The sequence below is a fragment of the Hordeum vulgare genome, chromosome 6H (genome assembly GCF_904849725.1).
Source record: "Hordeum vulgare subsp. vulgare chromosome 6H, MorexV3_pseudomolecules_assembly, whole genome shotgun sequence".
NCBI lineage: Eukaryota > Viridiplantae > Streptophyta > Magnoliopsida > Poales > Poaceae > Hordeum > Hordeum vulgare.
The window spans coordinates 239,833,305-239,977,483 of NC_058523.1; positions in this window are offsets into that span (position 1 = coordinate 239,833,305).

The window sequence follows — 144,179 nt, forward strand, 5'->3', positions numbered from 1 at the left end:
AGTTCCTCGCCCTCAACTCAGGTGGTCTAGAAGCAGCAGAAATATTGGGTGACTCCTCCTCCTCGACAGACTCAACAGTTCAAGATATCAGGTGGTCGTGGTTCTTCCAATCCACCCAACCCAGCTTTCTAGGAGAGGTTTCAGCAGCAGAAGCAAGGGAATCCTCAAGTGCAATTCCGTCCCCTGTCAGATGTTACTTGTCACAAGTGTGGGCAGAAGGGTCACTACTCCAACAAGTGCACCTCTCAGCAGCGTATACCGCCCCCTCCTCCACGGAAGCCTCCAGGCAATGCTATGGTGAAGTTCAACCCCAGGTCTGCGAGAGTCAAGATGGTGAATGCAGCTGAAGCAGAAAACTCCTCAGACGTGATAATGGGTAATCTCGTGGTTAATGATTTTCCTGCAAAAGTTCTGTTTGATTCTGGTGCTTCTCATTCATTCATGTCTAGACCATTTGCGTGGAAGCATGATTTCTTTTCTAAGACTTTGGACAAACCTTTCCATGTGGTTTCCCCGGGTATGTTGATGAGTTCAAATGTGATCATTCCGGATGTCTCTGTCAAGATGGGTGATTATGCCTTTCTCGCTTCTCCTATTGTCATTGGCAACTCTGATATTGATTTGATCCTTGGGATGGATTGGTTGGCTATGAACAAGGCATCTATTAATTGTGAAGCTAACTCATCCTTCGGAGGACGTGATTATCTTCGCGGTGTGTGATGACACGATCCGTCTGTTTTCCTTGAATGAGAATGGTGAGATCTCCCCAATTTCTCAAGTCCCAGTGGTCTGCGAGTATGAAGATGTCTTTCCGGAAGAACTGCCAGGAATGCCTCCGCACTGGGCAGTTGAGTTCGTAATTGAGCTTGAACCGGGTACTGAACCAGTATGCAAGCGACCGTACAAACTAGGTCCAGAAGAGCTGAAGGAGCTGAAGAAACAACTTGATGAGCAAGAGCGTCTGGGTCTGATCAGACCAAGCTCATCTCCTTGGGGCTGTGGAGTTCTTTTCGTCAAGAAGAAGGATGGCACGGACCGACTCTGTGTCGGTTACCGTCCATTGAATAAGAAGACGATCAAAAACAAGTATCCACTTCCCAACATCAATAAGTTGTTCGAGCAATTGAAAGGGGCTAAGATTTTCTCGAAGCTTGATCTCAGGATGGGCTATCATCAGATTTGTATTCGCGAAGAGGACATTCCCAAGACTGCCTTCAGGACAAGCTTTGGATCGTAGGAGTACACAGTGATGTCTTTCTCTCTCGCCAATGCTCCAGCGACCTTCTGTCGGATGATGAATTATATCTTCTCCCCATTCAAGAATGAATTTGTCTTGTTATATCTTGATGACATTCTGGTCTTTTCGAAAACTGAGGAAGAGCACAAAGAACATCTCAAGCTTGTGCTTGATAAGCTAAGAGAGCATAAGTTCTATGCCAAGTTTTCCAAATGTGAGTTCTGGTTGAAGGAAGTTGTGTACCTTGGGCACATCATCTCTGCCGAGGGCATCAAAGTTGATCCATCAAAGGTGCAGGCCATTGTTGAGTGGGAACCTCCGCAGAATGTGAAGCAGCTTCAAAGATTTCTTGGGCTTGCAAGCTATTGCACAAGATTCGTTGAGAATTTCTCCAAGATTGCTAAGCCTCTCTCAAGTCTTCTTCAGAAGAGTGTGAAGTATGTCTGGTCTCCAGAGTGTCAGCTGGCCTTCGACACACTCAAAGAGAAGCTCACTTCTACTCCAATCTTGATTCCTCCTGATGATTCCAAACCTTATCAAGTGTTCTCCCATGCCTCTCTTCAAGGTCTTGGTGCAATTCTGATGCAAGAGAAGAAAGTGGTAGCTTATACCTCGAGGCAGCTGAAGCCAAGTGAGAAGAATTACCCCACGCATGATCTTGAGTTGGCGGCAGTGGTATATGCTCTGATGACTTGGAGACATCTCTTGTTGGGCAGACGAGTTGAGGTCTACACCGACCACAAGAGTCTCAAATACATCTTCACCCAGCCTAACTTCAATCTTCGGCAAACACGTTGGGTGAAAATGCTCCAAGATTACAATTCGAGCGTTGACTACACTCCAGACAAAGCTAATGTCATTGCAGATGCTTTGAGCAGAAACGCTTACTGCATCAGTCTCATTCTGATGCCTCTCTAGCCTGATCTTTGTGAATCTTTCAGGAAGCTCAACCTTCAGTTAGTACCTCAGGGATTTCTTGCTAATCTCCAGATTTCTCCTACCTTGGAAGACCAAGTCCGGCAAGCTCAACTTCTTGATGCAATGGTGAAGAAAGTTAAGATTGGCTTGGCAAAGAGCATTCCCAAATATAAGTGCTTCAGTGTTGATGACAGAGATACCTTGTTCTTCGAGGATCGCCTTGTCATTCTGAAAGGGGATCTCAGGAAGGTTATCATGGAAGAAGCCCATAATTCCCTTCTCTCGATACATCCAGGAAGCTCCAATATGTATCAAGATCTGAAGCAGACTTTCTGGTGGACTCGCATGAAGCGTGAAATTACTCAGTTCATGAATGAATGTGATGTCTGTCGCAGGGTGAAAGCAGAGCATCAACGTCCAGCAGGTCTTTTGCATCCCTTGCCCATTCCCTAGTGGAAATTCGATCATGTTGAGATGGATTTCGTCACTGGGTTTCCAAAGTCCGAGAAAGGCAACGATGCCATCTTCGTCGTCATCGACAAGTTGAGCAAAGTCGCTCATTTCCTTCCAGTCAAGCAGGCTATCTCGGCAGCTCAGCTTGCAGAGCTGTATACGTTAAGGATAGTCTCATTGCATGGTGTTCCAATGCTGATATCTTCGGATCGCAGAAGCATCTTTACTTCCAAGTTCTGGGATTCTTTTCAGTCTGCGATGGGTACTAAGATTCGATTCACTACAGCTTTCCATTCTCAGACTAGTGAGCAAGTTGAGAGTCAATCAGGTCCTCGAGGATATGCTAAGAGCCTGTGTGATTTCGTTTAGCATGAAGTGGGAAGACTGCCTACCTTTTCTTGAGTTTTCATACAACAACAACTATCAGGCAAGCTCAAGCAAGGCTCCTTTCGAGATTCTTTATGGCAAGAAGTGTCGTACCCCGCTCAATTGGTCAGAGACTGGCGAGCGTCAGATTCTTGGGAATGACATGATCGCTGAAGTAGAAGAAATGTGCCGTGTCATTCAGGATAATCTCAAAGCATCGCAGTCCCGTCAGAAGAGCTACTACGATAGCAAGCATCGTGACATGACTTTTCAGCTCGATGATTTCGTGTATCTCAAAGTGTCTCCCATGAAGGGCACTCAGCGCTTCAGCATCAAAGGAAAGCTTGCTCCTTGTTTTGTTGGGCCTTTGAGAATTGTTGGCAAGAGGAGCGACCTTGCATATCAGCTAGAGCTCCCTTCCAACTTCTCAAATGTGCATGACATGTTTCATGTATCTCAGCTCCGGAGATGCTTCAAGAGTCCCGAGCGCACAGTTGATCTCCAGGATATCGACCTCCAGCCCGACCTATCCTACCATGAGCATCCAGTTGCAGTTCTTGAAGTGACTAAGCGTAAGACCCGCAATAAGTCAATCAAGTTTCTCAAAGTGCAATGGTCACATCATTCCGATAAAGAGGCCACTTGGGAACGCGAGGATCACCTCCGTTCTGAATTTCCAGAGTTCTTCGAGTCGTAGATCTCGGGTCGAGATCCTCTTGTAGTGTGGGAGAGTTGTAACAGCCCACATGCTTTCTTTCCTTATTTGTACCCCTTTCCAATTGTGGAGACCTTGTTGAACCTTTGTTATGGAAGTAATGAGGTGGTTATCATTTTATGTGCATCTCATACATCATGCATATCATCTTGTTCTTGTGGTGGTGACTACTGATACGTCTCAAACGTATCTATAATTTTTGATGGTTTCATGCTGTTATCTTGTCATCTTTGGATGTTTTATGTACCTTTTATATATTTTTTGGGACTAACTCATTAATTCAGTGCCAAGTGCCAGTTCCTGTTTTTTCTGTGTTTTTGGCTCTTTTCAGATCTGATTTTGGAACGGAGTCCAAACAGAATAAAATCCCCGAAATAATTTTTTCCTGAACGGAAGAAGATCAGGGGCTTGAGGGCCAAGCCAGGAGGGCTACAGGGGGCCCACAAGCCCCCTATCCGCCACCAGGGGGGCAGCGGCCAGCAGGCTTGTGGCCTCCCTGGCGCCCCCCCTGACCTAACTCCTTCGCATATATATTCCCTAAAATACAGAAAAAATCAAGGGATCCACAAAAATACTTTTCCGCCGCCGCAAGCTTCCGTTTCCGCGAGATATCATCTGGAGACCCTTCCCGGTGCCCTTCCGGAGGGGACTTTGGAGTTGGAGGGCTTCTACATCAACATCATCGCCCCTCCAATGACTCGTGAGTAGTTCACTTCAGAACTACGGGTCTGTAGTTAGTAGCTAGATGGCTTCTTCTCTCTCTTGGATCTTCAGTACAAAGTTCTCCATGATCTTCATGGAGATCTATCCGATGTAATCCTCTTTGGCGGTGTGTTTGTCGAGATCCGATGAATTGTGGATTTGTGATCAGATTATCTATGATATATATTTGAGTCTTTGCTGATTTTTTATATGCATGATTTGATATCCTTGTAAGTCTCTCCGAGTCTTGGGTTTTGTTTGGCCAACTAGATCTATGATTCTTGCAATGGGAGAAGTGCTTGGTTTTGGGTTCTTACCCTGTGGTGAGCTTTCCCAGTGATAGTAGGGGCAGCAAGGCACACATCATGTAGTTGCCATCAAGGGTAACAAGATGGGATTTGTCGTTCATATGAGATTGTTCATCTACATCATGTCATCTTGCTTAAGGCGTTGCTCTGTTCTTTTGGACTTAATAATCTAGATTGATGCTGGATAGCAGTCGACGTGTGGAGTAATAGTAGTAGATGCAGAAAGTATCGGTCTACTTGTTTTGGACGTGATGCCTATAGATATAATCATTGCCATAGATGACGCCACGACTTTGCGCGGTTCTATCAATTGCTCGACAGTAATTTGTTCACCCATCGTCTACTTGCTTTCATGAGAGAAACCACTAGTAAACACTATGGCCCCCGGGTCTATTCGCATCTATCGTTTCCACTTTTGCTTTTACTTTGCTTTGTTACTTTGTTGCTTTCAGTTCTCACTTGGCGAACAATCTATAAGGGATTGACAACCCCTTCATAGCGTTGGGAGCAAGCTTTTTGTGTTTGTGCAGGCACTTGTGATATTCCTTCACTGGATCGATACATTGGTTCTCAAACTGAGGGAAATACTTACCACCGCTGCGCTACATCACCCTTTCCGCTTCGAGGGAACACCAACGCAAGGCTCCAAGGCCACAGGGGAAATCCTTTGCATATTTGCCTAGGAAGTCCCTTAAGGCGTAGCCGTAGCAGAAGGATTCCACGTGCCGTAGCACGTTTCTGGCGCCGTTGGAAGGTCTTTTGTTGCAGTAGCAACTACCTTCATGATCATGTGAGTAATGTGTGGTTGTGATCTTGTGCATGTGAGTGGGTGCCACAAAGCCCCCTTCAAAACCTTTGTTGCACCATGTTTCAAAAAAAACTTCCCTATTCAATATTGGTGGCTTGTGTTTTTTTCAACTTGCTTAAAAATCCTATAAATATGTTCCATTTTTCATCTCAATTTTTGTGAGGGGTCTAGTGAGGCTCCTTTGTTTTTTTCCATGCTTGACAATTGGTTTTATTACAAAAACAACCTAGTTTTTTATTTTGGGTATATATTTTTGCTTGCCTAGAAAATAGTCAAACCTATTTTATAAAATAGGTCATATTCTTTTGTTTGCTTAGTATTTATTTTAATTTCCAAAAAAAACCTTTTAATTTTGTGTGGTATTTATTTGAGTGGGCTGGTTTATTAAAAGAGAGGAAGTTTCGTTGAATTTAAGTGAGAATCAGGGATGGGCCTGCTCCCTCCTTCCTTCCTTGGCCCATCTCCCTCAGTCACAGAGGCCCTCTTCGCATCCCTCTTCTCCCATCTCGCTACGTCACCTTGGACGACGCCACATCCACCACTGATTCCTTCCCTCCTCGATCCGGCGGCTCCAAGCGCGTATCCCGAGGGCTATAAGTGGAATCCAACCCTCCTCGCAGCCCTAGCATCTCCAGTTTCCTTCCTCTCTCCCTCTCGCGCCGCCAGAGAGAACCAGATCGTCCAAGTCGCCATGGTGAGCTCCGGTTTAAGCTCGACGTTGCCGTAGCCTCTTCCTCGCCTCCTTCCCGAAGCTGCCAGGAGCAAGAGGACCCAGGTGGGGTCCCATTTTTGCAGAGATTGGGACCGGAGCCTTCTTCCCCGACGTCCACGATGGCCTACTTCGTCCTCATCTCCTGTGGGCTTCTTCAGCGTCACCATCGCATCATCGACGCCTCCTTCCTCTCGTGTGCTGGTTTATGCATTGTCCCTAGGTGAGCCGCAGCTCCACTCACCTTCCCCCCTGATAACCCACAAGTATAGGGGATCAATTGTAGCCTTTCTCGATAAGTAAGAGTGTCGAACCCAACGAGGAGCTAAAGGTAGGAAAAATATTCCCTCAAGTTCTATCGACCACGGATACAACTCTACGCACACTTTACGTTCGCTTTACCTCGAACAAGTATGAAACTAGAAGTACTTTGTAGGAGTGAAAGGATAGGCTTGCAAGAAATTAAAGAACACGTAAATAAAACTAGGGGCTGGTTTGAAAAAGAAACAAATACGTTAGTCTAACGAGTGTGGAGAAGTGGTGGTAGGTGTTGCGGAATTGTCCCTAAGCAATTGACTACGTTACTAGATCGATAGGAAGTATCATGTGGGAGAGGCCTCTGCTAGCATGTCATCCCTTACTTGGAATTCTATACACTTATGATTGGAACTATTAGCAAGCATCCGCAACTACTAACGTTCATTAAGGTAAAACTCAACCATAGCAATAAGATATATTGGTCTCCCTTCAATCCCATATGCATCAATTTCTATGCTAGGTTTGAAGCTTCTGTCACTCTAGCCTGCCAATACATAGTCCTATCAACATACAACTTACCCTATGGTGTGATCCACGCACGCTATCATATGATGGGCACCAAAGGATAGCAACATAACCACAAGCAAATTAAACCAACCATAGCAATTCATCAATCACCGATAGGACAATGATAATCTACTCAAACATCATAGGATAGCAACACATCATTGGATAATAATATGTAGTATAAAGCACCATGTTCAAGTAGAGGGTACATCGGGTTGCGGGAGAGTGAACCGCTGAATATAGATGGGGGAAGATGATAGAGATGTTGGTGAAGATGACGGAGGTGTTGGTGTAGATCGCCGTCACACGATGATGTCCCGGGCGGCGTTCCGGCGCCGCCGGGAGAGAGGGGGAGATAGCCCCCCTCTTTCTTCTTCTTCTTCCTTGTCCTCCTCCCTAGATGGGAGAAAGGTTTCCCCTCTCGTCCATGGTCTCCATGGCGGTGGAGGGGCGAGAGCCCCTCCGAGATTGGATCTCTCTCTATGTGTCCTTCTGTTTCTGCGCTCTGAGATTATGCGTTTCACCGTTTCTTAAATTCCCGGAGACCCGTAACTCCGATTGGGCTGAAATTGTAACACAATTTTCTTCCGGATATTATATTTCTTGCGGAGAAAGAAGTGCTCCAACCGCCTTAAGGAGTGGCCACAAGCCTGCCAGCAACCGCCGTACCTCCTGGTGGCGGCTACAGGGCTTGTCGGCCCACTGTGCATCGCCTCGCGTTGATTCTTCTTCCCGAAAATCATAAATATTCCAAAGAAATCCCCATAAGTTTTTATTACGTTTGGACTTCGTTTGCTATGGATATTCTGCGAAACAAAAAACATGCAACAAACAGGAACTGGCACTGGGCACTGGATCAATATGTTAGTCCCAAAAATAGTATAAGAAGTTGCCAAAAGTATATGAAAGTTGTAGAATATTGGCATGAAACAATCAAAAATTATAGATACGACGAAGACGTATCAGCATCCCCAAGCTTAATTCCTGCTCGTCCTCGAGTTGGTAAATGATAAAAAAAGATAATTTTTCATGTGGAATGCTACCTAGCATAATCTTGATCATATAATCTAATCATGGCATGAATACTAAAACACGAGCGATTCGAAGCAATAGTGTATCATTTGACATAAAGACAATAATATTTCAAGCATACTAACAAAGCAATCATGTCTTCTCAAAATATCATGGCCAAAGAAAGTTATCCCTACAAAATCATATAGTCTGGCTATGGTCCATCTTCCCCACACAACGTATTTAAATCATGCACAACCCCGGTTTTAGCCAAGCAATTGTTTCATACTTTAGTGTTCTCAAACTTTTTCAACTTTCACGCAATACATGAGCGTGAGCCATGGACATAACACTATAGGTGGAATAGAATACGGTGGTTGTGGAGAAGACAAAAATGAGGAGATAGTCTCACATCAACTAGGCGTATCAACGGGCTATGGAGATGCCCATCAATAGATATCAATGTGAGTGAGTAAGGATTGCAACGCAGCGGATGCACTAGAGCTTATAAGTGTATGAAAGCTCACAAAAGAAACTTGTGGGTGTGCACCCAACTTGCTTGCTCACGAAGACCTAGGGCAATTTTGAGGAAGCCCATCATTGGAATATACAAGCCAAGTTATATAATGAAAATTTCCCACTAGTATATGGAAGTGACAACATAGGAGACTCTCTGTCATGAAGATCATAGTGCTATTTGAAGCACAAGTGTGGAAAGAGGATAGTAGCAATTGTCCCTTTTCTCTTTTCTCTCATTTTTTTGGTGGGCTCTTTGGCCTCTTTTTTTATATTTTTTTGGTGTGCATCTTTGGCCTCTTTTTTTTGTAAATGGGCTTCGCTGGCCTCTTTTATTTCCTCACATGGGACAATGCTCTATTAATAATGATCATCACACTTACAACTCAATACTTAGAGCAATGATGACTCTATATGAAATGCCTTCGGTAGTGTACCGTGACAATGATCTAGCATAACAATGACATCAAAAAAACGAAAAAGCCATGGAAACATCATGCTAGCTATCTTACGATCATGCAATGGCAATATGGAAGTGGTGGCACATGTCATGAGATGGAACGGTGGTAGTTGCATGGCAATATATCTCGGAATGGCTATGAAAATGCCATAATAGGTAGGTATGGTGGCTGTTTTGAGGGAGGCTATATGGTGGGTGTAATGCACCGGCGAAAGTTGCGTGGTACTAGAGAGGCTAGCAATGGTGGAAGAGTGAGAGTGCGTATAATCCATGGACTCAACATTAGTCATAAAGAACTCACATACTTACTGCAAAAGTCTATTAGTCATCGAAACAAGGCACTACACGCATGCTCCTAGGGGAAAGGTTGGTAGGAGTTAACCATCGCGCGATCCCGACCTCCACACAAAGGATGACAATCAATAAATAAATCATGCTCCGACTTCTTCACATAACGGTTCACCATACGTGCATGCTAGGGGAATGACAAATCTTAAGACAAGTATTTCTAAAAATACACAATTACTCACTAGCATGACTCTAGTATCACATATTCATGTCGCAAAACTGTTGCAAGGAATCAAACATATCATATTCAGTGATCTACAAGTTTTATGTAGGATTTTATGACTAACCATGTGAATGACCAACTCCTTTAACTCCCTAAATAGGTATAAGTGAAGCATGAGAGTTTAATTCTTTCTACAAAAGATATGCCCTGCTCTAACAAATATAAGTGAAGCAAAAGAGCATTCTAAAATGGCAGTTTTCTATGTGTAGGGAAACAGGCAATCCAAGCTTCAAAAGATATAAGTGAAGCGCAAGAATCATTCTATAAAGCCAACCAAGGACTATCTCATACCAGCATGGTGCATAAAAGAAAAAGGAAAAAAGTAAACACAAAAGACGCTCGAAGCATTTGCACATATCATGTGACGAATTAAAATATAGCTCCGAGTAAAATTACCGATAGATTGTAGACGAAAGAGGGGATGCCTTCCGGGGCATCCCCAAGCTTAGACTCTTGAGTCTTCCTTGAATATTACCTTGGGGTGCCTCGGGTATCCCCAAGCTTAGGCTCTTGCCTCTCCTTATTCCTTCATCCATCGTGCTCTCACCCAAAACTTGAAAACTTCAATCACACAAAACTCAACAAAACTTCGTGAGATCCGTTAGTATAATAAAATAAATCACCACTTCAAGTACTGTTGTGAACTCATTCTAAATTCACATAAGCATTATATCTACTATAATCCAACTTCACCATGGTTCATACCCCCCGATACTACCCATAGATTCATCAGAATAAGAGAACAATGCATAGAAAACAGAATCTGTCAAAACAGAACAGTCTATAGCAATCTGTATATTCCGTATACTTCTGATATCTCAAAAAATCTGAAAAATTACAAATGTCTGGACAATTTGCATATCAATCAGCCGAAAAACGATCAACTCAAAATCTCTTCCAGAATAAAAATGAAAATTAATTTCGTGAGAAGAAAGTTTCTGTCTTTTCTCAGCGTGATCAAACAACTATCACCCAAACTAATCGTAAAGGCTTTGCTTGGCACATTATTTTTAAAATACAAAGGAATTGTAAAAGGGGATAATTATTTTTGTGAGAAACTTCCATGAAAAATTCTACATTGTTTCCATGAGCATGAACACAAGTGTTCAAGGTCGACCCTCACTTCCGCAATGCATCACCTTTCAATCGCTTCTCTTTTTGAAAAAGTTTTAAGTTCCCCTCTATATTTGTTTTTGTTTTTAAACTAAATAAAAACACTCAACAGAAATAAATGACTCTCTAAAACTTCTGGGTTGTCTCCCAGGCATCGCTTTCTTTAAAGCCATTAAGCTAGGCATAAAGTGCTCAAGTAATGGATCCACCCGGATCCCAAGGTATATCAAAGCCAATTTTAATTAGCAATGATTTGAAATTTAGTAGTGAGCACAAGGTAACATATATCATGCAATGACGAAGTCTAACTCTCTTCCTATGCATTGGCATGTCATAAAAGAACAATTCATGCACACCAAGTAAAGGCCAATACATAGCATAAGCAGTTTCTTGCAATTTTATCGTATTGGAAACATAGAGAGGTAGAGATGTAGTTCCTCTCTCATAATAATTGCAAGTAGGAGCAGCAAGCACATGCATATTATATTCATCAAAATCATCATGTGTAACATAAGGAACTATAGCTAGCTCATCTTCATAAGCATCATTCATATTGGCATCATGGCCACAAGCATAGCAAGCATCAAGTTCATCAAAAAGGGATATTTCAAACGAATCCAAGGGATCATAACATTCATCCTTCGGTAAGAACGAAGGGAAATTAAATAATGTATGAGTAGAAGAGTTACTCTCATTAGAAGGTGGACACGGGTAGCTAGTCCGCTCTTCCTCCTTTTGTTCTTCGCTCTCCTCGTCACCTTTTTCATCTAATGAGCTCACATTTTCATCATTTTCTTCTGCCATAGTTTCCTGCAAAATAATAGTCTCTTCTTGGGCAGCATAGGATTTCTCCTTAAATCGTTCAATATGGGCATTATATTCATAATTAGTATAACAATAACGAAGCATAGCCAAATTTTCAGATCGGTAAGGAGCATCATCATTATCATCATACCTTTTAAACAGAGCCTCAATTTCATAAGCACCCATAAAAGCAACAAACTCTTCTATTTGATCCACATCATAGTAATCATATATACCATTAGCATAAGAAGCCAAGGTTCTATGATCATTAAGCTCACAAGAAAAGGGAAGGTGTGGAGCCTTCATCCTAGAGCAACAAGTAACACCATGTCTCTTGCATAGTTCTCAAGCATACCATTTCAACAAATGGATTTGATCCCATACAAATTTCCCTTTCTGAGTCAAGCGATAATCCCTAAAGTATTCACGTTGATCCAACGTGTATCCCATTATATAATTGAATGGGGCTTTCTCAGGATTATTAAAGAAGTATATAATATTTTCCACGTAACGAGCATCGAGGGTTTTAGGAGGTTCCCCATCTCCATGAGTAGCAAGTACAGCTAATTTTTTTGGTATTTCATGTTCCATATCCATAACTAAAGATAGAGAACAACTTAGAACAACAAATAAATCTACTTAGTGATAAAGCAAACAAGCACACACAAGAATATTCACCCCACGCTATTGCTCCCCGGCAACGACGCCAGAAAAAGGTCTTGATAACCCACAAGTATAGGGGATAATTGTAGCCTTTCTCCATAAGTAAGAGTGTCGAACCCAACGAGGAGCTAAAGGTAGGAAAAATATTCACTCAAGTTCTATCGACCACCGATACAACTCTACGCACACTTTACGTTCGCTTTACCTAGAACAAGTATGAAACTAGAAGTACTTTGTAGGAGTGAAAGGATAGGCTTGCAAGAAAGTAAAGAACATGTAAATAAAACTAGGGGCTGGTTAGAAAAAGAAAAAAATACGTTAGTCTAACGAGTGTGGAAAAGTGGTGGTAGGAGTTGCGGAATTGTCCCTAAGCAATTGACTACGTTTCTAGATCGATAGCAAGTATCATGTGGGAGAGGCCTCTGCTAGCATGTCATCCCTTACTTGGAATTCTATGCACTTATGATTGGAACTATTAGCAAGAATCCGCAACTACTAACGTTCGTTAAGGTAAAACCCAACCATAGCAATAAGATATATTGGTCCCCCTTCAATCCCATATGCATCAATTTCCATGCTAGGTTTGAAGCTTCTGTCACTCTAGCCTGCCAATACATAGTCCTATCAACATACAACTTACCCTATGGTGTGATCCATGCGCGCTATCATATGATGGGCACCAAAGGACAGCAACATAACCACAAGCAAATTAAACCAACCATAGCAATTCATCAATCACTGATAGGACAGCGATAATCTACTCAGACATCATAGGATAGCAACACATCATTGGATAATAATATGTAGCGTAAAGCACCATGTTAAAGTAGAGGGTACAATGGGTTGCGGGAGAGTGAACCGCTGAATATAGATGGGGGAAGATGATGGAGATGTTGGTGAAGATCACGGAGGTGTTGGTGTAGATCGCCGTCACACGATGATGTCCCGGGCGGCGTTCTGGCGCCGCCGGGAGAGAGGGGGAGAGAGCCCCCTCTTTATTCTTCTTCCTTGTCCTCCTCCCGAGATGGGAGAAGGGTTTCCCCTCTCGTCGATGGTCTCCATGGAGGAGGAGGGGCGAGATCCCCTCCGAGATTGGATCTCTCTCTCTGTGTCCTTCTGTTTCTACGCTCCCAGATTCTGCGTTTCACCATTTCTTAAATTTACGGAGATCCGTAACTCCGATTGGGCTGAAATTTTAACACGATTTTCTTCCGGATATTATATTTCTTGCGACGGAAGAAGGGATCCAACCGCCTTAAGGAATGGCCACAAGCCTGCCAGCCGCCGCCGTACCTCCTCGTGGCGGCTACAGGGCTTGTGGGCCCTCCGTGCATCGCCTCGACTTGATTCTTCTTCCCAAAAATCATAAATATTCCAAAAAAAATCCCCGTAAGTTTTTATTACGTTTGTACTTCGTTTGGTATGGATATTCTGTGAAACAAAAAACATGCAACAAACAGGAACTGGCACTGGGCACTGGATCAATATGTTAGTCCCAAAAATATTATAAAAAGTTGCCAAAAGTATATGAAAGTTATAGAATATTGGCATGAAACAATCAAAAATTATAGATACGACGGAGACATATCACCCCCTTCCTTGCCTTCCCAGATCACGACTGGTAGCGTGCAGTGGCGCGTAGTGCAGCGAAGCAGCAGCTTCAGTAGATTAGGCGCAAGCCCATTTTTTTTTGCGTGCATGCTTCAAAAAACGGAAACCCTAGGGAGGCCGCAACCCCCGCCAGCATCCCATAGTTGCAGACATCGACGTCCGGCTCGCCGGAGCCGTCATCTTCTTCCCTGTCTGGAGGAAGAAGAAGAGCATCCTGTGTTGGGAGTTAACCCACTAGAAGAAGAGCCCCATCTAAACCAAAGTCCACACCTGCCGCAGTGGTAGAGCGCTTCGCCTTTTTACCGTGAGGTCCTTGGATCGAATCCCCCCCGCACCTCTTTGTTTTGCTGGGTTTTTTCCCTCCTGTTAGGGACGCTATGCTAGAATAATTGTCGTGCTCCCCCTGTTAGATCAACTACCCGCGCATAGCATGGTGGTCACGGTGTGTAGCGTGTTTTGGTAGGTAGTGGGTTCGAACCCCCACTACTCCCAATTTATTTTCTTTGCTTTGTTGTAGAGCGCCACTCACAAGTGGGCCATAGGGTCCACCTGTCATGTACTAGGGGCCCCTGGTGCCTATGACGAGTGGGCCCCCCTGTCAATTAGATTTGTATTTTTTGCAGGTGCTGTTGTGTATTAATTCCATTTTGGAATATGTCCATAAATGGAATTTCCTGTTATGGACTTGCCATTTTGGGCTGGATCAAGAATAGTCTGTGTTCTTGATTAAGTGTTGTAGGATGATTGTGAGCTATTATTCTTTTATTGTTTGTGGAGTTTTTCGATATACAAAGGTGGCACTATGATATATGGATTTGGGGTAGCAAATCCCAGTGAATCCATTGGTGCTGTTAGTTTCTGGTTTTGGACATCTCTCTGAAAGTTCCCATTGTGGTGAGGTGACATTAGTTACTGGTGTATAGTATATTTTATGTGTGTGTAGTTGTGTGTAGGTAGCAGGTGTAGGTAGTGTGTGTGTGTATGACAGTGGGTCCAGAGGACTCACATGTCATCCTGAGATGAGCCATTGCCTAGTGGACCCCCCTCACCATGTATATTTCTTTTCCCTAAGTGTTGAATTGTATATTTTCATGCCCTGTTTAGAGGTTCATATTAGGTGGAGCTTTGACCCATTGTTGGTGATTCCTTGATGGAATGGTAGTGGTTGAACCCCTCTACAACATGGGGCATTAATTATGTTCTTAGGTGATTGCATGTACTTATTGCACCTTGTCAAAGTGGGCATTTGACTGATATGACAAATTTGTGAAACCCTGAGAATTTCACCAAGTCTGGGAATCTAGGGTTATTTTCTTCCTGTGTTGTCTTGTTCATATTTGCTCCTCTATTGGGAATTAGCCCAAGCAACAAACTAATGTTTGTTTTATGTTATGATTGTGTAGCTCCATGTAAAATTTCATGCCCAGATACCTCCTGTAGATATCATTTTGGAGGCTGCCAAAATGCTTCAGAGCATAAGCAGCTTGTGAAATCTGTAATTTTCACTAAGTCCCAATCTGTGATATTTTGTCCAAGTTAGTTGTTGTATATCTGCTCATGAGTGATTCCTTTGCCTTAGCTCTTTGTTGTAGGTTGTAATGTAGTTGGATGGCTTCAGTTTCATGTCTTGTTTGAATTATTTAGTGGGTTGTAGCTGCTGTAGATCTTCTAGTCAAAGTGCTATGTTGCTGTTAAAAACAGATAGTGTGTGTAGATGGTTTTTGAGCTTGTGTGAACTATGGTTGATGGTGTAGTTTGTTATGAAGCACCATTCCACTTGTATTTTGATGCTTGATCACTTGGCATCCTGGTTACACCAGTGAGTGCCCATTTAAGTGAGTTTGTGGCTGTTTTGAACCCGTAGACCTTCATAACTTGTTTTATAGTTTCCGGTTCATCCGAGACTCCATTCACGACGTTCTTCATATGTTTTTGCATCGTTTTCTCGTGATCCACATGATTATCCCATGTTCATGCATGTCAATATAAATTAACATGTGGTTCTGTCCAGAATATAAACAACTCAACTAATGCATGTGAAAGTGACTAGAATAGTGGTGCATGCTTCCTTCTTCACACATGCATCATATTGGTTGTTGCATTATGTTTTGCCGGTGTTTATTTTCTGTTATCTTATCTTGGGTAGCATCGGTAACGGAGAGCGAGTGCGTGGATTCTGGAGAGTTCGTGCAGGAAGAACAAGAGCAGTTCCAGGCTGAAGAAATCACAGGCAAGATGACCGTGACCTTGACACCGTATCTAGCTTTGTTATGCTTAGAATCACATTTCCATCGTTACATGCTCACTGCCTACCACATGATATATATGCCTTCTGTCTTTGCCATGAAACCTCAAACACTTCCCTGTCCTAGCAACTATTGTTTGGCTAAGTAGGCTTGCTCAACCTCTAATGGATATCATTGCTAGTTGCAGGTGCCAGCTGGTCCATGTGATAACATGGGAATTTTGATATCATTATGTTTAACTGCTATTTAATTAATGCACCTATATATTTGGTAAATAACGGAAGGCCTAGCCTTTTGTCGGGTGATTTGTTCCATTGTTGCCGCCTTAGTTTCGGCTACCAGTGTTTTATTCCATAACTGAGCGCTCCTAACACGTTCAGGGTTGTTATGGGGACCCCCTGGATAAATCGTATAGTGTTAAGGCTTGTCAAGCAGGTCCCAACTTTGGTTTTAATTTGCTAACAACTTAATAATTAAATGCATAGGGAATAGCTACCCCGAGGAATTTAATCAACAACCCGGACCAGTGCTCCTCATGAGTGTAGGTCCAAACCATAGCATTGCGCAGTGCCAACCCAGGGCAACTTGGGTGATCTCTATCAGGCCACCGTGCGCGTAGCTTATACGACGTGTCCTGAGACTGAGATACACGACTCTTATCGAGGTCATCGACACGTCGGGCGGTCTTGCTGGATTTGTCTTACCTTAGCGATATATCTTGCGCATTGGAATTCCGGTGAAACTTTGGGTCTCCTCAAAGTTGAGGTTTTCTTCCAAGGAATCCGACGAGATCATGAGTTTCGTGATAGAGGATTACTATGCGGCCTGTGGTAATTTGTAATGGACTAGTTGGAGCACCCCTACAGGGTTTAATCTTTCGGAAAGCCGTGCCCGCGGTTATGTGGCAAATATGGATATTTTGTTAACATCCGGTTCTAGACAACTTAAGTAATTCTAATAAAACTGCCAACTGAGTGCGTAACCATAACTGTCTCTTTCGGAGATCCTTCTATGATCGAGAACATGGTGGGGTTATGTCTGACGTAAGTAGGTGTTCAGGTTCACTTAGTGATTAATTTAGTATTCGACTGACTTGCGTAGACCACCATATGTTTACTCTGATCATCGCAAGATAGCCACCATATATGCTTAGGTTGCTGCAAACCCATACTCTTAACCTTCCTCACCCAATAACTTGGCTAGATTCGATATCAAGGTCATTCGATTGCTGAGTCCTCGTGGCTCACGGTTTACTACAAACACCCACAGGTACAGGTACACCTGATGCAGGAGATCAAGACGACAACCAGTTGAAGTGGGAGTTCAATGAGGACTCTGGAGACTGTACGTGACTTATCCGGAGGATTAAGGTCGTGGTCGTGATCGTGGGGCGAGCATGCGGGATTTCAAAGCTTTATCTGTTTTCATCTTGTCCGTAGCTGGACTAGACCATGTTCTGAATAAGTGTCCTTGTATGACTATATAACTGTGTTCTTATTAGATGGCAAGTGAATGCCCTACTTGTCACTCTTTCAGTTATGTAATGTTATGATTATCTCGATTGTGAAACGTGTAGATGCGCCCCTTTTCCTTTTGAGGCCTCGCCCCAAATAAGGAAAGGGCCGCATATTAGTCGTTACACCGCCCCTGCAAGAAATTGGGATGTGGGTCCCGCGAGTCACACAGAGGAGAGGTGCGGCGGTTCGGGTGGTCGGCCGATCCGAAATCTCTTCAGATCTGCGAAGGATCTGCGGGTCGACACTATTCCAAACGGGCCTCTCGCGAGTTTCCTAATAACAGAGAATTTTTTATTTTATTTAAAAATAGGAATCAAAACTAAAAAAGAAAATAAATTATACTTCGAATATAGGAGTATCATATATCAAATTGATCACATAAATAATTCCCACAACGTGAACATTTTCTTTTACACAAAATAAAAACTTCATAAAAAATTATTTTTTTAAAATCCAATAAAAACCAAATTTTGGCCTTTAAAAAAATATTGGCACTATTTATCTCGTGACTTTTTGGGGTGTCATGTTACCTCCTATCATACTTGCTTGGCAAGGTATTTGTCAGGTAATTTGTGAGTAAGATTTTTGTGCCAACATGAATTCCAAACAAATACTGACAGAAAATTCAAATGTCACATTCATTTCAATTAAAATGCATAGATGCTTAGCTACAATTGTGAAACATTCCAAATTGAAAATTTGGGATGTTACACTTGGTTTTCAACAAACTGAGGGATATAGTTATCTACTTTGCTGCATCACCCTTTTCTCTTCAAGGGAAAATCAACGCAAGCTCAAGAGGTAGCAAGAAGCATTTTTGGCGCCGTTGCCGGGGAGGATACATAGCAAGATTACCAAGTACCCATTACAAACTCATCTCTTGCATTTACTTTATTTGCCATTTGCCTCTTGTTTCCCTCTCCCCCACTTCTAAAACGATTTTCAGAAAATACCAAAAAGATTTTCCCTTTTATTCGCCTTTCTTTCTTTGTCTTTTACTCGTCTCCATGACTAGCATTGCCCCTTCCCCTTTGTCACCGTATTTTGAAGTTCTATACTTCAAACAAAAACAAAGGGAAAATTTGAAAGACGCGTGGTATAGGCTAATGGAATCCTATCGTGTCTCCAACCTAAAAGGAGATGCAAAGGTTTTGCTCAGAAATTTTTATATTGTTTTAGCTTTACATCATAGAGAACTCTTCGACTTCGCCTCAAAAGGGAATTTTATTGAATTAAATACAGACGCTGCTTATGAAGTTTTGGAGGGGATTATGGGAGTTCCTCCACAAGAAAGGGGTTTAATTTGTCAGAAGAAGGAGTTGAAATTCTCGACAAATTGAGTGACTTACATAAGCACGTAATCGAGTTACAACGATATCACGAACCCATTAAACACATCAATGGAAACCTGAACCGTTTGAACACTTTGATTACCCTTTGCAATAAGCATTTGGAAACTTTGGACAATAAGGTGGTTTCTTCACCTACAAACCCGGGGAAATGGAAAAGATCCCCCCGGATTTGAGAAAGCCCTTATGAAAATTGCCAATACCAAAGATGATAATACCTAGATCTATTGCATTATGCCTAGCTAGGGGTGTTAAACAATAGCGCTTGTTGGGAGGTAACCCAATTTTATTTTTTTCTTTTGTTTTTGTTTCTGTTTTTGTGTGTTGCACATATTATTAACTCTGTAATAATTGTGTTTTCTTGTTTTAATTAGTGTTTGTGCCATGTAAGACATTTGGGATGATCTATGGTGCTTGCAAGTTGATTTTGCTGAAAAACAGAAACTTTCGTTCTCGGTCCAGGAATTTTATAAATTAACTATAACATGCTTTGGATCTGAATTTTTTACACAAGATTGTTTTACAAATTTACCAGGTCTTCCTAATTTCTCAGAATGTTTGGAGTTACATAGGTATTTGAAGTAAACAGATTGCTACAGGCTGTTGTGTTTTTGACAAATTCTGTTTTCTTTGTATTGTTTGCTTATTTTGATGAATCTATGGGTTGTATCGGGGGTATGAACCATGGAGAAGTTATAATAAAATAAATATTGCACCAATATAAATAAATAATGAGTTCATAATAGTACCTAAGTGGTGATTTATCTTTCTTATACTAACGGATCTCATGAGTTTTCTGTTGAGTTTTGTGTTGTGAAGTTTTCAAGTTTTGGGTAATGATGAGAACATGACTACCTTTGATATTATCACAACCATTGCATATGCGTATTTATTTGAGGTGATTTCTGATAAAACTCATGCAATAATTTATTTATGTTATTCGGAACAAAAATACTTCACCTATTTTTATTTTATGCCTAAATGCAGAATGGTCGAACACTTGTATGAATCACGTGTGATGAGAAGGGAAGACAAAATGGTTGGATGCTATTCAAGAGGTCCTCTCATGTCAAAGGAAATAATTAGTTGTGTTCAAGAAGTTCTCTCACGTCACTTTTAGCCTAAGCGAAGATAGAGTCCAAGTCTTTCACGTTTTGGACTCAGATTCGGACTACACGGACATACCTGTACCAAAACGTCTTCAACTTTTTATCCGGACTCCGAATTGCGTGATTCGTTTTGGGCTGCATACTAGATTTTACTGGCTTTCAGGCCCAATTGGAATCACCTTCAAATGCGTCCGGAGCGTGGAGATATCGACCAAACAAAATAACGTTGCACAATAATCCGAGTCAAACAACAAGTCCAAAGGTGTTGCACCACCTCCACTTGGGCCCATAGGCCTTGTACGACCTAGGGTTAGTTTTAGGTTGCCTTGGCATGTCCTCCCACCTCTTTGGCCGCCATCCCTTGTTCCAATATAAGTAGATCAACCTAGTAGCTTTTTGGTGGGGTATTTGTTTAGTTAAAAGTTAGCTATTGCAACTTCGTGTACTTCGTTTGTGTCCAACGACCAGACTAAGACCGCTTTCGGATCCCCACCCTTATCAATACTTCATACATATTCACAATATTCAGATTGCAATATCATATTATTTCTTGAGAGAAGTTCTATCAAGTAGGTCAATAACCTGGCTCTGATACCACTTGCTGGTCCTACTTGATAGAGGCGAGGGTGTCCCGATCTTTTGATGAGATGGTGTTTATCGATTTGGTGGAGTCGACTTCGATGATCCGACTACAAACATGCACAACGTCGCGCCTTAGCAATTGCTAAACCAATCTCCAAGAGGTTATTCACCAAGCCGGAGCACGATCAACCTGACCACGAAGGTCTATTCCTGCAAGCAATCGAAGAACAAGCTAGAATATGATATTACAATCTGAATATTGTGAATATATATGAAGTATTGATAAGGGTGGGGATCCGAAAGCGGTCTTAGTCTGGTCGTTGGACACAAACGAAGTACACGAAGTTGCAATGGCTAACTTTTAACTAAACAAACCCCCCACCAAAAAGCTACTAGGTTGATCTACTTATATAGAAACAAGGGGTCGCGGCCAAGGAGGTGGGAGGATATCCCAAAGCAGCCTAAAACTAACCCTAGGTCGTACAAGGCCTATGGGCCCAAGTGGAGGTGGTGCAACACCTTTGGACTTGTTGTTTGACTCAGATTCTGGTGCAACGTCATTTTGTTTGGTCGATATCTCCATGCCCCGGACAAATTTGAAGGTGATTCCAATTGGTCTGGAAAGCACATAAAATCTACTTTGCAGCCCAAAAAGAATCACCCAATTCGAGTTCGGATAGCATCCAACCATTTCCTTTGACATGAGAGAATTTCTTGAACAACAACTAATTATTTCCTTTGACATTACATGAGCTCTTGGATAGCATCCAACCATTTCCTCTTCCCTTGTCATCACACGTGATTCATACAAGTGTTCGACCATTCTGCATTAAGGCATAAAATAAAAACAGGTGAAGTATTTTTGTTCTGGATAACATAAATAAATTATTGCATGAGTTTTATCAGAGATCACCTCAAATAAATACGCATATGCAATGATTGTGATAATATCAAAGGTAGTCATGTCCCCATCAGGTAAAGCTTTGATGGACTACGAAATAAGGAGTGGCAAGAGCTTAAGCTTGGGGATGCCCAAGGAATCCCAAGCCATATTCAACGATACCAAAAAATCCTAAGCTTGGGTATGCCCCGGAAGGCTTCCCCTCTTTCGTATTCAATCCATCGGTAAATTTACTTGAGGCTATATTTTTATTCACCACATGATATGTGCTTTGCTTGGAGCGTCTTGTATGCTATGAGTCTTTACTTTTTAATTTGCCACAATGATCCTTGCTGCACACATATTTTGAGAGAGAGACACACTGAATCACGAATTTATTAGAATATCTTTATGCTTCACTTATATCTTTTGAGCTAGACAATTTTGCTCTAGTACTTCACTTATATCTTTTAGAGCACGACGGTGTTATGATATTATCAAACTCTCGTACTTCACTTAAATTATTTTGGGAGTTCTTTAAAAAACATGGTAATTTATTTAGGTTATGAATTTAGTCCTAATATAATAGACATACAAGAGGGATATAATAAAAAATTTCATATTAAGTGCATTGAATATGATGAGAAGTTTGATTTCTTGCATATAGTTTTGAGATGTGCAGATGGTGATATGAGAGTCTTGCTAGTAAGTAATTGTGAATTAGAAAAAATACTTGTGTTGAAGCTTGAGATTCCCGTGGCATGCACGTATGGTGAACCGTTATGTGATGAAGTCAGAGAATGACTTGTTTAATGATTGTCAACCTTTGTGTGGAGGTCGGGAGCGCGTGATGGTTAACTCCTACCAACCCTTCTCTAGGATCATGCGTCTAATGCTTTGATGTGATAACTAATAGACTTTGCAATAAGTATATGAGTTATTTATGACTATAGTTGAGTTCATGGATTATAAGCACTCTCACTTTTCCACCTTTGCTAGCCTCTCTAGTACCGCACAACTTTCGCTGGTACATTAAACCCACCTTCCTCAAAACAGCCACCATATATATTTTCCTCAAAACAGCCACCATATCTACCTATTATGGTATTTTCATAGCCATTCCAAGATATATTGCCATGCAACACCACCGTCTCGTTTTTAGGACACACACCATCACTTCCACATTGCTTGTAGAATCATACCTTGTTCTAGCTATCGAGTTGTAATATTTTGAGTTGTAAGTAAATAAAAGTGTGATGATTTGCATTATTAGAGCATTGTCCTGTGTGAGAAGAAGGATGATGGAAGCTATGATTCCCTCACAAGTTGGGATAAGTCTCCGGACTTTACATAATAATAACAGAGGCCAGCGAAGCCCATAAAAAATAAAAGAGGCCAAAGAAGCCCATTCAAAAATAAATAGAAAAAAAGAAAAAAAATGAGAGAAAGAGAGAGAGGGGATAATGCTACTATCTTTTTCCACACTTGTGCTTCAAAGCAGCCCCATGTTCTTCATAGAGAGTCTCCTATGTTGTCACTTTCATATAACTAGTGGTACACATCTTTTGCACAACCACTTAGGAGGTGTTTGTTTTAGAGATTTTTGCCCGCACATGTTTGAACTGTAAAGAAAAAATGTTACATGCGTTTGGAAAATCAATACTGTAAACACGTAACTTCGTAAATGGGTCCGACCCAATTGTAGATCAATACCGCCCACACCCCACTGGTAATGGTTACGGTAGCGAGCCCACAACCCCCTCCTCCCCCAAGAGCCCCCTCCTCCCTGCACGAACTCCTCCTGCTCGTTCGCCGCCGCCTCCCCAATCTTCTTTGAGTCCGGCGCCGGTGCTTCTCATATCCCCTTCGATTCCTTGCGGATATTGGAGTAGCTGGCGGTAGTACCTCCGCTACCCCCTTCAAATCCCAATGGTGATCCGAGCAGCCGACGACGCTTGAGATTGCTGAGGGACGGCTGGTGGCACACAAGATCCAATCGCCGGCGGCAGTTGGTTTGCGAGATGGCCGGCGCAGTTGATTTCGGAGATCACCGGCGGCGCTAGAGTTCCTTGGCGGAGCAAGAGCATAGCAATGGTAATCCATTCCTTTACCTATATCTGAACCAAACAAACTTGAAAAAATATCAATACACCTCCTAAAACACTGTGGTCTAATTACGTTAACAGTACCGTTACCATTGCTGTAGCCAAACACCTCCTTAGTTTTCTTTTTGAGCTTTCATACACTTATAGCTCTAGTGCATTTGTTGCATGTAAACCCCTACTCACTCACAAGAATATCTATTGATGGGCATCACCATAGCTCATTGATATGCCTAGTTGATGTGAGACTATCTTCTCCTTTTTTTTGCAACCTCTACCACATTCTATTCCACCTATAGTGCTATATCCACAGCTCAGGCTCATGTATTGCGTGAGAGTTGAAACGGTTTGAGAACATAAAAAGTGTGAAACAATTGCTTGACTTTCACCGGGGTTGTGCATGATTTAGATACTTTGTGTGGTGAAGATGGAGCATAGCCAAACCATATGATTTTGTAGGGATAACTTTCTAAGACCATGTTATTTCGAAAGGAAACAATTACCTTATTAGTATGCTTGAAATATTATTGTTTTTATGTCAATATAGACTTTTGTTTTGAGTCTTATGGATCTGAATATTCATGCCACATTAGAGAATATTACATGGATAAATATGTTAGGTAGCATTCCACATCAAAAATTCTGTTTTTATCATTTACCTACTCGAGGACGAGCACGAATTAAGGTTGGGGATGTTGATACGTCTCCAACGTATCTATAATTTTTTATCGTTCCATGCTATTATAATATATGTTTTGGATGTTTTATATGCATTTATGTGTTGTTTTATATTATTTTTGGGACTAACCTATTAACCTAGATCCTAGTGCTAGTTTATGTTTTTTCCACGTTTTTGAATATTGCAGATAAGGAAGATTAAACGGAGTCCAAACAGAATAAAATTTCCGAAAAGATTTTTCTTGGACCACAAGACACGCAACAGACTTGGAGTAGGGGGCAAGGAAGTTGCCGGGAGGCCACAAGCCTGTAGGGCACCGGGGGGGGGGGGGGGGGCGCCCCTGGCTTATGGCCCCCGTGCAGGTCTCCTAACCCAAATTCTTAGCCTATAAATACCCAAATATTCCAGAAACATCAAAAAGAGCCACTGAAATACTTTTACGCTGTCGGGAGCCTTTGTTCCCTAGAGATCCAATCTGGGAGCCTTTTCTTGTAATCTGCTGGAGAGGGAATTGATCATGGAGGGCATCTACATTAACTCCATTGCCCCTCAAATGATGTGTGAGTAGTTCACCATAGACCTACGGGTCCATAGCTAGTAGCTAGATGGCTTCTTCTCTCTCTTCGATCTTCAATACCATGTTCTTCATGATCTTCATGGAGATCTATCTGATGTAATACTCTATTACGGTGTGTTTGTTGAGATCCGATGAATTGTGAGTTTATGTTTAAATTATCCATTAATATTATTTGAGTCTCTTTTGAATTCTTATATGCATGATTTCATATCTTTGCAAGTCTCTTCGAATTATTTGTTTGGTTTGGCCAACTAGATTGGTAACTATTGCAACGGGAGAAGTGCTTAGTTTTGGGTTCAATCTTGCGGTGTCCTCACCCAATGACAGTAGGGGTAGCGAGGCACGTATTGTATTGTTTCCATCAAGGGTAAAAAGATGGGGTTTTCATCATATTTCTTGAGTTTATCCCTCTACATCATGTCATCTTACTTAATGTGTTACTGTGTTCTTCATGAACTTAATACTCTAGATGCAGGCATGAGTTGGTCGATGTGTGGAGTAATAGTAGTAGACGCAGAATCGTTTCGGTTTACTTGAAATGGACGTGATGCCTATATGCATAATCATTGCCTTGGATATCTTCATAGTCATTTGCTTTTCTATCAATTGCTCAATAGTAATTTGTTCACCACCGTATTATTTTCCTTTATAAGAGAAGCCTCTAGTGAAACCTATGGCCCGGGTCTATTTTCCATATCATATTTTCAGATCTATAAACCAAAAATACTTTGCTGCAATTTATTTACTTTAGTTTTACTTTCAGATCTATCAATATTTTATATCTATCTCTATCAGATCTTATCCTTGCAAATAATTCTGAAGCGATTGACAACGCCTTTATAGCATTGGGTGCAAGTGTTTGATAATTTGTGTAGGTACTACTACTGGAGTCTTGTTTGTTTCTCCTACTGGATTGATACCTTGGTTCTCAACAAACTGAGGGAAATACTTATCTACTTTGCTTCATCACCCTTTCCTCTTCAAGGGAAAACCAATGCAAGCTCAAGAGGTAGGAGTGCCCTCTGCTTGCTAGAACTGCACCGTCGGTTCCGTGAGCCACCCACAAGGCGTGATGGTGTAGGGTGTCACGTTGGACATGGCCTCTCTGTTTATGTCCTTCTACTCGGCGTCGCTCTAGTGGCTACACCTATACGACAGTGCTCGGCGTCGCTCCAGATCCTAGAGCTCACGTGCGTTTCTTCGTGAAAAGCTTCGGCTGAAGGACTACTCCTCCAAAATGGAATACTGGATGCCATGGTTTCTCACCCTTCCACTCTCATGGGGCCAGGCAGCCAGCCGCGTACAGGGCGCCCATGGTGGTGAACTGATAACATAGGGATGCATGCGTCATCGGCTAAACCAGTCGCTACGATCCCGCGTTGCCGTCAGGAGCGGCGGACATGCGGTCAGTGCCACACCATGGACACGCCACAACGGCGGGCCAACACACAATGTATAACACGTGATGCATCCACTACAGGGATAACCTGTTGGCTCTAACCCTATCTAGCTCTTTAGAATGGTGTTTTCTTTCTTTGGCCTCCCGTGAAATTTTAATGGGACTCTCATATTAGCAATAGTTCAAAATTAAAGCTTGATAGTAACAATGAAACAAAGATGTTGTTTATATTCACCACACAACCGCAAACTATGTCTTGAATGGTTCTGCTCTTTTGTGCATTTGTCCTAGGTTGATCATATCGTATGCCAAACCCAATCTCTCACGAATAAAGGTTGTAAAACTCAAATGCCTCTGCGAGTGAGTCAAACTCTCTACCAATTTCACGGGTGACTAATTGTCCTGACGTCGTGTCGATCGTAGCTGCACATTGCTTTCTCAAGCGCACAGACCCTTCCCTGTTGTGGCTGTCTCTTATCTGATATTTTCCCAAACCGATACCTGCAAACGATATTTGCGTGTTACAACAAAATGGCATATTGTTATGTGAATTTTCATATTCTCCTCCACTGTCATTGGCACCTCACAAATAGGTGACAGTATAAAACCTCGAATTGTTCACTGCATACACTGTCATCCTTCACCAAATAATGTTAATAATTCTTAAGTTGTGATTATCACTGTTTTTAGAAAAATAAGTCATCCATGTGCACGCTTACATGTAGAACCAACCAAATAGCAGCAACAATCCTATAAAATTCCTGAAAGTTACATGCTTAGAGGTAACAACTCTGTATAGCACTTTTCAACTTATTCTAAACTTGACACCAGATGCAAGAGTACCTAACATAGACATGCGCTTCCTAATACTGAACATAACATCAAGCTTGCCAAAAATGATATATTCGTTGATTCTCCGTTTCTAATGATGCATGTTTTCTAATTCAGATCCCATTTGAATTTCCCGAATTAATAACGCAACAAATAGTACTCACTCACACAAATTAAACTTGCAAACTAGCCTAAAACACTCACCTTCTATTCCATGAACTTTGTTCATGTCCACACAACGGAGAGTGTTCTATGTTTGGTGTGGTTGATTTCGGTCTTTGAATCTTGTTGATGCTTTCATCTCTTGAAGCTGTAACTCCGAGAGAATATGGCGGCGGGGCCGACAGGTCGAATTCATGTGGCTCCCCATTGAATTGCGACTCGGTCTCCGAATCTGAGCACATCTGGGATTTCTCTTTCTCGTCGTTGTTCCTGCTGTCGGCCTCGCATCCTGAGAGCACCTCCTCAACCCCCAGGACTGGATCTGTCATGGTCGTAGATGATGGGAATTGATGCTCTGTATGGCTCGTTCCAGGGGACTCCACCGTGGTCACTCAGCTCCAAATCTGCAACTCAGCTCCAAATCGGCAACACCCACCTCGTCTTCTTGTTCTTCACGGGTCCAATGGAAAATTGGATCTTGGGTGGGGACTGAGGAGAAGCTGTCGGCGTTTACACAAGAGAATGAGCGTATGAATGTCAAATCGGGGCATGGATAGCAAGTTGGGTTCTTAGCATACCTCAGCAAGAGTTGTGTGAAAGATTCGGGAGCTGGATGCATCCCTACTCGCGTTGGATCCATCGGCATCGATGGAGCTCTCAGATGCGCTTCGACCCGTGCAGCGACGAGATTCAAATTTTGAATGAGCATCACCAACTGTGAGTGGGTCGCCAGGTGGGGTCAAGCCAACGCAAGCGGGTATACGTATACGCGTATGTGTATGAAGCCCCGTTGTATTCCTTTGAGTATTGCATCTGAGAATTGTTTCTAGGTAGGACCAGAGAGAAAAGTCACATGGACAGGGGGTTCGACTGGCGAATCCACATGAGGGGACGATCGATGTGATTCGTGTTGTGCAGGGACGCAAATGAAAAAGGCTTTATCACGTTTCTTTCTCACGACGAATGCCTTTGGCCGCAGAACGACCTCCTTTATTTTCTAGTTGTGTTGGCAAGAGAGTTGATTCATTTGCTTCCAATTTTCGGTTTATGACAGAATTGTTTTATCATAAGGTATTTAACTACCATAAATATCTTAGATTATACTTTTTATATCCTTCATGACGAGGTTGATTCGAGTGTGGTGATACAAGATTAAGACGAGCTTCTATTGTGAGTATGTTTTCCTAATTCCTTCATCATGTATGAAAGTGCTACTCCCTATGTAAACTAATATAAGATCGTTTAGATCACTAAAGTAGTGATCTTAACGATCCTATATTAGTTTACAAAGGAGTACTTATTAAAACCGATTACCGCAATGAGTTAGTTCTCCCACTCCATCGACTGCCTTAATCCTATGAAAGCAAAGCATGTTTTGTGCAGAACTTCTACACTATTACACATTACAGTATTGGGATAACTTCCAATGATTATCAAGCTTTTCTTGTAGTTTCCTAGAACATACTGCTATATGATTTGATCATTTTACTTAGTATAATTGAGAAACACGTCGCTTGATTTTACGTGAATTAGGATTGTGTTAGGAGGTAAAGGAATTTAGATTGGGTTAGCTGGACATGCTTCTCAATAACATCTTGATTTCGATGGTTTCTGAAGAAACTCTTGAACGGAAGGTGCAAAGTGTTGTTCCCAACTTTTTCTGTAACCGACATTGCCAGTACTTGTATGTTTCTTTCTGGTAGATGCATATCGGGCTAAACTGTATGGTTGATGTTTCTTTGTGGTAGATGTAGCTCAGGCTAAACTATATGGTTGATGTAGATAAGTGGCACTATAGAAAACTACCAATGTCAAGAGCGAGAACAGTGGATTTATTTTATCTATTATGATTTCAATTTTATTTTATTTGATGAACAATATTGCTTCATTTGCACCTGTTATTGCAACATTTTCTTTGTCATCCTCTTGTGAAATTAAAAAATGCACTCTTAGCCAGTTTAGGTCTAACTGTATCGATACTCGGTGTAAGATGATTCACTAGATGAGTATGCATGCCCATAACGCATGCACTTATTTTTGACTCGCCGCATTGTGGTACCGATGGTCATTTTATTTGAAATGTGGACGAGTGAATCTAAATTGAGAGAAGTGTGTTGCTTTTGGTTCTAGATCATTACAACGCCATGTTCAACTTAAGGGAACAAAGATGTCTCTTCACAGAAGTTAGTTCTGTTACTTCCGGTTCTAGGTAGATATATTTTCAGGCATGTTGTAATGTGGATAGTGTGGCTATTTATTTATGTCCATTCCAATTGACAAACGAATATGATTGAGCAAGATGCTTCTATGTATCAGTTTGTGCCATATTTTCTTTTCCTTTGGTTCGTATCTCTCTTAGAGGTTATTTTCATCGTTTCATGATATTTAGCCTTTTGTTTGATTTAATTAATCACTATTAAACATCTCTCTGTCCAACACTATTGACTTTTCAGCTTTGCATTTTTCCATTCCTCCTATGGCTCATGGAACTTTTATAATGAGCCATAACGTTTTCAACTAACCAATTTTAGCGTCTCAAGTGTTTATTCTTTTCTTTACTTTTCTGAATAGATAAAAGTTATACCATAATGGCAGGAAATTGCATTTTTTGAAGGCAAAGAAAAGCTTTATAAACTTAACGGTGCTTGGGAAGATCACCCAAAGCACAATCAGCCACATGGGCTGGTACATCCGACTCCCATTCTACACAGTAGTTTGGTTCATACAAACAGCCCATACTAGGTAGTTCATGAGCAACAGAGTTTGCATTGCGACGACACAAGGATCTCATATTTAGAGAACCATAGCTTCAGTTGGAGCTTCGTATCTTCAATGACAGCCGCGTAGGTCGAAGAGTCCGGCTTGGTTAGATCAAGAGCCTCCTATAGGAGCTTTGAATTCGTCTCAAAGACCACTCTTATTTCCCAAGGTCAGTGGCAAGAGAGACAACATGGGACATGTCACAAACTTCAGAAGGGAACGCGTCTTCCACATACTCCTGGCGACCGGCCCGGGCACAAACAATTGAGCCATACGAGGACCTAGCAACCACCCCCCAACCAGCATGAGACTCACCTGGTACCGAGGATCCATCAAGGTTGATTTTAATACAGTCTTTCACAGGTGGTCGCCACTGACACACGCTCGCCTTCTTCTACGTCGGAGCACAAACCTGCAATTACTCAAGGACATTGCTCCTTGTTCGCCTCGCCACTTCAGTAGTAGCAACGGGAAGCTCCCCTTCCCTTGGTTTATTTCTGTTGTTCCACCACTGCCACCAGAAGGTCAAAATATGTACTCACTTTTTGTTCATCCAATTGCCACAGAAAGTCAAACATTGCATGCACGGATGAGATATGCTCCAGCCCCACTCTTTCTTTCTCCATAGCTAGCTCCCTCCACATTGCTTTCACTCACTTACGCTTGATGAACAGGTGTGCGCCGTCTTCATCCACACGCCCACAAAACAAACATTTTTGGTCTTCAATAGGGATTCCTCTCTTTTTCAGGTTTGTTCGCAATGCCAACGACTCATGCTTCAGCCTCCAAACAAACATCTGGATTTTCCTGGGACAAGGCAGCTTCCATAGACGCTTCCACGAGTCATCTGTGCAGTTATTGAGATTTTCGGCCACTGGTGTGTTGCATCCGACCCCACCCTGCCCCTTGTGCTTCCCAACCTAAACATGAAGCTTGTACGTGCTCTTGACCGAGTCTAGGCCTTTACTATCATAGTGCCAGACGATAAAGTCTTGCACCCCTTCCCGCATAGGGATCTATAGAATATTTCATGCGTCATCAACCCAAAAGGTCTCCCGGACCAGCCGTTCATCCCACTGACCCAAGCATGGATCAATCAGATCACTAACCACCTCCAGTAGGTTCCCCCTCCTCGGAGTGATGACTCGCCCCGACCTAGGACGCGTAATCCAAGGATCGATCCAGATTTTAACTCCTGAACTATCACCAATAAGCCAAATCTATCCCTCATGGACAAGGTTCAAACCACGAAGTAAGTTGCGCCAAGAATATGAAATACCTTCCTTCGGCATGATGTCCAAAACATGGCAATGTGGAAAGTATCTAGATTTAAGGACCCTTGCGCAAAGCCTGTCTGGATCCCGAGCTAACCTCCAAATTTGCCTAGATAACATAGGAATGTTAAAGGTGTCCATATCTCTGAAGCCTAGTCCACCTTGCGACTTGGACCTGGTTAGCTTCTCCCAACTTATCCAGTGGAAAATGCTGCCTTTATCTTGTTGGTTCCACCAATATTTGCCAATAAGGGAGCTGATTTCTTTGCAAAAGGTTTTATTCAAGTAAAAGCAAGACATGGAAAAGGTTGGAATGGCTGGCGCAACCGCCTTGACCAGAGTCTCTTTCCCAACCTTAGCAATCCGCTTCTCTTCCCACCCATACACACGCCCAGCCATGGCCCCCTTGACGTATGCGAATGCCTTCCTCCTGGACTTGCCCACATGGACCGGAAGCCCTAGATATTTTTTGGTCCAAGACTCGCTATGGATCAGCAAAGCCTCTTTAACCTCAATTCTTACACCTACCTCGGTATTTGTACCGAACATAATGGCTGATTTTTCGACATTAATGCACCGGCCAAAGCAGTCCTCATACAAATCTAGGATCCCTTTCAAAGCAACCACTTCCTCATGATTCACTTTCATCAGCAGGACCGAGTCACCAGCAAAGAATATGTGTGAAATAATAGGCGTAGCCTGGCCTATTTTCACACCACTTATTCTCCCCGATCTTTTTTGCATCATGTAACATCACCGAGAGCTCGTCCCGACAGATCACAAAGAGATATGGTGACACAGGATGTGGGGACCCCGACTTACGAGTCTAGATTGCCGAATGAACGTGCTCAATGATCCGAGAGATCAATGCTCACCGAACACTCAGAAACTGAATAACAAGAGTCCTACATCCATACATACCATTTGATACAATAAATGACCATTGCGGTCAAGTCTTACATATACAGGGGCTTGAAGACCAGCACACCAAACTTGACCAATAGCGGAAATATTGGTCAAAAGTGTGAACCCATGCCATCAGCCTTAACCTACAAGCATTTTGACTGGGAAGCGTCCTAGCTCGCAGAAACGTCACCAAGGTGCTCTTCACCATTTCCTGTTCTCTCATACCTGGTCAATGAAATAACCAGTGGCAAGCCAATGAGTACTTTGAATGTACTCGCAAACAGCCCATGATATGGATAATGTTGTTGTGTCGGTGCACTAAAGACTGGAGTCCCTAGTGCCCCAGACTTGTGCACGGGCGCGAAGAGCCCCTGACGCCAGGTCCTGGCAAAGTCCAGACAAGATGCGCCCCCAAGATTACCAAGGCCTTAACAAGCCTCCTTACCGGGACGAAGACCCAAGTCCCCGGCAAGCTCCCTTGCCGGGATGACGAGGCTAGGCACTGGAGGGCGACCGCCCTTGCCGGAGTGCCACCGCCCCCTCGAGTTCCAGCGCATTCTGCATGCGCGAGCATGGCGTCCAGGTGTCGAAACGCGTGGACACATGTGAAAGGACGTGGATGAAAGGGGTGAATATGCGTTTTAAAATAATTACGGTTTAGGCTTGAACAAATGCGGAATAAAACTAGCGTTTAATTTGTCAAGCACAAAACCTACAACAACTAGGCTCACCTATGTGCATCAACAACTTATGCTAAGCAAGATAAACAACTAAGTGATAGAAAGATATATGACAATAAACAATATGGCTATCACAAAGTAATGTGCATAAGTAAACGGTTCGGGTAAGAGATAACTGAGGCACGCGGAGACGATGATGTATCCCGAAGTTCACACCCTTGCAGATGCTAATCTCCGTTGGAGCGGTGTGGAGGCACAATGCTCCCCAAGATGCCACTAAGGCCACTGTAATCTCCTCACGCTCTTGCACAATGCAAGATGCCGTGATTCCACTAAGGGACCCTTGAGGGCGGTCACCGAACCCGTACAAATGGCAAACCTTGTGGGCGGTCACCGATACCCACACAAAATGCTCGGGGCAATATCCACAACCTAATTGGAGACCCCGACGCTTGCCCGGAGCTTTACACCACAATGATTGAGCTCCGAGACACCACCAAGCTTCTAGGACGCCAAAGCATCCACGAAGAACAATATCTAGGGTACTAAGTACCAAAGGTAATAAGCTTCTCAAACTTCACTTCCACGTATCACCGTGGAGAACTCAAACTGATGCAACTAATGCAATGGAAAGAACACACAAAGTGGACAAGTTCCTCACACTCAAATCCCTCCACAACAACAAAAGCTATGCAGAAATATGAGAGGAAGAACAAGGAGCTCACAAAGAACTCCAAGATCAAGATCCAAGTGGTTCCCCTCACATAGAGGAGAAAGTGATTGGTGGAGATGTGGATCTAGATCTCCTCTCTCTTTTCCCTCAAGAACAAGCAAGAATCATTGGAGGGATTGAGAGTTAGCAAGCTCGAAGAAGGTCAACAATGGGGGAAGAACACGAGCTAAAGAGATGGATAAAGCCAAGGCGGAAGAAGACCCACTTTATATAGTGGGGGAAGGAATCAGACCGTTATCCCCACTTACAGCCCGAGCCCAGCGGTACTACCGCTGGCTGCAGCGGTACTACCGCTGACCCTCCAGCGATACTACCGCTGGCTGCAGTGGTACTACCGCTGAGCCCATAGTAGCGCAAAGATACTACCGGGGTCAACCACTGCCAAGAAAGTCTTCACAAAAAGTCCGATGTAGTACAGCCGCAAGGATGACGGTACTTAAGACCTGGAGCGGTATTACCGCTGACCAGGGGCGGTACTACCGCTGGGACAGCGGTACTACCGGCAACTCTAGCGGTACTACCGCTAGGGCCAGCGGTACTACCGCTCGCCACTGAAACATCCATAACTTTCTCATACGAGCTCCGAATCGAGCAAACCCAAGCTTGTTGGATTCAGGACAGCAAGAGCTATCCAAACATCGACCATGCAGATATGAAAATGTCAATGATATAGAGGTGTGAGACGTCTATGAATGAAGAACCGGCAAAAACTCCAACATCGAAAACATCATAGTAGATGCATATGGACTCCGTTTTCAATGAACTCGAGCTTGTCATGAAGATGGACATAATCTCTAAAACTAACCAAGAGAAACACCAAATAAGAACCAAGAAGTATGATGCAAGGATGCAAATGGTTTGAGCTCTCAACGAACGATACAATCAAGCTACTCACTTGAGAGCCCCCCCTTGACAGTACATCAATCTATCCTAAAACAGAAAACCTATCAAGGGCAAACCTATACCTTGCACCTCGACCACTTGAGCTAGATGATGATGATCTTGGCTTCCTCAAGATGGACCACCTTTCTTGATTGCGTTGGCTTGATGAAGACTAGTTGATTGCTCCCCCATACTCACTATGGGTGAGCCACTCTTCAGCATATCTTCACATGTCCATTGTCACCACAATGGACGACAAGCTTCAAGCATGATATATTCGTGCTGATCCACTTGAACTTGCATAACGCAATCTTGATGACGGTCACCACTTGATGTCATCCTTCATGGGTTGTATGAGACCTTCCTTTTGACGCAAGCCCATGGAAACACACCTAACCCCCACATAGAACTCTCACAAAGACCATGGGTTAGTACACAAACACGTAATGGACAATGCTTACCATACCATGGGATCACTTGATCCCTCTCGGTACATCTTGTACGCTTTGTGTGTTGATCATCTTGATCAACCTTGTATCTCGAGTCGGACACCGCCAAGAAAGTCTTCGCAAAACGTCCGACATAGTACAGCCGCAAGGATGGCGGTGGTTGATCCTGGCTCCAGGAGCAGCTGGCTCTTCTCCAGGCGGAGAAGAAGGAGCTCGAGGGGTCCAGTCGGGCCGAGCTGGAGCAGCTGCGTGCCTCTCTGCAGGAGAAGGACGCCTCCCATTCTACCGATGTGGAACGTCTTGCATTGGTTCATCTCGAGGAGACGAAGCTCAAGGATGCCGCCTTGAAGGAGAAGGAGGAGGCCCTTGTCCAGAAGCAGACGTAGCTGGCCAAGGCCCTGGACTCGGCGGCGACCCTCCAGGACGAAGTTGCCCGCTTTACTCAAGCGAGCAAGGTGCGGGAGCTCGAGGTCCTGGAGAGCGCCCATGAGACCGATGGGACTTCCATCGTGAGTCTTCTTTTGTTTCATCTTGAACTTTCCTGGACGTCTCCTCTTCTTACTCGTTTTTGCACCCCTTTCCCTGTCTCAGGCCTCTTCCCTGAGACGCATGGCATAGCCGACACGGCCGTCGAGGTGAGCCGCGAGGAGCGCTGCGCGGCTGGGCAGGAGGTAGATGCTACCTTCGGCTGGAGCGTGGAGGAGATCGGAGTGGGCCTCAGGGCCCGCCTGCGCGTCCTGGGCGAGTCTGTGGCTCGGCTCCAGATCGCAGGCTCGTCGATGGTGGCGGCCCTGTGGCCTAATGGCGTGGAGTCGGCATCGATGAGCCGGCTCTCCCGCTGGCTTGCGGCTGGCGAGGATCGCCTTGACGCCTGGCGCGCTTCGGCTGCGTGCGCTGGAGCCTTCATGGCCATGCGCTTGGCCAAGTCCTGGTATCGAAACCTGGACTTGGGCAAGCTGGTCACTCAGCGCGACGGCTCGGAGGCGGAGCTGCAGGTTGTGGAGGACGCGTTGCGCGTGAGGGCCAACGACATTGCCACGTACGCCGCCTCGGACGAGCTCAACTTGGAGCGGGGTGAAGGCGGCAATGTGATCCCTGAAGATCTACATGGACTTCAGCCCTATGACGCCGATGGCAGCTCCAACAAGACGACCCAAGAGGTGGATAATGCTGTCGCCTCCAGCAGCATGGCGTATGCCGACTCCGGTGCAGACGGAGCCTGGAGCCCTCGGGAAGGAGACGGCGCCACCGCCTCGGGAGCAGCCGGCGATGGTGAAGCCACCACTTCAGGAGCAGCAGCCGAGGCGACCGATGAGGCCGCAACTCCCGTAGCCGGTGTCCTATTTTTGTTGTATGAAATTATTTTGTCAGTCCAACAGTTCCACCCACTGGGGGTGTAATGAACCTCGGCCGTGGGCCAATGCATTTTGAATGTATGGATTCAGCATTATATTCGTATTGCCATGCGTGTTGTTTTATATCATTATCTTTTGATTCCTGTTTGACTTCTTTTTCTCTAATTCCTGTACCCCCAAGTTTCCACCCGCCAGCCCGACATCCGGGAGCCGGTATGTGACTGGGTTGAGGTTTCTGTCCTTGAGAATATAAGACTTAGATTTTTCGAAGCCATCAAGACTTAAAGATTTAGACATAAACCAGAAGAGGCCGGCTAGAATGGGATCGTAAAATAGATCAAGCCAACCCGAGCCGGGAACCTTTTTTGTAGTCAAACTTTTCATGCATCCGGCCTTACCTAGTGTCGCCTCGCTAGCCGGACTGCCGGGAGCCGGTCATTAGCTGTTACGAGGTGACCAGGGATCGGTCCGACGTACACTATGTGTTTTTTTACAACATAAGGAAGGCGTCCGGGCGGCTAGCGAGCCCCCGAGCTTACTAGGGCCAGCAAGGGGCATCACAGAGTGTGCACTCTAGGTATGAACTTAAAAAGAAGCATAAGGTATGCTCTTATCATTGCATTCATTGGAGATCCCTCAAGAGGGAGAAAGATACATTTGTGCATGCTCTTTCCATGTTGATACTTGCCTTCTAGCAGTAGAACGGGCGAAGTAACACCGCGTTCCATGGACGTTCCGTCTCCTGGCCGGACTCGTCCCTCTTGCGCTTCCTTGGCTTTTGGGCATCGATCAAGTAGTATGCGTTGTTGTGCAACGCCCTACTGATGATGAAAGGTCCCTCCCATGGGGATGAGAGCTTGTGCTGGCCGGCGGTGCGCTGGATTCTTCTGAGCACCAAGTCTCCCTCTCTGAAAGAGAGAGGCTTGATCTTCTTGCTGTGGTAGTATCTCAGCTTCTGTTGATAGATGGCCGTCCGGCTCAAGGCCAAGTCCCTTGCTATAACGACTAAGATGCTGTCCTTTCCGATTTGGGGAACGAGGCCCCGAATTGGAAAGAAGCGCATCTCAGCGTTTCGCAAACATGGTAACATAGCACATACAAATAATAGAGGAATGACAATAAGGGATTCAATTGTCATCTCATAAATATATCAGAGTTACATCATGCATCCAAACAAGGTAGTTCCGCTACGGACTACAAAACAAGGGAAATCACTATGCTACACTGCATGCTTGCCCATGATCACGACCATGCCTCAGTCTTCTGGATAGTTCACGTACAGGCGGTCGTTCTCCTCATCGTACTACCACGCCAGCTGCGTGCCGTCGGGATCACCTGTCTCGGGGGTACCTCAACCTGTTGGTGTTGTGAAGGAATCTGTGAGCCACGGGAACTCAGCAATCTATGACCTCGGTGCCATAACTAGTGAAGTTGCCACATAACCACGGGCACGGCTTTCCGAAAGATTAAACCCTGCAGGGGTGCTCCAACTATTCCATCACAAACGTACATGGGCCGCAAAGTAATCCTCTATCACGAATCTCGTGATCTTGTCCGATTCCTTAGAGGAAAACTTCAACTCTGGGGAGAACCAAAGCTTCACCGGGGTTCCTATACGCAAGATATATCGCTAAGGTAAGACAACTCTAGCAGGACCTCCCGTCGTGTCGACGACCCCGATAAGAGCCGCGTATCTCAGTCTCATGACACGACGGATGGAAAAGCCTACAGGAGCCAAACCTCAAGTTTCCGTGTGGTTGCCCCCGCAGTCTGTCCATTTTGGACCAACACTCATGAGGAGCACTGGCCCGGATTATTGATTAAAGATCCTCGGCGTGATCATTCCCTATGTAGATTATTATTAAGTGATTAGCAAATTAACACCAATGTTGGGTCCTGCCGGACAAGTCTTAACACTACGCGATTTATCGAGGGGGTCCCCATATATAACAACCCCGAATGTGTTAGGAGCGGTCAATATGGAATCAACACCGGTAGCCGATAACTATGGCGCCAATAACAGAACAAAACACCCGGCAAAAGGCTAGGCCTTCCGTTATTTACCAAGTATATAGGTGCATTTATTAAATAACAGATTAGCATAATGATATCAAACTCATGTTATCACATGAGACAATTGGACCTGCAACTAGCAACGCTAACATTAGAAGCTTAGCAAAGCCTACTTAGCCATTCAAGTTTTGCTAGGAAGGGATAAGTGTTTGGGTTTCATGGCAATTCAGGAGGCAATTATTTCAGTGGTAGGCAGCGAGCATAAGATGTAAGAAACGTAATCTAGCATAACAAGTCTATATATGGAATCAAGGTCATATCATCTTACCTGTGATATCCTCAGCTTGGAACTGCTCTTGTTCATCCTGCCCGTACTCTCCCGGATCCACGTACTTGTTATCCGTTCCCGGTGCTACCCAACATAAAAATAGCTTCCAATGAACAACATCACCTCAAGAAGCAACAAGCACATGATGCATGAGATGAATATGAACGTGCATATCTATTCTACTCACTAGCACAAGCATGAGACGTAAATACTTGTTCCTGGACATAACTGCACCCTAAGCTATCTTGACATGCATGAGAATGACATGATCAGATGCGTCTCGTGAAAACGATGAAAAAGCATATAAATAACATTAAAATCGGAGCTACGGATCAATAGGAAACAACGAAACAAGAAATGAAGTGCTACGTGTCAAATTCATCACAACACACTCCAAAGGCATATCTCTGGTATTTCCAGGTTGTCAAGACATAAAACAAACCAACATGCATGCGGTGGTGCAAAGAATATCACCACACCATCAACGATGCACTCACAAACATCAAAATACCAAAACTACATAATCTGCCATAAACAACATCATAGCACTTTGTGAGCTACATGCAAAGCACCTACAACTACCTAAACATGCCAAATAAGATATGTGGCAGTAGCTATCCAAGAGTACTACAAGCACAAGCAAAAATATCACACAAAGGAGTTAAACACAGAAAGTTACATAGCTGCTAACTTGCCCAAAAATATCAGATTTCCGGGACTTAGTGAAAATTCTAGATTCTCACTATGTGTTTATGCTCTGAAGCATTTTTACAGCACCAAAAACAATAGCAACAGGACTCCAAATGGAATTAAAATTTACAAGGAGCTATACAAACATATAAGCTTCAACTTTCCAGTTGAAAGCTAAGACTGAATCACAACACATTGACCTGCACAAGCTCATCAACAGGAGAAGAAAATATAAACAAATTCTCAGACTTAGTGAAAATCAAACCATTGGGCTCACCACATCACATGGAACCAAGCTCTAAACATAGAACAAATCTGAAATATGTCATCTCCAAAAAGTGCTCCAATGGCAAAACTGATTTCACCAATGGATTCCTCGTATGATTCTACCCCAAAAACGCATAAAATACCTATGCGCTTGCTTGGAACAAATGAGCACAAACTAGAAAAGAAAAAATACATAGAATCATATCTAGTGAATAGTACATCATCACATGTGCTATTCACTAGAACAATACCTACACAAGATCGTGCACTCTAACAACACTAAATTGGTGCATATGAAGGGTAGACCTCATGCTCATGTGCCTTAGCACACCACCCCACACCACACACATCAAGCACATGAATATAATCACCTACACATACAACTGATGTGCTTATCATGGCACTTCATGCCATGGCATGTGGGATACACACACTCACAAGCACACACATACTCACATACATCACTTAAAACAAACATATGGAAACATCCACACATATCACTTACTCACCATGGATACACCACCTACACATGGGATCTAGCAATCCTATATATCCATGCACCCAAGTGCAAACACACACACATCATCAACTATCTACACCACATATACACAAGGTGTGTGGGAGGGGGAAACCCATCCACACACACACACACACACACAGTCAATTGTGCACCAAAGACACAAGCACAACATCACCATCACAACTACACATGCATACACACTTGTATCAAAATAACATCGCATCCATGCTGTTAAGAACTTAAAATAAAATACCACACATCTGATGATCAATCCAGCCATAATCTAACAAGCCATAAAAGAAAATAAAGCAAAGGAAGCAAAAAATAAAATAAAAGGGCAAGTCTGGGTTTCGAACCCAAGACCCCTGGATCAAACCCCAGTTCCACTCCACCCTGCTACTACACATGCACCTGACAGAACAGGGAGACTAACAGGGATATCTCGCCTGCTGCAGCTAGGCTATTGTCAACACAGGAAAATATATCAAAAAGGGGGTGCACCATCTAGGATTCGAACCCTGCACCTCATACAACACACACAACAGGCACGCGCTACGAACCAATGGGACACTCAACGGGATCTGACAGAGAGAAGGTTGACTACAAGCTCTACTACCACTACTACGTGCTCTGCTCTGCATAGCACAAAGAAGCGCCGGCGACAGGGAGGCCGCCGTGGCTTCTCTGCTACTGCTGCTGCGCCACGAAGGGGGGGGGGGAACCACCACAGCTACCCAAGACTACTACGCGGTGCTAGCCACGCCATGCTCTGCTACTACACAACACACACTCAAGCAACACCCACGCACACAACCTACTTCTGCTCGGGATAGGAACGCACACACAACATCACGTCGGATTCATCCGAGGGATAAGGGAGGAGGAGGTGAACCTGCTCACCTAGGGAAGAAGGAGAAAGCCGATCTGCTTGGAGGAGACGCTGGAGGGGAAGAAGACCCGAGGAAGCGCTGCTGCAAACTGAGGAAGAAGTCGAAGTGCACCGGGACTAAGCTGTTGACGAGGATCTGGCCAACGGTGAGGACGCTCCCTGGCCTCACCGAGGACGGGAATGGGGCGCGGGCACCTCTCCCGTGCCCCTGGACATGACGGCGGCGCCGGACGTCGACGGGAGCGGGGTAGATGCCGGCGAGGTGCTGCTCTCCTCTCTCTACCGCTCTAGCTACAGGGGCTTACCTGAGGGGAAGGAAGAAGAGGAGGGAGATGGAGAGAGGTGGCGGTGCAGATGGGGAAGAGGAGGAACCCTAGAAGAGGGGGAGCATGAACGAGGACGTTATATGGGGACCCTCGACGTTCGAGCCCTCATGGCAGCACGCGCGCTCTCTCTATTTCAGACGGAAAGCAGGCGCGGGACTGTAGACGGCGTCTGAAGGAGAAGGAGGGACACGCTGCGTGGGACACCGCGCGAGGGAGAGAGTAGTTGGGCCGCGGGAGGAGAAATGGGCCAAGCCTGGCGACAGAAAGAGAGAAAGGCTCTCTGAGGGGTTTCCTATTTTCTAAATAAGCCAGAGAAGGTTTAAATTCAAAGCAAATATGAAGGGGAATAAAAATAAAACAAATACACCCTGGTCATAAGAGAATTATGACCAATTTGAATAAAATAGAAAAAGTTTATTTGGGGCCACTAAATATTTTCAAAACAACATTTATTTTATCTGTTTTGGGAATATTTGCACCTTTTGAAACCCTTTTTAAAACAACATTTCCCCATCACAAAAATCACCACAAAATGTGCTAACACACGGGCATTTAAAACAGAGAAGAGGCAAAGAATATCTGGCTTGGGATAAGCTAGAGAAGGGGAAGTTTTATGACATAGAGCTACCACATAGTGCTACAAGCAATGCACCACTCCACTTGCCAACACATACCACATCACATCACCACATCATAGGTATCACACAAACATGTAAGCTCACAAGGCAACAACACAAGACAAGGTATGAATGGGATGGCATGGATGCATGCATGCAAAAGAGTATTAAACAAAGGAAGCATCACATGAATTATAACATTGCATAACCTCATGTCAATGACAAGTTGGACCCACATAGGCAAGGTTCCAAAAAGGGAAGGTTACACACTTGGGGAATTAAAAACTCTCCCACACTACAAAAAGATCTCGCCCCGAGATCTACGCGTGAAAGAACTCCGGAAATTCAGAACGGAGGTGATCCTCGCGTTCCCAAGTAGCCTCTTTATCGGAATGGTTTGACCATTGCACTTTGAGAAATTTGACAGTCTTGTTGTGGGTCTTGTGCTCAGTCGCCTCGAGAACCGCAACTCGATGCTCACGATAAGATAGGTCAGGCAGAAGGTCGATGTCTTGAAGATGAACAGTGCGCTCGGGGGTCTTGAAGCACCTCCGAAGTTGACGGGAGCTCAAGCTGGTACACAAGGTCGCCTCTCTTGCCAACCACTCTGAATGGACCAACGAAACGAGGCCCAAGCTTGCCTTTGATGCCAAAGCGATGCATACCCGTCATAGGTGACACCTTGAGATAGAAGAAGTCATCAAGCTCATACGACATGTCACGATGCGCTATCGTAATAGCTCTTTTGACGGGACTGAGCTGCTCTGAGGTTGTCGCGAATGAACCGACACATCTCCTCAGCTTCTTCTATCAGGTCATTCCCAAGGATCTGATGCTCGCCAGTCTTGGACCAGTTGAGCAGGGTACGACACTTCCTGCCATAGAGAATTTCAAACGGAGCCTTGCCAGAACTAGCTTGATAACTGTTGTTATACGAGAACTCCGCAAAAGGCAGACAATCCTCCCACTTCATACCAGAAGAGATAACACAAGCTCTCAGCATATCCTCAAGAACTTGATTGACTCGCTCCACTTGACCACTAGTCTGAGGATGAAAGCTGTGCTAAAGCGGATCTTCGTGCCCATCGCAGACTGAAAAGAGTCCTAAAACTTGGAAGTGAAGATACTTCCGCGATCCGAAGAGATGATCATAGGCACGCCTTGCAAAGACACAATCCTGGAGGTGTACAACTCTGCAAGCTGAGCTGCCGAAATGGATTCCTTGACTGGAAGAAAATGAGCCACTTTACTCAACTTGTCGATGATGACGAAGATGGCATCATTACCCTTCTTGGACTTCGGAAACCCGGTGACGAAATCCATCTCAATATGATCAAACTTCCACTCGGGAATGGGCAAAGGATGCAAAAGACATGCTGGATGTTGATGCTCTGCTTTCACCCTTCGACATACATCACATTCATTTACGAACTGAGCAATGTCACGCTTCATGCGAGTCCACTAGAAGGTCTGTTTCAAGTCTTGATACATCTTGGAGCTTCCAGGATGAATAGAGAGCAGAGAGTTATGAGCTTCTTCCATGATTACCTTTCTGAGATCACCTTTTGGGACGACAAGACGATCCTCAAAGAACAACGTGTCTGTGGCATCAACACTGAAGCACTTATACTTGGGAAGACTCTTTGCCACGCCAATCTTGACTTTCTTCACCATTGCATCAAGAAGCTGTGCTGCTCGGACCTGATCTTCCAAGGTAGGAGAGATCAGAAGGTTTGTAAGAAAACCCTGAGGTACTAACTGAAGGTTGAGATTCCTGAAAGACTCACGAAGGCCAGGCTCGAGAGGTTGCAGAATGAGACTATTGCAGTACGCCTTCCTGCTCAAGGCATCTTCCACGACATTAGCTTTGCCTGGCGTGTACTCAACACTTGGATTAAAATCTTGGAGCATTTCCACCCAACATGTTTGCCGAAGATTCAGGTTAGGCTGAGTGAAGATGTACTTGAGACTCTTGTGATCGGTGAAAACTTCAACCTTTCGTTCTAACAAGAGGTGTCTCCAAGTCATCAGAGCGTGTACCACAACTACTAGCTCAGGATCATGCACATGATAGTTCTTCTCCGCTGGCTTCAACTGCCTGGAGCTATAAGCAACCACTTTCTTCTCTTGCATCAGAACTGCACCAAGACCCCGGAGAGAAGCGTCGCAGAACACCTGGTAAGGCTTGGAATCATCCGGAGGAACCAAGACTGGATTGGAGGTGAGCTTCTCTTTGAGTGTGTCGAAGGCCAACTGACACTCTAGAGACCAAGCACACTTAACACCCTTCTGAAGAAGACTTGAGAGCGGCTTTGTGATCTTGGAGAAGTTCTCAACAAACCTTCTGCAATAGCTTGCGATCCCGAGAAAGCTTCGAAGCCGCTTCACATTCTGTGGAGGCTCCCATTCAACAATGGCCTGCACCTTGGACGGATCAACTTTAATGCCCTCGGTAGAGATAATGTGACCAAGATAGACGACTTCTTTCAACCAGAACTCACACTTGGAAAACTTGGCATACAGTTTGTACTCTCTCAGCTTATCAAGCACCAATCTGAGATGTTCTTCATGTTCTTCCTCAGTTTCAGAAAAGACCAGAATATCGTCGAGATAGAGCAAGATAAATTCATTCTTGGACGGAGAGAATATGTAGTTCATCAATCGACAGAATGACAGAGGAGCATTAGCCAGACCAAAAGACATGACCGTATACTCATACGAGCCAAAACTAGTCATGAAGGCAGTCTTCAGAATATCTTCTTCGCGAATGCAAATTTGATGATAGCACATTCTGAGATCGAGCTTGGAGAAGACCTTAGCACCTTTCAACTGTTCGAACAACTCAGTTATGTTCGGAAGTGGATATTTGTTCCTGATTGTCTTCTTGTCCAATGGATGGTAAGCGGCACACAGCCGGTCCGTGGCATCCTTCTGTTGGGGAACGTCGCATGGGAAACAAAAATTTTCCTACGCGCACGAAGACCTATCATGGTGATGTCCATCTACGAGGGGGATTTATGATCTACGTACCCTTGTAGATCGCACAACAGAAGCATTAATAAACGCAATTGATGTAGTGGATCATCCTCACGTCCCTCGATCTGCCCCGCGAAGCGTCCCACGAACCGTCCCGCGATCCGTCCCACGATCCGCTCCGATCTAGTACCGAACGGACGACACCTCCGCGTTCAGCACACGTACAGCTCGACGATGATCTCGGCCTTCTTGATCCAGCAAGAGAGACAGAGAGGTAGAAGAGTTCTCCGGCAGCGTGACGGTGCTCTGGAGGTCGGTGGTGATCTAATCTCTGCAGGGCTCCGCCCGAGCTCTGTAGAAACACAATCTAGAGGAAAAACCGTGGAGGTATGTGGTCAGGCTGCCGTGGCAAAGTTGTGTCAAATCAGCCCTAATACCTCAGTATATATAGGAGCGAGGGGAGGGACCTTGCCATGAGGCTCAAGGATCCCCAAGGGGTCGGCCGAAGTGGGGGGAGGAGGATTCCTCCTCCAATCCTAGTCCAACTAGGATTGGAAGGTGGAGTCCTTCTCTATTTTCCCACTTCCCCCTTTTTAATTTTCTCTTTGATTTTTGTTTCTCTCTGCGCAGGGGCCTTCTTGGGCTTGCCCACCAGTCCACTAAGGGCTGGTGCGGCACCCCTAAGGCCTATGGGCTTCCCCGGGTGGGCTGCCCCCCCGCCCCCGGTGAACATCCAGAACCCATTCGTCACTCCCGGTACATTCCCGGTAATGCCGAAAATTTTCCGCTAATCAAATGAGGACCATTCCGGAAACCCTCGTGACGTCCGTGATCTCATCCGGGACTCCAAACAACATTCGGTAACCAACCATATAACTCAAATACGCATAAAACATCGCCGAACCTTAAGTGTGCAGACCCTGCGGGTTCGAGAACTATGTAGACATGACCCGAGGGACTCCTCGGTCAATATCCAATAGCGGGACCTGGATGCCCATATTGGATCCTACACATTCTACAAAGATCTTATCGTTTGAACCTCAGTGCCAAGGATTCATATAATCCCGTATGTCATTCCCTTTGTCCTTCGATATGTTACTTGCCTGAGATTCGATCGTCAGTATCCGCATACCTATTTCAATCTCGTTTACCGACAAGTCTCTTTACTCGTTCCGTAATACAAGATCTCGTGAATTACACTAAGTCACATATTTCTTGCAAGGCTTGTGTGTGATGTTGTATTACCGAGTGGGCCCCGAGATACCTCTCTGTCACACGGAGTGACAGATCCCAGCCTTGATCCATACTAACTCAACGGACACCTTCGAAGATACCTGTAGAGCATCTTTATAGTCACCCAGTTACGTTGTGACGTTTGATACACACAAGGTATTCCTCCGGTGCCAGTGAGTTATATGATCTCATGGTCATAGGAATAAATACTTGACACGCAGAAAAACAGTAGCAAGAAAATGACACGATCAACATGCTACGTTCATTAGTTTGGGTCTACTCCATCACATGATTGTCCTAATGATGTGATCCCGTTATCAAGTAACAACACTTGCCTATGGTCAGGAAACCTTTACCATCTTTGATCAACGAGCTAGTCAACTAGAGGCTCACTAGGGACAGTGTTTTGTCTATGTATCCACACAAGTATTGTGTTTCCAATCAATAAAATTATAGCATGGATAATAAACGATTATCATGAACAAATAAATATAATAATACCTAATTTATTATTGCCTCTAGGGCATATTTCCAACAGTCTCTCACTTGCACTAGAGTCAATAATCTAGTTCACATCACCGTGTGATTCTAACGAATCTAACACCCATATAGTTCTGGGGTCTGATCACATCTTGCTCGTGAGAGAGGTTTTAGTCAACGGTTGTGAAACTTTCAGATCCGTGTGTTCTTTACAAATCTTTGTGTCATCTTATAGATGCTGCTACTACGTGCTATTCGGAAATACTCCAAATATATACTCTACTATACGAATCTGTTTTACTACTCTTAGTTATTCGGATTAGTGTCAAAGCTTGCATCGACGTAACCCTTTACGACGAACTCTTCAACCACCTCCATAATCGAGAAAAAATTCCTTAGTCCATTAGTTACTAAGGATAATTTTTGACCGCTGCTAGTGATTCAATCATGGATCACTCTCTGTACCTCTCAACAGACTTTGAGGCAAGGCACACATCAGATGCGGTACTCAGCATGGCATCCTTCAGATTCTACGACCAAGGCATAGAAGACGACCTTCGTCTATTATCTTTATTCTGCCGGGGTCAGGTTTTGAGTCTTACTCAAATTCACACCTTACAACACAACCAAGAACTCCTTCTTTGCTGATCTATTTTGAACTCCTTCAAAAACTTGTCAAGGCATGCATCTTGTGGAAACTTCTATTAAGCGTTTCGATCTATCTCCATAGATCTTGATGCTCAATGTTCAAGTAGCGCAATCCAGGTATTCCTTTGAAAAACTCCTTTCAAACAACCTTTTATGCTTTACAGAAATTCCACATTACTTCTGATCCACAATATGTCAACCACATACACTTATCATAAATTCTATAGTGCTCCCACTCACTTCTTTGGAAATACAAGTTTCTCATAAACCTTGTACAAACCCAAAATCTTTGATCATCTCATCAAAGTGTATATTCCAACTCCGAGATGCTTGCACCAGTCCATTGAAGGATCGCTGGAGCTTGCATACTTGTTAGTATCTTTAGGATTGACAAAACATTCCGATTGTATCGCATACAATCTTTCCTCAAGGAAACCGTCGAGGAAACAATATTTTGACTTCCTATGTGCAATATTTCACAAATAATGCAGCAACTACTAACACAATTCCAACAAACTTTTAGCATCGCTACGAGTGAGAAAGTCACATCATAGTCAACTCTTTGATCCTCTCGAAAACATCTTTGCGACAAGTCGAGCTTTTCTTAAGAGTGACCTATCACAATCACCGTCTATCTTCCTTTTAAAGATCCATCTTTACTTAATAATCTTACTACCATCAAGTAGTTCTTCCAAAGTCTACACTTTGTTTTATACATGGATCCTCTCTCGGATTTCATGGCCTCCAGCCATTTGTCGGAATCCGGGCCCACCATTGCTTCTCCATACCACTCTGTAGTAGTATGCGACCTTTGTCGACCTATGAAGTTTGTAGTAGCTTGATCCGAAGCTCCAATGATCACTATCATCACCTTCCACTTCAATTGGTGTAGGCGCCACATGAACAACTTCCTGCACCCTGCTACACACTGGTTGAAGTGACGGTTCAATAGCCTCATCAATTTCCACCACTCTCCCACTCAATTCTTTCGAGAGAAACCTTTCCTCGAGAAAGGATCCGTTTCTAGAAACAAACACTTTGCTTCCGGATCTGAGATAGGAGATATATCCAACTGTTTTGGATATCCTATGAAGATGCATTTATCCGCTTTGGGTTCGAGCATATCAGACTAAAACCTTTTCGCATAAGCATCGCTGCCCCAAACTTTCAAGAAACGACTTCTTAGATTTCTCTAAACCTCAGTCTATACTGTGTCATCTCAACGGAAATACGCGGTGCCCTATTTAAAGTGAATGCGGTTGCCTCTAATGCATAACCCATAAACGATAGTGGTAATTCGATAAGAGACATCATAGTATGCACCATATCAAATAGGGTGTGGCTATGGCGTTTAGACACATCATCACACTATGGTGTTCCAGGTGGCATGAACTGCGAAACAATTTTCACTTTGTCTTAACTGCGTACCAAAAACTCGTAACTCAGATATTCACCTCTATGATCATATCATAGACAATTTATCCTCTTGTCACGACGATCTTCACTCTGAAATTCCTTCAAACTTTTCAATATTTCAGACTTGTGATTCATGAAGTAAATACTCCTGGATCTACTCAAATCATCAGTGAAGTAAGAACATAACGATATCCGTTGCGTGCCTTATTACTCATTGGACTGCACACATCAAAAATGCATCACTCCCAACAAGTTACTTTCTTGTTTCATGTGGCATGTTTTGCATGTCTCAAGTGATTCAAAATCAAGTGAGTCCAAACGATCCATCTCTATGGAGTTTCTTCATGCATTTATACCAACATGTATGGTTTGCATGTCTCAAACGTTTCAAAAATGAGTGAGTACAAAGATCCATCAGCATGGAGCTGCTTCATGCATTTTATACCAACATGACTCAAGTGGCAGTGCCACAACTAAGTGGTACTATCATTATTACTTTGCATCTTTTGGCACCAATATTATGAACATGTGTAACACTACGATCGAGATTCAATAAACCATTGAGGGTAGTTTTTCAAGCAAATAGAACAACTATTATTCTCTTTAAATGAATAATCGTATTCCAATAAACACGATCCAATCATGTTCATGCTCAACGCAAACACCAAATAACAATTTATTTAGGTTTTACCACCAATCCCGATGATAGAGGGAGCGTGCGATGTTTGATCACATCAACCTTGGAAACACTTCCAACACGTATCGTCACCTCGCCTTTAGCTAGTCTCCGTTTATTCCGTAGCTTTTATTTCGTGTTACTAATCACTTAGCAATCGAACCGGTATCCAATACCCTCGCGCTACTAGGAGTACTAGTAAATTACACATCAACATCATGCATATCAAATATAATTCTTTCGACTTTGCCAACCTTCTTTATCTACCAAACATCTAGGGTAGCTCCGCATCAGTGACCGTTCCCCTCATAACAGAAGCACTTAGTCTCGGGCTTGGGTTTAATCTTGGGTCTCTTCATTAGTGCAGCAACTGTTTTGCCGTTTCATGAAGTATCCCTTCTAGCCCTTGCCTTTCTCGAAACTTAGTGGTTTTACTAACCATAAACTATTGATGCTCCTTCTTGATTTCTACTTTCGCATTGTCAAACATCGCGAATCGCTCAAGGATCATTGTATCTATCCTTGATATGTTATAGTTCATCACAAAGCTCTCACGGCTTGGTGGCAGTGACTTTGGAGAACCATCAGTATCTCATCTGGAAGATTAAATCCCACTTGATTCAAGCAATTGTCGTACTCAGACAATCTGAGCACACGCTCAACGATTGAGCTTCTCTCCTTTACTTCGTGGACAAAGAATCTTGTCGGAGATCTCATACCTCTTAACAAGGGCACAATCATAAAATCACAATTTCATCTCTTTAGAACATCTCTTATGTTCCGCGATGTTACATAACGTCTTCGGCGCCTTGCTTCTAAGCCATTAAGTATTTTGCACTGAACTATCGCGTAGTCATCACAAACATGTATGTCGGATGTTCACAACATCCACAGACGACGCTCGAGGTGCAGCACACCGAGTGGTGCATTAAGGACATAAGCCTTCTGCGCAGCAACGATGAGAATCCTTAGTTTTACAGACTCAGTCCGCAAAGCTTGCTACTATCAACTTTCAACTAAATTTTCTCTAGGAACATATAAAACAGTAGAGCTATAGCGCAAGCTACATCATAATTCACAAAGACCATTAGACTATGTTCAGGACAATTAGTTCAATTAATCATATTACTTAAGAACTCCCACTAAAAAAGTACATCTCTCTAGTCATTTTAGTGGTACATGATCCAAATCCACTATCTCAAGTCCGATCATCACGTGAGTCGAGAATAGTTTCAGTGGTAAGCATCTCTATGCTAATCATATCAACTATACGATTCATGCTCGACCTTTCGGTCTCATGTGTTCCGAGGCCATGTCTGCACATGCTAGGCTCGTCAAGCTTAACCCGAGTGTTCTGCGTGTGCAATTGTTTTGCACCCGTTGTATGTGAATGTTGAGTCTATCACACCCGATCATCACGTGGTGTCTCGAAACGACGAACTGTCGCAACGGTGCACAGTCGAGGAGAACACAATTTCATCTTGAAATTTTAGTGAGAGATCACCTCATAATGCTACCGTCGTTCTAAGCAAGATAAGGTGCATAAAGGATTAACATCACATGCAATTCATAAGTGACATGATATGGCCATCATCATGTGCTTCTTGATCTCCATCATCAAAGCATCGGCACGATCTTCTTGTCACCTGCGTCACCCCATGATCTCCATCAATGTGTCGCCATCGGGGTTGTCATGCTACTCATGCTATTACTACTAAAGCTACGTCCTTGGAATATAGTAAACGCATCTGCAAGCACAAACGTTAGTTTAAAGACAACCCTATGGCTCCTACCGGTTGCCGTACCATCGACGTGCAAGTCGATATTAACTATTACAACATGATCATCTCATACATCCAATATATCACATCACGTCGTTTGGCCATATCACATCACAAGCATACCCTGCAAAAACAAGTTAGACGTCCTCTAATTGTTGTTGCATGTTTTACGTGGTTGCCATGGGTATCTAGTAGGATCGCATCTTACTTACGCAAACACCACAACGGAGATGTATGAATTGCTATTTAACCTCTCTCCAAGGACCTCCTCGGTCAAATCCGATTCAACTAAAGTTGGATAAACCGACACTCGCCAGTCATCTTTGAGCAACGGGGTTGCTCGTAGCGATGAAACCAGTCTCTCGTAAGCGTACGAGTAATGTCGGTCCGAGCCGCTTCGATCCAACAATACCGCGGAATCAAGAAAAGACTAAGGAGGGCAGCAAATCGCACATCACCGGCCACAAAAACTTTTGTGTTCTACTCAAGATAACATCTATGCATGAACCTAGCTCATGATGCCACTGTTGGGGAACGTCGCATGGGAAACAAAAAATTTCCTACGCACACGAAGACCTATCATGGTGATGTCCATCTATGAGGCGGATTTCAGATCTACGTACCCTTGTAGATCGCACAGCAGAAGCGTTAATAAACGCGGTTGATGTAGTGGAACATCCTCACGTCCCTCGATCTACCCCGCGAACCGTCCCACGAACCGTCCCATGATCCACTCCGATCTAGTGCCGAACGGACGGCACCTCCGCGTTCAGCACACGTACAACTCGACGATGATCTCGGCCTTGTTGATCCAGCAAGAGAGACGGAGAAGTAGAAGAGTTCTCCGGCAGCGTGACGGCGCTCCGGAGGTTGGTGGTGATCTAATCTCTGCAGGGCTCCGCCCGAGCTCCGCAGAAACGCGATCTAGAGGAAAAACCGTGGAGGTATGTGGTCGGGCTGCCGTGGAAAAGTTGTGTCAAATCTGCCCTAATACCTCAGTATATATAGGAGGGAGGGGAGGGACCTTGCCTTGAGGCTCAAGGAGCCCCAAGGGGTCGGCCGAAGTTGGGGGAGGAGGATTCCTCCTCCAATCCTAGTCCAACTAGGATTGGAAGGTGGAGTCCTTCTCTATTTTCCCACTTCCCCCATTTTTTTCTCTTTGATTTTTCTTTATCTCTACAGAGGGGCTTTCTTGGGCTTTCCCACCAGTCCACTAAGGGCTGGTGCAGCACCCCTAAGGCCTATGGGCTTCCCCGGGTGGTCTGCCCCCCGGTGAACATCCGGAACCCATTCGTCACTCCCGGTACATTCCCGGTGATGTCGAAAACTTTCTGGTAATCAAATGAGGTCATCCTATATATCTATCTTCATCTCTGGACCATTCCGGAAACCCTCGTGACGTCCTTGATCTCATCCGGGACTCCGAGCAACATTCGGTAAACAACAAATATAACTCAAATACGCATAAAACATCGACGAACCTTAAGTGTGCAGACCCTGCGGGTTCGAGAACGATGTAGATATGACCCAAGGGACTCCTCCGTCAATATCCAATAGCGGGACCTGGATGACCATATTGGATCCTATACATTCTACGAAGATCTTATCGTTTGAACCTCAGTGCCAAGGATTCATATAATCCCGTATGTCATTCCCTTTGTCCTTCGGTATGTTACTTGCCCGAGATTCGATCGTCAGTATCCGCATACCTATTTCAATCTTGTTTACCGGCAAGTCTCTTTTCTCGTTCCGCAATACAAGATCCCGTGACTTACACTAAGTCACATATTGCTTGCAAGGCTTGTGTGTGATGTTGTATTACTGAGTGGGCCTCGAGATACCTCTCCGTCACACGGAGTGACAAATCCCAGTCTTGATCCATACTAACTCAACGGACACCTTTGGAGATACCTGTAGAGCATCTTTATAGTCACCCAGTTATGTTGTGACGTTTGATACACACAAGGTATTCCTCCAGTGCCAGTGAGTTATATGATCTCATGGTCATAGGAATAAATACTTGACACGCAGAAAAACAGTAGCAACAAAATGACACGATCAACATGCTACGTTCATTAGTTTGGGTCTAGTCCATCACATGATTCTCCTAATGATGTGATTCCGTTATCAAGTAACAACACTTGCCTATGGTCAGGAAACCTTGACCATCTTTGATCAACGAGCTAGTCAACTAGAGGCTCACTAGGGACAGTGTTTTGTCTATGTATCCACACAAGTATTGTGTTTCCAATCAATACAATTATAGCATGGATATTAAACGATTATCATGAATAAAGAAATATAATAATAACTAATTTATTATTGCCTCTAGGGCATATTTCTAGCACCTTCTTCTTGACAAACAGAACTCCACAGCCCCATGGAGACGAGCTCGGTCTGATCAGACCCAAACGCTCCTGCTCATCGAGTTGCCTCTTAAGTTCCTTCAACTCTTCTAGAACCAATTTGTACGGCCGTTTGCACACCGGCTCGATGCCTGTCTCAAGCTCAATCACAAACTCAACTTCTCGATGCGGAGGCATGCCTGACAGCTCTCCGGGAAACACATCTTCATATTCGCAGACCACTGGGACTTGCTAAATAGGATTAATCTCACCCTTTTCATTCAAAGAGAAAAGACGGATTGTATCATCGCGCGCCGCAAATATAATCATGTCCTCCGAAGAGTGGGTAAGCTTCACTTCTTTAGCTTCACAATCAATCGATGCCTTGTTCATGGCCAGCCAATCCATACCAAGGATCAAGTCAATGTCGGAATGGCCCAAGACAATAGGAGACGCCAGAAAAGAATAGCTACCCATCTTGACAGAAACACCCGGAACGAACAAACTAGAACTCAAATGCTTTGCAGGAGAAACGACTGCCAATGGCTTAGACAACTGCTCGTGACGCAGATTATGCTTGGACGCAAAAGGATATGACACGAAGCAATGCGAAACACCAGAATCAAATAACACTTTAGCAGGAATATCATTAACGAGGAGGTTACCCATGATCACATCTGACGAGTTTTCTACCTCAGCTGCATTCACCATGTTGACTCGAGCTGACCTGGGGTTGAACTTGACAAGAGCATTACTTGGAGGTTTTCCTGGAGGAGGCGGCGGCAGTCGGAGTTGAGAAGTGCACTTGTTGGCATAATGACCCTTCTGCCCACACTTGTGACAAGTAACCTCTGCTGGCTGCCGGTACTGAGTCTGAGGAGGCCCTTGCTTCTGATGCTGGAATCTCTGCTGAAAGACAGGGTTGGGTGGGTGGGAAGAACCATGGACACCAGAATGCTTGAGCTGCTGCGAGTGCCGAGGAGGAGGAGGAGACACCCAAAACTTCTATTGCTTCTCAACCACCTGAGTAGAAGAAGAGCTGGAATTTCTGAAGCGCTTCTTAGAATTCTCCACCCTGAGCAAGGCTGCCTCTGCCCTGAGAGCTAAGTTGTAGAACTTGTCGAACTCCTTAGGATCGTGCAAAGAAAGAGATAACTGCAAACCTTCTTTCAAGCCACCTCTGAACTGATAAATCTTGCTCTTCTGATCAGGGATATCCTGCAAGGCTTACCGGGCTAGCTCGTGGAACTCAATGTTGTACTTGTAGACGGAATTACCACCCTGTTTCAAGCGCCTGAACTTCTCACACATCTCCTCCACAAAGCTGGAAGGAATGTAGTGGGACCTGAAGTCACGGCAGAACTCATCCCAAGTGATCACTCTAGTGCCTCTTGAATCCTTCAACTGTTGCCACCAGATAGAAGCTTGCCCCTTCAACTAGAATGTAGCAAATTTGACGAAATCCTCAGGACGAACATTGCTACATTCGAAATGCTTGTTCATATCATGGATCCAATCCTCGGCATCAAACGGCTGGTCACAGGAAGTGAAAGTCTTCGGTTGATTCGACATGAACTGACTCCGATTAGCAAACTGATTGGCACCATGCTGGAAATTGCCTTTATGCTGGTTACCCCTCTCTTGCAACAACTGTAGCAGCATCTGAGTGTTTGCATTAGTAGCAGCCATCACCTCTTGCCAAGCCTCAATAGGAGGAGGCGGCGGTGGAGGAGGATTCTCCGGAGGAGGAGGTGGTGGCAGCACATCCTTACGCCCTGGGTTCTGACGAGTCGGTGGAGCCATCCTGAAGACGGACAACACATTAGACCACAAAATAAATTGAAGATATAGTTGAATCATAATGACAGGAATATCTGAACAGACATATAGCAATTGCACTTGAACAAAATAGTAAGAATGCTTCCTCAAAGTGACGGTCGACAAAATTCTGAATAAGGCCACTGCAAACAAGTATGAGCTAGAACTGCTTGGAACAAACATATGATTGAGATTTCATCCGATATCTTCGTGGATAAGATCGCACGGGCTCGAATTTACAGTAGCCATCCTGTGCAAGGTAGTGCACACGACATACGAAGTATCCCCGAGTCGTAGCGAGCTACAAGGACTCTTTAAGACACAACGAGAACCGCTGCAAGACGACCGTGAACAAACACACCCACTGAATATCGAATCCCAAACTCAATCATGCATCTGTAGGAAGATAGTCCTATAAGATACTACTTGATATCCCACCAATGAATTCCCGAAATGTCTGGTCATGCAATCTGGTACACAGATACAAGGAGTAATATCACACAACTCCTATACTAACCCATCACCTGTATCAAATCCGTCAACACACAACCAGAATCTCGGACCTTCATCTACAACAGACCCTCGTGATCACAACGATACCAAGTATGGCAGTACTCCCGAACAATCTGCACCAGTACTGGGGACATCGGGGTTATCTCGCCACTACTAGTATTGAAGCAATTACGAACATCCTTTGTTCTTAGATACTCAGAAATCTGAATGATGGCGATGTGCGCAAGAATCCCCTAGAGCTCAACTCCTCGGAAGAAATCAAGGCAGACAGGAGGCACCAAGACAGAACTCCGTCACATCAAAATCATATAGATTTCACAAATACACGCGTGATCCTAAATTTTTTTTTGAGTGAGAAGAGGAGTAGAATTAAGATTTCCTAAGTCGGGAACCTCACCAGAGCATGGAAGAGCACAAAAAAGAATCCTACTCTCCGATATAACTAAGACTTAAAACATTTTACTAGAGTCGACTCGGCCAAATACGATCACACAAAGGCTCCTATGGTCGTAAGGCTCTGATTACCAACTTGTAACGACTAAGATGGGGTCCTTTCCGATTTGGGGAACGAGGCCCAGAATTGTAAAGAAGCGCATCTAAGCGTTTCGCAAACATGGTAACATAGCACATACAAATAATAGAGGAATGACAATAAGGGATTCAACTGTCATCTCATAAATATATCAGAGTTACATCATGCATCCAAACAAGGTAGTTCCGCTACGGACTACAAAACAAGGGAAATGACTATGCTACCCTGCATGCTTGCCCATGATCACGATCACCCCTCTATCTTCTGGATAGTTCACGTACAGGCGGTCGTTCTCCTCATCGTACTTCCACGCCAGCTGGGTGCCGTCGGGATCACATGTCTCGGGGGTACCTGAACCTGTTGGTGTTGTGAAGGAATCTGTGAGCCACGGGGACTCAACAATCTATGACCTCGGTGCCAGAACTAGTCAAGTTATTAGGTTGGAAAGGTGGAGTATTTAGGTTGCAGCATCCTAAGCTTTATATGGTGGCTAACTTACGTAGAACATGAATTGAAGGTGGTCTATTCTAGCGGTCGATGATATATGATCACTAAGTGATACTGAACACCTACTTATGTCAATCATAACCCCACCGTGTTCCCGATCGAAGAGAGATCTTCGACGGGGACAGTCACGGTTACGCACACAGTTGGCAATTTTATTAGCTTATGTTTAAGTTATCTATTACCGGAAGTTAACAAATATTCCAAGTTGCCACATAACCGCGGGCATGGCTTTCCGAAATATCAAACCCTGCAGGGGTGCTCCAACTAGTCCATCACAAACGTACATGGGCCGCAAAGTAATCCTCTATCACAAATCTCGTGATCTCGTTGGATTCCTTAGAGGAAAAACTCAACTCTGGGGAGAACCAAAGCTTCACCGGGATTCCTATACGCAAGATATATCGCTAAGGTAAGACAACTCTAGCAGGACCGTCGTGTCGACGACCTCGATAAGAGCCGCGTATCTCCGTCTCAGGACACGACGGATGGAAAAGCCTACAGGAGCCAAACCTCAAGTTTCCCTGTGGTTGCCCCCGCAGTCTGTCCATTTTGGACCAACACTCATGAGGAGCACTGGCCCGGGTTGTTGATTAAAGATCCTCGGGGTGATCATTCCCTATGCAGATTATTATTATGTGATTAGCAAATTAACACCAATGTTGGGTCCTGCCGGACAAGTCTTAACACTACACGATTTATCGAGGGGGTCCCCATAACAACCCCGAACGTGTTAGGAGCGATCAATACGGAATCAACATCGGTAGCCGGTAAGTATGGCGGCAATAACGGAACAAAACACCCGGCAAAAGGCTAGGCCTTCCGTTATTTACCAAGTATATAGGTGCATTAATTAAATAACAGATTAGCATAATGATATCAAACTCATGATATCACATGAGATAATTGCACCTGCAACTAGCAACGCTAACATTAGTAGCTTAGCAAAGCCTACTTAGCCATTCAAGTTTTGCTAGAAAGTGATAAGTGTTTGGGTTTCATGGAAATTCAGGAGGCAATTATTTCAGTGGTAGGCAACGAGCATAAGATGGAAGAAACGTAATCTAGCATAACAAGTCTAGAGATGGAATCAAGGTCATATCATCTTGCATGTGATATCCTCAGCTTGGAACTGCTCTTGTTCGTCCTGCCCGTACTCTCCCGGATCCACGTACTCGTTCTCCGTTCCCGGTGCTACCCAACATACAAATATCATCCAATGAACAACAACACCTCAAGATGCTACAAGCACATGATGCATGAGATGAATGTGAACGTGCATCTCTATTCTACTCACTAGCACAAGCATGAGAAGTAAATACATGTTCCTGGACAGAACTGCACCCTAAGCTATCTTGACATGCATGATAATGACATGATCAGATGCGTCTCGTGAAAACGATGCAAAAGCATATAAAGAACATTACAATCGGAGCTACAGATCAACGGGAAACAACGAAACAAGAAATGAAGTGCTACGTGTCAAATTCATCACAACACCATAAATATGCACTCACAAACATAAAACAAACCAAAGGCATATCTCTGGTATTTCTAGGTTGCCAAGACATAAAACAAACCAACATGGATGGGGTGGTGCAAAGAATATCACCACACCATCAACTATGCACTCACAAACATCAAAATACCAAAACTACATAATCTGCCATAAACAGCATCATAGCACTTTGTGATCTACATGCAAAGCACCTACAGCTACCTAAACATGCCAAATAAGATATGTGACAGTAGCTATCCAAGAGTACTACAAGCACAAGCAAAAATATCACACACATGAGTTAAACACAGAAAGTTACATAGCTGCTAACTTGCCCAAAAATATCAGATTTCAAGGACTTGGTGAAAATTCCAGATTCTCAGTATCTGTTTATGCTCTGAAGCATTTTGACAGCACCCAAAACAATAACTATAGGACTCCAAATGGAATGAAAATTTACAGGGAGCTAGACAAACATATAAGCTTCAACTTTCCAGTTTAAAGCTAAGGCTGAATGACAACACATTGACTTGCAGAAGTTCATCAACACGAGAAGAAAATATAAACAGATTCTCAGACTTAGTGAAAATCTCAGATTTTTACTAATCTGGAATTTTAGCCACATGCCTACTTTGATTGGGACAACTTGCACATATGGATTCCTAAGCATGAAACAAAACCAATATGTGGTAGAGGGGGTCACCCTCTACTACCACAACCAAGAATCAAACCCTTGGGCTCACCACATCACATGGAACCAAGCTCTAATCATAGAACAAATCTGAAATATGTCATCTCCAGAAAGTGCTCCAATGGCAAAACTGATTTCACCAATGGATTCCTGGGATGATTCTACCCCAAAACCTTATAAAATACATATGCACTTGCTTGGAACAAATGAGCACAAACTAGAAAAGAAAAACTACATAGAATCATATCTAGTGAATAGTGCATCATCACATGTGCTATTCACTAGAACAATACCTACACAAGCTCATGCAGTCTAACAACACTACATTGGCGCACATGAGGGGTAGACCTCATGCTCATGTGCCTTAGCACACCACCTCACACCACACACATCAATCATATGCATATAATCACGTACACATACAACTCATGTGCTTATCATGGCACTTCATGCCATGGCATGTGTGAGACACACACTCACAAGAACACACATACTCACATACATCACTTAAAACAAACACATGGAAACATCCACACATGTCACTTACTCACCATGGATACACCACCTACACATGGGATCTAGCAATCCTATATATTCATGCACCCAAGTGCAAACACACACACACATCATCAACTATCTACACCACATATACACAAGGTGTGTGGGAGGGGGAAACCAATCCACACACACACACACACACTCACTTGTGCACCAAAGACACAAGCACAACATCACCACCACAAGTACACATGCATACAAACTTGTAGCAAAATAACATACCACACATCTTATTATCAATCCAGCCATAATCTAACAAGCCATAAAAGAAAATAAAGCAAAGGAATCAAAACAAAATAAAAGGGCAGGTATGGGTTTCGAACCCAAGACCCCATGGATCAAACCCCAGTTCCACTCCACCCTGCTACTACACATGCACGTGACAGAACAGGGAGACTAACAGGGATATCTCCCCTGCTGCAGCTAGGCTACTGTCAACACAGGAAAAGAAATCAAAAAAGGGGGTGCACCATCTAGGATTCGAACCCTGCACCTCATACAACACACACAACAGGCACGTGCTAGGAACCAATGGGACACTCAACGGGATCTGACAGAGAGAAGGTCGACTGCAAGCTATACTACCTCTACTGCATGCTCTGCTATGCACAACACAGAGAAGCGCCGGCGACAGGGAGGCCGCCGTGGCTTCTCTGCTACTGCTGCTGTGCCACGAAGGGGGGGAACCACCACGGCTACCCACGACTACTACGCGGTGCTAGCCACGCCATGCTCTGGTACTACACAACACACACTCAAGCAACACACACGCACACAGCCTACTTCTGCTCGGGACAGGAACGCACACACAGCATCACGTCGGATTCATCCGAGGGAGAAGTGAGGAGGAGGTGAACCTGCTCACCTAGGGAAGAAGGAGAAACCCGATCTGCTTGGAGGAGACGCTGGAGGGGAAGAAGACCCGAGGAAGCGCTGCTGCAGACCGAGGAAGAAGTCGAAGTGCACCGGGACCGAGCTATTGACGAGGAGCTGGCCGACAGTGAGGACGCTCCCCGGCCTCACCGTGGACGGAAATGGGGCGCGGGCACCTCTCCCGTGCCCCTGGACATGGCGGCGGCGCCGGACGTTGAAGGGAGCGGGGTAGACGCCGGCGCGGTGCTGCTCTCCTCTCTGTGCCGCTCTAGCTATAGGGGCTTACCTAAGGGGAAGGAAGAAGAGGAGGGAGATGGAGAGAGGTGGAGGCACAGATCGGGAAGAGGAGGAACCCTAGAAGAGGGGGAGCACGGACGACGATGTTATATGGGGACCCTCGACGTCCCAGCCCTCACGGCGGCACGCGTGCTCTTTGTGTTTCAGACGGAAAGCAGGCGCGGGACTGTAGACGGTGTCTGAAGGGGAAGGAGGGATGCGCTGTGTGGGCCACCGCGCGAGGGAGAGAGTAGTTCGGCCACAGGAGGAGAAATGGGCCAAAGCTCGCGGTAGAAAGAGAGAAAGGCTCTCTGAGGGGTTTCCTATTTTCTAAATAAGCCACAGAAGGTTTAAATTCAAAGCAAATTTGAAGGGGAATAAAAATAAAACAAATACACCGTGGCCATAAGGGAATTATGACCAATTTGAATAAAATAGAAAAGGTTTATTTGGGGCAACTAAATATTTTCAAAACAGCATTTATTTTATCTGTTTTGGGAATATTTGCACCTTTTGAATCCCTTTTTGAAACAACATTTCCACATCACAAAAATCACCACAAAATGTGCTAACACATGGGCATTTAAAACAGAGAAGAGGCAAAGAATAGCTGGCATGGGATAAGCTAAAGAAGGGGAAGTTTTATGACAAAGAGGTACCATATAGTGCTACAAGCAATGCACCACTCCACTTGCCAACACATACCACATCACATCACCACATCACAAGTATCACACCAACATGTAAGCTCACAAGGCAGCAACACAAGACAAGGTATGAATGGGATGGCATGGATGCATGCATGCAAAAGAGTATTAAACAAAGGGAGCATCACATGAAATATAACATTGCATAACCTCATGTCAATGACAAGTTGGACCCACATAGGCAAGGTTCCAAAAAGGGAAGGTTACACACGTGGGACATTACACTTGCTTCCTCGAGGAGATCCACACCGTCTTCTCTTGCCTCCTTCGCCTCCGTTTCCGTGTACAGTGTGACCCGAGGCGAGTCGAACTCGATATCCGTAGGGATAATGGCCTCGGACCCGTATACAAGGAAGAACAGAGTGAAGCCGGTCGACCGGTTGGGCGTGGTGCGGAGGCTCCATAGTACAGCTGGCAGTTCTTCGATCCAGCAGCCGGCTAACATGACAAGTGGTGCCACCAGTCTTGGCTTGATGCCGGCCAGGATCACGCCGTCGGCTCTCTCCGCCTGGACTTTTGACTGGGGATGTGCCACTGACGCCAAGTCGAGCCGGATGCCTACCTTGGAGCAGTAGAGCGCCAGAGCGCCTTTGGCGAAGTTAGTGTCGTTGTCGGTGATGATGTTGTGGGGGACGCCATATCGAACAGAGATGTCCGTGATGAACTTGACAGCCGTGGGGCCATCAAGTTTCTTGATAGGTCTGGCCTCGATCCACTTGGTGAATTTGTCGACGGCTACCAAGAGGTGGGTCATGCCACCGCGAGCCGTCTTGAAAGTCCCCACCATGTCTAGCCCCCAGACGACAAAAGGCCATGACACGGGGATGGTTTTGAGGGCTGAAGGCGACATATGGCTTTGTGCGCTGAAGAATTGTCAGCCCTCGCATTTGTCGACCAGATCCATGGCCTCCTCGAGGGTCGTGGGCTAGTAGAATCCGTGGCGAAACGCCTTGGCCACCAGGGTTCTGGAGGTGGCATGATGCACGCACTCCCCCTGGTGAATGTCTCTGAGGATCTCGTGTCCCTTTTCTGATTCGACGCAGCGCTGGAACACGCCAGTGACGCTACGCCGCACCAGCTCGCGATTGATGATGGAGTAGGCTACAGATCTGCGCTGGATCTGCCTCGCCTCCGCCTCGTCTTGAGGAAGCACGCCGTGAAGAAGGAAGGCCAGGATGGGTTGAGACCATGACGGAGCCGACACAAGGGCTGGCTCCGCCTCGACCTCACTATTAGGGGCTTCTGCAGCCCCCGCGCTTAATGAAGCAGTAGTCGTGGGCTCGAGACGAGGTGTCTCTCGTACCGTCGTGGCAGCTGGCTCGCCGTCTACCTCCATGACGTCCACCCACTGGGTGTCGAGATGACAGGATTTGAGGCAGGACGGAGCTGGAGTTGTTGTTGTAGCCAGTGCCGCAATTGGAGTCGGCATAGTCAGCGTAGCCGGCTTAGCTGGTGGAGCCGACGATGCTTGCACCGAAGATTCAGCCGGTGCCGCAATTGGAGTCGGCATAGCCAACGTAGCCGTCACAGGAACTGTGGCCGGTGTAGCTGGTCGAGCCGACGGCGCTTGCACCAAAGAATCAGCCGGCACGAAGATCGATGCCGACTCTAGATCCAGCTTGATTTGATGGTAGCCTGAATAAGCATCCAGAACCGACAGCAGTTCGCAGCCTGCAGTGGAGTCGATCACTTGATCTATCCTAGGCAACGCGAAAGGGTCTTTCGGACATGCCTTATTCAAGCTAGTGTAGTCGATACACATTCGCTAGGTGTTGTTCTTTTGCAGCACCAGGACTGGATTGGCTAACCAGTTCGGGTGGAAAACGTCCATGATGAAGCCGGGTGCAAGGAGCCGGGTAATCTCTTCTTCGATTGTGCGCCGCTTCCCCTCGGTGAAGTGGCGCAAGGGTTGTTTTACCGGCTTTGCGTCCAGTCGCACGTGAAGTTTGTGCTCGGCGTACTTCGTTGGAACACCTGGCATGTCCTCGGGGGACCAGGCGAAGATGTCCCGATTCTCACGGAGGAAGTCGACGAGCTCGCCTTCCTATCTGGGGCTGAGGCCAGCCCCGATGGTGACGCATTGCTTGGGGTTTGCAGGGTCGAGTGACACTTGCTTGGTCTCTTTGGCCGGCTTCAAGGAGCCTTCGCCGGCCGACTGGGACGGAGGAGAAGGAATCGCTGGCTGCTCGGTAGCCTGGGCCACGAGCCGGTCGATCTGCCGCTTTTCCTCAGCAATCACCAGGGCGTCGGCGAGGCGGCTTCTATCTTGGGCGCACTCGAGCGACTTCTTGTAGTCGCCAGCAATGGTGATGATGCCCTTTGGACCCGACATCTTCATCTTCAGGTAGGCGTAGTGCGGGATAGCCACGAACTTGGCCAGAGCCGGTCTGCCCAGCAGGGCGTGATACGGGCTGCTGAGGTCCACTGCCTCGAACCATATGGACTCTCGGCGGAAGTGAACCTTGTCGCCGAAGAGGACGTCCAGCTGGATTTTGCCGACAGGCGAGTAGCACTGCCCAGGCACGATGCCATGGAAGTCAGTGCTAGTCGGCAGGATGTCCGTCTCCTTGAGCCCGAGCTTGCGGAGAGTGTCGAGGTAGAGGATGTTGATGCTGTTGCCGCCGTCGACCAGCACCCGGGAGAACCGGCAGGTGAGCCTCTTGGAGGCAAAGGTGGGGTCGAGGACGAGCGCGTATGAGCCCGGGTTGGGCATCACCGCAGGATGGTCTACCCGGCTCAATGTGATTGGTCTGTCAGACCAATGCATGTATTGGGGAACCGGGGGAACCGTGGCATTCACCTCGCGCCGTCTCTGGCGCAGACTATGCTTGTCATTGCCTTCACTGGTGAAGACGACGAATGCTCCGTCTATGGGGGTAGTCGTCATGGAGGCGGCCGTCGTCGCGAGGCGGCGGTGGTTGAGCCGGAGCAGGACCAGGAGCCGGGGCATGAGGCGTAGCTTGCGCTCCTGGGGCAGCCGGTAGGCCCTCCCCTTGCGACAGCCGGCGTGCGAAGCTGCACTGTCGAAGGGTGTGGGTAGACGGCTGTGCCCTAGAATGTATCTTGCAGGGGGCGTCAAGCAGCTGCTCGAAGGTCTGCTTGGGCAACCAGTTTTTATTGCCCCTGTTGGGACACTTCCGCTGAGGGCCGGCTTGGGAAGCCGACGTCTCGCCCTCCATGCTGGCTACGAACTTGTTGTTGGAGCGTGAATCCATCTGATCCGCCTTGCGCTTGTTTTTTTCTGGCCGCCTCGACCGTCTCCAGCCGGCTTGGGAGTAGCCGGCATGGGGACAACCTTGTCCGAGGCGGTCACCTTGACCCGCATCACCGAGTCGGCCGTGGCGTACTTGTCCACCTTGGCCATGAGCACCGCTAGAGAGGTGGGATCGTAACACATGAGCTTGTGGTTGAGGAGGGTGCCATCTCGGCAACCGTCGATGAAGTATTGGATGGCCTGTACCTCATGCACCCCCTCGCAGGAGTTGCGAAGCTCCGTCCACCGAGTGACGTAGACGCGAAGGGGTTCGTCAGGCCTCTGGACGCACATGGCTAGCTCGCGAGGCCGGCCAGGGCGTTTGTAGGTGCCAGTGAAGTTGCGGACGAACGCCTCCTCGAAGTCCACCCATGAGTTGACACTGCCAGCTGGAAGGCTGCTAAGCCAAGTCCGAGCGGAGCCGGCCAACATGAGTGGCACGTAGCGGACTGCTACGTGCTTATTGCCCCTGGCAATGCCGACAGCTGTGGTGTAGTCGATCAGCCAGTCCTCCGGCTTGGCAGTGCCATTGTACTTGGGAGTGTCCCGAGCCAAGGTGAAGCCTCGGGGGAATGGCTCCCCTCGGATCCGGGGGCCGAAGTAGGCCAGACCGATGTGACCGTCCTCCTCCAGGAGGGCTGACTGGGCCAGGGTGATGAGACGCCTGCGGGCGTCCTGGTCACCCCGGGGAACGCGAGCGTCGATCCGAGTTGCGAGCGGAGAAGCACCTCGTGAACCGGAAGCATGGGTCCTCGCTGGACGAGGAACCTCACACGCCAAGTCATTCTCGTCGCCTCCGCGACGCCTGGTTGAAGTATGCTTGCTCTGGCGCTGGGAACGCCGGTCTTGGCTTCCCTTGCCCCTCCGGCCAGAGGTGCGATGCGAGGAAGATCCCTCCACGTGGTGATGACCGCTAGGGTTGTGGCGCGCTCCGGGGTTGGGTCCCGGAGACTCTGACTGGGCCTGACCAGGGTCAAGCCGCGTCTGCTGTTCGTTGGCGGCGTCAAGGAGATCCTTGACCCGCTTCTCCTAGAAGGCGCGATCCTCGCCCTCCAGGCTTGGCATTTCTTCCATGGCCGCGTGCGACGCCTGCAAGTTGGCCGCAGGGGTCTCATAGACGGGATGGTTGCCGCCTAGGATCTCGGAAATGAACCGGCCGCCATCGCGGACTGATCCAAGCCTGCTAGGGCCCTCGGAAATAGGAGTGAGGCCATATGCAGATTTATACTCGCGCTGCGTAGCATCCATTCGACGCTTTGCCGAGGCGATGGCAATGTCCTCCTCCAAGATATGCTTGCGAGCTTCCTCCAGTGAGGCTCGGGCGTTGTTAGGGCTTGTGGAAGCGGCGATGGGTGTCTTCAGGCCGGCGAGAGCGTCCTGAAGAGTATCAGCGGTGACAGCGGCAGGCTCACCAGCATCTGCTGACGCCTTTCCATGAGCCGTGCTGGTGCCAGCGCCGATAACCATCACCTCCACGATGTTGGAGACGTAGGCGACATGGTACGGGGTGAAGAACCCCACCGACGACGGAGGGCCGTCGAAGACGAGTACGTTGCTGGGGTACACGTCATGTGCAGACATCTCAGCAATACTTAGCCTACATCGAAGTCCTCGCCGAAGTAGCGAGGGCCGTCGTTGAGACGCAGGTCGCTAAAGAGAACGCTGAGGTTCTCCATAGCAGCGATGACGACGCTAGGGGGCGCCTCGTCATCGGAATCTTCGTCCGAACTCACATGGCGGATGGGGACGTCGATCATCATCGGTGTCTCCTCATCAAAAGCGGGCTCCACGGGTATGCAGATTGATCCGGACGCGATGCATCTGGTGGTGTAGGTGCGGGGCCCCGCCCAGTGCGTAAAGCCAGCCAATGCCGCGATCGGCCCCAAGGTGGGTGCCAGATGTCGGTGAATACTCACAACATATGCCATAGGTAGGCTAAAGTCGGTGAGAACCGAAGGGACAACACAGGGCGCTGGGGACGAGGTTGGTACAAGCATGGAACGCACGATGTACCTAGGTTCAGGGCTCTCCGTAGAGAGAATACCCCTAGTCCTGCCGGAGTGTATGATGTATATGGATTTATTACAAGGTTGCTCCTGGAGCTGTGTTGAGGAGGAGGAAGAGGGGAGCAGCCGCTCGTCTCTGCCTCTCTCTGTGTGGTTGGTGGGTGTGGTATGTTGTTCGACCGACCGACCGACCCTGTGCCTGGAGGGTGACCGGGGGGTTTTATAGATGAACCCACCGGCTTACAATATGGATAAAGGGTACAAGAGTGGGACCCAACTGGCAACCTCCCCGGCTGGCCAGGGGGCCCACGAGGGTCTTGTCTTGTCACTTGAGGGGCCTGCCGGCTGCAAGGTCTTGTCTTGCTGTGGGACCCGCCAGCTAGCCAATGAAGCTCTCGCGTAAGGTTGGCGTCGAGCACGCGCTGTACGTCAGGCGTCGTCTAGCAAGATTCATCATGGGCAGATAGTACGTCCGCCTCCATTGTTCCCCACGCCGAGTGCAATAATGGAGTGGGAGTTTGACGGTCCGACACTATGCTGGGTGATGGATCAGAGTCGGGGTAGGTCAGCGGCGTGGCCGCCGACGCTCGTACGTGCCGGGCGCTCCGATCCAGTACCTTTGCTGACACATAGCTACCTTTAATCATAGGGTCTCATCATGACCTATGATATGATGTGACTTGAGATCCTCGGCCGGCTAGCCTGCTTGGCTAGTCGGCTTGGGCACGGCCGCCTCGTTCCTAGCTGGCTGGCTTGGCCAAGACGGTCAAGAAGAGGTAGCCGTCTTGCCTCTATTCGGCAGGGGTTGCCTGGACGGCCAGAGAGTTGGCCGCCTCTTCCTCCAGCCGGTAGGTGCTTCCTAGCCGGCCAGAGGATTTGGGCCTTGGGAAACTATACTTGGTCATCCCTTTTGGGCAGGAAATGAAGGAGCATGCTCGATGAGCCTACCCCGGGGTTACCCCCCCGAGAAACACAGGCAAGAACCCCTTCTTGGATTGTTCCATTTTGAACTTCTTTAAAACTTTATCAAGGTATGTGCTTTGTGAAAGAGCTATTAGGCGCCTTGACTTATCTCTATAGATATTTATGCCCAATATGTATGGAGCTTCTCCTAGGTCCTTCATTGCAAAATTTTATTCAAGTAATCCTTTACGCTTTCCAAAAACTCTACATTGTTTCCAATCAACAATATGTCATCCACATATAATATTAGAAACGCTATAGAGCTTGTACTCACTTTCTTGTAAATACAAGCTTCTCCAAAAACTTGTATAAATCCAAACTCCGTGATCACCTCATCAAAGGAGCTGATTCCAACTCCGAGATGCTTGCACTAGTCCATAAATGGATCGCTGGAGCTTGCACAGTTTGTGAGCATTCTCTAGATTGACAAAACGTTAGGGTTGCGTCATATACAACTCTTCCTTAAGAAACCCGTTAAGGAACACCATTTTGAGATCCATCTCCCAGATTTCATAATCGAAAAATGCAGCTATTGCTAACATGATTCGGACGGACTTAAGCATCACTACGGGTGAGAATGTCTCATCATAGTCAACTCCTTGAACTTGTGAAAAACTCTTTGCCACAAGTCGAGCTTTATAAACGGTCACATTACCATCTGCGTTCATCTTCTTCTTAAAGATCCATTTGTTCTGAATAGCCTTGCGACCTTCAGGTAATACTTCCAAAGTCCATACTTTGTTTTTATACATAGATCCTATCTCGGATTTCATGGCTTCTAACCATGTGTTGGAATCTGGTCCCACCATTGCCTCTCCATAACTCGCACGCTCATTGTTGTCCAACAACATGATTGACAATACAAGATTTGTGTACCACTCAGGAGCAGTATGTGCTCTTGTCGACCCGCGAGGTCCGATAGTGACTTTATCTGAAGCTTCATGATCATTATCATTAGCTTCCTCTTCAACTAGTGTTGCCTCGACATAAATTTCTTTCGGCCCTGTGCCACTATCTTGTTGAAGCAGATGTTCCGCAACCTCAACAAGTTCTATCTTCCTCCCACTCAATTCTTTCAAGAGAAACTCTTTCTCAAGAAAAGCTCCGTTCTTAGCAACAAAAACTTTGCCCTCGGATCTGAGATAGAAGGTATACCCAACTGTCTCTTTTGGGTAACCTATGAAGACACACTTTTCCGCTTTGGGTTCTAGCTTTTCAGGCTGAAGCTTTTTGACTTAACATCACATGCCCAAACTATAAGAAACGACAAATTTGGCTTCTTGCCATACCATAGCTCATATGGTGTCATCCCAATGGATTTCGATGGTGCCCTATTTAAAGTGAATGCAGGTGTCTCCAATGCATAGCCCCAAAATGATAATGGCAAATTGGTAAGAGACATAATAGAATGCACCATATCTAATAAAGTACGATTACGATGTTTGGACACACCATTAAACTGTGGTGTTCCATGCGGTGTCAACTGTGAAACAATTCCACATTGTCTTAAGTGAGCACCAAACTCGTAACTCATATATTCACCTCCTCGATCAGATCGTAGGAACTTGATCTTCTTGCTACGATGATTTTCAACTTCACTCTGAAATTGTTTGAACTTTTCAGACATTTCACACTTGTGCTTCATCAAGTAGATATAGTCATACCTACTCAAATCGTTAGTGAAGGTGAGAAAATAACGATATCCGCCGCACGCCTCTATGCTCATTGGTCTGCACACTTCAGTATCTATGATGTCCAACAAGTCACTTGCACGCTCCATTGTTCCAGAGAACAGAGTCCTGGTCATCTTGCCCACGAGACATGGTTCGCATGTGTCAACTGATTCAAAATCAAGTGACTCCAAAAGTCCATCAGCATGGAGTTTCTTCATTCGCTTAACACCAATATGACCTAAGCGGGAGTGCCACAAGAAAGTGGCGCTATCATTGTTAACTCTACATCTTTTGGTCTCAATGTTATGGATATGACTGTCATCACAATCGAGATTCAATATGAACAAACCCCTCATATTGGGTGCATGACCATACAAGATATTACTCATATAAATAGAAGAACCATTATTCTCTGACTTAAATGAGTAACCGTCTTGCAATAAAAAAGGTCCAGATATAATGTTCATGCTCAACGCAGACAGTAAATAACAATTATTTAAGCTCATCACTAACCCCGATGGTAACTGAAGTGAGACCGTGTCGACGGCGATCGCATCAACCTTGGAACCATTTCTCACGTGCATCGTCACTTCATCCTTCGCCAGCCTTCATTTATTCCGCTGTTCCTGTTTCGAGTTGCAAATGTGAGCAACATAACCGGTATCAAATACCCAGGCACTACAACGAGAGCTGGTGAGGTACACATCAATAACATGTATATCATATATACCTTGTTTTCCGTTGGCCGCCTTCTTATCGGTGAAATACTTGGGATAGTTGCTCTTCCAATGACTAGTCCCCTTGCAATAATAGCACTCAGTTTCCGGCTTAGGTCCAGCCTTGTGTTTCTTCATCGGAGGGGCAACATCTTTGCCACTCTTCTTGGAGTTACCCTTCTTGCCTTTTCCGTTTTTCTTGAAACTAGTGGTCTTATTGACCATCAACACTTGATGTTCTTTCTGGATTTCTGACTCAACGACTTTTAGCATTGCAAATAACTCGTCGGGTGACTTATTCATCACTTGCATGTTATAGTTCAACATGAAGCTCTTATAGCTAGGTGGCAGTGACTGAAGAATTCTATCAGTGATAGCCTCTTGCGTGAATTCAATCCCCAACTCAGCTAGACGGTTAGAGTATGCAGACATTCTGAGCACGTGTTCACTGACAAACGAATTCTACTACATTTTGCAAGCATAGAACTTATCGGAGGTCTCATACCTCTCGATCTGGGCATTCTTCTCAAAGATAAACTTCAACTCCTGGAACATCTCATATCCTCCATGACGTTCAAAACGTCTTTGAAGTCCCGGTTCTAAGCCATACAAAACTGCACATTGAACTAGTGAGTAGTCATCCTTACGTTCTTGGAAAGCGTGCAAAACATCTTGGTCTGCCACAGCGGGTGGTGCATTGCCTAGCGCAAGATCAATCACATATTGCTTTTGGCCAGCTTGGAGGATAAGCCTAAGATTTCGAGCCAAGTCAACAAAGTTGCTTCCATCATCTTTCAGCTTAGCTTTCTCTAGGAACGTATTAAAATTCAGGGTTGCTAACGCGCGAGCCATTGATCTACAACATAAAAATTTGCAAAGATTACTTAGACAATGTTCAAGACAATTGAGTTTAGCTAATCATATTACTAACAAACTCCCACTCAAATAGACATCACTCTAGTCATTCGAGTGTCGCATGATCCAAATTCACTAACTCAAGTCTGATCATCACGTGAGTTGAGTATAGTTTCAGTGGTGAACATCTCCATGTTTGATCATATCAACTGTATGATTCATGCTCGACCTTTTGGTCTCTTGCATTTCGAGGCCATGTCTGTATATGCTAGGCTGGTCAAGTTTAACCCGAGTGTTCTGCGTGTGCAACTGTTTTGCACCCGTTGTATGTGAAGGTTGAGTCTATCACACCCGATCATCACGTGGTGTCTTGAAACGACGAACTATTGCAACGGTGCACAGTCGGGGAGAACACAATTTTATCTTGAAATTTTAGTGAGGTATCACCTTATAATGCTACCGTCATTCTAAGCAAAATAAGGTGCATAAAAGGATTAACATCACATGCAAATCATAAGTGACATGATATGGCCATGAACCTATGCTTATTGATCTCCATCAACAAAGCACCGGCATGATCTCCATCATCACCGACGCTGCACCATGATCTCCATCATCGTGCCGCCATTGAGGTTGTCGCGCTATCTATGCTATTACTACTAAAGCTACAACCTAGCGATATACTAAAAGTATCTGCAAGCACAAACGTTAATAACCCTATGGCTCCTTCCGGTTGCCGTAAAATCGACGTGCAAGTCGATATTGATCTATTACAATATGATCATCTCATACATCCAATATATCATATCATGTCTTTGGACATATCACATCACATGCATACCCTGCAAAAACAAGTTAGACGTCCTCTAATTTGTTGTTGCATGTTTTACGTGGCTGCTATGGGTATCTAGTATGATCGCATCTTACTTATGCAAAGCCACAACGGTGATATGCAAATTGCTATTCAACCTTCTCCAAGGATCGCCTCGGTCTAATCCGATTCAACTAAAATTGAAGAAACATACACCCGCCAGTCATCTTTATGCAACAAGTTGCATGTCAATCGATGAAACCGGTCTCTCGTAAGCGCACGAGTAAAGTTGGTCCGGGCCGCTTCAATCCAACAATACCGCCGAATCAAGAAAAGACTAAGGAGGGCAGCAAATTGAACATCAACGCCCACAAACTCTGTGGTGTTCTACTCGAGATATAATCTATGCATGAACCTAGCTCATGATGCCACTGTTGGGGAATGTTGCATGGGAAAGAAAATATTTCCTACGCACACGAAGACCTATCAGGGTGATGATCATATACGATAGGGATATCAGATCCACATACCCTTGTAGATCGCTAAACAGGAAGCTTTAAGAAACGTGGTTGATGTAGTGGAACGTCTTCGCGATCCAAATCGCTGCCTTCCCATGATCCGTCCTGATCTAGCACCAAACGAACGACACCTCCGCGTTTAGCACACGTATAGCTCGATGACGATCTCCACCTTCTTGATCCAGCAAGAGAGACGAAGAGGTAGCTGAATTCTCCGGCAGCACGACGGCGTGGCGGTGATGATGGTGGAGCTACTCCAGCAGGGCTTCGCCGTGCCATACCGATCTATCTACAAGGTGTCACGAAGTAGTGGAGGGAGAGAGGTTTGCACAAAGGCTTGAGGTGCAAAAACCCTCTCAAATCTCCACTATATATAGGATGAACAAGAGGGAGGCTGCCTTGCCTCCTATTCCAAGTAGGAGGGTTCGGCCGAGCCAAGGAGGAAGGTCTCCTCCTCCAATCCGGTTTGGTGGAGGAGTCCTTTCCTTCTTGTCCACCTCCTTCCCTTTCTTTCTTTCTTTTTCCTTTATTTTTGCCTTGGCCGAAATTGGCTTATTGGGCTCGCCTCACCAGCCCACTAAGGGCTGGTGCGCCAACCATGGGCCTATTATGTCCTCTCCCGGGTGGGTGGCCCCTCCCAGTAAAACCCCGGAACCCATTCGTCACTCCCGGTACTTTACCGGTAATGCCCGAAATATTTACGGAAGCCAAATGCAACAATCCTATATATAAATATTTGTTTCTGGACCATTTTGGAGACACTCGTGACGTCCATGATCTCATACGAGACTCCGAACAACATTCGGTTACTGTTGGGGATGTTATCCCGTTATAAGATCCACCAATGAGGACGGGTCAGGATAATGGCGGCTCTACCTCTATGAACAATATGGGCCATTATCTGAGAAGCGGAAGGCGCCAAGACGTACGTTGTGAAGAGACGGTTGGCCCAAGACTCAAATAAGGCGACTTGCATCCCGCATAAGGAAAGAGTCACCTCAAGTTTCCTTGTGTAAGGGACAAGGCGAGTTAGAGGTAGACCGGCTCACGGATTGTAATGAGAGTTGGACTCTTGTAAACCTAGAGCCTCGACCTGTATATAAAGACGAGTCTCTAGGGTTGAGGGGGTTAAGTTAAGATCGATCAAGAGCTAGGTCAGGCGAATCCATACCCTTGTAATCGATTCCCACAGCAATACACACATAGCAGTATGTAGGCTTTTACCTCAATCTGAGGGGCCAAACCTGGGTAAACTCGTCTCCTGTTTCCTGATCAACCCCTTTGAGTCCCCACATAGGTGCGGTGGCCTCATCACTAAGTCCTTTCATGAGGATATCTGCCGTGACAAAACCACGACAGTTGGCGCCCACTGTGGTGCCTGCACACGGTGGAGTTGAGTTCTCAAGGGGAGCCCTTCCAGGGTTCGGGAGCTATGCGGTCGGCCCTATGACTAAGAGTCGACGTGGAAAGTACTACATCGACAATTCAAGCTGGGGTCCCGAGGCTGGTTCAATCGAATCTGGGTACCGGGTCCCCTTCGGCAAGATCCATGTCTTCATCGGCCAGATCGGAATGCTGGTTCTCGATCTGGACATCTGCACCGACATCGTCGAGCCGGCTCGGCTCGCCCAACCCGCCATGCGTTGGTGACGGCGTCTCGCCTTTGTCGGCTTCATGCAAAGAGTCGCCCTCCTAGAGGAGCCGAAAGCTGGCGGTGACACCCCTGTCAACTCCGATGGTGAGTCATTGATTGGAGACACCGATTCAATCCGGCCTCTCCATGAGGGAAGGCTGTCTGGTTTTCCTGAGGCGGCGATCTCCAAAGATCCATAGGAACACCCCCACAAAATCGCCATCTATATGGTAGGAGCCACGACGGCTCAGGACCTGCCAAATGCGGCAAATGCCAACGGGGCCAGCGGGTCAGGCAAAACCAGAGCTCAGGCCATGTCAGATCTGATGGTAGATATGTCAAAACTCATGGCGGTAGTCGCGACGACTCACAACCAAGCGGAGGTTAACACCGAATTGGCTGAACTTCGTGAAGAGATGGCCTAGATACAACGCGAGATCGATGCGGAGAAGACCCGGATGATGGATCCACAAGCCGAGATCGACAAAGAGGAGGAGCGTCTGAATTTGGAGGCATGGCGGCTTGAGGGCCGACCAGTTGCGTCAGAAGTTGTCTATGAGAGGAGGCGCCAGAGTCGCGTCTCGCTCAACCTTAATCCAACTCGCCTGTTCAAGGCGATCCACATGGGAAGATCGTTCAACAACCGATGCAATCCCCATTGAATCCGCACGCGACTCAGCACTTCCACACACCTCACGGTCACTTCTGCAATCCGGTGGATAATGTGCTGGCTGCAACCCGCCACTTGGACTCTCTCCCCATTCGCGGGAATACTGCCCTAGAGGTGGAGGAACGAAATGCCATAGAGATGTTAAAAACTACGGTGGTCTAGCAGGCTCCGTTTTCGTACAGTCGCGATCGTCTGCACTCCACGCCGCATGCGAGCCACATGAAGAGTCGCCCAGACGACCCTCCAGCGGTTTCCATTGATGCTCGTCGACACCAACCTCAGATCAATCTACCGGAGCCGCCATCATCCAATGCTGCCCGAGCCACCCGGCATGCCGAGGCGGAAGCGGCGACGGCCCTTGCGGGTCAAGGAGTTTCGGGTTATGCTCAACCATCCTCGGGATATGGTGGACAAGGTAGGAACATCAGGGTCCCTTGCCTGTCTTTGGCTCTGCGCAATGAACGCATGCCCAAAGATTTCAAAGGTCCCCGTAAGGTGCCCAATTACACTCCTGATCCTGAGCCATGGGCGTGGGTGGAAAGTTATGAACTGGCCATGGATATGCTCGATGCCAGTGATGCAGTCTGCGCCAAGTACTTCAACATGATGTTGGAAGGGCCGGCTCGTACTTGGTTGAAGAACCTACTGCTCAATTCCATCAACACTTGGGCAGAACTCAAGGAGCGTTTCGTCAAGAACTTTCGCGGAACTTGCAAGCGTCCGATGACTATTGTAGATCTCTAACACTATGTTCAGCGGGCTGACAAATCCGCTCACCATTGGACCTATTGGGTCGCGGAAATCATCCACTTTTTGCACGACATTACGGCGGCTCAGGTCGTGTTGATTTTGGAGAAGAACTATCATTTTGAACCCCTAGTGTTGAAGCTTGGCCGCCTCAAGCGAAATGTGCAGAATATGGGTGAGTTGATGCACACCCTCACCAGGTACGTTGAGTCGGACGGGACGAAGGACGCCGGCTGTGATGATGAGAAGGCCAATGAAGATAAAAGAGGAGAGGTAGGCAAGGACCACCTCCAACATTCTGGGCGCAATAATAACTAAACAGGTCATAGAAAAAGAGGCAACATGATGGCGTCTCCAATTTTGTTGCTAACACCAATGCCGGGCCACTAAATCAACGACGAAACACGAATTAGGGAGGTTTTCAAGACCGATGCTTCATTGGGAGGAAGCCACACAATTATGAGGAGATGCTCAAGGGACCTTGCCCCAAGCACAATACCCTAGGTGCCCCGTCTACTCATTCTTGGGAAAATTGTTTTGTAATGCTGGAGTTTCGCCTTCAGGCATCTCGGGGCCATCAAGGAGGCGGTGAAGGCGCCCGACAGGATCAGTTTGGCCCAGGCGGGTCACGTGGCTCCTCGTTCAGTGTTTTTTCTAACCTGGGGGCTCAAGTGTGAGGTGACTCGCATCGCAATGGTGGACAGTCAGCAGGCCCCGGTGGACAGCAGTATAACGACCGGGGCTACTTCGAGCAGCCAAATAATCAGGACGGGTTTTAGAGCAACCCTAAGCAGTTGAATGGTGGACAATACCATATTTTGACCACAAGCACTTGCAAGAGACACAAGAAAGTAAGGCAGAGGACTGTTAGTATGGCTGAGCTGGTGGTTCCCGGATACTTAAATTGGTCGGAGCATCCTGTGACGTGGAGCAGGGCCGACCATTCGCCTCAAATTGATAACCCCGACGAGTTGGCGTTAGTGGTGGCGCCTCAGGTTGGAGGGTATACGCTTTCTAAGGTCCTTATGGACAAAGGTAGCAGTATCAATATTTTATACTATGACACCTTCCGGCGGATGAATTTCAATGAAAAGAACTTGATGCCCTCGACCACGGTCTTTCACGACATTGTCCCGGGTAAGTCAGCGTACCTTGTTGGGCGGATTAAGTTGGATCTGGCTTTTGGTGATGAGTCCAACTACAGAAGCGAGTCATTGACGTTTGAGGTCGTCAAGATTAAGAGCCATTACCATGCTTTGTTTGGGCGGCCGGCTTACGCCCGTTTCATGGCCCGACCTTGCTATGTATACCTCAAGCTTAAAACGCAGGGTCTCAAAGGCACCATTAGAGTTGATGGAAACCGAAAGATAGCCCAGGAGTGCGAAGAAGGATACGCCACATACGCTGAGTCAGCATGCGCTGCCGGAGATCTGAAGTTCCATAAAGCAAATGTGGATCCAGCTGACATGAGCCCATTAAAGAGACCCACGATTGATTCTGAACCGCCCCTTAATTTCAAACCGGTAGACGATACCAAGAAGGCGGATTTTGTCCCTCGCGACTCTTCAAAGCAGTTTACTATTGGGACCGGCTTGGATCCCAAATAGGAAAGCGCGTTCATCGAATTCATCCGTGAGAATCGGGACATCTTCGCATGGAAATCTTCTGACATGCCAGGTGTGTCGAGAGAATTCTCTGAGCATCATCTCAATGTAGATCCCAAGATGAAGCTGGTTCGTCAATACCTTCGTCGTTTTAATGAGGAGAGGCAGAAGGCGATTGGAGAAGAAGTCGCCCGACTTTTAGCTGCTGGTTTCATCGTCGAAGTGTTTCATCCTGGATGGTTGGCTAACCCGGTCTTGGTTCTCAAGAAGAATGGTACTTTCCGCATGTGCATTGACTATACAGACCTTAACAAAGCTTGTCCCAAGGAACCCATTGCCCTACCCCGTATTGATCAAATCATTGACTCTACGACAGGTTGCGAGCTGCTATGCTTTCTGGATGCATACTCAGGGTACCATCAGATCAAAATGGCCGAGGAGGATCAGGAGAAGACGGCCTTCATCACCCCCTTTGGTGCTTTTTGCTATGTCTCAATGCCTTTTGGGCTCAAGAGTGGAGGGGCGACTTATCGGCATTGTATCCAAAACTGTCTGCACAGTCAGATTGGATGCAATGTCCATGCTTATGTTAATGACATCATGGTAAAATCGCACAAGAAGGAAACACTTCTAGGTGATCTCAAGGAGACGTTCGACAACCTCCGGGTTTATCAGATGAAGCTTAACCCAATGAAGTGCGTGTTTGGGGTTCCTGCAGGAAAGTTGGTTGGGTTTTTCGTATCCGAGCGTGGCATAGAAGCTAACCCGGACAAGATCAAGGCGATTACCTCACTTGTGAAGCCGGCCAACATTAATCAAGTCCAGTGTATGGCGGGTCATATCACGGCACTTAATCGTTTCATAAGTCGCCGGGGTGAGAAGACTATCCCGCTTTATCAGTTGCTCAAGAAGACAGATCAGTTCATCTGGACCGATGCGGCCAATGAGGCATTTGAGGCCCTCAAAAAAAAACTTGTTGAGCCACCCGGGCTGGCAGCCCCAGCTAACAAAGAACCGATGCTCTTGTATATTGTCGCTAATTCTAAAGCGGTGAGTGTGGCAGTGGTTGTTGAGCGCAAGGAAGAAGGCAAGGAATACCCAGTCCAGCGGCCGGTGTATGTCGTTAGTGAGGTATTAACTCTGTCCAAGCAGCGGTATCCACATTGGCAGAAGTTGGTCTTTGGGATCTTCATGGTGAGCCGGAAGTTGAAGCACTACTTTTTGTAGCACCCCATCACTGTGGTCAGTTCTCCGCCCATCGGGGATATCATACAGAACCGAGAGGCTACTGGGCGGATTGCTAAATGGGTGATAGAGCTTGGTCCCCATCATGTGAAGTATGCACCTCGTACTGCCATCAAGTCTCAGGCACTCGTAGACTATATCAATGATTGGACCGAGCTGCAAGTTCCAGAAGATAGACCATATAACACCTGTTGGACAATTCATTTCGACGGCTCTAGACAATTGGAAGGTTCAGGAGCCGGAGTGGTGTTGACGTCTCCAAGAGGAGACAAGTTTTATTATGTTCTACAGCTCATGTTTCCTTGCAAAAACAATGCATCTGAGTATGAAGCGTTACTCCATGGGCTCAGGATAGCTAAAGAGATGAACCTGAGTCAAGCCAGGTGCCTGGGCGACTCATATTTAGTGGCCCAGCAAGTGTCAAGAACATGGGATTCCAAGGATCCATTGATGGCGGCTTAGAGGCGTACGGTAACCGAGGTGGCGGGTTATTTCTATGTCTATCAAGTTGACCATATTGATCGTTGAAAGAAAGAGGCGGCTGATGCTCTCTCTCGGCTCGAGTCATAGCGTAAGCTTGTCTCCCTAATGTATTCTTGGTTGTTTTACATAACCCTTCTGTGAAATTGCTCTCTGAAGAAGACATAGCAATTCCTGGCCCGGAGTCACAATTCGTGGCGGCTCTTAGAGCAATTCCTGATTGAACGATACCCTACATGGCTTATCTGGCTTGAGGCGAGTTGCCATCTGATGAAGTTTTTGCCAGGCAGATCTACGGCGATGCAAGTCCATGGTTATACATAAAGGCGAGTTGCACAAACAAAGCACGTCTGGGATTTTTCAGCATTGTGTTTCGCCATAAGAGGGGAGAGAGATTCTCAATGAGATACATGCGAGCGACTGTGGACATCACGTCGGGTCACGATCTTTGGTGTCAAAAGCTTTTCGTCACGGTTTCTACTGGTTGACGGCTCATGCTGATGCTGAAGACATAGTGCGTCGATGTGATGGATGACAGAAGTTTGGACGTCAGGCGCACGTGTCGGCTCAAGAATTGCGCATGATCCCCATTACATGGCCTTTTGCGGTTTGGGGGCTTGACATGGTTGGTCCCTTTAAAAAGTCTCCTAACAAAAAGAGACATCTGCTGGTTGTAGTTGATAAATTTACCAACTGGTTCGAGGCTGAGCCAATCAGCAATTGTGAAGCAGAAACGGCGGTTAAGTTCCTCAGGAAGCTGATTTTCCGCTTTGGTTACCCTCATAGCATCATCACCAATAATGGTACTAATTTTTCTAAGGGGGCAATGAAGGAATTTTGTCAGCGAGAGCACATCCGGCTTGATTATCTGCAGTATCTCATCCACAATCTAATGGTCAAGCTGAGCGGTCTAACCAGAAGATTTTGCGTGGGATCAAGCTCCGGCTCATGGTCCCTCTGCAGTGCACTCTGGGTTGTTGGGTTGAAGAACTTCCCTATGTAGTTTGGAGTATGAGAACAACGCCTAACAGGTCTACTGGTTACACTCCTTTCTTCCTTGTCTATGGGGCAGAGGCGGTTCTCCCAAGCGATATGAAGCATGATTCTCCCAGAGTCGCCGCATATGTTTAAGCTGATAATGAGCAGGCACGTCAGGATTCTTTGGATGCTCTCGAGGAGAAGCGTGATTTGGCTGCAGCACGGTCGGCGATTTATTATCTAGACCTACGTCGTTACCATAGTTGATGTGTCAAAAGTCAGGTGTTTCAAGAGGGCAATTGGTGCTTCAATTAATTCAAGATCAGACGAGTATGCACAAGATTTCACCCCCTTGGAAAGGGCCTTTCGTCGTCAGCAGGAACCTCCACAGCGGCTCATATTACCTGATTAACTTACACCCCGACAAGCCAACTACGGAGGAAGAAACAACCCGCCCCTGGAATATTGCTCACTTGCGGCCCTATTACAATTAGAGCCGTTGGCTCGTTATCTATGTACATACTTAGATCATTGTGTACTCTTTACATTACATCAATAAAGCCGTAACCCATGAAATTCGGGGTCTCAGCAATTTCATCCCATATCTAAGCATGATCTTTATTGATTACATCAAGTCGCCCAAGAGGACGAGTCGCCGTCGGGGAGGCCATTCAAACATGGACGCTACTAGTATCAAAGAGAGTAAGTCGCCTTGATGTGACCACTCAAACATAGGACCAGTAAAGCCAAAGAGGATCAAGTTCCATGATGCACGGTTCAAACATAGGCGCCTATGTATGATCATGAACGATAAAAAACGGCTTACTTGGGGGCTACTAGTTCCCAAGATGTTTAGCAGTAATAGCATTGTCTTCTGCTATCCTATGGCCCTTTTCCCTTGATCATAGGTCATTTGGGGGCTTCTGACTCATTGAGTCCCGCCTTACTACCCTCTTGGCTAGCGAAAAATTAACACATTACTAAATGGTTATACTGGACTGTGTGTTTTGCGACTCGCCCATAAGGCCCGTGTACTCTTGGCGAGTCAATCCAAATATTGGACCCTAAACTTCCAAGGTTAAAACATTGAGGTACTCGCAAGAGCCAGCATATGGAAAATAGACAAACCATGGGTTCATTGAACCTGCTTCACTGAAGCTTTAATAGAGCCTGATCAGCCAGTCTAAATACATAAAGGTTTTTGCAAAAACCTCTTCGGGTATGATTAGAGCCTTGCAAGCCCATCTATTCGCCGTGACTCACAGAGCCGACTTATTTTCCACCTTATATGGTGATTATGTTTTCAAGCAGACATTCAACAACCATGATTAATTCATTTAAGATGAGTGGTGGTCAAGGAAGAAGTACAATACTTCTTCAAATCGCCAATAGCCAAATCAAGGCGGGTTATATTGCAAGGTAATGCCTGTGAGATTTGACACTACAAGGTGCAAATACAAAAGCAATTTTCAGCATTTTCCAAAGCAAGATTACATGGCTTGTGAAGGCCAAAAAATTCCTATGTTAACTCGGCGGTAAGATGTCTTCGGGTTCAATCTCCTCTGCGGGTCGAAGCTTCAAAGGGCCACCACGCCTAAGCCGCCTCCGGCTCACCGTGTGCTGAGGTTTTGGGGTGTTGGATCTGGAAGTTGTCCACATCCGGGTGCAATTGATTAAGGCATGAAATTCAGCTTCTTCCGTCAAGATGGTTGACGGGTGAGCGTCAGAGGCAAAAAGAGGCTTACAACACTGAGGTGTTAAGTCCAACGACGTGAAACTGGGAATCGCCACACGCTTCCCATCGTCATCATAGGCCGCCTGGTACTTCAGCAGATCAAGGCTTTCAGCAAGGCGGGTTGCCGCAGGGCGAACATCCTTTACGCACTGCGTGTAGTCTTCCTCCGTGAATTCTGAGCCGTCATCCTTGTCTTCAGGGAAGCCGCCGGCTATTTCATCCGGCTTAAGATCAGGAGCATAAGCTATTGCCCAGCTCATGGCTGCCATAACACCCTTTCGCGCGGATTATTTCCTTATTTTGGCTATGTGCTGAGGAATGGTTGAGAGCCACCGCAGCATATCCTAGATATACTTCACTGGGTCTTTGTCCCCCCAGACGGCCTTGATGGTCAGCAAGACGCCAGCATAAAGTTGCTCCGTCAGAGTGTATATTGCCTTTAGCTTCAAAACCAAATCATCTTGAAGATTGGCAGATCGAGAGCCTATAAAGCAACAAGTGAAGCATAAGTCATCGAGCACCTTGTGTCCTTTACAAAAGTGATAAAAGATTTTATGAATCACTTACCAAAGATAGCCTTGGTCATTTGGGAAATATGTCGACGTAGACCTGCCAATTATGCTGTGGCTTGTGTCATTTAACCCTCGGCCTTCTCCGCTCGTTTTACAAGGGCGGCTTTTTCACCTGCGGTTGACTCCTTATATCTAAGATATTCATCCTTAACCTGTGTCGGCGCACTAAATACTAGGGTCCCTAGTGCCACAGACTTGTGCACGGGCGCGAAGAGCCCCTACTGGCAGGGCATGGTAGGACCCAGTCAAGATGCAACCACCAAGATTACCAAGGCCTCGGCAAGCCTGCCTTGCCGGGAAGATGACCAAGGCCGCACCCATTTGGTGGGCGTGATGAACTCACCAAGTACAAGACCCCGGCAAGCTCCCTTGCCGGGATGACGACTGAAGCCCCCAGCAAGCTCCCTTGTCGGGACGAAGACTCAAGGCCCCGAGAAGCTCCTTGCCTGGATGACGGGCCTGACCACTGGTGGGCAACTGCCCTTGCCACAGTGCCACCACCCCCAAGTGCCAGCGCGTTCTGCATGCGCCAGCGCAGCGTCCAGGTGTCAAAACACCTGGATACGTGTCTTCATCAGCACATCGCTAACAAGGACTAGATGTGCATTAAATGCACCTGACAGCGGTAGATGGATAAGCACGTCCCTAGGTTCACTGTAACATCTCGTGAACCTACCACCGAGCACTGTAGGTGACCCCTTTGCCTATAAAAGGAGGCCCTTAGCTCATTTCGAAGGGGTGAGACTCTTTGACATTGACCCATAAGACGGTCATCAATGGTCACTGTAACGATCGAAAACAAAACGCTTAATACAACCACACAAGGAGGACATTGGGTTTTACGCGTAAGCGGCCCGAACCTGGGTAAAAAGGCTTGTCGGGTGCTGATTGTTAGCTCTGCTCTTTACGTCACCTCTCCCCGCCCTACGATCACAAGGGTTTCACGTGGATTCCCATAGGTTTCGACCTTGCATCACCGACATCTTTGGCGCGCCAGGTAGGGGGTGTGGAGTTTTGCGTAAATCAGAGCAAACTCGGCACCAAATTCTTGGAAGTTTGGGCGCTGGGCCGCAGTTCCCCCGGAAACGGGGTGTCGCGGCGGACGCTCTTTTCTGCTACGGCTTCCCAAGGCTTGCGCGAGCGCGTTGCTGCGCAAGCGCGAGGCAGGGAGGTGAAGGCTCCAAAGGCGGCGCCGTCAGACCGATACGTCGCTCGTGGCCAACGCTTAGCTGTCGAGTGCGTACCTGGGAGCTTCACAGAGGTCTCGGTGCATACTCCGGCGGACGCACCTCTATGGAGTGATGCATAGTCATTGAGGATGCGCCAAACAGTCTCAAAGCCCTGACACACACTCCAACGTAAGTGTTGTGCTCCTCAGAGCGTCGTATCATCGCCCAAGATGCACTCTCGGGCTCCACAAGCACAACCTAGCAAGAGAAAAGTAAAGGGGTTACACCCTGGCCAACTTTTTCTCCAAACGACAGTTGCGGACTGTCAGCAAGAAGTCTTTGCCGAAGAAAAATTTGTCGGGAGCGGTAATTTCCTGCTTGCCTGGGACACCGAGGCCCCGGCAAAAGATTCAAGCGCCATGCAACCACGGCGTGATCAGATATTCTAAGTTTAAGATTCAGATCTGAAGTAGATAGATTCTTTGTTTTCCCTTCAAAAGTTTCCAATCTTTGTGTATGGCTTATGCGCATACTGGGACCTTTCCAAAGATCAGTGCACCTTGTCTTTGTTTCGAACTCGTTCAAATGACCTGAACGGCCACAGAGCTCCTTCAAACTGTTTCAAACCTAATCAACAAAGCAAGCGGCTACGTAGCGCCTGATTTCGTCTCAAGCTGTGCTTGGCAATTTCTACAGTTGCACTGAACGCGGAAAGGATCCTTGCCGGTAGTTGTCGGCAAGCTCCCAAATAATGAAAAAGCGAATCATACAAAAAATAGAATCGGAAAAAGGAAAACATTCTTTTCATTCATTTGTTTGGGATATTTCCAAATAAATTACATGGATGATATGATCTACCCTAACCTAGAACTATTGTCCTTGGCGAGGAACAACGCTCGCCGGACTGGAGTTCAGGAATACATGGAGCGGCCCTCAGTGCGATCCAGGTTGGTTCCTCCCGGACCAGCACTGCGCAGAGGAGAACGAGTCCGGGAGAGATGGAGGAGCAGAAGTCCGGGCATTGCCAGGAAGATGAGGCAGCTCTAGTCGGTCCGGCACGGCAGGGAGCGAACGGCGTACTGACGGTAATGGTACGGCCGGCGGTTAGTCCGAGGACAAGTCCTCGTATGTAGACAATGTCTGCAGGGGGCCTGACCCGCTTCCGCTGTTGTAGCCATCCTCCCCTTCCCCGTCACTCCCACGCAAGGAAGGGCTTTCAGTCCCGCCCTCCTTCGGAGTTGGGTGTGCAAAACCCCTCACAAACTCTCCCGATTTATAGGACGGGGCGCGGGGGCTAGCCTCCCTTTCTCCAAAAGCCACCATCCCTCTCGTCCAATCGCTTGTGCTCACGAGCGAACAGGGAACCACCCTGCTGCACCAATGCATGCGCGGGCGGGCCCAGCCACTACTATGCCTTTTAAGGCCATGTCTGCCACGTGCCATCCATAACTGAGCATGCCACGCGCATGGCAGAGGCGTTTCAGGGGGTGGAAAGGCCACTCGTGCACGACCCCCCACTTCGTGCGTCCAAGGCACGATGTGGGGAAAAGCAACTGCCAGCGGATCAAGCCACGAAAGCCCGTGCACCTCTTTGGGCCTGGCCCAACAATGCTTTGCATGCGTGTGTGGCCCACGCCTGGGGGCTGCTACCTCTTGAGCTTGCGTTGGTTTTTCCCTTGAAGAGGAAAGGGTATTGCAGCACAGTAGCAGTAAGTATTTCCCTTAGTTTTGAGAACCAAGGTATCAATCCAGTAGGAGAATCAAGCCAAGTGTCCAGAGTACATGCGCAAACACAAACGAGCATGCACCCAACGCTATAAAGGGGATGTCAATCCCTTCAAGATTGATTGCAAAGTGAGATCTGAAGGCGGAAAGTGCAATGAAGTAGAAGTGTAAGGCTGAAAATATGATGTGAAGTAGACCCGGGGGCCATAGTGTGCACTAGAGGCTTCTCTCAAGATAGCAAATATTACGGTGGGTGAACAAATTACTATCGAGCAATTGATAGAACCGCGCAAACTCATGACGATATCTAAGGCAATGATCATACATATAGGCATCACGTCTGAGACAAGTAGACCGATACTGTCTGCATCTACTACTATTACTCCACACATCGACCACTATCCAGCATGCATCTAGTGTATTGAGTTCATGAAGAACAGAGTAACACCTTTAGCAAGATGACATGATGTAGAGGGATAAACTCAAACGAATGATGTAAACCCCATCTTTTTACCCTTGATGGCAACAACACGATGCGTGCCTCGCTACCCCTTCTATCACTGGGTGAGGTCACCGCACGGTATGGACCCAAAACCAAGCACTTCTCCCATTGTAAGAATCATAGATCAAGTTGGCCAAAAAACCCACAACTCGAAGCGAATTACAAGGATATGAACTCATGCATATAAGAGATCAGAAGAAACTCAAATAAGATTCATAGATAATCTGATCATAAATCCACAATTCATCGGATCTCGACAAACACACCGCAAAAGAAGATTACATCGGATAGATCTCCATGAAGATCATGGAGAACATTGTATTGAAGATCCAAGAGAGAGAAGAAGCCATCTAGCTACTAGCTATGGACCCGAAGGTCTATGCTGAACTACTCATGCATCATTGGAGAGGCAATGGTGTTGATGAAGAAGCCCTCCGTATCCGAATCCACCCCTCCGGCAGGGCACTAGAACGTGCCCCAGATGGGATCTTGCGGAGACAGAAGCTTGCGGCGGTGGAAAAGTATTTTCGTGGATCTCTCTCGTGGTTTTGGATTTTTCGGGAATATATAAGCGGAAGAGGTAGGGCAGACGAGCCACAGGGGGCCCACAGGCCTGCTAGGCGCGCCCCCTTGGCCGTGCCTAGCGGGCTTGTGGCCTCCCCCGGTGGCCTCTGCCTTGGTTCTCACGCCCCCTGCATATCTTCTGTTCCGGAAAAAATCTTTTCGGAAGTTTTATTCCATTTGCACTCCGTTTAATATTCTCCTCTGAAAAGGGTCAAAAACACGGAAAAAACAGGAACTGGCACTTGGCACTGAGTTAATAAGTTAGTCCCAAAAAAGATAAAAAGGCATACAAAATATCCAAAGTTTGACAAGATAATAACATGGAACCATCAAAAGTTATAGATACGCTCGAGACGTATCAAGCATCCCCAAGCTTAACTCCTGCTCGTCCTTGAGTAGGGAAGTGATAAAGAATGAATTTTTGATGTGGAATGCTACCTAGCATAGTTGTCCTTTATAACTTCTTTCAAGTGACATGAATGTTCAGATCCGTATGATTCAAAACAATAGTTTGCTATTGACATGAATACAATAATACTTCAAGCAAACTAGCAAGGTAATCATGATCTTTCGAATTAACAAGGCCAAATAAAGTTTGCCCTACAAAATCATATAGTATGGCTATGCTCCATCATACCCACACAACTAATTTAAATCACGCACAACCCCGGTATTGGCCAAGTAATTGTTTTCACACTCTTACTTTCTCAAACCTTTTTCAACTCTCACACAATACATGAGCGTGAGCCATGGATATAACACTATAGGTGGAATAGAGTGTGGTGGGGGTTGTGAGACAAAAAGGAGGAGATGGTCACATCGACTCGGCGTATCAAAGGGCTATGGCGATGCCCATTAATAGATATCAATGTGAATGAGTAGGGATTACCATGCAACTGATGCACTAGAGCTATAAGTATGTGAAAGCTCAAAAGGAGAACTAGTGGGTGTGCATCCAACTTGCTTGCTCACGAAGACCTAGGGCAATTTTGAGGAAGCCCGTCATTGGAATATACAAGCCAAGTTATATAATGAAGATTCCCACTAGCATATGACGGTGACAAAACGAGAGGCTCTCAATCATGAAGAACATGGTGCTATTATGAAGCACAAGTGTGGAAAAGATAGTAGCATTGTCCCTTCTCTCTTTTTCTCTCTCTCTTTTTTTGTTTGGGCTCTTTGGCCTCTTCTCATATCTCTTTTTTTGTGGGCAACTTTGGCCTCTTTTTTGATTTTTATTTCCTCACATGGGACAATGATCTTATAATGATGATCATCACACTTTTATTTACTCACAACTCAACGCTTAGAACGATGATGACTCTATAGGAAATGCCTCTGGCAATGTACCGGGATGTGCAATGATCTAGCTTGGCGTATGACATTGAAACATCTCGCTAGCTATCTTACGATCATGCAATGGCAATATGAGAGTGACGACACAAGTCATGAGACAGAATGGTGGGAGTTGCATGGCAATATATCTCGGAATGGCTATGAAAATGCCATAGTAGGTAGGTATGGTGGCTGTTTTGAGGAAGGCATATGGTGGGTTTGTGCACCGACAAAAATTGCGCGACACTAGAGAGGCTAGCAATGGTGGAAGGTGAAAGTGCATCTATACCATGGACTCACATTAGTCATGAAGAACTCACATTCTTATTGCGAAAGTTTTTATTAGTAATCAAAGCAAAGTGCTAAACGCATACTCCTAGGGGAAGGGTTGGTAGGTGTTAACCATCGCGCGATCCCGACCGCAACACAAAGGATGACAATCAATAGATCAATTACGCTCCAACTTCCAAACATAGCGGTTCACCATACGTGCATGTTACGGGAATCACTAACTTCAACACAAGTATCTCTAGATTCACAACACCCTACTAACATAACTCTTAATATTACCAAATCCACGTCTCAAAACTAATTTAGAGGAATCAAACTTCTCTTTCTAATCAATGCACATGAAGATGGAAGTTTTATTGCATCCTCTTTGGGTACCTATCAACTTTGGGACTACTTTCATAGCACAAGCCAACTACCAAGTTACGCACCGCCGTGCTCTAAAATATCTAAGTGAAGCACAAAGAGAAAAGTTATCTAGCTCAAAGGATATAAGGGAAGCACATGTGAGCTAAATTGCCTAACTCAAAAGATATAAGCGAAGCTCAACGAGTATTCTAGCAAATTCACGATGAGTGCATGTCTCTCTCAAAAAGTGTGCAGCAAGGATGATTGTGACAAAACAAAAAGAAAAGACTCCTACGATACAAGACGCTCCAAGCAAAACACATATCATGTGGTGAATAAAAATATAGCTCCAAGTAATGTTACCAATGGATTGAAGACGAAAGAGGGGATGCCTTCCCGGGGCATCCCCAAGCTTAGGCTTTTTGGTGTCCTTGAATTTGGCTTGGGATGCCTTGGGCATACCCAAGCTTTAGCTCTTTCCTGTCTTTATCCCTTTGTCCATAAGAACATCCCCCAAAAATTGAAAACTTCACAACACAAAACTTAAACACAAAGTCGTGATATCATTAGCACAAGAAAACAAACTACCACCTCTTGAGGTACTGTAGAAAACTTGATTTTTATTTATATTGGTGTTGGATAACTGTATTATCACTTTTCCATGGCTAGTACCCCCCGATACTATCCATAGTTTCATGAAAACAAGCAACCAACACAACAAAAACAGAATCTGTCAAAAACAGACCAGTCTGTAGCAATCTGTATACTTCGTATACTTCTCGTATCTCAAAACTTCTGAAAAATTACGACAGCCTGGGGAAATGGCATATCAACCAGCAACAAAAAGAATCAACTCAAAAGCTCTTTTTGGATAAAAATTAAAAATAATTTCGTGAGCGAAAAGTTTCTGTCTTTTCCAGCAGGATCAAACAACCAACACCAAACTAGTCATAAAGGTTTTGCTTGGCTCAAACACAAAAAGAAACACAAAGAACACACTCATAACAGAATTATGATGGTGTGGACGCAAAAAAACATAAAGCAAAAAAGCAAAGATAAATTCATTGGGTTGCCTCCCAACAAGCGCTATTGTTTAACGCCCTTAGCTAGGCATAAGGTGATAGAATCACGTATCGTCGTCTTTGGTGCTGAAACCATAAGTAGCCCTCATCATGGATTCATAAGGCAATCTTATTTTCTTTCTACGAAAATGCTCCATGCCCTTCTTTAAAGGAAATTGAAATCTAATATTCCCTTCCTTCATATCGATGCTAGCACCAATAGTCCTTAGGAAAGGTCTACCAAGAATGATAGGACATGTAGGATTGCAATCAATATCAAGCACAATGAAATCCAAGGGTACATAGTTCCTATTTGCAATAATAAGAACATCATTGATCCTTCCCATGGGTTTCTTAACAGTAGAATCTGCAAGATGCAAATTAAGAGAGCATTCCTCAATCTCATTAAAGCCTCGAACATCACATAAAGACTTTGGAATCGCGGAAACACTAGCACCCAAATCACACAAAGCATTGCATTCATAGTTTTGATTTTGATTTTGATAGTAGGTTCCCACTCATCATGAAGCTTTGTAGGAATAGAAACTTCCAACTCAAGTTTCTCTTCAAGAGATTTTATCATAGCATCCACGATATGATCGGTAAAGGCCTTGTTTTGGCTATAAGCGTGTGGATAGTTTAACATGGATTGCATCAAGGAAATGCAATCAATCAAGGAGCAACTATCATAATTGAATTCCTTGAAATACAAAGTAGTAGTTTCATTACTACTCAAAGTTTTGATATCTTCCACTCCACTTTCAATGCTTTTAGCATCAAGATAGATGGACTCCGAATCATTGGTGCGTTTTTCAACCAAGCTGGATTCATATCCAGCCCCATCATCATTAGGTTTGACACTAGAAAACAAGGATTCAATGGGAGTCACACCAAGCACTTTAAGATCTTCTTGATTCTCATCACAAATTTCAGGTTTAGCACCCATTTTATTCACTAAGGTAGCCTGTTTATCAGAAATCTGGCCTACCAACTTTTCAAGACGAGCAAACTGAGAATTTAGCGCAAGGAATTATTTGGCCATATCATCAACTTCTTTATTCATAAAAGCCAAAAAATAATTTTGATCCCTTAGTTCTCTACGGAAGTAACTATTATAGTCAAAGGGCGAACGAAAGAAAAAGGCAAATATTTTTGTAAATTTTTGTTTTCAGAAGTGGGGGAGAGGAAAACGAGAGGCAAAAAAGTAAATGCAAGAGATGAGTTTGCGGCACTTAAATAGATGAGCTTCACTTAGAATAATCCCCGGTGCCAGAGATTGACACGTTGACGGGGGAGTATTCTTGACTTGATCCTCCCCGGCAACGGCGCCAGAAATCCTTCTTGCTATCTCTTGAGCTTGCGTTCGTTTTTCCCTTGAAGAGGAAAGAGTGATGCAGCATAGTAGCAGTAAGTATTTCCCTCAGTTTTGAGAACCAAGGTATCAATCCAGTAGGAGAATCAATCCAAGTGTCCAAAGTACCTGCGCAAAAACAAACGATCTTGCACCCAACGCTATAAAGGGGTTGTCAATTCATTCAAGATTGATTGCAAAGTGAGATCTGGAGGAGGAAAGTGCAACAAAGTAAAAGTGTAAGGCTGAAAATATGATGTGAAGTAGACCCCGGGGCCATAGTGTTCACTAGAGGCTTCTCTCAAGATAGCAAATATTACGGTGGGTGAACAAATTACTATCGTGGAATTGATAGAACCGCGCAAAGTCATGACGATATCTAAGGAAATGATCATACATATAGGCATCACGTCTGAGACAAGTAGACCGATACTGTCTGCATCTACTACTATTCCTCCACACATCGACCGCTATCCAACATGCATCTAGTGTATTGAGTTCATGATGAACAGAGTAACGCCTTTAGCAGGCTGACATGATGTAGAGGGATAAACTAAAACCAATGATGTAAACCCCATATTTTTACCCTTGATGGCAAAAACAAGATACGTGCCTCGCTACCCCTTCTGTCACTGGGTGAGTTCACCGCATGGTATGAACCCAAAACCAAGCACTTCTCCCATTGGAAGAATCATAGATCAAGTTGGCCAAACAAAATCCACAACTCGAAGAGAATTACAAGGATATGAAATCATGCATATAAGAGATCAGAAGAAACTCAAATAAGATTCATAGATAATCTGATCATAAATCCACAATCCATCGGATCTCGACCAACACACGGCGAAAGAAGATTACATCGAATAGATCTCCATGAAGATCATGGAGAACTTTGTATTGAAGATCCAAGAGAGAGAAGAAGCCATCTAGCTACTAGCTATGGACCCGAAGGTCTATGGTGAACTACTCACGCATCATCGGAGAGGCAATGGTGTTGATGAAGAAGCCCTTCATATCCGAATCCCCCCCTCCGGCGGGGCACCAGAACATGCCCTAGATGGGATCTTGCGGAGACAGAAGCTTGCGGCGGCGGAAAAGTATTTTCGTGGATCTCTCTCGTGGTTTTGGATTTTTCGGGAATTTATAGGCAGAAAAGGTAGGGCAGACGAGCCACAGGGGGGCCACAAGCCTGCTAGGCGCGGCCCCCTGGCCGCGCCTAGGGGGCTTGTGGCCTCCCCCGGTGGCCTCTGCCTTGGTTCTCACGCCCCCTGCGTATCTTCTGTTCCGGAAAAAAATCTTTTCGGAAGTTTTATTCCGTTTGGACTACGTTTAATATTTCCTCTGAAAATTGTCAAAAACACGGAAAAACAGGAACTGGCCCTTGGCACTGAGTTAATAAGTTAGTGCCAAAAAAGATATAAAAGGCATACAAAACATCCAAAGTTTGATAAGATAATAGCATGGAACCATCAAAAATTATAGATACGATGGAGACGTATCAGGGGCTCCTGTCGCTGCACTAAAGACTGGGGTCCCTAGTGCCCTAGACTTGTGCACGGGCACGAAGAGCCCCTGCCGGCAGGGCATGGCAGGACCCAGTCAAGATGCAACCCCCAAGATTATCAAGGCCCTGGCAAGCCTGCCTTGCTGGGAAGATGACCAAGGCCGCGCCCAATTGGTGGGCGTGATGAACTGACCAAGTGCAAGACCCCGGCAAGCTCCCTTGCCGGGATGACGACTGAAGCCCCCGGCAAGCTCCCTTGCCGAGACGAGGACACAAGGCCCCACTAAGCTCCTTGCTGGGATGACGGGCCTGGCCACTGGTGGGCAACCGCCCCTGCCATAGTGCCACAGCCTCCAAGCGTCAGCGCGTTCCGTATGCGCCAGCACAGCTTCCAGGTGTTGAAACACCTGGATACATGTCTTCACCAGCACATCACTGATAAGGACAATACGTGCATTAAATGCACCTGACAGCGGTAGATGGATAAGCACCGCCCTAGGTTCACTGTAACTCCTCGTGAACCTACCACCGAGCACTGTAGGTGACCCATTTGCCTATAAAAGGAGGCCCTTAGCTCATTTCGAAGGGGTTAGACTCTTTGACATTAACCCATAAGACGGTCATCAACGGTCACTGTAACAATCGACAACAAAATGCTTAATACAACCAGACAAGTAGGATATAGGGTTTTACGCGTAAGCGGCCCAAACCTGGGTTAAAATGCTTGCCGGGTGCTGATTGTTAGCTCTGCTCTTTACGTCACCTCTCCCCGCCCTATGATCACAAGGGTTTCACGTTGATTCCCATAGGTGTCGACCTCGCGTCACCGACAACATGTTCAAGTTCTGGCATTGTAACTCGAAGTTTTTCCTCTCCTACGGCCCTGGCGTCTTGCTGGCATCCCAGAATTTTTATCATCCCGCTTAGGGATGCGTCATTTTGACCCATAGTCTCCTACAAAATCAAGCAGGAAGAATGAGTGATCTTAATATTATTTGGTTGCGTCGAAAGGCGGACAATCAAGTCTCAAGCATATTGCAAGCAATACACTCGACACTTGGGGGCTAATGTATTTGCTTTTCTAAAGGAAAGGTAATTTTAAGTTTATTAAGAAAGACCCGGCTCATCTTCAAGAAGATGACCCAACCCTTGGGGGCTACATGTTGAAGCTTTTCAGTTTCTTAAAAAAGACCCGGCTCATCTTCAAGAAGATGACCCGACCCTTGAGGGCTACATGTTCAAGTTTTTCAGTTTCTTAAGCAAGACCCGAATCATCTTCAAGAAGATGACCCGACCCTTGGGGGCTACATGTTGAAGATTTTCAATTTATTAAGCAAGACCCGGCTCATCTTCAAGAAGATGACCCGGCCCTTGGGGGCTACAGGTTAAAGCTTTTCAAAGACTATTACACAAGACCCGACTCATCTTCAAGAAGATGACCCGGCCCTTGGGGGCTACAGGAGGATATATAAGGTAGTTTTTTCCATAAATACCTCGTATCTTTTCTTCATCATGTTCACTAAGCCAGCTTCAAAGTCTCGGCTTGCAGCAAGGCAGTTCAAATATCCTGCATGAAGTTCTTCATAGTTTAACTTCTCGATATTGGGGAGATCAAGTCCAGATTTTCCTTTCGTCATCTTGGTGGAGATGTCCCCGACAGTATGCTTTGCCAGCACATTGCGGATAGGGGTTGTATGACCCGTCCTAATAATAACGACAACATCATCTTCGGGTAAGGCGCCTTTGGATGACTTCAGGGACTTGGCGGGTTGAGTTTCTCTTTATGACTCGGATCCATGGCCATATCATCAGTTCTTGGCGGGATGACTTGGGCATCAGGGATATTGTCCATAGTGGCACCTTCTGGAGGATCAGCATAAGCCCCGATATTTTCATCTGGAATATCAGGAACAAGAACATCTATTTCGTCCACTCCGGCTTGTCAGCGTTTAGAGTTAACCCGCCAGTTTTCCATTTCTAGGCTTGAGCTCTACAAAGATGAAAGGCCAGGATATACTTAATCAAATATCATGTGAAGAGTTCATACAACAGTTAATATCATACCCCGCGACACGAACAAGCGGTGGTAATTTGGAGGATGCTCAGTCGCCAGATGAAGTTGGAGAAACGTATTATAGTCACAAAGTTTGAAGAATACAAGCAAGGTTGTCAATAAAGCTTGATAGTAAACGAGGAGGTACCTCATTACGACGTTTGCGGCCGGATGATTGTTCAGGCAAACCCGCCATAAGATCACCTAAAGAGCTACGGGTGTGGCGTTTTGGAGTATATAAAGACTTCTTCAAAAGGAAGTTAAGATCCAAGTGAGCATCTGGGTGATTCATAGGAACTTTCCTACAAACCCACCTTTGAGGTCTTTCCAAGGAAATATTTGAGTCAGAAGATATGGAAATTACCTCAGCCTCTTCAGCATCACTTTCCACGTCATCTCACTAGAAATTAAGTAAATGGTTAGAACAAATATATGATGCAACAAGGGGATGATCCATGTATTTACCATAGACGCATCTTCAATGTGTGGTGACTCGCCCACGACGGATGACTCGCCCGCACCTGATTTGCCTTTCTTCCTCTTGGCGAGGGTCTTCACCCTTTTTACGGGAAACTTTACAATCCTACATTTCCAGAAGGGTGTATTTTTCTACAAAAAGGGGAAGTTAGTTCTACCAAAGAGCAAAAGAAGGTATCAAATAAAACAGATGAGAGGTAAATTTATTTACCTCAGGAGCAGGATTGGCAACGCAGAATGGTTTCACACCAATTTTGGAACAAGCCTCTTTGGGTTCACCATATAGCTTCTTCACGAGACTGTTGATTTCTTCAGAGTCAAGCATGGCATTCGTGAAACACTGAGCCTTGTTCAAATTGCCGTCATAATGACACACCGGACCCTCATGACGGCTCAGAGGCATGATCCGCCATTCAACCCAGCATCGGATCAAGTCAATTCCAGTCAAACCATTGGCGTTCAAAGCCCTCATCAGAGGCCAAACATATTTGTGGGCAGCTTGTTTCTTTTGAGTCAGAGACCTGGAGAGTTGAAAGTCCATTGGAAGACGACCTTCCCTGTAACCTCGTAGGGGATTTTCTTGATCTGGTGCAGTGTTTTCTCAGTAGAACCAGGTTTTCCCCAACCTTTGGGATGGCTGGGTAAGGCGGCATCAGGGAAGCCGGATCCACGCCGCCTTTTGATAGTGACTCCACCAAGTTCTAAGCTAGCGCCATCAACCCGTTCCGTTTGACGATTCAAGTAGAAGAATTCCCTAAACAAGGAAACGGTGGTTTCTATTCCTAAGTATGCTTCCCAAAAAACCTGGAACTGGCACAGGTAACTGATTGAATTAGGACCTAAATCTTGGGGGTGAAGATTGAAAAAGCTGAGGGCGTCTCGGAAGAATTTTGAGCCAGGAGGGGAGAAGCCTCGCTCTAAATGGTCTGCAAAGACTACTACTTCCCCTTCGACGGGTTGAGGTCGCACTTTTTTGGCAGGAGCTCTCCATTCAATCACTTCTTTGGGGGACAAGGTTCCCATTGACACAAATCGTTGCAAAGTGGCTTCGTCAATATCATAAGGTAAGCAATCACATTTTGATGGTTTTGACATATTTTCTAGAGCCGGAAAAAGGCGAGCTGCATGGATACAAATGGCGGGTTATTTTAATGACTAGCAGAAAAGAGATCATAATATTTTAAGTCGCCTAACAATGAGGGGACACATGACGATGGCGGGTCACAAAAAAGATTAAGCCGGCTTCATAATAAGCCGCTACTAGGTCATGAAGAGACTAAGAAGATTGAATTATGCAAAGTGTTGGAAGAACAGTTTTTTGTCCAAACTACACACCAGGATGGATCTACCAGTGGTGCCGAAAAGAAAAATTAATGGCTGAAATAGACGGTGAAGAACGGAGATGGCAACAACTAAATGGCGACGAGTTTTCATATGAAGATATCAGTAAAGCTTATGCGAGATTCATCTCGCGTCCTTTTCGCTACTTATTAAGGGGGTTTGTTGTGCTAAAAGGGGTGCATGAACCCACGTTGCTAATGGCGGTACGACAAACCCTAGAAGAACTATGGTGAGCTACATTACACGACCTGAGTAGATATATTACAAAGGGATGAGGGTGTACCTAACGGCGTCAACCGGAGGAGGAAGAAGACCGTGGCTCGGTGCAAGAGATGAACGAAGACAGAATCCGTGCTTCAGAGAAGTTCGCCGGAAGAGATGCAGTTGCGGCGCGTCAAGGGCTGAAAGGCTCGAGAAGGAAGAAGACGAGCTAGGGTAAAAAGTGAAATAATATAACCTATTGGTATTTAAAGATCGGAGGGGGGAAATGGAAACGACAGGCGCGGGAAACTAGGAGGCGCTGTAAATCCGGAACTGATAATGTTATCCCATTATAAGACCCGCAATGAGGCCGGGTCAGATAATGGCGGCTCTACCTCTATGAACAAGATGGGCCGTGTCGATGATGCTAGGTCGACACCTATGGGAATCAACATGAAACCCTTGTGATCGTAGGGCGGGGAAAAGTGATGTCAAGAGCAGAGCTAACGATCAGCACACGACAAGCCTTTCTACCCAGGTTCGGGTCGCTTACGTGTAAAACCCTACATCTTGCTTGTCTCGTTGTATTGGACGCTTTGCTGTTTGTTACAGTGACTGGTGATAACCGTCTTCTGGCCAATGTCCAAAGAGTCTAACCTCTTGTGAATCAGCTAAGGGCCTCCTTTTATAGGAAAAGGGCTCACCTACAATGCTCGGTGGTAGGTTCACGAGAAGTTACAGTGAACCTAGAGCGGTGCTTATCCATCTACCGCTATCAGGTGCATTAAACGCACGTCTTGTCCTTGTCAGCGATGTGCCGGTGAAGACACGTATCCAGTTTTTTCGACACCAGGACGCCGCGCTGGCGCATGCGGAATACGCTAGAACTTGGGGGCGGCATTATGGCAAGGGCGATTGCCCTCCAGTGCCTAGCACCCGTCATCCCGGCAAGGGAGCTTGCCGGGGCCTTGGGTCTTCGTCCTAGCAAGGAAGCTTGTCGGGGGCTTAAGTTGTCAACTCGGCAAGGGAGGCTTGCCGAGGTCATGTACTTGGTGGGTTCATCACGCCCACCAAATGGGCGTGGCCCTCGTCACCTTCCCGGCAAGGCGGGCTTGCCGAGGCCTTGATTGTCTTCCCGGCAAGGCAGGCTTGCCGAGGCCTTGATGGTCTTAGGGGATGCATCTTGTCTGGGTTCAGCCATGCCCTGCCGCCAGGGACTCTTTGCACCCGTGCAAGAGTCTGGGGCACTAGGGACCCCATCTTTAGTGCATCGAAAGGATCCCTAGGCGTGGGCCACACATGCGTGCAAAGCGTTGTTGGGCCGGGCCCAAAGAGGTGCACGGGCCTTCATGCCTGGATCTGCTGGCGGTTGCCTTTCCCCACGCCGTGCATTGAACGTGTGGAGTGGGGAGTCGTGCACGCAGTGGCCTAGGCGGCCGCGATTGTGGGGAATGGTTGGTTGAGTAGGCAAAGGGTCGGCCCGCGTCCCCATAAGAGGGGGGAACCACGAGCTCTCCTAGCCCACTGTTCCCGATCCTGTTCCAATCTCAAACGTCGCCGCCATTGCCACCCTCGGCTAGAGCTTCCCCACGCCTCCCTTTCCTTCCCGAGGTTCCACTTCGGATGACAGCGTCCATCTTCCGCCGTCGTTATGCCGCTGAAGGCCTCCAGGGGAAAGGGCACCGCCTTGGAGAAGGAGTTGGCGAGGCTGCGAAAGAAGTACGCCTACTTCCCCAAGGGTCTGGATATGACCACTCTAAAGAGCCGCTACCAAATCATGTGGGCTGTCAAGACGAAGGTGCATCCAGCCACACAGGTGCTCCCCGGGATGGGAAGTGGGGGCCCGGACCAGTTCCCCTTCTTCACCGACTATTTCTTCTGCGGGTTTTTCCCACCATCCTCAGAGTTCTTTGTCGACCTCATGCACACCTACGACTTCCGCCTCCTCGAGTTTACGAGGAACGTGGTGACGTGCATGTCCATCTTTGCGCACCTCTGCACGACATGAACGTAGCACAGTATCGTGTTAGTTTATTGCTACCATTTTCCGCATGTCAATGTATCTGTTCCTATGACCATGAGATCATGCAACTCCCGGACACCGGAGGAATACCTTGTGTGTTATCAAATGTCGCAACATAACTGGGTGATTATAAAGGTGCTCTACAAGTATCTCCAAAGGTGTCTGTTGGGTTGGCATGGATCAAGACTGGGATTTGCCACTCTGTGTCACGGAGAGGTATCTCTGGGCCCACTCGGTAATACAACATCGCAATAGGCATTGCAAGCAATGTGACTAAGGAGTTAGTCACGTGATCTTGTATTACATAACGAGAAAAGAGAATTTCCGGTAATGAGATTGAACTAGGTATAGAGACACCGACGATCGAATCTCGGGCAAGTAACATACTGAAGGATGAAGGGAACATCAAGGGGATTAACTGAATCCTTGACATAGAGGTTCAACCGATAGAGATCTTCGTAGAATATGTAGGAGCCAATATGGACATCCAGGTCCCGCTATTGGTTATTTACTAGGGAGTGTCTCAGGTCATGTCTGGATAGTTCTCGAACCCGCAAGGTCTGCAAACTTAAGGATTGGTGACGTTTCGGTATAGTTCAGTTATAGGTGTTTGTAAACGAAAATTGTTCGGAGTCCTTGATGAGATCCGGACGTCACTAGGAGTTGTGGAATGGTCCGAAGGTAAATATTGATATATAGGAAGTCCTGTTTTGGTCACCGGAAAAGTTTTGGGCTCATCGGTAATGTACCGGGAGTGCCGGGAGGGTACCTAGGACCATCGGTAGGGGTGTCACGCCCCAAGGGGCGTTATGGGCTGTGGGAGGATACAAACCAGCCCTTAGTGGGCTGACATAAGCTCCCACTAAGGCCCATGAGGTTTGAGAGGCAAAAAACCCAAAGGTGGAAATGGTGGAAAGGGTTTCCAAGTGGAAAGGAGGAATCCTACTCCTAGTAGGATTGGAGTAGGACTCCTCCGCCTCCAATTTCAGACAAACCTTGAGGGTTTGAGGCTGCCTCCTCTTCTCCCTCCCTCCTATATATACTAAAGGTATTGAGGGTTTTTGAGACATACAATTTCAGCCACGTGCTACCCTCTCCTCTAGTTTGTAGTTCTTCCTCTAGATCGGATTTCTGCAGTGCTTAGGCGAAGCCCTGCAGGAATAGATCACCACCATGACCGGCGCACTATCACGCTACCGGAGAACTCATCTACTTCCCCGTCTCTCTTGCTGGATCGAGAAGGCAGGGGCGTCATCAAGCTATATGTGTGCTGAACGCGGAGGTGTCGTCCGTTCGTCACTAGATCGGGATGGATCGTGATGGGATCGCGGGACGGATCGTGATGAGATCGGGGGACGGGCTGCGATTTGAATCGCGAAGATGTTCCACTACATCAACCGCATTACATACGCTTCCGCTTAGCGATCTACAAGGGTATGTAGATTCACTCTCCCCTCTCGTAGATGATCATCGCCATGGATATGTATTGCGTGTGCGTAGGAATTTTTTTGTTTCCCATGCTACGTTCCCCAACAAGAACTTCGTCGGGATCACCCCCAACACAGCTCTCTTCCACCACTACTTCACTCCTCGTATCCAGGGCGGGGAGGCCCTTTCGGGCTCCATTGCCTGGGTCCCGAGGACTGGGTGCAAGGAGGCGTACCTGGGGGGGTACCCTCCGCGATAAGTGGGACGAGTGGCGGGGGAAATGGTGTGGATTCGTCAGGAGGGGTATGTGCCGTGCTGCGAGCCCAAGACCTCCAGGATTGGGTCCCGGGGAGAGGGCTGGAGCGATTTGTCCCCTGATGATGATAAGCCGACCATCACCACCACCAGGATCCTGCGCCTCAGGGCCGCGGGGTCGACAATGGATATGGTGGCAGCCGACTTCATCTGCACGCGCATCGCCCCCATCCAGTACATGGGAGGGAGGCCGGCTTCGGCCTTTGTGCACGCGGCGGATGTCATGCGGCTGTGAGCGGGGGTGGACAACAATTTGACGGCCATGGAACTTGGGTACTTCTGTCAGAAGTTGTTCAACTCTGAGCTGAAGATCTGGCTGCAGCGGGGGGGGGGGGGGTCTTTCCGTTGTGCAACAGCTCGGCCCTGAGCAACCTCACGACGATGATGCCGGATTGTGATGCTCACGGCATGGTCAGGACCTGGCTAGAGCCCACGGCGGAGGTGGTCTCGTCTTTCTTTGACAGATTGTTGAAGCTCTCCATCCGGGAGGAAACCGGCCTCGTCCGCGAGACCATCGTTGGGGAAGAAGCGCACATCGCCCGCCGGGTGGTGGATAATACCCTCGCCCTCGGGGCTGGGGATGCTGGCCTCCATGGCGGGGCAACGACTGGTGGAGAGGCGCCGCCGCAAGTGGAGTTCGCCGAGGGTGCCGGCAGCTCGGCTGTTGGGGGTCGCGTGGAGGAACGGGCGCCTGCCACCGGGGCGCAGGAGAAGGAGGAGGAGGAGGAGCGCTTGGCTCGCCGGAAGCCCAAGCGAGTGCTCCGCCGCATCGGCTCCAACGTCCCGGTTCACCAAGGCCCGCCTGCCGCACCCGCCAAATGTCCGAGGGAGGCGCCCTCCTCGACGAGTGCCGGGGTGGAGGTGGATTATGATATCTCGACCCTGAGTTCGGAGGAGGAGGAGGAGGACGAGTAACAGTTCGATCTCCCGTCTCCCCCTCACCCTTGCATGCTTGGTGCTTTTGCTGACTTGGTGCTGTCGTCTACCCACAGGGACACCCATACGCTGGCCCAAAGGTGGGCGAAGAGGGCCAGGGTGTCTGCCACCGACGAGCCGTCGGTGAGAGCGGACACATCGGATGGCGGGGTGCCCTCGGCAAGCCCCAGGTGATCAGCTGATGGCGATCCCTTGGTGGATGTTGATGCGCCGGCCGGTGATGGCCCCCCGACAGGCGCCATGGGGCCAACCAGCGACAACCCTTGGCGGACGCTCCGGAGGCTCCGTCGGCACCTCGGCCACTCTCATGGCCAGCCCCCGGCAAAGCCCCGAGCGTGCATCGCCTGAGCCTGTGGAGCTCGAGGACAAGCCCCTGGCAACAGACGTCGCTGGGGAGGGGACAACTACCATCCACCAGCAGGAGGAAGGTGAGTGTCTGTCCAGGAGCATCCGCAAGTTGAGCCTTGATTTTTCTTCTTGATTAATTCATCTGATCTTGATTATTCCTCTTCTCTTCCTGTCCCACAGATCCTTCTGTCGTGGAGGAGATGGACATCGACGCCGTGGTTATGGAGGTTGCCCGCGAAGCGGCTGCTGATGCCTCCGATGACATGGCGCGCGAGGCCGCCCATGAGGAGCGGGAGTAGGAGCATGATATCCAGGAGCCTGGAGTGGGGCCCGTTGAGGGCCCGAAGGTCTATCCTGACGACTCTTCGCCCGTTGAGGGCGAGGAGACTGCGAGGGGCGAGGAGACTGCGAGGGGCGAGGAATCCCAGCCTGCCAGAGGATAGGCAGGCGGCGGTCAGCCTCGTAGGCCCGAGGGAATACCAGGCAGCGCGTACCTCCGCGTCGGTGAGTAGACGTTCGTCGTCCCGCCGGGGGCAGAGCGATCGTGGATCTTGGTGGAGGGGGAGAGCGTTGATGCGGACGTTTCCGTCGGTGTTGGTCCCGACGCCCCGGTGGGGCTGGAAGCCGACGGTGGAAAGCTCACCGAGGAGCAGCTCTTCCTGTCCATGAGAGACCATGTCGGCCAGCTCCAAGCCTTGTATCGCGCGAGGAGGGAGAAATTGGACTCCCGGGAGGCGGTCATCAAGGTGGCGGAGGAGGCGTTTGAGAAGTGTTTCCAAGAAACGCGGGCTCATTTCGATGAGGCCTACAAGGCGGTGCAGAGCGAGCAAGAGAAGCTGAAGGCCGAGGACCAAATGCTCAACCTTCGGTCGGATGACGTCCAAAAGGAGGAGGAAGAGTCTCGGCATCGAACTTCAGCCGAGGAAGCCCGCCTCACCAAGATTCGGATCGGCCTCGAAGACCATGAGAAGGAGCTTGCCGCTCTCGAACGCACACTCAGTGAGTGGCTCCGCGCCAAGGAAGAGGAGGTCGAGAAACTGGTGGCGCAGCGTACTTAGGAGCTGGCATACCAGTTCAAGAGCGCCCTCGATGCTCATGCTTCAAAGTATGCCGGCAAGCTCCAGGAGGTCACCGACCGAGCGTCTGCCGCCCAAGTCACCAAAGATGGGCTCACCGGGATGGTGAAGGAGCTCGAGGAAGAGCTCGATGGCCTAGGCGACAAGGTATCGATGCTTTCCTCTGCGAGGGACAATACCCTTGCCAGCTTGAAGGATGCTGAGGGTGCTGCGGTTGACAAGGCCGCCCAGCTTTGTAGCGCCAATGTCTCCCTGGACGCCTTGCAAAACAAATTGACTCATATGGAGGAGGCACTCAATGAGGGTGCGGCCCGGGAGGAGGATTTGACTCGGAGGCTCCTGGTCAAGGTGGAACAGCTCGATGCCGCCTCCGTCGACCACAACAAGTACGTGAAGGCCGTCAAGTTGTGGACGGAGTGCTTGTCAATGCTGCATTCGCCATCGCCGACCAGCTGGCCACCATGGATCTCGAAGGTCCTGACTATTCTCCTTCTCCAGGGGCTCCTCCGAGCGTTAATTTGTCCTTGTTCTTCGAGAGTCTGACCGACGCCCTAAAGCGCCTTCAGACCGACGAGGCGACGCAGCTAGCGAGCGAGGCCCGACGGCTGTGCCGGAACGTCCTCCTCAAGGTGCTCACCAAGCAGGCGTACAGGAACCCCGATCTGAATCTCTCCATGGTACGCGTGCCGAAGGATCTGGACCCCAAGCCTTTTGAGGAGAAGGTCATGCCTATCATCGACAGGGTAGACAAAGTTAAGAGAGTGGAAGGTTCACGTCGAGATTAGCCCCCGTGCTCCTTATTACTGCAATTTGTGCTTTAAACATAATTATTGTTATTTGTAGTATACTCAGTGTTTCGTTTGAGAGAGCAGTGCTTCTCTTCCTCTATTACCCCCTTCTCTCTTTCCTGCGATACCTTGCCGGGGGCCGTCACTACCGGTAGGATGTTCAGTTCCCTTCCGGGCTTTGCCATGGGTCGCTGAGCACACTTTTTACAAAAGAGGTATGTCGTACAAGCCACCCCGGTTGTTGAGCGCGCTTCGAGGCAACGCCTGGAAGGCTTGTGACAATGATCCCCAGCGCACAGGTTTTTCCATGTGAGAGAATCAAGGATGTTTAGAGAGGAGAGGAATGTACTCACCCAATGACTTACTCAAAATGTTTGCAACTTATTTGCCGGCTGCATTTACTTTTTTTGGCCTTGAGTGGATTATCTTGGCTCTTGCTACTGTTGTGGGCGTCCCCACTATCTTCCTCCCGACAAGCTTGTGCGCGGGGTTATACCTGTCTTTTAAGGGAAAGAAGAAAGGGAAAATATATGTCGGGGCTATGGTCCCCTTGTTCGTTTATACGTTTCACAAAAACATAGATGCATGCATGTTTTCTATAATGAGAATCTATATGATGATGCAGAACGCAATGCTTTATTTGACTGCGCTCAGGGTCTTCGCCTGGTTTTGTACAAACGATTACATGCAACTTCGACAAGACTTGTACAAAAGGTGGTCGTCGGTCAGCCCGGCACCCTCTCCCTACGGGTAGAACTTTCGAAGATGCTCTATGTTCCAGGAGTTGCTCACCGGTAAGCCATCTTCGGTCTCCAGGCGGACAGCGCCAGGCCTGGTGACTCGCACTACGCGATATGGGCCTTCCCATTTCGGCGTCAACTTGTTTGTATTCTTTGCCGACTGAACGTGCCGAAGAACAAGGTTGCCTCCCTCAAAACAACTAGCTCGTACCTTGCGGCTATGACAGCGGCGCAAGGCTTGCTGGTAGCGAGAGGCTCGCACAGCCGTGTGAATCCGGCTCTCCTCGAGGAGCACTGTGTCGTCTGGGCGCAATTGCTCTTGCTCAAGCTCATCATAAGCAAGCACCCGAGGTGATCCATAAATTAGTTTCGTGGGAAGAAGTTCTTCTTCCCCGTAGATCAGGGAGAAGGGTGTCTGGCCGGTGGCTCGATTTGGTGTCGTTCTGATCGACCAAAGAACCGCCGGCAGTTCATCAATCCAGTGCTTTCCATGCTCGCGCAGCTTGTCAAAAGTCCTGGTCTTGAGCCCACGCAGTACCTCGGAATTTGCTCTTTCGGCTTGACCGTTGCTCCTTGGGTGAGCGATGGAAGCGAAGCATATTTTGCTGCCGAGGTCGTGGGCATATTGCATGAAGATGCGGCTCGTGAACTGGGTGCCATTGTCGGCGATGACCCTATTCGGGACGCCAAAGCGATAGACTATCCCCTTGAAGAACTTGACGGCCAATTACGCTGTCACGTTTCTCGCTGGCTCCACTTCTGGCCACTTTGTGAACTCGTCGATTGTGACATACAAGTACTCAAAGCCCCCGGCAGCGCGGGGGAAGGGCCCGAGAATATCGAGCCCCAGACCGAGAATGGCCATGAGAGAGGGATTGTTTGGAGAGCTTGTGCTGGCTGATAAAGCTTTCTTGAATGGAACTGCCATGCTTAACACTTGGTTACTAGTGAAGTTGCATCGTGGAGGGTTGTGGGCTAGAAGAAACCTTGCCGGAACGCCTTGCCGGCAAGGGCCCTTGACCCTATGTAGGATCCACATATTCCTCACTGTATTGCGACCGACAGCTCCAGTCCTTCCTCCTGGGGAATGGACTTCAGCTTCACGTTGTTCAGTCGTCTCCTCTAGAGGGCATCATCCACGAATTGGTACATGCTCGACTGGCGGGCCACTTTTTCTGCTTCTTCGGATTCTTCGGGCAATTCCCTAGTTTGGAGGTATTGGACTATGTGCTGCGCCCATGCCGAAGCGTGGGGTTCGACGGCGAGGACTAATGGCATTTCTTCTACCGGGGTGGGACCCCCTGGCAGGCTTTGCTTCTGGTCCGACCACTTCTTCCACGACAAGGTTCTTGCGGGGGCTCCTCGGCGGGTCTGCCGGGAAGTACTTACCGGAGTTAAGCTTCTTCCTTTTGTTCGGCTTGGTCGATGGTGCCACGGAGGGTTGAGTCAGTCGTACCAGGAAAGTCCCTGGTTCCAGAGGAAGTTTAAGTGTTGCATGCTTTGACATGTCATCTGCGATGGTGTTTTCGGCACGGGGTACGTGCTCCATCTGTAGACCGTCAAAGCGTTCTTCCAACTTTCTCACATCCTCCATGTAGGCTTCCATCAACGGGCTTTGATAGTCTTTGTTGACTTGCCGAATGACTAGCTGGTAGTCACCTCTGATGATGAGCTTTTGAATTCCAAGATCGGTCGCGATCCTGAGTCCGGCAAGCAGCCCTTCATATTCTGCGATGTTGTTGGTTGACTTCTCCTGGGGGAAATACATCTGGATCACATACTTGAGATGCTCTCCTGTAGGCGCGACTAGCAGCACGCCAAGCCCGGCGCCCTGAAGGGAGAACGCTCTATCGAAGTACATGACCCATTCCTGGTCTGATTCCCTGCCCGGGAGGGTTGATTCTTCTATTTCTTCGTGTGGTGTTGGGGTCCATTTTGTGATGAACTCCGCCAAGGCCCTGCTCTGTATGGTCGAGGTGCTCTCGAACTTGAGGCCGAAGCTGGACAATTCCAACGCCCACTCCACTATCCTCCCGGTTGCGTCGGGGTTTCGCAGAACCCTTTGCAGTGGGAAGCGAGTGACGACGGTAACCTCATGTGCTTGGAAGTAGTGTCTCAAGTTTCTTGAGGCCATGAGGAGGCCAAAAAGCAACTTCAGCACTCCAAAGTATCTCGTCCTGGCCCCTTCTAGGAGGGAGCTGACGAAATAAACTGGGCGTTGCACCAACTTCTTCTTTTGCACAGGCATGCTGGTTGGCGAGGATCTCTCTTGGTCGCCCCTGATTCCGTTGGGGGCCTCGGTTTGCCGTGGTACACATCCTCATTAAGTGGCGCCGCCTTTGCCGGGGCTTCTCCGTCTTCCTCCCTCTGCGCCACCAAGGCAGCACTGACCACCTGGTTGGTTGCCGCTAGATAGAAGAGCAGTGGCTCTTTGGGTCTAGGGGCCACCAGCACGGGTGCGGAGGAGAGGTATTTATTTTAATCTTGTAGTGCCACTTCCACCTCAGGGGTCCACTTCACCAGCCCCGCCTTCTTCAGGATTTTGAAGAAGGGCAGGGGACGCTCAGCAGACTTGGAGATGAACCGGCCCGGGGCAGCTACGCAACTGGCTAGGCGTCGCACATCCTTGACGCGCTTCGGTGCCTCAATCTGCTCGATGGCCTTGATTTTGTCGGGATTGGCTTCGATCCCACGTTCGGATACGAAGAAGCTGAGAAGCTTGCCGGATGGGACACCGAAGACACATTTCTCGGGGCTAAGCTTGAGGTTGATCTTGCACAGGTTGGAAAATGTTTCTTCGAGGTCTTGCACAAGGGTCGACCTGTCCTTGGTTTTGACCACTGTGTCATCCATATAGGCTTCCAGATTTCTATGGAGTTGGGGTACAAAACCAATTTGGATCACCCTTCCGAAAGTCGAGCCGGCGTTCTTCAACCCAAAAGGCATCCACACAAAGTAGTACGTGCCACATGGGTGATGAATGCGGTCTTTTCTTCATCTTCCTCGGCCATGTAGATCTGGTAATAACCGACATAGGCGTCGAGGAAGGACAACAGGTCACAGCCGGCAGTGGAGTCGACAATCTGGTCGATGCGCGGTAAGGGGAAGGAATCATTGGGACATGCCTTATTGATGTCGGTGAAGTCAATGCAAAGCCACCATTTCCTGTTCGCCTTGCGCACAACGACTGTATTGGCCAACCATGTGGGATGGATGACCCCTTTGACTAGGCCCGCTGCTTCTAGCTTCTTGATCTCCTCGGCAATGAACTCCTGCCACTCCAGGGCTTGTTTTCTCACCTTCTGCTTGACCGGCCGCACATGTGGACAGACGGGGAGGTGGTGCTCCATCACCTTCCTGGGAACTCTGTGGATATCTGACGGTTGCGAGGCAAACAAATCAAGATTTTCCTGCAGGAAGGCGATGAGCGCGCTTTCCTATTTGATGTCGAGGGTGGAACTGATGGTGAAAGTACGACCCGAGCCGTCTTCCTTGGCGGGCAAGTTCTTGGTGTCAGGTGGAGTGGCCCTGGACTTTTTGCTTTGGGTGGTGGAGCTCTCAGGCACGTCCTTGCCGGCAGCACAACACTCTGACGAGGCATGCTTGCCGGGGTCGATGTGCGAGGTCCTCTAGCTGACCTTCTCCTCTCCTTGCATCTTCGTGGCGGCGGAAGGGGCCCTGACGGCGGGCGTGCCAAGGCCTCCCGGTTGAGGCGGTCGGTGCACCGGAGCGCGTCCTTCTTGTCGACGCGGATGACGATGACGCCGACCGGGCCAGGCATCTTCAAGGTACCATAGGCGTAGTGCGAGGCCGCCATGAATTTGGCCAACGCCGGGCGCCCCAGGATCCCATTGTACACGAACGGGTTATCGGTGACGTCGAAGATGACCTTTTCCATCCGGCATTTATGATCACTGCCGAAATTTACCGGCAACGTGATCTTTCGCATAGGCTGGATCTTCCTGGGGTTGATCCCTTGGAATACGCCTGTGTCCTCAAGGTCTTCTTCGGGGATCTACAGCTTTTGGATCACATCAGGGGAGATGAGATTCAGACCATCCCCTCCATCTACCAACATTTTCGTCACTTTGAGGTTGCATATCGTTGGTGATACCAACAACGGCAAGCACCCGACCGCAGTGACGCAGTCTTGGTGGTCCTCAGAGTCGAAAATGATTGGTGTCTGTGACCATCTCAGGGGCTTGCGGGCGCCGATGGATGGCTCTGCTGCAATGACTTCACACACCCACTTCTTGAGCCGACAGTGGGAAGAATGCAGCAAGGCGCCTCCTTCAAGGCACATCATGTCCGTTGCCCTATGGAATTCGTGGTCGCTGGAGTCGTCGTCGGGGAAGTCTCCATCATCATGCTCCTCCATCTTCTCACGCGGTTGTGCGGGCCTTGCTTTCTTCCCTTCTTCCCGCCTGACCCTTCGCCACCTTGTTGGGACTTCTCCTTGTCGCGCCTTTGGTATTCGGCTTTCTGCTTCTCGGCAAGCTGTTCAACCTGCCGACAGTGCTGGAGGTCGTGGCCCTTGGTGCGGTGGATCTTGCAGTACTGGGCACTGGAGCCATCCGATTTGTCGGCGGTCGCCGAGGCCTGGCAGGAGCCACACCCGGCGGCCTCCTTGCTGGAGGTCTCGGCTTTCGCCTTCCTGGCGGAGTCGGCATCGCCATTCGCCTCGACGACAAACACGGTCTTGTCGTTCCGCTTCTTGTTATGCCGATTTCCCCTCTTGGTGGGGACGTCGGCGTCTTCATCTTCGGAGTCGGCTTCGACACCGTCGTTCTTGCCGGGAAGCCTCCTTCCTTCTTCTGCGCGTGCGCATCTGTCCGCCACAGCGTAAAGCTCAGTGACATCGCGGACTTTGTTCATCGCCAGCTCTTCACGCGTCTTTCGATTGCACATGTTCTGATGGAACGTGCTGATGACGACAGCTGGGTGAACGTCCAGGATGTTATGTTGGATGCGGCTAAACCTCTGGATGTACTTGCGCTGGGATTCACCCTCCTTTTGGGGGATGATGTGCAAGTCGCTTTCCTGACCAGGAGCTCGGTGGCAGCCAGTGAAGGCGCCAACAATGTCCTGGCACAAATCTTTCCAGGAGAAAATGGAGTTCTTGGGGAGGTGCGTCAACCACGACCTGACGTTGGGCTTAAGCACCAACGGGAAGTAGTTGGCTAGTATCTTCTCTTCTCGTCCCCCGACAGCCTGCACCGCGATGGTGTAGATGTTGAGGAACTCCGATGGGTGGGTCCTCCATCGTACTTTTCCGGAATCTCCGTCTTGAAAGTACGAGAGCTGGGTGACTAGAGTCACTGTAGTTCACGGGTAAATGCTGGACAGCCCACCTCGTAGGGTAGGTCGCCAGGGTACCCTGAAGCTGGCGTGCTAGGAGCGGTTCCAGCGTGCATATCCGATTGACGGTGCGTCTCTGAAGGTGCGTTATATCGACTAGAGGGGGGTGAATAGGAGATTTTTAGAATTTCATCACTGAGGAAATTCCTTTTGAAGAAATTCCTCACTGATGACTAACTCACACCGGAAACAGTAAAGAATCAGGAGTGCAAAGTTTCTTTACAACTGTTTTTCAGTATGAGGAATGTGAAAACAAATTGCACAGTAAGCAGGCACGCAGAAAATAGATGAGGATTAACTTGCGTGAAGAATTTGGGGTAGAGGAATTTCAAAGAAAGTCTTCAGCAACTTCTTCAAACAGTGACAGTGAAAGTCATCAACACATAATCTGAGGAATATAAAGAGTTGAGGAATTAGAACCTGTTTCACAGCAAAGACAGTAGTTGATGACCCAGTTCCAACTGATGTGACAGTTGTACATCTGGTTTGGATCGGCTTGGTATTGAAACCAAAAGACACACAGTCCCGGGACACACAGTCCCTACCGTATTCTCCTTGGGCTAAGAACACACAGTCCTCGCCCAACACTCGTGGTAAGTCTTTAGGGCAGACTTCCAAACCCTCACAAACTTGGTCACCCGGCGATCCACAATTGACTGCTAGATTGCTCTAGACCATGACGCCTAACCGTCTGGAGGATGCACAGTTCTCAAAGGTAAAAGGCTTCAGTCCCACACAGGAACAACTTCTTCAGTGATGCTCAATCACTTGGTTCTCAGTTTGCGGTTTGGTGTTTGGGGTATTTCCTCACTGATGAATTACTCTCGAAGACTCTGAGGAATTGGGTTGCTCTTATGACAAGTGTCAGTTTCTAACGGAGCAGCCAACCAGCTAATGATTGTGGGGGGCGGCTATTTATAGCCTGGGAGCATCCCGACATGATTTGACACTAATGCCCTTAAATAATAAGACCATTGGTGTGGATAAGACCAATGATGTGGCGTGGCTATCGAAATGGTCGGAACCCTCAATTGTGAGAGTCCTCATGTCACTCATATTCCTCACTTGAGGCTTTTGGTAGGATTAGGCTTGGGTTGAGCATCATGAGGAAATTCATTCCAAATTGTTACCTCGACCCCCTTTAACAGTACGGTGTTCCTATTACTCAAGTGTGAAGAAAACAAAACAGAAAGAGTAAATCTTCATGCTTCAAAGTCTTCAGAATGATTTTCTTCAAGACACACCGAATTTCTCAATTTCAATATCTTCATGAGGAATATCAATTTCATCGCAGATTCTTCGCGATTCTATTCTTCAGCTTCAGACCAATTTCTTCAACCGAAGATATACATTTTTAGGGGTCGATATTCATCAAATATTTCAAACTCCTTAGTGACTTATAGATCCTGTGTACACTCATGAACACATTAGATACTTAACCTATAAGTCTTCAAACCACCAAAATCACTAAGGGGCACTAGATGCACTTACAATCTCCCCTTTTTTGGTGGTTGATCACAATTAGGTTAAGTCTTCAACATGGATAAAAATATGAAGTGTAAATACTCATTTGAGGAATTTGAAATCAAGATTTAGAGAGACTCCCCCTGAAGATGTGCATATCTTGAGGATTTTGTTTTTCACAGCAAATGCACATTGATGATTTATATCATGGAGATCTCCCCCTGAGTCTTGTAAATCATGCATACATATGACATATAGTATATAGAAATTGAAGATGCATGATGAAAATTGGTATGTGATGAATTCCAGCTTGCGTGCATTAAAATTTTGAGGAATAAGCATACGAAGAAAAACGTTCAAAAGCGTCAGACTACCATCGGGCTTAAGTTACAACTCATTACATAAACACTTCAGAAGAGCCAAGAGTTTGTAACTTGAATATAGTTCATAAGCCCAAAAATATCCCGCTTGAAGACTAAATCTCAAGTTTCTCCCCCTTTGTCATCAAGTGACAAAAAGGGACAAACTGAGGACTAACGCCCGTGAAGACTTCACTCCTTGGCAGTTGATGAAGATGCGTGAGGATTCTTGGGAGTAGTCTTCTTCCTTGGACCGGTGGTAGTGTTTTGTTGTTCTTCATCAGATTCAGCAGTGTGGAATGAAGAAAAAAAACTGTCCTCAAGGTCTGGAACTGGAATTGGCCTGAATTTCTTCTTTGGTGACCATGACCAGTCAAAGTCTCGCACAAACTCCAGTTCTTCAATTTCGGACGGAGTCTTCAGATGACCTCATGAAGATAATGATGATTAAGCTTCAGATCATTTTGCGTTTCATTGAGGGTTTTCACAATGGCGCCGAACTAGCATTTGACCCACTTGTGATTCCGATCCACCTTCTGGTGAAGACTGAGGAGAAGCTCTCTGGTATTCAGCACGCGAGGAGCAACAGGGCTTGGAGGACGAGTCTCAGTATCATCCCATGAAGAATATGGTTCAGGCTCTCCGAAGTGGCCATCAAGGGGCCTACGGCCTTCATCAATGACAGACTTGCCTTTTCCTTCAACAGGCTCGAAGGTCTTCTTGTTGACCCTGATAGGAGGCATATAACCAACATGGTTGTTGCAATCAACATGAAAATTGATGTCTGTCCTTGTCCCGATGAATCTCATGATCCATGGAGCATATGTCTTGTGGTCAAAAGGACACATTGCATTGTCGGCTAAAGTCCTCAAGAAGAAATCATGTATGTTGATAGGAATACCATGAATGATGTTGAAGAGGATATTCTTCATGAGGCCTACGACATCTTCTTCATCATCGTGGCCCTTGATCGGCGCAAGAACGTTGCAGAGGATTCTGTAAATAGTCCTTGGTTCATATTTGAGCTCACGGATGAGGAAGGTTTTTTGCGATGGTTGCCCTTTAGCCAAAGGCTTCATGAGGACTTCCATCATCCCGTTGGGCAGCTCACGCTCATCATAAAGCTTCACGGCTTGTTCTGAAGGAATTGACACAGGCAGTTCATGCAGGAGCTCAAGGGCTGGAACCTTGTAGTGTGTGTTTTGCGTCATCCAGTCAAACACCCAGGTGTTGATATCTGTAGGATCTCTAGATATGTGAAGAGTGGCATAAAATTGAAGAATAAGCTCATTGTTCTAGTCACAGATATCTGAGCACATTGGGAGGAGTCCAGATTCAGGAAGGACGTTGAGGACTAGAACCAGGCATGGTATTTCTTCAAGCTCATGAGGAACATGCCTGTGCTGGAAAATCTTGTTTCTTCCACACAGCATAGAGGCATAGTAATTGAGCTGTGTCCTCGTCCAAAACTTCAGATGCCTGATGCGAGTTTTCTCATAGGGATTTTCTCCGATGAAGAACATGCGTTCTTCAAAGATGGCCTCCTTTTGAAACTTTGACCGTCTTGAGAGCGGTTGACGCTGCATTGGCTGAAGGTTTTGCTGTTGGACCTGAGGGGAGACAACAATTGCAGACTCTGGATTGAGGACAATGAAGGCATTTTCTTGGTCTGGTGCATTTTCCTCAGCATGGTCCTCAGGGTGAAGAATTTCATCAGCTTGAGCTTCAGGCTGAGGAGCATGCTCTTGTTGTGCTTCAGGCTGAGGAATGGGATTTGGCTGATCTTTGGGCTGAGGAATGTGATCTGGCCGAGCCTTAGGCTGAGGAATGTCGTCAACTGGAGCATCCTGTTGAGGGTTTTGCTCCGGACGAGGAATGGGTTCATCCTGAACCTCAATTTGAGGATCTTTCTGAGGAGGAGGAGTTGGGTCAGCCTGATCCTCAGGTTGAGGATTTTGCTCAAGACTCTTAATTTCATCAGCTTGAGGATTTTCACTTTGTTCTTCCTCAGCTTGCTTGGTGACACAGCCAGATTCATCAGCTGGTGCAGCTGATCCTTGTGCAGTTTCTACATGAGGAATGGAGGGCCAAGGACTGTCGTCAATGCGAATTTCTTCGTCGGTATATTCCTCAGATGCAGCGTCCTTCATTTCCTCATCTAGCCCTTTCTCCTGGTCTTCAAAGGTGACCATTTCATAAGATGGAGCGATGTTAAGAGGCACAAGATCCAGTGGAGCATTTTTTTCAAGTGCTTTGAGGCGCTTGGCCTCAGTGTGTTCTTCTGCTGAAGAGGCCTTTCTCTTCTTGGCTTCCTTTTCAGCAGCCCTTGTCTTCTTCACGTCTGATGCAGACGGAGTCATCTTCTTCACCTTTGAAGCTTTTGGTGAAGGTGTTTTCTCAGCAGATTCATCAGCTGACTTCGAGGAACCAGCTGGAGCAGAGTCATCAGCTCACTTTGAAGCAGCAGCTGGAACAGATTCATTAGCTGGCTTGGAAATAGCAGCTGGAGCAAGGTCTGTCTCACCAGCTGTAGCAGATTCATCAGCTGGATTTTCAGTCGTGATTTCCTCAATTGCCGGTTCATCCACACGGCTTTCTCGAGGGATTTCCTCAGCTTGAGCAGTTTCATCAGCTGGTTCCTCAATCAAAGGCTGAGGAGTTGGTACTGGAGGGGCAACTTTCTTGTTGTAGTCATTAACAGCTTCAGTAGCAAGTTTGATGAAATTGCTTTTGAGACTTTGACGGTCTGGAAGCTTGGAGTACTTATCTGTCAAAGTCTTTAACTCTGCCTGTGTTGACACAAGATCATCAGGCGTCAGATTGAGGAGATTCTGCTTGAGGAATTTCTCCTTCTTGAGCTTAGCCACCTTGGCCTGTTTAGCTTGCTGCTCCTTCCACTTGGCTTTGTTGATGAATGTGGCCACCATGTGGTTGATGCCAGGGGGAAGTTTCAAATCATCAAGCGGATTGTTGGGGTCCTCATACCAGATATTGATGTAGTCTAGGAGGAATTTTGGGTCCATGACCAGAGGAATGGAGCTGCCAGAAGCTTGAGCTACCCTCTCTTGCTTGTTTCTGATCATTGCTTGCAAAGTTTCATCATCATATTCATCACCAGCCTCTGATGCAGAAGGAACCGTGATGATTTTGCTTGGGCTGGGTCTTGTTCCTCCCCCAGCAGTCACCTTAGTCTTCAGAGGAGTTGGTGAAGACTTTGTCTCCGAGCTGGTTGCAGCTGGGAGTGAGGAGCTGGAGGTAGCTGGCAGTGGCTTCACTAGCGGCTTCTATTCAGGTTTTGAAGTGTGTGGTGGTGCTGAGGATTTTGGAGCTGAGGGTTTTGGCGCTGATGGTTTTGGAGCTGATGCTGGAGTTGGTTTGTCTTGAGGCTTTGAAGCCTTTGGTTTTGGTGGCACAAACTTTTGTTGAGGAATTGCCGAGCCAGAAGTCTCGGCAGCACAGGAAGTAGCGGCAGTTGATGCAGCAGCAGATGATTCGTTGAATTTCCTCACAGCAGCCTCTGCCTGCTTCTTTAGCTTTGCCAAATATTTTTTCCTTTTCATCAGGATAATCATCAAGTGTCTTGAGGCTTGAGGGATGTGCTTCTTGATAATCCACAAGTGGAGCCCGTTTGCCAGGAGGCTTCACAGCGAATTTCTTCGCATATTTGGGAGTGACGAATCTATACACCTTCCACTCCTTAGCCCATCGGTGTTCTATCTTCTGAAGCCGAATCTTTCTCTTGGGCATAGTTTCATTTTCATCAGGGGTGCAGCAATCCAGGTATATATCCTCAGGGATGTCTAAGGCTGTATTCTGCTCAAGTTTCTTGCCTCCCTTTTTCTTCCTGTCATCCTCCATTTTCTTGAGCTGAGGATTTTGCTGATGAGATTGAACTCTTGAGGACTCTGATGAGACTTGAAGATTTTCTTCAAGAAATGCTGCAAATGAGTTAATTTGATGAGAACCGAGAGATTCATCAGCTGACATGTGTGTACCTGTGAACAGAGTATAGTTGCGTGGAATTTGGAGAGGTCATATGCGTTCTCAGATTTGAAGAAATTGAAAAAATTTGACAGTTGTGGAATTTGACCAGTGGTTGAGGAATTTGGCTAAGCATACTATTCTTGGGTTCCAGAGTTGTACAGATCCGAAAATTAGCACAACTGAGGAATCTCGTGAAAATCTTGGATGCTTAGTGAAGGTCATCAATAGTGTGGTGATAGGCAGTGTGTGAGGAAAAAGGAACATATGGATTCTTGAGGAAAAACAGATTTCACATCACACAGGTAAAATAGTAGATCAAACTTGCTGTAAAAATAGGGCTTTTATTTACCCTAGATGGCGCGCACGAAGAACAGAGAAGAGTAGCAGGGAGAAGCTCTTTCGGTGCGGGTCCAATGCGCCCTAACCCGGCAGCAGAGGACGTCTACGGCGGCGGCGGACGAGGATGGTTCGACTCCAGCATGGTTTCGGCGACGGAAAAGTCGAGGCAGGGAAGCTCTTCTTCGCCGACGACGAGACTTCCAATGGTGGTGCTAGAGTTCGGGGCTTTGCTGTAGCAGGCGAGCGATGGAGCGAAGAAGTGTTTACTGAGGGGTATGGGGACATATTTATAGCCAGGCAGTTACTGTTGGCGCGAAGAAATCGGACCAAATAGCCCCTGCCTCTATGTCTCCGCAGGACACGTGTTTACGAGCAAAGCGGTGGAGATCGAGGTTATCCGAATGAGGAAAGTGGGGTTCAGTTACTGTTCATTAAAAAAATATATTTTTGAAGATTTGAGGATTTTGTTACAAAATCATCAGCTGACAAGGACGCAGTGAGGATTTCGAACAAAGTTTCAAGTAGAACGCATATGAAGAATTGAATAGACTGGATGAGAATAGCATAGAGGGGAAGTAGGGTCCGATCACATTCACTTAGATGAAATATCAACTTGAAGAAATAGCTATAAGTGAATGCTGTTGAGGACTTGAAATCACAGTCTATCTAGGTAAACGAAAGTCGTCAAGTGTTTTTGAAGATTTGAGGATTGTGTTATAAATCGTCACAATGATGAAATTCAATTTTGAAGAAAAATGATTTTGAAGAACAACTGTTTTGAAGAAAAACAAATTTTGAGAACATGGAACTTTGAAGAAAATCAACTTGAAGAATTTCACGTTGGGCGGTGGCGTGACCCACCATATAAGAATCTTGATTACAGACGCCGCGTACAATTATCGTAGGGCCCTGAGAATCAATTTCTTCGTTGATTTCTTCACACTCAGAGTGATATTCTTCATCAGTTGAAGAAAATCGATTCATCATGTGTTGCACATCTAAGTCATCAATTTTGCATAAGTGTTAGGATGTGTGCATGTTTTTACAAAACAGTGAAGATTCTAAGATATTTAGCTCACACCGCAACTTCCAAAACCTTTTCTCATCCAAGGGCTTAGTGAAGATATCTTCCAGTTGATCATCAGTCTTCACATGGTCGATGAGGATATTGCCCTTGAGGACATGGTCCCGAAGAAAATGATGACGAATCTGGATGTGCTTGGTCTTCGAGTGCTGTACTGGGTTGTATGCAATCTTGACTGCACTCTCATTGTCACAGTAGAGAGGCACATTCTTCATGTTGATGCCGTAGTCCTTGAGGGTTTGCTTCATCCATAGCAATTGAGCACAGCATGAACCAGCAGCAATGTACTCAGCTTCGGCACTGGAGAGTGATACGCAATTCTGCTTCTTTGAGGACCAGCAGACTAGTGACCTTCCGAGGAAATGGCATGTGCCAGATGTTGACTTGCGATCCACACGGTCACCAACATAGTCAGAATCAGAATACCCTACCAGATGAAGATTTGAGCCCTTGGGATACCATAATCCTAGTGTTGGTGTGTGAGCTAAGTATCGAAGAATATGCTTCACAGCCTTATGGTGTGATTCCTTCGGTTTTGCTTGAAAACGTGCACACATGCAAACACTAAGCATTATATCTGGCCTAGATGCACATAGATACAATAAAGAGCCAATCATAGAGCGATATACCTGCTGATCGAATTCTTTACCATTTTCGTCAGTGCCGAGGTGGCCGTTGGTAGGCATTGGAGTCTTGTCACCTTTGCATTCATGCATGTCGAATTTCCTCAGAACATCCTTGAGGTATTTCTCCTGTGATATGAAGATTCCATTGCGTTGTTGACGAATTTGAAGACCTAAGAAGAATTTCAGCTCCCCCGTCATAGACATCTGATATTCTTCACTCATCATGTAAGCAAATTCATCACTGTATCGTTTGTCAGTACAACCAAATATAATATCATCGACATATATCTGGCCCAGAAACAGCTCATTATCATAGGATTTAGTGAAAAGAGTTGGATCGAGTGAACCAGGTTTGAAGCCTTTCTTCATGAGGAATTCCTTCAATGTATCATAGCATGCCCGACGGGCTTGCTTGAGACCATAGAGCGCCTTTTTGAGTCTGAAGACTTTGTCTGGATTCTTTGGATCCTACAAACCTGGGAGCTGAGCAACATATACTTCTTCCTCAAGCATACCATTGAGCAATGCACTTTTCACATCCATTTGGTATAATATGATGTTATGATGATTAGCATAAGCAAGTAGTATTCGAATAGCTTCAAGTCTAGCAACAGGTGCAAAAGTTTCATCGAAATCTATTCCTTCAACCTGGGTGTAGCCTTAGGCTACAAGTCATGCCTTATTCCTCACCACTCGACCATCCTCATCTTGCTTGTTTCGGAAAATCCACTTGGTTCCGATGATGTTGTGCTTGCGAGGATCTGGTCGTTTGACGAGCTCCCATACGTCATTCAGCTTGAATTGAAGAAGTTCGTCTTGCATAGCTTGGATCCACTCCGGTTCCAGGAAAGCCTCAACAACTTTTGATGGTTCTATGATAGATACAAAGGAGAAATGCCCACAAAAGTTAACTAAGTGTGAAGCTTTTGAGCAAGTGAGAGGACCTGGCGCGTTGATGTCATTGAGGATTTTGTCAAGTTCTACTTCATTTGCAATCCTCGGATGAGCTGGTTGAGGATTTCGTCTGGGTTGAGGAAGTGTTTCTGGAGCAATTTCCTCAAGAGCACCTTCTTGATTTTCATCAGTGATGGGGATGGTTTCTTCATCAATTTCCTCAGTGGGAACAATGTCTTCAGTAGGTTTGAGCTTTATTGCTTCCTCAGGAGACAACTTATATGGATTAGAAGGCAATTGCTCTCTTTGCGAGCCATTAGTTTCATCGAACCGCACATCTACAGTCTCAACAACTTTGTTGTGATAGTTGTTGAAGACTCTGTAGGTGTGCGAGTCCTTTCCATAACCGAGCATAAAACCCTCATGTGCTTTAGGTGAAAATTTTGAGCTATGGTGAGGATCTCAAATCTAACATTTTGCACCGAAGACTTTGAAATAACTTACATTGGGTTTCTTATCAGTGAGGAGTTCATATGAGGTTTTCTTGAGGAATTTGTGAAGATATACCCTGTTGATGATATGGCATGCAGTGTTGATTGCTTCAGACCAAAAGCGACGAGGAGTCTGATATTCTTCAAGCATGGTTCTTGCCATCTCAACCAGAGTCCCGTTCTTCCTTTCGACGACTTTGTTCTGTTGATGAGTATAAGGAGCAGATAGTTCGTGAGTAATACCAAGTTCATCAAGATAATCATCAAGACCAGTGTTTTTGAACTCTGTTCCAATATCACTCCAGGTATGTTTGATCTTGATGCCGAAGTTCGTCGAGGCCCTTGAAGAAAATCGTTTGAAGATTTCCTGCATTTCAGTTTTATATAAGATGATATGCACCCATGTATATCTCGAATAATCATCAACTATGACGAAGCCATATAAAGATGCTGCATTTGTTAGTGTGGCATAGTGAGTAGGTCCGAATAGATCCATATGAAGCAATTCGAAGGGACGGGTAGTGGTCATGATAGTCTTCGAGGGATGCTTGGATCTGGTCATTTTCCCAGATTCACATGCACCGCAGAGATGGTCCTTGAGGAATTTGACTGATTCGATGCCGATGACACGCTTCTTCTTCGCGACGTGTACAAATTCCTCATGTCTCCATGACCTAGTCTTCGGTGCCATAACCATTCTTCTGAGGTTTTTGCTAGTAAGCAAGTGGCTGGTTGAGGATCTGTAGAGAAATCAACAATGTACAAATCCCCTCTTCTTACACCTTCGAAGACTTTGGATTTGTCAGATTCCATGATCACAACACATCTATATCTACCAAAGATAACAATCATATCAAGATCACAAAGCATCCAGACTGACATGAGGATAAATCGAAGGGATTCAACAAGCATCCCTTTGTCCATATGCCTACCCTTGGAAATAGCCACTTTGCCAAGTCCCAATACCTTGCTTTTACCTTTGTCAGCATATGTGATTTGCTTCAGAGGTGATGGAATTAGTGGCATATTCATCAGCAGGCTTTTATGACCAGTCATGTGATGTGTGCAACCACTATCTAGAACCCACTCAGTACTCTTGGGTTTGTCATCCTGCAGATGAATTAGTACAACTTACCATCTCATATGCTTCAAACTTGAAGAATATGATATCAATTTCATCAGATAGGAATTTCATCATAACAGAATTATAAGGACGTGTGAAATATTTCTATTTCATCAATATTAGCTTGCGTCCTATCAAGTATTTCCTCAGGTCTCCAGCAACTTCTTCAGATGATGATTTTCATCTGGAGACCTGACGTGCAGAAGTGATTAGTTCAATTTCTTCACCACCCACATCTGAAGGGGTGGTAAAACATTCATCATCCTGCGAGCACCATATGAGAAAGGAGGCATTGCAACAAATGCACTTCTCTTAGCAGTAGGGGGTCAAAGTACTCATATGAATATGCAAAGAACTGGTTTGAGGATTTATGAACACAATGATTTGAAGAGTAACGCTCATATTCATATTCCTTGTAGTTTCCCAGCATGTTAGAAGCATTAGCATGGCTACGAGCATAGTTTTGACCAGTTGAGGATTTTGCTCCTCTTGAAGACTTTGGTCCTCCTGAGGAATTTGATCTGGGGTTCAAATTTTTCAATGGTGGTGTCATGAAGACATTCACTTGAAGATTTTCAAGGCAACTTTTGGGAACCCAGATTTTCCTCAAGGGAGGGCCATTCCTGCAGTTAGTTCCAACATATCGAGCAAATACTTCACCAGCTTGATTTTTGAACAGTTTATAGTTGGAGTCAAATGACTCATGTGAGGAATAGGATAATTCACATGAAAGCCCAGTTAGATTGGATGGATCAAAAGGAGGCCGAGTAGCAGGAACACATGAGGTTTTGGGATACTTCTCAGGTTTCCAATAAGATCCATCAACATTCAATTTCGTCTCAAAGGCAATTCCTTCTTTCCTCGGGTTCCTGTTCAAGATCTGCTTTTTGAGCACATCACAAAGGGTTTGATGTCCTTTGAGACTTTTGTATATCCCTGTCACATACAATTCCTTCAGCCCTGCATTTTCATCAGTGACATTTGTGTTTTCCTCAAGTGAGGAATTTGACACTACAGGAGAAGTTGAAGAATTTATAGCAATAGAAGCATTTGATGATTCTGGTGAAGAATTAGCAGTTTCACGTTCAATGTATTTAAGACATGGAGGAATGAATTCAGCTTGAGCAGCGTTGATCTGTTGAGCAAGTAATGAATCATTTTCCTTACGAAGATCATCATGAGAAATCCTCAACTTCTCTAGATCAAGCTTCCTTTGAAGAAATTCATAGGAAAGTTTCTCATGATCAGCGAGCAGTGTGTCATGACGATCTTGAAGATTATCAAATCTAGACTAAAGACTTTTCACATCTTCAGTGAGGATTTGGGTAAGATTCATTTCATCATTCAACGGGTCATCACTTCTATCTAGCAGTTTCTGAAGCTTTTCGAGGGCAGTCTCTTGTTTAGTGGCAATGATAGCAAGTTTACTATAACTTGGTTTTTTATAATCATCAGGTTCACAATCACTTGAATCAGAGGAGGAAGCATCATTCGGTACCTTTGAACCTTTTTCCATGAAGCAATAGGTTAGAGCGAAGTCATCAACATAGTCATCTGTGTGGATGGTGTTATCATCTTCTTCAAGGTTGAAGATTGACTTGCTGACGAAAGTGGTTGCAAGTGCAAGAATGGCCTGTCCGGATCGTGAGTCTTCATCAGAACCCTCCTCTTGATCACATTCCTCTGATTCTGCCTCGGAATCCATTTCCTTGCCAATAAGTGCCCGAGCCTTTCTGAAACTAGTCTTCTTGTGCGATGAGGGCTTTGAAGATGAGGATTTTGAAGATTTCTTCTTCTTCTTCGAGTCATCAGAACTGTCATCCTTGTATTTCTTCTTCTTTGATTCCTTTCCCCAACGGGGACAATCAGCAATGTAGTGACCTGATTTCTTGCTTTTGTGGCAGGTTCTTTTCTTGTAGTCCTCAAATGAAGATTCTGATTTCCTCACATCTCTTCTTGAGGATTTACCGAACTAGCCACGTCGTGTAAACCTGTGGAATTTCCTCACGAGCATTGCAAGCTCCTATCCAAATTCTTCAGGATCACCAATGCTATCATCCAAGTCTTCTTCTTCAGATGAGGAAATTGCTCTAGCCTTCAGTGCACGTGGTCTAGAATAGCTTGGTCCATATAGATCTTTCTTTTCTTCTTGCTGGAATTCATGAGTATTGAGCCTTTCAAGTATATCAGCTGGATCAAGCATCTTGTAGTCTGGTCTTTCTTGAATCATCATGACTAAAGTATCAAATGAAGAATCCAAAGATCTTAGTAGTTTCTTCACAACTTCATGATCAGTAATGTCTCGAGCTCCCAGTGCTAATAGTTCATTTGATATGTAAGTGAGGCGATCAAAGGTATCTTGGCAGCTTTCATTGTCAAGCCTCTTGAAGCGATTGAAGAGATTGCGAAGAACATGAACACGAGAATCACACTGGGTTGATACTCCTTCATTTACTTTGCATAGTCTCTCCCAGATAAGTGTCGCTGAGCCCAAAGCACTCACTCTTCTAAACTGGCCTCGGCTCAGATGGCCACAGATGATATTCTTCGCTTGAGAATCAAGTTGCTTGAATTTCTTCACATCAGCAGCAGAGACACTAGCAGAGATGATGGGGACGCCATGTTCCACAATCTACCAGAGATCATTGTCAATAGCTTGTAGATGCATCTGCATCTTGGTCTTCCAGAAGGGAAAGTTCTTTCCTTCGAAAGTAGGACATGATGCAGTAACCTTAATCATGCCTGCACTCGACATAACTAAAACTCCACGTGGTTAAACCAAATCACACAGAACAAGGGAGTCCCTTGCTCTGATACCAATTGAAAGTGCGTTATATCGACTAGAGGGGGTGAATAGGAGATTTTTAGAATTTCATCACTGAGGAAATTCCTCACTGATGACTAACTCACAGCGGAAACAGTAAAGGATCAGGAGTGCAAAGTTTCACTACAGCAGTTTTCAGTATGAGGAATGTGAAAACAGATTGCACAGTAAGCAGGCACGCAGAAAACAGATGAAGATTAACTTGGGTGAAGAATTTGGGGTTGAGGAATTTCAGAGAAAGTCTTCAGCAAATTCTTCAAACAGTGGCAGTGGAAGTCATCAACACATAATCTGAGGAATATAAATAGTTGAGGAATTAGAACCCGTTTCACACCGAAGACAATAGTTGATGACCCAGTTCCAACTGCTGTGACAGTTGTACATCTGGCTTGGAGCGGCTTGGTATTGAAACCAAAAGACACACAGTCCCGAGACACACAATCCCTACCTTATTCTCCTTGGGCTAAGAACACACAGTCCTCGCCCAACACTCGTGGTAAGTCTTCAGGGCAGACTTCCAAACCCTCACAAACTTGGTCACCCGGCGATCCACAATTGACTGCTGGATTGCTCTAGACCATGACGCCTAACCGTCTCGAGGATGCACAGTCCTCAAAGGTAAAAGGCTTCAGTCCCACATAGGAACAACTTCTTCAGTGATGCTCAATCACTTGGTTCTCGGTTTGCGGTTTGGTGTTTGGGGTATTTCCTCACTGATGAATTACTCTCGAAGACTCTGAGGAATTGGGTTGCTCTTATGACAAGTGTCAGTTTCTAACGGAGCAGCCAACCAGCTAATGGTTGTGGGGGCGGCTATTTATAGCCTGGGAGCATCCAGACATGATTTGACACTAATGCCCTTAAATAATATGACCGTTGGTGTGGATAAGACAAATGATGTGGCGTGGCTATCGAAACGGTCGGAACCCTCAACTGTGAGAGTCCTCATGTCACTCATATTCCTCACTTGAGGCTTTTGGTAGGATTAGGCTTGGGTTGAGCATCATGAGGAAATTCATTCCAAAGTGTTACCTCGACCCCCTTTAACAGTACGGTGTTCCGATTACTCAAGTGTGAAGAAAACAAAACAGAAAGAGTAAATCTTCATGCTTCAAAGTCTTCAGAATGATTTTCTTCACGACACACCGAATTCCCCAATTTCAATATCTTCATGAGGAATATCAATTTCATCGCAGATTCTTCACGATTCAATTCTTGAGCTTCAGACCAATTTCTTCAACCGAAGATATACATTTTTAGGGGTCGATATTCATCAAATATTTCAAACTCCTCAGTGACTTATAGATCCTGTGTACACTCATGAACACATGAGATACTTAACCTATAAGTCTTCAAACCACCAAAATCACTAAGGTGCACAAGATGCACTTATAGTCTCGCGTCGTCGCTCGATGAGGGTGCGGGCGTCTTCCCCGCGTCGCTCGCGAAGAATGTCCCGCTGGTCGAGCGGCGGCGGGGGTCAGAAGACCCGGTCGAGTCGTCAAAGACGATGACCTGTTGTCGTCGCCGTGGAGGAGAGTGCATGGTGGCCGTGGGAGCCCCAACCTTCTCAGTACGGTCTCGAGCGTGATTGATGGGGGGTCGTTTCGACGTCCCCGCCTGCTGCGGCTGGTCTCCATCGGCGACTGCGAGGAGGCTTTGGATTGTGGCTCTCCACTCCTCCCGTTTGTCTGCCGTTGGAGGGAAATCTAGTAGTAGCTGGGCTCGCTTCAGTGCTTCCGCCCGTGCGGGTGGCGGCAAGATGTGCGAGGACCTAGAGGGGCTCTTACTCCTAACCATGTTAGAAGGGGCTCCCTGTTGGTCACGCAGTGGCTTGCCAACCCGCGCCTAACAGAGCGGGTACGCCTGCTCGGCGTACCTCGAGAACGGGGTCCAAGGGTCCCCTTAGGTCGGGGCAGATCGCCGCCCTCCTGGGCGATCCATCCTGTGTGGCCTGAGAGGGTCGCGACGCGTGCACTTGCGTGGACGCCTTGAAAGGCATCGGCGCGTCTTTGGACGTGGCCGCGCTGTCGACTGGTCGCGTGGCCATGTCCTTCGACGCACTGGGGCGAGGATGATCATGGCGGCCGCGGGCGACTCCACTCGCCTGGGTTTGTTCTCTAGAATAATGCGGAAGCTCGTGGCCTTCGTGTCACGCCCAAGATGCGACCCTATCCTCAATTTGGAACAAGGGCCTCGTTAGGGATAGAAGCGCATCTCGTCGTGTCACAAGAATGGATATCGTTACAAGTACATGTACTGAAAAGAAGATATATATATATATATATAGAATTGGCTTACACTCGCCACAAGCTACATCAGAGTCACATCAGTACATTACATAAACATCATGAGGAAGAGCAGGGTCCGACTATGGACGAAAACAAATGACAAAAGAAGAACGACGTCCATCCTTGCTATCCCAGGCTGCCGGCCTGGGACCTATCCTAGATCGATGAAGAAGAAGAAGAAGAAGAAGCAACTCCAAATGAAAAATCAACGCGCTCGCGTCATATAACCTTTACCTATACATGCAACTGGTGTTGTAGTAATCTGTGAGCCACGGGGGACTCAGCAATCTCATTTCCAAAGGTATCAAGACTAGCAAAGCTTAATGGGTGAGGCATGGTTAAGTGGTGAGGTTGCAGCAGCGGCTAAGCACGTATTTGGTGGCTAAACTTACGAGTACAAGAAATAATAGGGCGAAGATCTACGCATAACGGACGTGAACTACTGATGATCAAATGAATGATCCTGAACACCTACCTACGTCAAACATAAGCCCACCGTGTCCTCGATCGGAGAAGGAACTCACGAAAGAGATAGTCATGGTTACGCACACACTTGGCATATTTTAATTAAGTTAACTTCAAGTTATCTAGAACGAGTGTTAAACAAAGTTTCCACGTTGCCACATAACCGCGGGGACGGCTTTCCAAAAGATTTAACCCTGCAGGGGTGCTCCAACTAGTCCATCACGAATTAACACAAGCCGCATAGAAATCCTCAATCACGAAGCTCGCGATCTCGTCGGATTCCCTAGTGTAAAACCTCAACTCTGAGAATACCCAAAGCATCACCGGAATCCCGATGCACAAGATATCTCGTCAAAGGTAAAACTAATCCAGCAAGGCCGCCCGGCGTGTCGACGATCCCGATAGGAGTCGCGTATCTCGTTCTCAGGACACGACGGATAAGCTACGCGTACGAGTGCCAAACCTCGAGTTTCCTCGCGGTGGCCCCGCATAGTGCTCTGTATTGGACCAGCACCATCAGCACTGGCCCTCCCTCTATTATGTGAAATTACTCCTCGGGTTCATGACACCCTATGCTTTCAGTATTAACAAAGTTATTATGTTGGGAAAATGTAGTACCAATGTTGGGCCTTGCCAGACCAGCTTTACTCTAAAACGAATTGTCAAGGGGGTCCCATAACAACCCCGATCGTGTTAGGAGCGCTCGTTTATGGAACATAACACCGGTAGCCGAAACTAAGGGGGCAAAGGTAGAACAAAACACCAGGCTAGAAAGGCCGAGCCTTCCACCTTTTAACCAAGTATATAGGTGCATTAAATTAAATAGCATTTAAATATGGTGATATGACAAGGAACCCATGTTATCACATGGAAGCAACTACACCTGCAACTAGCAACGCTAACAACATGGTTAAGCAAGTGGTAACATAGCCAATCAGTGGTTTGCTAGGTCGAACAGGTTGAAGGTTATCATGGCATGATTGAGAGGCTGATATTTAACATGTGGTAGGCAACGAGACATAATCGATAGAAGCGATAAAACTAGCATGGCAATGATAGTAATGGTATCTGGGGAAATGGTCATCTTGCCTGAGATCCCGCTTGGAAGAAGAACAACTCCGAGAAGTCGGCGAACGAACGTAGTCGAACGGGTCCTCACATTCCGACACGCTTGTGGAACTCTATCGAGACGAAACAAACCGGAAACAAACATCAACACAGATATTCACCACAACAAAAGCAAGACATGATGCATACCCTAATATGATGCATGATCAGTTCCATAAGCAAGGGATGGCATGTCAATTCACCTCACGCAAACACTACACATTAAATGAAGCTCGATATGCAACGAGTTGCATACCGACGAAACTCCACGATTAATTATTTAATTCACTCCCGATTATTTACACGGCAATATTAAATTATAGTTAACATGGCAAGGGTGAAGCGGTGATCCTACATGGCATCCTAGACGGTTTAACTCGCGGAACATAGAACGGAGCTACGACAGAAGAACATGCAACACAAGATGTATATGCCATGAATGCGTCATGCATGCGAGTTCAACAACACCACGGCAAGAAGAGAAAGAAACAAGTGTCGCCACGGCGAGCAGAAGGGGACCATGGCGGCAAATCAGAAACGATGCCACGACAGCGTACCTATCCCGATAACTCGTCGAGATATCGTGCCAACATACTGGGAACGCGTGCGGGAACGGTAAATAAAGATGGGGTGATCCCGGTTACCGGGTTCCCATGTGTCGGGGCACAACATAAGAGGAACACAACGTGCAACGGCCAACACACAGTGCAACACACAGTGCAACACACGATACAACTCATACATCACATTCGTTCGTTACACGACACGTACTCACGGTATACCTTCGACGCGTGCGAATCGGAGCGGTTCGGTTCGGTGAAGGGGAACAACGGTCGTCGTGGACGTCGTGGAAGTCGTGGTACCGGTCTCGTTGACGGTAGTCGTTCACTCGTCGTCGTGGTTCTTGGGTCTTCGCCGTCTGTAGTCGTACTCTTGGCGTTGGTTCACGGGTCTTCTCATCGGTAGTCATACTCTAGGCGACGGAAGACGGTTCTTCGGTGACAGTAGTCGAACACGGGTCTTCGGCATCGTCGAGGAAGACGTCGTGGTCAGCGAATTTGTCGGTTCCACGAAGGAGGGAATGGTGCACGCGGCAACGACACGCGACACAACAGCAACTACAGCAACTAGCAAACGCAGCAAACTACCTACAGCTACTAGCACTAGCATCTAACAGCAAGCAAGCAGCAACACTTGCACGCACAGTCTCGGCAGCAACAGAGGACAACATCAGAGCAATGGCAACAAGAAGTCCAACAAGAGCTGCAGCTACGCGGCGACAGCAAACAGCATACAGCAGCAGCACATCAGCGGCAACACCACCATCAGCCTTCGACAGCAACACCAAACGCAGCAGCAGGCATCAGGAACAAGCAACAGCAGTGACGAGCTCGGCAAACAGCATCACCATCAGCATCTAGCAGCAGCAGCACGCGGCAATAGCAACACATAGGCACAACAGCTAGCAACCGGCTTGGGCATGCAGCAGGCAAGCAGCAAGCAGGCCAACAACTAGCAGCAGTCGGCACATCGGCTTCACGCAAGCAGCATCAACAAATAACCAGCAGCCCGCATCAGGCAGAAGCAGCAACAGCAACATAGCAGCAGGCAAACAACAGCATAACAACAGCAGCAACTAACAGAAGCACGAGGGGAACGAGGAGGTCGGGGTCATGGCGGCTCGAGGAGAGGGGGGGACCTCCGATGGCCGGATGTGGCGGACGGCGGAAGGGGAGAGGCACAGGGCGGCTCGGGCGGCGACCGGGGATCTCCGGCGACAGGAGGCCAAGGCGACGGCGGGAGGAGATCCTTGCAGCAGGCGGCAACCGGGGAGCAGCGAGGCGAGCTGGCGGCCATGGCGAGGTCAGGCACCGGCGGGCGCGGGGTAGAGCAGCTCGGGCAAGGGAGCTGATCCATGGCTCGATCGAGGGGGAGGACTAGGGACGCGAGCTCGAATCGGCAGGGGAGAACGACCATGGCGCGGCGGCGGAGCGCTGGGATGCCCGTGGAGGGGATCGGGCGAGGCTACGCAGGGGGAGGAGACAGATCGGGATGAGGGGGAGGCTGCGGAGGGGGAAGGCAGCGCTAGGAGAATGGGGAGGATGGATCGGGACGAGCAGGGAGAGAAGAGGGAGGTGGGGTCGCCAGAGAAAGAAAGGAGATGGGCCAGGAAGCCCACTCCGCTTTCTCCTCTCTCTCTGAAACTAAAAGAAAACGTTTTTGCAAAAATAAAATAAATGGATTTTGAATAAATCCAAAAGATAAAATAAAAGGAGTAAAACAAAAATAAAAACACATTTGGGCATCTAAAATGTTGCCAAAATTGAAGAAAATAAGTGGGACATTTTGAGAAGAAGGAAAAAAATTACTTTTAAATGAAATGGGGCTGTGTTTTTTGAATAAAACCAAAAGGAAAAAAATCAAATAAATGAGTGTTGCGCCCCACAATTAATAGAAAGAAATTTTAAAGAGGAGGAACATTTTGTTTTGAACCAAAACATGAACTTTTAAATCTTCCTCAACTAAATGGAAAGAAAGGAGTTTGGAAACATGGTGCCACAGGGGTTACGAGCTTGAACTTGTTGCACCCAATCACATTGCAAGGCCCTAAAGCACATACACACATGCGCTCACACTCAAACAACGAGGTGCAACTAGCCACACTAGACAAGCACAGATGACATGATGCCATGCATGATCCGATGATGCAAACTACATGACTATGCAACGAATAAAACTAATTACACGACGGAAACGGAAATAAAGGGGAATCTTCTGGGGCGTCGGCATCGGGTTGTCACAACTCTCCTACACTACAAGAGGATCTCGCCCCGAGATCCAAGAATGAAAGGGGGAGAGGATGAGAAAGAACAAGAGGTAAAACTTAGTCGCTTCTTTGACAAACGAGTGAAACCAACAATCCTTTAAGGTTGCAAAGAGACGAGGAATGATATGAGAAAAAAAGCGAGAATTCAAGAAAAATTTCGGCAGCACTTCGGTAGGAAAATGGGACAAAAAATTCGATAAGAAGAGAGAATTAGACAATATACATGACAAACAACTAAATAGAACAAGGGAACACCATGATCTTGATAGAACAACATAATAGACCCAAAAGAGCAACAACACAATGCCTCCGGAACAAGAGAATATGAACTAGCTCAAGCAGAAGAAGAGAATGAAGAAAAGAATGACAACTATCATCACAATAGAATTGAAGAGCCTCCGATCATAGAATTGACATAGTAGTTGGAAAACCAACAACGAAAAGAACAAGATAGTAGTGGGCTTATGAAAATCATCTCAACAAATATGAGGTGACAACTAACCACTAAAAGAAACAAGGATAGATTGGGGGCAACAAGAAATGAACACTTTCTTACACCAGGAGGGTGCATTGAGAACTAGGATTAATGACAAGCACCATGATAGCATAATCCATAGGAAAAGCTTTTGGTGAAGTCCAAACCAAGATAGCTCAATGGAGAAATCACGGGTTGAAATATCTCATGATCAAAGAATTGGTGGGTTTAATTATCTCATTCTTGAAAGGAAAACTCTTCGAGGCTCCTACACTAACAAGAATGCTATAACACCACCTCAAGGATAAAAAAGAACAATTGCACCTATAAATGCAAGAGAAAGGATAGTTGAGGTACTGCAACAAGAATCTTGAAGAACACTTAAGAAAGGATTGAGACCTTGATGAACCACCAAGAAGGACCTCCGTATACGAATGAATGATGCAAAGATATCAAGGTAGAAAGAATAAGATTATGACCTTGCCAGGGTTTAGATGAAGCTTCACAAAGAGATACTTGGTAAAACTTGGAACTCCGGAAAACAAAAGATAAGAACACTTGAGAAAAAGAATTGATATCATGAGCCACTCCGGAAGAAGAAACAAGATCACTACGAACAAGAATAAGAATTGTGATATGCTTATCCTTCATCAAGTTTAATTGATGACCATCAACGGATTTAGCATACAACTTATTCTTCTTGAAATGATTGAGGAGAGATATGAGCACAAAATAGAAGCAATCTTGAAAGAGGCACCGGATAAACGAGAGACGACGAAGAGACAACAATGGAGAAGAATTGAGGATGAAAGCTGAAAGCTGAGAACGAAGAATCTTCTAAAATGATCGCCTTCGGAGGATCGACAATGAAAACAACTCAGGGAAGCACCGAATAGAAAGAACGGGATACTCATGATTGGAACAAATAAGATGATGACACCAAGCTGAAATGATGAATCTACAATAGAATGGACCAAGATTCGAGAGAAATACCCCTTCGTTCTTGAAAGAAGAGAATGATGAGAAGAACACCACCAAGAATTAATGAGACACTCCGGAATAATGAAGAATGAAAGGTTGAGCCAAAGAACGAATTAATTGAAACAGATATTGAAGAAGGGATATGACTGATGAAAATCATACTTACGTCATAGTTGAAAAGATTTAGAGATCACCGGAAAAAAATTAGAAGAGCCAGGAAAGATCCTGGGAAAGAACCTGTGGGTTATGGGCCCACTCAGAGAAACCACCGTTAGAAAAGATTGCTTAGAAGAGAGATATTGCACCGGTATGAAGAGAATTATATGAGGTCAGCACCTCGAAATAATTACAGAATTGAAAACACAAAACTACTGAGATAACTTCAACGCTCCGGATAGAATAGAGAGAAATGAATAACCCAGATAGGCTGACAAGAAACTCCAACATAGGAAGAATTTACAAGGATGAAAATGATATGATGAACACGGATAACTGAATTAAATTCACTCGCAAGGATGACAAGAATGAACTAATATGACACGAATCTCCTGAGAATCTTCACAACGAATCACCGGATAAGAGAGAAAAGAACAGACAGCGGAAGCACAATGGAAAGAAAACTCTTGAGTGAAAATTGAATCAGTGAGAAAAAGGGCGGGGGGGGGGGGACAAAGACAACTTGGGACAGATGAGATGAACTCCGAAATAAAATGAGAGAATGATCTTGCAAAAATTGGAGAGGATTGAATCCACTTGAAGAGAAACACACCGGTTGAAAAAGAATTGATACGACCATCTGATTGAGCAAAGAATTTGCATTCACATAAAAATATGAGAACATAGATTAGGAAAGATCTGAAATCACCACTTGACATCGAAGCAACACAAATTTGTTGGAAGGTCGTCCTATAAGTAACTACTTGAATTCCCACCTATGAATTCCCGAAATATCTGGTCATGCAATCTGGTACACGGATACAAGGAGTAATATCACACAACTCCTATACTAACCCGTCACTTGTACCACATCTGTCAACACACAACCAAAATCTCGGATCTTCATCTACTACACACCCTCGTGATCACAATGATACAAAGTATGGCAGTACTCCCGAACAATCTGCACCAGTACTAGGGACATCGGCGTTATCTCGCCACTACTAGTATTGAAGCAATTACGAACATCCATCATTCTTTGATACTAAGAAATCTGAATGATAACGATGTTCTCAAGAATCCCCTGGAGCTCAACTCCCCTGAAACTCAAAGCAGATAGGAGGCACCAAGACAGAACTCCGTCACATCGGCATCATATAGATCCCAAAATATCCGCGTGATCCTAAAAAAATTGGAGTGAGAAGAGGAGTAGAATAAATTATTACGTCAAGATTCCTCACCAGAGCAGAGAAGGGGAGGAAAAAAAGAATCATACTCTTCGATATATAACTAGACTCAAAGCAATTTTTCACTAGACTCGACTCGGCCAAGTTCGATCAATCAAGGGGGGCTCCTAGGTCGGTACTGCTCTGATACCAACTTGTCATGCCCAAGATGCGACCCTATCCTCAATTTGGCACGAGGGCCTCATCAGGGATAGAAGCGCATCTCGTCGTGTCGCAAGAATGGATATCGTTACAAGTACATGTACTTAAAAAAAGAGATATATATATAGAATTGGCTTACACTCGCCACAAGCTACATCAGAGTGACATCAGTACATTATATAAACATCATGAAGAAGAGCAGGGTCCGACTACGGACGAAAACAAACGACAAAAGAAGAACGACGTCCATCCTTGCATTCCCAGACTGCCGGCCTGGAACCCATCCTAGATCGATGAAGAAGAAGAAGAAGAAGAAGAAGCAACTCCAAATGAACAATCAACGCGCTCGCGTCATATAACCTTTACATGTACCCGCAACTGGTGTTGTAGTAATCTGTGAGCCACGGGGGACTCAGCAATCTCATTTCCAAAGGTATCAAGACTAGCAGAGCTTAATGGGTGAGGCATGGTTAAGTGGTGAGGTTGCAGCAGCGGCAAAGCACATATTTGGTGGCTAAACTTACGAGTACAAGAAATAAGAGGGGGAAGATCTACACATAACGGACGTGAAATACTGATGATCAAATGAATGATCCTGAACACCTACCTACGTCAAACATAACCCCACCGTGTCCTCGATCGGAGAAGGAACTCACGAAAGAGACAGTCATGGTTATGCACACAGTTGGCATATTTTAATTAAGTTAACTTCAATTTATCTAGAACCAGTGTTAAACGAATTTCCACGTTGCCACATAACCGCGGGCACGGCTTTCCGAAAGATTTAACCTTGCAGGGGTGATCCAACTAGTCCATCACAAATTAACACAAGCCGCATAGAAATCCTCAATCACGAAGCTCGCGATCTCGTCGGATTCCCTAGTGGAAAACCTCAACTCTGAGAATACCCAAAGCATCACCGGAATCCCGATGCACAAGATATCTCGTCAAAGGTAAAACTAATCCAGCAAGGCCGCCCGGCGTGTCGACGATCCCGATAGGAGCCGCGTATCTCATTCTCAGGACACGACGGATAAGCTACGCGTACGAGTGCCAAACCTCGAGTTTCCTCGCGGTGGCCCCGCATAGTGCTCTGTTTTGGACCAGCATCACCAGCATTGGCCCTCCCTGTATTATGTGAAATTACTCGTCGGGTTCATGACACCCTATGCTTTCAGTATTAACAAAGTTATTATGTTGGGAAAATGTAGTACCAATGTTGGGCCTTGCCAGACCAGCTTTAATCTAAAACGAATTATCAAGGGGGTCCCTATAACAACCCCGATCGTGTTAGGAGCACTCGTTTATGGAACATAACACCGGTAGCCGAAACTAAGGGGGAAAAGGTGGAACAAAACACCAGGCTAGAAAGGCAAAGGTGCATTAAATTAAATAACATTTAAATATGGTGATATGACAAGGAACCCATGTTATCACATGGAAGCAACTACACCTGCAACTAGCAACGCTAACAACATGGTTAAGCAAGCGGTAACATAGCCAATCAGTGGTTTGCTAGGTCGAACAGGTTGAAGGTTATCATGGCATGATTGAGAGGCTGATATTTAACATGTGGTAGGCAACGAGACATAATCGATAGAAGCGATAAAACTAGCATGGCAATGATAGTAATGGTATCTGGGGAAATGGTCATCTTGCCTGAGATCCCGCTTGGAAGAAGAACAACTCCAAGAAGTCGGCGTACCAACGTAGTCGAACGGGTCCTCACATTCCAACACGCTTGTGGAACTCTATCGAGACGAAATAAACCGGAAACAAACATAAACACAGATATTCACCACAACAAAAGCAAGACATGGTGCATACCCTAATGTGATGCATGATCAGTTTAATAAGCAAGGGATGGCATGGCAATTCACCTCACGCAAACACTACACATTAAATGAAGCTCGATATGCAACGAGTTGCATACCGACGAAACTCCATGATTAATTATATAATTCACTCCCGATTATTTACACGGCAATATTAAATTGTAGTTAACATGGCAAGGGTGAAGCGGTGATCCTACATGGCATCCTAGACGGTTTAACTCGCGGAACATAGAACGGAGCTACGAGACAAGGACATGCAACACAAGATGTATATGCCATGAATGCGTCATGCATGCGAGTTCAATAACACCATGGCAAGAAGAGAAAGAAACAAGTGTCGCCACGGCGAGCGAAAGGGGACCATGGCGGCAAATCATAAACGATGCCACGGCAGCGTACCTATCCTGAGAACTCGTCGACATATCGTGCCAACATACTGGGAACGCGTGCGGGAATGGTAAATAAAGATGGGGTGATCCCGGTTATCGGGTTCCCATGTGTCGGGGCACAAAATAAGAGGAACACAACGTGCAACGGCCAACACACAGTGCAACACACGATACAACTCATACATCACATTCGTTCGTTACACGACACGTACTCATGGTATACCTTCGACGCATGCGAATCGGAGCGGTTCGGTGAAGGTGAAGGGGAACAACGGTCGTCGTGGACGTCGTGGAAGTCGTGGTACCGGTCTCGTCGACGGTAGTCGTTCGCTCGGCGTCGTGGTTCTCGGGTCTTCGGCGTCGGTAGTCGTACTCTTGGCGTTGGTTCACGGGTCTTCTCATCGATAGTCGTACTCTAGGCGATGAAAGACGGTTCTTCGGTGACAGTAGTGAACACGGGTCTTCGGCGTCGTCGAGGAAGACGTCGTGGTCGGCGAATTTGTCGGTTCCACGAAGGAGGGAATGGTGCACGCGGCGACGACATGCGACACAACAGCAACTACAGCAACTAGCAAACGCAGCAAACTACCTACAACTACTAGCACTAGCATCTAACAGCAAGCAAGAAAGCTGCAACACTTGCAGGCACATGCTCGGCAGCAACACAGGACAACAACAAAGCAATGGCAACAACCAGTCCAACAAGAGCTGCAGCTACGCGGCGACAGTAAACAACATACAGCAGCAACACATCAGCGACAACACCACCAGTAGCCTTCGACAGCAACACCAAACGCAGCAGCACGCAGCAGGAACAAGTGATAGCAGTGACGAGCTCGGCAAACATCATCACCATCAGCATCTAGCAGCAGCAGCACGCAGCAACATCAACACATAGGCACAACAGCTAGCAACCGGCTTGGGCAAGCAGCAAGGCGGCAGCAAGCAGGCCAACAGCTAGCAGCAGTCGGCACATCGGTTTCACGCAAGCGGCATCAACAAATAACCAGCAGCCCGCATCAGACAGAAGCAGCAACAGAAACATAGCAGCAGGCAAACAACAGCATAAAAATAGCAGCAACTAACAACAGCACGAGGGGAACGAGGAGGTCGGGGCCAAGGCGGCTCGAGGAGAAGGGGGATCTCCGATGGACGGACGTGGCGGACAGCGGCAGGGGAGAGGCACAGGGCGGCGACCGGGGATCTCCGGCGACAGGAGGCCAAGGCGACGACGGCACGGGATCCTTGCAGCAGGCGGCGACAGGGGAGCAGCGAGGCGAGCTGGCGGCCATGGCGAGGTCAGGCATCGGCGGGGAGACATGGGGCTGGTGCAGCGCGGGCGCAGGGTAGAGCAGCTCGGGCAGGGGAGCTGCTCCACGGCTCGATCGAGGGGGAGAACTAGGGAGGCGAGCTCGGCTCGGCACGGGAGAAAGGCCATGGCGCGGCGGCGGAGCGCTGGGATGCCCGTGGAGGGGATCGGGCGAGGCTACGCAGGGGGAGGAGACGGATCGGGACGAGGGGGAGGCTACGCGAGGGGGAAGGCAGCGCTGGGAGAAGGGGGGATGGATCGGGACGAGCAAGGAGAGAAGAGGGAGGTGGGCTTGCTAGAGAAAGAAAGGAGATGGGCCAGGAAGCCCACTCCGCTTTCTCCTCTCTCTCTGAAACTAAAAGAAAACGTTTTTGCAAAAATAAAATAAATGGATTTTGAATAAATCCAGAAGATAAAATAAAAGGAGTAAAACAAAAGTAAAAACACATTTGGGCATCTAAAATGTTGCCAAAGTTTAAGAAAATAAGTGGGACATTTTTAGAAGAAGGAAAAAAATTACTTTTAAATGAAATGGGGCTCCGTTTTTTGAATAAAACCAAAAGGAAAAAATCAAATAAATGAGTGTTGCGCCCCACGATTAATAGAAAGAAATTTTGAAGAGGAGGAACATTTTGTTTTGAACCAAACATGAACTTTTAAATCTGCCTCAACTAAATGGAAAGAAAGGAGTTTGAAAACATGGTGCCACAGGGGTTACGAGCTTGAACTTGTTGCACCCAATCACGTTGCAAGGCCCTAAGGCACATACACACATGCGCTCACACTCAAACAACGAGGTGCAACTAGCCACACCAAACAAGCACAAATGACATGATGCCATGCATGATCCGATGATGCAAACTACATGACTATGCAACAAATAAAACTAATTACACGACGGAAACAGAAATAAAGGGGAATCTTCTGGGGCGTCGGCATCGGGCTGTCACACTTCGCCTCCTTGTCCTGCGCCCACGCCTTCTCCTACCCCCGCCGGGGCCAAAGGGCTGGGTGCAGGAGCGTTGGTCGCCGGAGCGCCCCTTCTCTTGGGGGCCATGGCGATGAAGAAGAGGTGGTGCGCTGATGTCTAGGTCAGGTTAACGCAACCTTTCCCTCCCCTACCTGGCGCGCTAAAGATGTCGGCGATGCTAGGTCGACACCTATGGGAATCAACGTGAAACCCTTGTGATCGTAGGGCGGGGAAAAGTGACGTCAAGAGCAGAGCTAACGATCAGCACACGACAAGCCTTTTTACCCAGGTTCGGGCCACTTGCGCGAAAAACCCTACGTCCTGCTTGTCCGGTTGTATTAAATGTTTTGTTGTTCAAAGGGATAACCTACAGTATTCTGGCCAATGTCCAAAGAGTCTAACCCCTTGTGAATGAACTAAGGGCCTCCTTTTATAGGCAAAGGGATAACCTACAGTGCTCGGTTGCAGGTTCACGAGAAGTTAGAGTGAACCTAGAGCGGTGCTTATCCATCTACCGCTGTCAGGTGCATTAAATGCACGTCTTGTCCTTGTCAGCGATGTGCTGGTGAAGACACGTATCCAAGTGTTTCGACACCTGGACGCCGCGCTGGCGCATGCGGAATGCGCTGGAACTTGGGGGCGGTGGCACTATGGCAAGGGCGGTTGCCCTCCAGTGCCTAGCCCCGTCATCCCGGCAAGGGAGCTTGCCGGGGCCTTGGGTCTTCTTCCCGGCAAGGAAGCTTGCCGGGGGCTTCGGTTGTCATCCCGGCAAGGGAGGCTTGCCGAGGTCTTGTACTTGGTGGGTTCATCATGCCCACCAAATGGGCGTGGCCCTGGTCATCTTCCCGGCAAGGCAGGCTTGCCGAGGCCTTGATTGTCTTGGGGGATGCATTTTGTCTGGGTCTAGCCATGCCTTGCCGACAGGGGCTCTTTGCGCCCGTGCACAAGTCTGGGGCACTAGGGACCCCAATCTTTAGTGCACCGACAGGCCGTTAACTAAGAAGCGAAAGGCGCCAAGACGTACGCTGTGAAGAGACAGTTGGCCCAAGACTCAAAGAAGGCGACTTGCAGCCCGCATAAGGAAAGAGTCACCTGAAGTATCCTTGCGTAAGGGACAGGGCGAGTTAGAGGTAGAACGGCTCACGGATTGTAATGAGAGTTGGACTCTTGTAAACCTAGAGCCTCGGCCTGTATATAAAGGCGAGTCTCTAGGGTTGAGGGGGTTAAGTTAACATCGATCGAGGGCTAGGTCAGGCGAATCCGCACCCTTATAATCGATTCCCGCAACAATATACACATAGCAGGACGTAGGCTTTTACCTCCATCTAAGGGGCAGAACCTGGGTAAACTCATCTCCCGTTTCCTGATGAACCCCTTTGAGTCGCCACATAGCTGCGATGGCCTCATCACTAAGTCCTTTCACGAGGACATCTGCCGTGACAAAACCATGATAGTTACCAACATGAATAATTCAACTATACCGAAAACGTCACCGAACCTTAAGTGTGCAGACCCTGTGGGTTCGAGAACTATGTAGACATGACCGAGACACTCTCCAACCAATATCCAATAGCGGAACCTGGACGTCCATATTGGATGCTACATATTCTACGCAGATCTTATCTGTTGAACCTCTATGTCAAGAATTCACACAATCCAGTATACCATTCCCTTTGTCCTTCGGTATGTTACTTGCCCGATATTCGATCGTCGGTATCGCCATACCTATTTCAATCTCGTTACCGGCAAGTCTCTTTACTCGTTCCGTAATATATGATCCCGTGGCTAACTCTTTAGTCAATTGCTTGCAAGGCTTGTTTGTGATGTTGTATTACCGAGTGGGCCCCGAGATACCTCTCCGTCACACGGAGTGACAAATCCCAGTCTTGATCCATGCTAACTCAACGGACACCTTCGGAGATGTCTGTTGAGTACCTTTATAGTCACCCAGTAACGTTGCGATGTTTGATACACACAAGGCATTCCTCCGGTGTCAGTGGGTTACATGATCTCATGGTCATAGGAATGTATACTTGACATGCAGAAAAGAATAGCAACAAAATGACACGATCATATGCTACATTTATAGTTTGGGTCTTGTCCACCACATCATTCTCCTAATGGTGTGACCCCGTCATCAAGTGACAACACTTGTCTATGGCTAGGAAACCTTAGCCATCGTTGCCCAATAGCCTAGTCAACTAGAGGCTCACTAGGGACATTGTTTTGTTTATATATCCACACATGCATTTATGTTTCCATTCAATACAATTATAGCATGGATAATAAACGATTATCTTAAAAGAGGAAATACAATAATAACTGTTTTATTATTACCAATAGGGCATATTTCCAACAGATTGGTGCCCAACCCACATGATGTACGTCTTACGAGCACCAACTCTGGACTGTATCATCCATGCAGGGACTAACGGTGTGCCCGGAACACGTAAAACCGACATAGTCGACCTACCTGGTACGACCCCGTCACGAGGGTGACCACATATCACTCCCGCCACTAGTAATGTGGCTCTTTGCTAGCACCGACCAGAGTAATCAACAAAGCCCCGTCCCATAAAGGGGTAACGTGGTCGCACATGTAAGGTTGGGATGGTCGACACATCATACATCTAATCATGTTTCCGAAACCACTCACACAAAACATTACCCGGTGCACCACTTCTTCACAAGTGGCCACCTAACTCGTCATCACCCTCGGGCATTAGTGGCACCCGATGGGGTTCTCGTAAAACCTTTCATATCAACTTTACCATCATCATGCATATGCTTCTATAATGCGTAGCATTACTGTCTACTTGTCAACATAATATTAGCGTGACCCTCATAGGTGGTAGGATCATGCTCAATTGCAAGTGCTCCGGAGCAGCCATCGGTAACACCATATCAATGATTTACTGAGTACTCATGATCATATGCAACGGGAATATTACTCTACTTGGCATGCAAATAATATTTTGCTCAAACATGGTCAAAGGGCTACTTGCCTTTGCTCTCATAAGTTCTCGGGATCTTCGAGGTTTCCCGGTCCAACTCCGAGTACTCCGTCTACTCCGTCAACTATCGTTGGAAACAATCACAGTAAGCCACACAGTAAGCAGAAGCAAAAGTGCTATATAAATGGAAGTTATATTTTTCTTGGACCACTCTGGTCATAAGAAAAATACCTGAAGCTAGCTACAAAAGATTTGGACCATCAGGGATTTCTGAACGTATGAAAGGAGGAATGGGTGATCGTTTATGAAGCCTATATAAAATATTCTAATACAAATGAGTGGAGGCACTCATTTAACCAAGCATGATTTTAGGAACATTTACGAAGTTGTTTCACTGGATTTGGAGTTGATATGAATATTCTAGGTATTTTATAATATTGGATAAATAGCAATAGGAAGCTATTATTGAATGCAACAGAATCATGCCACATAAAAATGTTGACTAAGGCTTCAAAAATAGTGCAAGATAGAAGAAAGCTCTGGAAATTGGAATCACTCCATTTGGAGTTGATTTGAATCCTCTAGGATTTTTGAAAGGTGAGGCTAGGAGTATTCAAATCTGTATTTTAATAATAATACAATAGAAATGTTGTTTGGAAAAATGTGCAAAGTACATATTTGCATAGGCAAGGATTTTAGGAGTTCCTAGGAATTTGTATCACTAAATTTGGATCTAATATGAATTTATCATGGATTTTACAAGTTCCTAGAAAAATTAAAAGAAGGGAGAAAGGCCTTACCCAATGGGCTACTCGACGCCCCGGGCGTAGGATAGGCAGCGGGCACAACGGGTCAGCCTAGCAACACAACCATGCGGCGAAGGGGCCACGCAGGACGCACATACGATGGAATGCGCTTCCATGGTAGAGAGGCATAAAAGGGAGAGGCACCTCCACTTAAAGGACCAGGCCCGGGCGGTCGGCCACTGACTGGCGGGGCCCGCTCATTAGGATCATCTCCTACCTTCCCCTCACACAGGGGAGAGGCAGGAATCGATCTGGCGAGAGCTCGCGTCGCCCCGACAGCTAGGTCCGCCCCCGGCGACGGCCGGCGCTCCTGATGGCCCAGCGGGTCGCGCCACCCCCGTTCCACGGCCTGGTGGGTGAGGGGAAGGGCCAGAGCACACCGGAGACGTGGCCGCAAAGGGAGCCGGCGCCCAACTCAGCCTCAGCCACACGACGCCACGGAAGCCACGTGGGGTGGTGCTGAGCGTTCTGGGAGAGAGGAGGAGTTGAGGAGGTTCCGGAGAGGGCTCGGGTAGAGGATAAAATGGAGGGGGCACACAGGAGGGCTCAGGAGCACCTCGGAGCTCAGTGCATGGCGAGAGCACGCGTGCCAGAAATACTTGGCTGCTTCGTGGCATCGGGAAGGGCTTGGACCGGTCAAGGGAGATGCCATGGTGCTCTGAGACACGCAGCAACGACCAGATATGGCCTAGAGGAAGAAAACAAGGTGCAGAGCACCCTTATTGCAGGCCAAGGTGGTGGTCACCACGGCCACCTGTGCCTACAGGGCTGTTATGACCAGTCAAAGATGTGTGGGATGTGGGGCATGCTAGCTGAAGTGTGACTGAGGAGTTTGGTCTCTAGTGGAGCTGGTTTGAATGGGTTTTGACTGATGTTTAGTTTGTAGGAGTAAACTTAGCTAGAATTGAAGGTACTTAATGGAGTGATCTCAGGATGGAACTTTGTCTAGCATGCGTGGCTATGCAAGGACTACAATAATGCCAAGTTTGAGCTCAAGAAGAGGAGGGTATCTAGTACTTGTTGTACAAAGCTACAATTCAGCCCGAAATCAACTTTCAGATGTGCTGCTCATTTTTCCTACATGAGCATGCTATATTTCGATATGAAATGGTGCATTAGCATGCTAGAGATGCCCTGGAAGATTGCGGGGGCTTTGTCTTAAGCAGAAGTATAGGAAGAGGGGTAAAAATGGTGTTGCCATGGTGAAAAATGAAGTAGTCTCCCTCAAATAATTGACCAGAGGCTATGGCAAATCTACTGGAGGTAAAATGTAACTATAGAGAGCCGTGGTAGAAATTTAAGCTCAAGGGTAATAGTGTAAGGGGCCAAATAGAAACTTTCGTGAATGCACACAAGGTGTTTGATGGGTGTTAGGGCTAAAAGATGGATTCCAATTGATATGAAACTTAACATGATCAAATAATATATAAAAATAATCTTGGACACCAAATTTGAGATTTGGTGGAGAAGGTTTCCAATGTAGAGTTGGAAACCCAAGAAATGGGTAGAAATGGCCTTCTGCTTACAAAATATTCAAATCAATTCCCACAAATCTAATATTTGCTGTGTGGGCATTATTTGAGCATTAAAGCATGACCAAAAAGTTTGGGATCAATTGGAGAAACTTTATAATGTAAAGTTTCCCAAAGTTCGAAATCAACAAAGAGGGTGTTGAGGGGCCTGGGACAATTTCTTCTATTCTCCTTGATGCACCACTTGGTGTTGATGCATTATTGGAGTATCAGAACATGTCCACCAAATTTGAGCACAATTGGAGACACTTGGCAATGTAGAGTTGCTCAAATTTGGATGTGGACAAATAGAGTTTTAGAATAATTATGGCAATCAAATCAACTTGGATTGAGATGAAACTTGACAAGATCATCACATATATCATATGTGACATGCTGGAATTTTACAGGAATTTCTTGATAATATTTCCTATAGAAATATTTCAAAAGCTTGAAATAGGCAGGAAGGGTTTTGGAGGTTTTTGCCCAATATCTTGAACATAACCATGTGTTGAAACTCATATATATGGAATATATATGTCCAGTGAGTTTCCCTAAATTTTCTCAAGTATTTTGAAAACAATAAAAATAACTTTCCTTCATAAGAGACCATTTCTGGCCTCACAGGAAGGCATTTAAATAAAATAGTAAAATAAATTTTAAAATAATAATATTGTGGTTTTGGGAAGCCATTTTGATAATGGGTTTTAAATAAAATAATTGGTGAAAAATAACTTCCCTAACTTGAGGACTTGTAGTACAAATCCCAACTCACGGGTTTTGAAAGCTTAAATCAAATAAATGCTTTTTGATGAAAATAATATTTGGTAAAAATAGTTTTTGGTCCTACACCAATGGTAATGATCATTAGGCAAGGTTTTGGATCAGGGAGCTGAGTTTGGAGAGTAGCAGGAGCATTGGATTCAAACACAAGCAATAGGCAAGCAAGCAAACATCACATCAAGCATCACAAGCATCCACAAAAATTTTAATCGGTCCTAATTTTTGAGGTAAGTCAAATCAGTCAGGAGAGTTAAACACAGGGTGTTACACAGAGTCACCCTGCCGAAGCCCCCTGGATGTACCAAAATGATGTGTTAGGGTCCTGTTGATCTTTATTTGAAACCTAACAGAAGTTACACAGTTCATAATGAGATCAACCCATCGCCTCCTGAACCCTAACTTTCTCAGCATCACACCCAAAAAGTTCCACCCCACACGATCGTAGGCTTTGCTCATATCTGCCTTCATCACCGCAAGTCCCTCCTTCCCCTTCTTCTTGTTTAGCAGAAATTGTGATAGCTCATATGCAATCAACACATTATCAGTTATTGGCCTTCCTGGGACGAACGCACTCTGGTTCTCGGAGATGATCTTAGGCATAACTAATTTTAGTGAGTTAGCAATAACCTTAGAGACCAGCTTGTAAATGATGTTGCAGATACTTATAGGCCGCAAGTCTTTGATTCTGCTCGGGTCCTTCACCTTAGGAATTAGCACAACCACAGTATCACTGCCAACACATCCTCAACCACTTGGTCACCCATAAAGTTCCAATGCCTCTTATACACGATGGAGGGCATTCCGTCCAGTCCTCACGCCGCTAGGTCCCCAATGTGATTAACCGCTACCTTCACCTCTTCCCTTATAAATTCAGAATCTAGAGTTGCTTGCATTGCAACCGTGACCCGTGACTCCACCTTATTAATGAGCTCATTCATACAGTTACTCGCTTGTGATGTCAAAAGTTCCTGAAAAAGGAGCAAATGTAGTTAGTCAGCTCCTCTCCCTCCTTCACCATTGATCTATCTTCTCTCCTCATCCCTTTATCTTATTCTTTTGCCTTCTTGCCGAGGCAACCGCCATGAAGTAGCGGGTGTTCCTGTTGCCATGTCTCAGCCACGTGACATGTGACCTTGGTTTCGCTTTGGTGTTCTTTTTCTCCTCAAGATCGTCAACTACACACCTCAACCTTGCCTGTTCCCGGATTTTTTCTTCAGAAACCGGCGCTCTCATGCATCTCTCCAGATCACTACGGGCCTTCTTCACTCTTCCCTCCAATTCTCCAGCCACTTCCTTATGCCATTTTCGCATCCTACCTGCAACTTTTTTCATTGTATGAGCCACGCCCCCTCGCCTTGGGCCCGACCTTCCTCCCATGCACCCTGGATTACTTCAGAACAACCTTCTTCTTGCAGCCACCAAGCTTCGAACCTGAACCCTCGGTCCCCGTCTCTCTGCCAAGTGGCTTCTCTTTTAGTGCAGACAACCACCGGTCTGTGATCTGAGTGGCGAGGGAATTCATTCACCACCGAGAAATGTGGAAACCGCTCACACCATTTGGCATTCGTTGTAGCCCGGTTGAGCCGCTTACATATATAACTATCGAGTTCTTTGATGTGGTTTCTTCAAGTAAAATTACCCCCCCTCGAAGCCAACATCACATAACTCACCCCATTCGAGCACCTCCCTAAAATTATCCATGCATGATTGGGGCCGGTCCGCCCACCCCATCTTTTCATCACACGACAAGATCTAGTTGAAATCTTCGAGGCAGAGCCAGGATCTCCCATCCTAGTGTTGTTGGCTTAGAATTTTGAGGGCTCTCCAAGTTTCCTTTTTGTGGTCTATGGCCGACTCACCATATACTCCAGTCAGTCTCCAAACCACCACATCCTCTTCCGACACATCCACATCAAC